At 31.9% G+C, this 144179-nt stretch overlaps 12 protein-coding genes and 3 long non-coding RNA genes across 33 annotated transcripts in view; 7 read left to right on the forward strand and 8 right to left on the reverse strand.

Moving 5' to 3' along the window:
* Positions 1-21581: 21581 nt before the first annotated feature.
* Positions 21582-41817, reverse strand: LOC122524804 (beta-1,4-glucuronyltransferase 1). 2 transcript variants are annotated; one of them, XM_043647244.1, is made up of 5 exons: positions 41396-41457; positions 33997-34189; positions 32096-33057; positions 30894-31074; positions 21582-21862 (listed from the first exon to the last, which is right to left on the reverse strand). In XM_043647244.1, exons 3-5 carry the CDS (start codon positions 32995-32997, stop codon positions 21656-21658), a joined length of 1290 nt encoding a protein of 429 aa, XP_043503179.1. In that variant the 5' UTR covers positions 32998-33057; positions 33997-34189; positions 41396-41457; the 3' UTR covers positions 21582-21655. The 2 variants fall into 2 exon arrangements, with proteins under 2 accessions (XP_043503179.1, XP_043503178.1); XM_043647243.1 differs by lacking the exon at positions 33997-34189 and having other exon boundaries at positions 41396-41817.
* A 2031-nt stretch (positions 41818-43848) lies between these two features.
* LOC122524947 lies at positions 43849-52198 on the reverse strand. The gene is made up of 5 exons (XM_043647467.1): positions 52031-52198; positions 50517-50990; positions 46828-46917; positions 44403-44468; positions 43849-44220 (listed from the first exon to the last, which is right to left on the reverse strand). The coding sequence occupies exons 1-5, from the start codon at positions 52196-52198 to the stop codon at positions 43939-43941; spliced, it is 1080 nt and encodes a 359-aa protein (XP_043503402.1). The 3' UTR covers positions 43849-43938.
* Positions 52199-54143: 1945 nt separating this feature from the next.
* Positions 54144-55491, forward strand: LOC122524584 (ribosomal RNA-processing protein 8). The gene is made up of 3 exons (XM_043646896.1): positions 54144-54579; positions 54930-55166; positions 55272-55491. Exons 1-3 carry the CDS (start codon positions 54299-54301, stop codon positions 55489-55491), a joined length of 738 nt encoding a protein of 245 aa, XP_043502831.1. The 5' UTR covers positions 54144-54298.
* A 401-nt stretch (positions 55492-55892) lies between these two features.
* Positions 55893-60851, reverse strand: LOC122524585 (helicase POLQ-like). Of its 3 annotated transcripts, none has more exons than XM_043646899.1 (16): positions 59799-60851; positions 59389-59571; positions 59145-59323; positions 58990-59056; positions 58698-58793; positions 58419-58615; positions 58194-58339; positions 57877-58111; positions 57664-57804; positions 57180-57591; positions 56911-57068; positions 56732-56827; positions 56489-56662; positions 56298-56411; positions 56090-56224; positions 55893-56009 (listed from the first exon to the last, which is right to left on the reverse strand). In XM_043646899.1, exons 1-16 carry the CDS (start codon positions 60205-60207, stop codon positions 55920-55922), a joined length of 2832 nt encoding a protein of 943 aa, XP_043502834.1. In that variant the 5' UTR covers positions 60208-60851; the 3' UTR covers positions 55893-55919. The 3 variants fall into 3 exon arrangements, with proteins under 3 accessions (XP_043502834.1, XP_043502833.1, XP_043502835.1); XM_043646898.1 differs by having other exon boundaries at positions 58698-58797; positions 58880-59056; XM_043646900.1 differs by lacking the exons at positions 55893-56009; positions 56090-56224; positions 56298-56411 and having other exon boundaries at positions 56526-56646; positions 58698-58797; positions 58880-59056.
* Positions 60852-61001: 150 nt separating this feature from the next.
* Positions 61002-65548, forward strand: LOC122524586 (prosaposin). Its single transcript, XM_043646901.1, has 12 exons — positions 61002-61204; positions 61661-61766; positions 62333-62696; positions 62951-63259; positions 63329-63517; positions 63599-63718; positions 63802-64062; positions 64139-64273; positions 64368-64529; positions 64600-64819; positions 64896-65209; positions 65317-65548. The coding sequence occupies exons 1-12, from the start codon at positions 61165-61167 to the stop codon at positions 65383-65385; spliced, it is 2289 nt and encodes a 762-aa protein (XP_043502836.1). The 5' UTR covers positions 61002-61164; the 3' UTR covers positions 65386-65548.
* A 465-nt stretch (positions 65549-66013) lies between these two features.
* LOC122524587 (ankyrin repeat and LEM domain-containing protein 2 homolog) lies at positions 66014-69344 on the reverse strand. Its single transcript, XM_043646902.1, has 11 exons — positions 69074-69344; positions 68661-68992; positions 68263-68574; positions 68031-68183; positions 67734-67960; positions 67518-67665; positions 67326-67449; positions 67136-67207; positions 66936-67041; positions 66692-66823; positions 66014-66593 (listed from the first exon to the last, which is right to left on the reverse strand). Exons 1-11 carry the CDS (start codon positions 69189-69191, stop codon positions 66548-66550), a joined length of 1770 nt encoding a protein of 589 aa, XP_043502837.1. The 5' UTR covers positions 69192-69344; the 3' UTR covers positions 66014-66547.
* A 973-nt stretch (positions 69345-70317) lies between these two features.
* LOC122524663 (uridine 5'-monophosphate synthase) lies at positions 70318-72553 on the forward strand. Of its 4 annotated transcripts, none has more exons than XM_043647033.1 (4): positions 70318-70407; positions 70669-70837; positions 70923-71406; positions 71482-72553. In XM_043647033.1, the coding sequence occupies exons 2-4, from the start codon at positions 70697-70699 to the stop codon at positions 72273-72275; spliced, it is 1419 nt and encodes a 472-aa protein (XP_043502968.1). In that variant the 5' UTR covers positions 70318-70407; positions 70669-70696; the 3' UTR covers positions 72276-72553. The 4 variants fall into 4 exon arrangements, with proteins under 4 accessions (XP_043502968.1, XP_043502971.1, XP_043502969.1 ...); XM_043647036.1 differs by having other exon boundaries at positions 71491-72553; XM_043647034.1 differs by having other exon boundaries at positions 70354-70440.
* Positions 72554-72555: 2 nt separating this feature from the next.
* On the reverse strand, positions 72556-73799 carry LOC122524665 (cytosolic Fe-S cluster assembly factor NUBP2 homolog). Its single transcript, XM_043647037.1, has 5 exons — positions 73597-73799; positions 73440-73528; positions 73123-73344; positions 72860-73013; positions 72556-72779 (listed from the first exon to the last, which is right to left on the reverse strand). The coding sequence occupies exons 1-5, from the start codon at positions 73705-73707 to the stop codon at positions 72573-72575; spliced, it is 783 nt and encodes a 260-aa protein (XP_043502972.1). The 5' UTR covers positions 73708-73799; the 3' UTR covers positions 72556-72572.
* Positions 72657-73103, forward strand: LOC122524666. Its single transcript, XR_006305597.1, has 2 exons — positions 72657-72792; positions 72913-73103. It is a non-coding gene; the product is annotated as an uncharacterized LOC122524666 (long non-coding RNA).
* Positions 73800-74011: 212 nt separating the features above from the next.
* Positions 74012-76991, forward strand: LOC122524662 (intraflagellar transport protein 56). Its single transcript, XM_043647032.1, has 7 exons — positions 74012-74116; positions 74240-74766; positions 75173-75422; positions 75515-75724; positions 75812-76118; positions 76209-76449; positions 76547-76991. Exons 1-7 carry the CDS (start codon positions 74114-74116, stop codon positions 76656-76658), a joined length of 1650 nt encoding a protein of 549 aa, XP_043502967.1. The 5' UTR covers positions 74012-74113; the 3' UTR covers positions 76659-76991.
* Positions 76992-80286: 3295 nt separating this feature from the next.
* LOC122524901 (prominin-like protein) lies at positions 80287-116753 on the reverse strand. Of its 7 annotated transcripts, XM_043647392.1 has the most exons (17): positions 116341-116752; positions 90497-90764; positions 89991-90343; positions 89703-89824; positions 89585-89608; positions 88417-88425; positions 86641-86936; positions 86424-86573; positions 86114-86329; positions 85461-86016; positions 85198-85356; positions 84701-84822; positions 83809-83859; positions 82865-83026; positions 82394-82483; positions 80478-80588; positions 80287-80380 (listed from the first exon to the last, which is right to left on the reverse strand). In XM_043647392.1, the coding sequence occupies exons 1-17, from the start codon at positions 116693-116695 to the stop codon at positions 80368-80370; spliced, it is 3057 nt and encodes a 1018-aa protein (XP_043503327.1). In that variant the 5' UTR covers positions 116696-116752; the 3' UTR covers positions 80287-80367. The 7 variants fall into 7 exon arrangements, 6 of the variants coding, with proteins under 6 accessions (XP_043503327.1, XP_043503328.1, XP_043503331.1 ...); XM_043647393.1 differs by lacking the exon at positions 88417-88425; XM_043647396.1 differs by lacking the exon at positions 83809-83859.
* Positions 116754-119032: 2279 nt separating this feature from the next.
* Positions 119033-125156, reverse strand: LOC122524902. 2 transcript variants are annotated; one of them, XM_043647400.1, is made up of 12 exons: positions 125069-125156; positions 124132-124559; positions 123898-124024; positions 123636-123821; positions 123370-123548; positions 123203-123288; positions 122901-123120; positions 122509-122811; positions 122253-122435; positions 122111-122161; positions 119347-122008; positions 119033-119266 (listed from the first exon to the last, which is right to left on the reverse strand). In XM_043647400.1, the coding sequence occupies exons 1-12, from the start codon at positions 125083-125085 to the stop codon at positions 119128-119130; spliced, it is 4581 nt and encodes a 1526-aa protein (XP_043503335.1). In that variant the 5' UTR covers positions 125086-125156; the 3' UTR covers positions 119033-119127. The 2 variants fall into 2 exon arrangements, with proteins under 2 accessions (XP_043503335.1, XP_043503334.1); XM_043647399.1 differs by having other exon boundaries at positions 119347-122161.
* A 3693-nt stretch (positions 125157-128849) lies between these two features.
* Positions 128850-130205, forward strand: LOC122524903. Its single transcript, XR_006305664.1, has 2 exons — positions 128850-129213; positions 129960-130205. It is a non-coding gene; the product is annotated as an uncharacterized LOC122524903 (long non-coding RNA).
* Positions 130206-133784: 3579 nt separating this feature from the next.
* Positions 133785-144179, reverse strand: part of LOC122524904 — an 88880-nt gene continuing 78485 nt past the window's right edge. For 5 of the 6 annotated variants that reach the window (XM_043647405.1, XM_043647404.1, XM_043647402.1 and 2 more), the window contains 8 exons: positions 143297-143400; positions 138886-139146; positions 138322-138624; positions 137784-138223; positions 137306-137685; positions 136621-137227; positions 135815-136531; positions 133785-134794 (listed from right to left, as the gene is read on the reverse strand). In XM_043647405.1, coding sequence (XP_043503340.1) covers positions 134459-134794; positions 135815-136531; positions 136621-137227; positions 137306-137685; positions 137784-138223; positions 138322-138624; positions 138886-139146; positions 143297-143400 — 3148 coding nt within the window. In that variant the 3' untranslated portion in view covers positions 133785-134458. Of the gene's footprint in view, positions 134795-135419; positions 135499-135814; positions 136532-136620; positions 137228-137305; positions 137686-137783; positions 138224-138321; positions 138625-138885; positions 139147-143296; positions 143401-144179 lie in introns of all 6 variants that reach the window. The other variant, XR_006305665.1, reaches the window with a different exon arrangement.
* On the forward strand, positions 141010-143125 carry LOC122524905. Its single transcript, XR_006305666.1, has 2 exons — positions 141010-141319; positions 142490-143125. It is a non-coding gene; the product is annotated as an uncharacterized LOC122524905 (long non-coding RNA).

Below are 144179 nucleotides of genomic sequence, written 5' to 3' on the forward strand. Positions count from 1 at the left end.
AATTCCTTTGAATCTCATGATACATAATAAAGATTACAGAAGAGTTACAAAATAAATTTACAAATATGATGAATGAAAAATGAATGAAAAAAAAAAAATTTTTGTAACAATTCTGTATAAACCAGGAGGCGAAATTTCCACTCCGGAGTGGAAGCAAACCTCGTGCCTTTCCTGGATCCTACCTACTTAAAATTAAAGTTTTCACATTCGCTCAAAGAAGTATGCTACCTGCCTGCCAATTACCCATATTTAAAAAGAGCAAATACACATACGTACCCACCCACTCACTCCACGATTCTCTCACATACCACCAGGGTGCAAAAGCCTAAACTAGAGAGCATGCCCCGGGGCACCTCCGACACCCTAGTTCAAACGCGTGTTTTCTAAACTTATGGGAGTACGTACCAATGCTGTAATCGACTGCCAAGGCTAATGATTATTGCAATAATGACTAAAGCAAAAATACTGGTACATACTAGTATATATCAGCATACTAATATAATACAAGTATTGTTAAATTTCCACAAACAAATGTGAGAACTCTACTATTCAAAACGATTCGAAAAAAAAATGAGAAAATTTAATATAAATAGAAAAATACAACCATGTGTATTTTTTATATCACACTTAACTCTAGGTGTGCTATACTAAGTATTACTCTGAGTATTAAATAATTCATTAATTAAAAACTATCGCGAAACGATGTACAATGCACACACCTAATACGTACACACAGGTGCAATGTACACCGTGCAATCACTAGCACAATAACAGCCGCCAATAGGGGGAAAACTTAAAACTAAACCCACACTAATTGTTTCTCACCCATGCGTATAACACCTGGGCACACGCATAGATGAGAACGCAGAAAGTATGGGGGGGAGAAACGGGAGATTAGTATATTAGAAGCTGAAAATCCTGAACTAAAAAAACATGATTAACATACATAATACATCAAAACATTTTATTTTATAACATATATCAAAACATTTTAATAAAAATTTATCTAAGCGGCTAAGGACTCTACAATTTATTTGATAAATAATAACTTTTAATATCTTTTAATATTTTTTAATATATTTCAAAACCTCGGATGACTCCTTTCATTAAGTTGGCTGTTCTAATAAAAGAACTGGGCTTTGAGCCACCACTTAACTGCTAGAATCTATCCGTCGCGAAAGAGTTTGTCTTCTTGCTCATTTATTTATAATATCGAAATATCGATACATCAAAATTAATCGCGATTAGATAAACTAAATACGAAGCAATGCATGTAAGATATTTATTACATGCTTTTCTGGACGAAAACGAGTAAATTAATGCTCGGTTTCACCACTACTAACCACGAACAAAACACGTAATAAAAAAGGAAGTGCATTAATTAATTGCACTATTAATTAAATGAATTTAACCGATGAGACAAGAAAACCTATCCTGAACTAATAAAACATACAATATAACATACAATACAATATACAATTTTCATGAGTAATTCCAAAAGAAGAATTACTCATGTGCTCGTCACTAATTTATTTAAATAATTACAACCAGTAACTCGTGCCGATTAGGACCTTTCATCCTCGACATGATTGAGCACCGGAGGGACTTTAAATTTTTTAACTCACTGCGTAAGAAGATCTACGAAGGCTCCAAAACACTCCTACTTCGTAGCAAGTATTGTGGTCTGGCGATCGAAGAGTTCCTCGATTTGGTATTGAAGATGATACGTCGAAGATCCACCGCAAATCCATCGAAGATCCACCAAAGATCCATCGAAGATCCACCGAAGATCCATCGAAGATCCATCGAAGATCCATCGAAGAATTCATCCCACATTTTTGATAAGGTAGAAAGTCCGTCGTCATATCTGTAAAATGAAATAAAACATAATGATAAGTTATATGTAATATGATCCAAATCATATCAAACAAAAACTAATAAAATGTAAATAAAAATAGATACTTACAATGCATTCCAATGAGATGAATCTCAATTGCACCATGGCGATGCACCTCGCGTGAATCTATAAACGCGATATAAACGAAAATAAGAAACTATAGATGAGTTTCTTATCGCGAAACCGAAATTAGATTATGCGACGAACAACACTGATTCTAATTCGCGTATGATTTTAATTTATTATGCGCCCGATCACTGATTCTACAACTGCTTCCAAAGACTGCTTTGCACGCAGTCAATGCAAGTACAAAAATTACACACACTTTACTTTAAGTCTACATTAATGCACTGAGTCTAATACGCGAACAGTCTGTGCGACTCTTTAAAGATAAAAATACAACTTTGATCGTACAAATTCTACTACAATTACTGCTTTGTTCGCAGTTAATTTAATATATAAATTTTAAAAATAATTCGCGAACGCAACGGAATTGAAATTAATGAACGAACGTGCTTCTAATCCTTGATTTTAATTATATTAATCGATTGCAACACTCCCGTATATTGCTTCGCGCACGATTGCAATCTGAAACAGAAATAAAAAACAATACTATAATATCATTACTATTACTGAAAACAATTAAAATGTTTGTGGAATTATTGAATAGAAAAATATACTCACTTCGAATATTCTTTGATGAATGCACGATGGGTCTCCTACCCTTAGGATGACGATGAGCACACGTTTAAACCGAATAGAAGAAACTAACGGAGTTTCTTTACCCGAAAAAACGAAACTTTTACATACGGCGTATAACACTGAATCTACTCTTTCTGATTCTTTTATATTTTATTTTATCGATGCAACACACGAGTACTTCATTGCCTACGCGCTCGATTGCAATGATGTTCTGAAACAGAAAAAGAAAAAGAGCAATTAATATCATCTTCGCAATAAAAAACCATTGAAATTATCATAGAAAGGTTTGATAGGAAAATATACTTACTTTTAGTCTTCATTGATGACTGCAGGATGGGTATCCTACCCTTAGGATGACGATGAATAAAATAAAATTAAATAAAACTCTGAAAAGCTGAAACATACTAAAAATTATATTACATACAATTAAATATTACAATATTTCCTGAAATCATTCCTGAAGGCATTGCACACTTTAAAAAATATTTTACCATAAACAATCAATATAAATTCAAGCAATATTAATTGCCTTAATCTCACTACTTGTATAATATTACATACAAAGTATGTAATGTTATTTAAAATATAATTGAAAATTTTTTAAGTATAATATATAACTCAATAAAGAGTAATCTAAAAAATAAAACGTTTTTATACTATTCTATCTAATGAGAAACTTATTAAAGTATTTAATGTTAGAATGTAGAAGTATTAAACGTTAGATAACGTTAGAAATAAAATCAATAAATAGTTTAATACGTCGCGTTCGTTAGATCTTTACTCGTTGAAGGACGGAAGGGGAATGGAGATCTCTCTGCGTATATCTCGTAGAGGTGTCGAATGCTCGGTGCTCGGCTGTTTACGTTTCGTTTCGACGGTTATTCTTCTGTTTTCAGCTCGAGAAATTCCTAGAAATATACACACACACACATTCATAATTGTCTGTAGGTCGAATGTTTTGTTTTCTTATTCCTTCTCTCTCACCCTCTCTTTCTCATTCTTTCTATACATTTCTATATGGCTTAAAAAAAGAATAACGCTTACCTCAATGAATATGAAGATAAAAAAAGAGTAAACACAACTGTTAGACTGAGTATATGAATTCCTATTGGACTTTCCCAATGCACGGTAACCTAAAAAAGGAAAAAAAAGATTACATTAGTATAATAGAAAGAAAATCAAATATATGAGTGTGTGTGTACGAGCAACCTACACTTATGTATAGCCTGTATGTGTGTGTATGTGATAAAAATCAAATTTAACACGAAATACGATCTTTGAATACATAATTATGAAAAATAATTAATTAGAGTATCATTAGAGATGGTAGTAAGTATCGATACCATGAAAAAAGCTGGAAATTAGGAAAATATTGTTAAGTAACATTGGTGAAATTGGCGGGACCCAAAATATCGATGTTATATTCTCACAGATATCATTCGAACTTTTCAATATTTCGTTTTGAAAATACTCACGTATGAAAATCTTGTGTGTAGCTATCGTTTGATATATAACAGGAAGGTGTAAAATACTTTTCAATTACCTGGATTAAATGAGATGACACAGTACGTTGGAACATATACAGCTGACAGAAAATGGCGTTTCCTCTACCTTTCCCCTCTGTTTCCCCTCCGTTTACCATGCGTTGCCTTTGCGTCGCCTCTGCTGCGTATCTGCTGCGCGGTAGTATGCGCGGTAGTCCACCCGCAAAAAAATGTGACGACACCTGTTCAAATTATGGCTGATTTATAATTTTGCATTTTTTCATCTATTATAGAAAAATATCGAATAGTTAAAAATAGGATGTAAGAACTTGTTAAAAGAATCTCTTAGTACATAGGAAAATTATTTACGTTAGAAAATATTTTTTAATTACCTGAGATTAATGGGACGACGAAGTATCCGTGCGATCTCCACGACGGGCGAAACGAAGAGAACGCTGATTCGTTAATCATCTTGGTCTTACATTTCGGACGTGAAGTGACCAATCAGAAATTCCCAATTACCATATAGAAATGTATTTCACGCACACAAGCTTGCCCCGTCACACATACGTAACTCGGCTTTCTTCATGACCACGCTAGTCAAGCTAAATATGATAATTTATTTATTAAATAAATAAACAATTTATTCTATTTTACTATTTTATGTACATGTATCTTGTTAATATTTAAAAAATAACGAAAAGAATAAAGACAATATGCACTATAAACCTTATCACAACCGCACAGAAAAACATAACAATTTATTTATTACATAAATTAAATATCAATTTTATTAATTATTATAACTATCTAATTATTAATCCAATTAATAATTATTGTTATCTAATTTATTTTTCTATTAGGTGTATACGTTCCTTGTTAATATTTAAAAAATAACGAGTAAAATAAAGAAAATATACACTAAAAACTTAATCACATCATAACGTTCTGATTTAAACATTATTTCAATTTTCATGTAATTGTTTAAACTAATATACGTTTGTTTTAACGTCCCTATGCAATGATGACTTTGGATAATAAAATTTGTATCCAGAAAAATATCACATTAAAATTATTTTATATTCAAAGTATGTTAATAAGTATGTAATGTTTAAACCAGTACATATGTGTTTAAACAATCTGAAATACAAAGAGATTGCATTAGAATATTAAATAATTGTTAAATAATCGATAGGAATGTCTATTGTTTGTCTAAAGATCGAAATATATGATCTATGTACCGTCCCCTTCGAAATCAACCGTTGAAATGAGACGTTTTCTTCTATGAAAGTACTTTTATTAAATGTTCTTTATAAGACCTTCCAAACGTCACGCATGTGTATAAAGGGTGTCACACATCTAATACATAATTGTTATAACACATGTTTAACATAATTGTAACATAACATAATTGTTTAAACACATATGTACTGGTTTAAACATTACATACTTATTAACATACTTTGAATATAAAATAATTTTAATGTGATATTTTTCTGGATACAAATTTTATTATCCAAAGTCATCATTGCATAGGGACGTTAAAACAAACGTATATTAGTTTAAACAATTACATGAAAATTGAAATAATGTTTAAATCAGAACGTTATGATGTGATTAAGTTTTTAGTGTATATTTTCTTTATTTTACTCGTTATTTTTTAAATATTAACAAGGAACGTATACACCTAATAGAAAAATAAATTAGATAACAATAATTATTAATTGGATTAATAATTAGATAGTTATAATAATTAATAAAATTGATATTTAATTTATGTAATAAATAATTGTTATGTTTTTCTGTGCGGTGTGATAAGGTTTATAGTGCATATTGTCTTTATTCTTTTCGTTATTTTTTAAATATTAACAAGATACATGTACATAAAATAGTAAAATAGAATAAATTGTTTATTTATTTAATAAATAAATTATCATATTTAGCTTGACTAGCGTGGTCATGAAGAAAGCCGAGTTACGTATGTGTGACGGGGCAAGCTTGTGTGCGTGAAATACATTTCTATATGGTAATTGGGAATTCTGATTGGTCACTTCACGTCCGAAATGTAAGACCAAAGATGATTAACGAATCAGCGTTCTCTTCGTTTCGCCCGTCGTGGAGATCGCACGGATACTTCGTCGTCCCATTAATCTCAGGTAATTAAAAAATATTTTCTAACGTAAATAATTTTCCTATGTACTAAGAGATTCTTTTAACAAGTGTTCTTACATCCTATTTTTAACTATTCGATATTTTCTATAATAGATGAAAAAAATGCAAAATTATAAATCAGCCATAATTTGAACAGGTGTCGTCACATTTTTTTGCGGGTGGACTACCGCGCATACTACCGCGCAGCAGATACGCAGCAGAGGCGACGCAAAGGCAACGCATGGTAAACGGAGGGGAAACAGAGGGGAAAGGTAGAGGAAACGCCATTTTCTGTCTCAGCTGTATATGTTCCAACGTACTGTGTCATCTCATTTAATCCAGGTAATTGAAAAGTATTTTACACCTTCCTGTTATATATCAAACGATAGCTACACACAAGATTTTCATACGTGAGTGTTTTCAAAACGAAATATTGAAAAGTTCGAATGAATCTGTGAGAATATAACATCGATATATCTCGGCGTCCCGCCAATTTCACCAATGTTACTTAACAATATTTCTTCTAATTTCCAGCTTTTTTCATTGTATCGATACTTACTACCATCTCTAATGATGCTTTAATTAATTATTTTTCATAATTATGTATTCAAAGATCGTATTTCGAGTTAAATTTGATTTTTATCACATACACACACATACAGGCATATATACATAAGTGTAGGTTACTCGTACACACACATTCATATATTTGATTTTTTTTCTATTATACTAATGTAATCTTTTTTTTCCTTTTTTAGGTTACCGTGCATTGGGAAAGTCCAATAGGAATTCATATACTAAGTCTAACAGTTGTGTTATTCTTTTTTTAAGCCATATAGAAATGTATAGAAAGAGTGAGAAAGAGAGGGTGAGAGAGAAGGAATAAGAAAACAAAACATTCGACCTACAGACAATTATGAATGTGTGTGTGTGTATATTTCTAGGAATTTCTCGAGCTGAAAACAGAAGAATAACCGTCGAAACGAAACGTAAACAGCCGAGCACCGAGCATTCGACACCTCTACGAGATATACGCAGAGAGATCTCCATTCCCCTTCCGTCCTTCAACGAGTAAAGATCTAACGAACGCGACGTATTAAACTATTTATTGATTTTATTTCTAACGTTATCTAACGTTTAATACTTCTACATTCTAACATTAAATATTTTAATAAGTTTCTCATTAGATAGAATAGTATAAAAACGTTTTATTTTTTAGATTACTCTTTATTGAGTTATATATTATAACTTAAAAAATTTTCAATTAATATTTTAAATAACATTACATACTTTGTATGTAATATTATACAAGTAGTGAGATTAAGGCAATTAATATTGCTTGAATTTATATTGATTGTTTATGGTAAAATATTTTTTAAAGTGTGCAATGCCTTCAGGAATGATTTCAGGAAATATTGTAATATTTAATTGTATGTAATATAATTTTTAGTATGTTTCAGCTTTTCAGAGTTTTATTTAATTTTATTTTATTCATCGTCATCCTAAGGGTAGGATACCCATCCTGCAGTCATCAATGAAGACTAAAAGTAAGTATTTTCCTATCAAACCTTTCTATGATAATTTCAATGGTTTTTTATTGCGAAGATGATATTAATTGCTCTTTTTCTTTTTCTGTTTCAGAACATCATTGCAATCGAGCGCGTAGGCAATGAAGTACTCGTGTGTTGCATCGATAAAATAAAATATAAAAGAATCAGAAAGAGTAGATTCAGTGTTATACGCCGTATGTAAAAGTTTCGTTTTTTCGGGTAAAGAAACTCCGTTAGTTTCTTCTATTCGGTTTAAACGTGTGCTCATCGTCATCCTAAGGGTAGGAGACCCATCGTGCATTCATCAAAGAATATTCGAAGTGAGTATATTTTTCTATTCAATAATTCCACAAACATTTTAATTGTTTTCAGTAATAGTAATGATATTAATAGTATTGTTTTTATTTCTGTTTCAGATTGCAATCGTGCGCGAAGCAATATACGGGAGTGTTGCAATCGATTAAATATAATTAAAATCAAGGATTAGAAGCACGTTCGTTCATTAATTTCAATTCCGTTGCGTTCGCGAATTATTTTTAAAATTTATATATTAAATTAACTGCGAACAAAGCAGTAATTGTAGTAGAATTTGTACGATCAAAGTTGTATTTTTATCTTTAAAGAGTCGCACAGACTGTTCGCGTATTAGACTCAGTGCATTAATGTAGACTTAAAGTAAAGTGTGTGTAATTTTTGTACTTGCATTGACTGCGTGCAAAGCAGTCTTTGGAAGCAGTTGTAGAATCAGTGATCGGGCGCATAATAAATTAAAATCATACGCGAATTAGAATCAGTGTTGTTCGTCGCATAATCTAATTTCGGTTTCGCGATAAGAAACTCATCTATAGTTTCTTATTTTCGTTTATATCGCGTTTATAGATTCACGCGAGGTGCATCGCCATGGTGCAATTGAGATTCATCTCATTGGAATGCATTGTAAGTATCTATTTTTATTTACATTTTATTAGTTTTTGTTTGATATGATTTTGGATCATATTACATATAACTTATCATTATGTTTTATTTCATTTTACAGATATGACGACGGACTTTCTACCTTATCAAAAATGTGGGATGAATTCTTCGATGGATCTTCGATGGATCTTCGATGGATCTTCGGTGGATCTTCGATGGATCTTTGGTGGATCTTCGATGGATTTGCGGTGGATCTTCGACGTATCATCTTCAATACCAAATCGAGGAACTCTTCGATCGCCAGACCACAATACTTGCTACGAAGTAGGAGTGTTTTGGAGCCTTCGTAGATCTTCTTACGCAGTGAGTTAAAAAATTTAAAGTCCCTCCGGTGCTCAATCATGTCGAGGATGAAAGGTCCTAATCGGCACGAGTTACTGGTTGTAATTATTTAAATAAATTAGTGACGAGCACATGAGTAATTCTTCTTTTGGAATTACTCATGAAAATTGTATATTGTATTGTATGTTATATTATATGTTTTATTAGTTCAGGATAGGTTTTCTTGTCTCATCGGTTAAATTCATTTAATTAATAATGCAAATTATTATTGCACTTTCTTTTTTATTACGTGTTTTGTTCGTGGTTAGTAGTGACGAAACCGAGCATTAATTTACTCGTTTTCGTCCAGAAAAGCATGTAATAAATGTCTTACATGCATTGCTTCGTATTTAGTTTATCTAATCGCCATTAATTTTGATGTATCGATATTTCGATATTATAAATAAATGAGCAAGAAGACAAACTCTTTCGCGACGGATAGATTCTAGCAGTTAAGTGGTGGCTCAAAGCCCAGTTCTTTTATTAGAACAGCCAACTTAATGAAAGGAGTCATCCGAGGTTTTGAAATATATTAAAAAATATTAAAAGATATTAAAAGTTATTATTTATCAAATAAATTGTAGAGTCCTTAGCCGCTTAGATAAATTTTTATTAAAATGTTTTGATATATGTTATAAAATAAAATGTTTTGATGTATTTATGTATGTTAATCATGTTTTTTTAGTTCAGGATTTTCAGCTTCTAATATACTAATCTCCCGTTTCTCCCCCCCATACTTTCTGCGTTCTCATCTATGCGTGTGCCCAGGTGTTATACGCATGGGTGAGAAACAATTAGTGTGGGTTTAGTTTTAAGTTTTCCCCCTATTGGCGGCTGTTATTGTGCTAGTGATTGCACGGTGTACATTGCACCTGTGTGTACGTATTAGGTGTGTGCATTGTACATCGTTTCGCGATAGTTTTTAATTAATGAATTATTTAATACTCAGAGTAATACTTAGTATAGCACACCTAGAGTTAAGTGTGATATAAAAAATACACATAGTTGTATTTTTCTATTTATATTAAATTTTTCTCATTTTTTTTTCGAATCGTTTTGAATAGTAGAGTTCCCACATTTGTTTGTGGAAATTTAACAATACTTGTATTATATTAGTATGCTGATATATACTAGTATGTACCAGTATTTTTGCTTTAGTCATTATTGCAATAATCATTAGCCTTGGCAGTCGATTACAGCATTGGTACGTACTCCCATAAGTTTAGAAAACACGCGTTTGAACTAGGGTGTCGGAGGTGCCCCGGGGCATGCTCTCTAGTTTAGGCTTTTGCACCCTGGTGGTATGTGAGAGAATCGTGGAGTGAGTGGGTGGGTACGTATGTGCATTTGCTCTTTTTAAATATGGGTAATTGGCAGGCAGGTAGCATACTTCTTTGAGCGAATGTGAAAACTTTAATTTTAAGTAGGTAGGATCCAGGAAAGGCACGAGGTTTGCTTCCACTCCGGAGTGGAAATTTCGCCTCCTGGTTATACAGAATTGTTACAAAAATTTTTTTTTTTTCATTCATTTTTCATTCATCATATTTGTAAATTTATTTTGTAACTCTTCTGTAATCTTTATTATGTATCATAAGATTCAAAGGAATTTGCAACGATTTGAAAGATTTATTTCTATTTCGATTCTATCTCGAACGAGATAGAGTCGAACAAATTCGCAAATACTTTGATGAATTTGATACTTACTTTTAAGTATTATAACTAACACTTCGCACTATCGCGATTTAGTCTTCTTCAAATATTTGATATAATTCAGTATAAAGAATAAATTGAATAAAAATATTGCAAGCAAAAATGCATTGCTTTTATAGTATTATTTTTATTTCAATTCGATTTTATTACTGGATAGTAAAAATGCGACGTGTTATTAGGTCATCGAGTATAATTATCTGCTTGGACATATGATTAATTGTGCTCGTGTATATGTCAATGAACTCTAAGTTCATTCATGGTTCACGAGCTTTACTAATGAACAGTGAACGTCAATTAATTTTTTAATAATTAATGATTAAAATCATAAAAAAATATAAGATAATTTCTTTAAAGTAGTATGAAAGATCTTATCTTTCTTGCACGTAGCAAATGTCCAATGCAGTTTTCAGGGAATGAAGAAAGAAGAGGCTAAATGCCGAAGAGGCCCCCACTTAATTGTGGCTGAAGAGGGCAACTACATAGACTATTGAGTTATTTTCAAAGGTTTAACAGCAAGTTTGAATTTTTCGAGAATAGCTCTCTATAGTCATATTTTATATTTTATTATATTACATTCTTGCTCGTCATTAATTTGTAGTCGTAATTGGAGATGATGGACCATTCCATCTCCTTGGGACACTAAATTTGTGTCTATATCGTCTAAAAGATGCATATGTGTTTAGTTAGAGTCAGAAATATCAAAATTTTTGTATTATTAAATTTTAAAGCTTTAAATAACGTTCAGTAAATATTAAAGTAATTTCTCTTTTCTTGTTTCGTCTTTAAAATTTTTCGCTGTGATCGTATTTTATTAAATTTGTAATTTTTCTTTTTTATATAATGCAGTTTACAAATATTTCATAAGAATTAATAGATATTATTTTTTTTAGTAACTTATTATTTTTTACTTTTCCTTTTCTTTTATGTATATATATATTTTACGTAAATGTAAAATCACGTGTTTAAATTTAATTTTATTGCACAACGGTAAATAGAGATTTGGTAAAAGTAAATAAAGAATATAATTGAGAAAAGTGCATCCGCCAATTGGACGATTTATATGTTAGGCTATTGAATCACTTGATTGTATGATTAATATATTTTTCTTTTTGTTACAGGTGATCATCGTTGGATTTATCATCTACTCGTTTTGATTTTTTTCTACTTGAGCTAATTTACAATAGCTACTTTTTAAAATATATATGTATAAATGCATTTCTGAAGGCACACATAAAAACCTAATATATTACATATAATATTACTAAACTATAACTACATATGACACAATGAATATTCTCACGGGCTATTACAAGTGTGTAAAATTTGAAAAAAATCGATGAAGGCTTTCCTGATCATATTTTGGTCAGTTTTCGGTACATATTATATTTCTTGAAAATGCTGCTATTCTTTCGTATATTATGTATGTGTATGGGAAAGTTATATGCGTATATGTAAATATACACATATAAAGGTAGTAATTTTTAAACAAATGTAAGATTGTCGATAGAAAAGCATGCGTATGTGTGAGCGTTGGTGCATATTCTTTCAGTTACTCTACCTACAAATGCTGACAAAGAAAAAAGAGAAGAAAGAATAATGATGTTCAAAGTATTAGCTCATCGAAAACAGCACCATAAAACACGTCGGCACATAAAAATGTTAGAAATTTTTTAGAGAACCTGTTGTTACATTTTCTTTTATATAAATGGTAAAGTTTTAAATAACAATTAAATTTTTTATTAGCCATGCCTATACTTTAAATAATTATTATACTTACTTAGTTGTTTATTGTAAGCTTAAATCGAGGAATTTTGTTTAATTTATTTTGTGTGTATTATATCAGGTTGCTATCAGCCTATTGTAAATTAAATCCACACATGCATGTATAAATATTTGTAATTCGACGAATATTTGTTGATAAATATTCACGTACGAATGTTTGCTGAAGAAATCTGTCCACGCATATCCCTGAAACACTGAATATTTGTATTTAGTCAAGACGAACGGAAATAAAGCGATTGTTCAGATCCTTTGATACGTATTGGTTTACCGATGTGAGATAAAAAATATTCGTGTTCTGCTAAAAATACCGAATTTTTACTAACGAACGCAAACTTTTTATCCACACATGCTGTCCATCCTCCAAAATATCAAATATTCCAATTCGAACAACGCATCTGTGTAAGAAATAAAAACTGCTATTATTTCATTTTACAATGAACAAGTTCCTATTATTAAATAAATAAATAAATATAAAAAATTTTCAAAATCTATATATGAAAGGAAAACAAAAACGGTAAAACGTTCAAAGATAATAATAAACAATAGAACAAAAAATATATAAAAATTAAAAAAATCAGAAGAAACTTTTGAATAAGATAAAGGATTATATAAAAACAGTATGTCAAAAGAATAGGTTCAGTCATCGAAAGTAAATTTAGAAAAGTATTTTTTTTAATCCCTCCAGCAACCTATTTTTTAAAGCGAAAATAAAAGGATTTAAGTTTTTATTGGATTTGTTTTCTTTATTCATTTTATATCGATAACAGTTCAATAAGCGAGAACAAATTGAAGAAACAATGAATATCCATAAAACAGATCATTTTTACCATAGAAAATTTGGAATATAAAAAATAATTAATTGTACATACATGTATCAATGTCTCTGAAGAGCTATAATTAGTTAATTTTAGTAATATCTAAGTATCCTTGCTTAAAATCCAACATAAGTTACTTATGTGCTTTAAAAATAAATAATCAATAAAATAAGAAAAGTATCACGTTCTATCAATTTACCGAAATCGTTAAAAAAAAAATAGAATAACCTTAAAAAAAATAAATTGATGGAGATTAATGATAGATACAAAAAGAATTTGGGCGTCCTCGTTATTTTCCGCTTTTATGAGATCGTTTTAACTTTCGTCGTTGTTACGAGAGATTAAGTCGACGAAAAGAGGAGGAAGATTTTTCACCGTTCATCGCGTAAAGACGAAAACGAAGAGGATCCGTTGAGTTCGGTTAAGAATGAGACGATATTTCCTTCTCATCTCCGTTTCGGTGAAATGTTCACCTAAAAGTTTCGTTGCCCTTCTTAGCGAAAAACCACCACGCAACCACGATGGAATGTGGCGAGTGAAGCCGACTCTTTCGCAAAGCTACGAGCGATCGTAAAATTTGAAGAAGAAAGAGATAGATATAGAAAGATAAATAGAGTAGAAAGTTAAAGAGAGGAAGAGAGAAAAACATAGATGTTGATAGAAAGGTGAAGAGAAGAAGAGTGGAAGATGGGGGTGGGGTTGGAGGAAAAACGAGAACGTTATAGTGACGGTAACGTTTCTCGCTCGGGCTCATCCGAAATTGCGTGAATAAAATTGCGCGTCTCTCGTCGCTTCTATGAAAGTCAACGTCTATACGTTAGTAGAAGGAACATCGACGAAAATGTGTTTCTCTTGTTTATGACTACTTTATCCGCTTATCCATTAATATACTTTTTGCATCGAATGCAACGTCATAATACAATATATATATATATATATCGATCGAATCTACTTTTCCTGTTTCCCCACTTTAACGAAATTAGTCGTATATTATTACTCTCATTCTTTCACACAATCAATTATTTTCTAATTATTATAGAATAATTCTCGATAAACGAAGCTAATTTTTTTTCCTCTTTTTTGAAAGTATATAAAGATCGTATACAAAATTATTTTCAAATTATACACTATTTTCATTTAAATCTATTCTTTTTTTTCTGACTATATATAAACATAATCAACTAAATTTGTGTCATTAAGTTAAGTGATCGCAAATCTCCGTGCAATCACACTTTCCATCCGACACTCGTCCAAAGGAAAGCCAGTCAAGAAGTTCATTGCGATCGTAACCGAGCATATTTCCGTACTATCCCTCCTCAAAATATCTCTTAACCGTAACTACTAAACGGTTAAACGTCTTCCAGGAATACGAGCACATAAATTGTCAAATTGCATCGTCCGATTTGTTGTAACCTTCATCATTGAGAACAATGAACTGACCTAGCGGATTTTACGCATAATCACGTTTGAAAGTTATTTCATTTTCTCACAAAGATATTCGTAAAAGCAATATACTGGTAGAACAATTTCCTTCCTCTATTCGATAATAAATAAATTTCCTAGAATGTTCCGTTCCCTCGAGAATAATACTCATTACAGGGAAAGCTCAAGGATGATAACGTTAACGATATCCAATTATTTGATCGGCGTAAAGTTACACACTGGGGATAATATTCTTACTTACTTAGGATCGATTTAGTTCTATAGATAAAGACGAGAATGTTTAATCTAGGACAAGAATGGAAATGACACGATGAAAGATAAATAAAGATAACGGATACTAGGAACATTCTTTTATATTTCCTTAAATTGATACGCCTTTTCAATAAAGCTACGACACAGTTGGAAAATGTAACCGTTACGAGAAGACATCTTACTATATACGGACATTATTTACTCGTGGTTTGAAAGGTCCATGGAAACTATAGAGAAGGAACGATTTCTGCCGATTTTCATCCTTCTCCTAGTCGTTCTTCCGAAAGTGGTCGTAGTCACGTCAACGTTGGTTCGCTAGAACTCCTAAACTTTGGCACGCGTAGCTAAAGTTCGCGCAGTAGTTCGTGTTCGGTGGGGGCACTAATGGAATGGTATTTACAAACGCGAACAAACACTCCTATCAATTACAAAACGATTCTCCTTGTACTTGGACGCCTTTGCGAGGCCTGCAAGTCGAGACTTCAACAGTCCTTGGCTTGGGTTCACCTATCCTCTCGAAAAGCCCCCCTTCTATTCATCCTCCTTTCAAAGCCCCACTCGTTTTCCCTGCCGAGACGAAGAGAAACTTTTGATTACCCGCATCGTCGTGTAATCTCTGGAAGGATCGTACGATGAAGCCTCTGCGCTTTAGTAAATATTTGACACTTGAAATTTAAGGAAAAGGCGGCTCCTACTGGATTTCTCGAGGTTTCTCCTTCCCAGAGGGCAAGGGCATGAATGTGAAAACGTCTTAAAAGCAGTCCTACAATTCCCCGTTCGTAGTATGATTTCGGAGATCTCTTGCGGTGCAGAAACTTAACGTGTTACTAACTGTTGGAAAAACGGCTTTCTCCAGTATCCACTGATTCCACATGAAATGGAAATAGACTACTATATCTTTCAAGGAATCGTCGAGGTGAGGAAAATCTCAATGTTCTCTCTCTTTGGAAATATCCAATGGGAAAGTCTTTCGTTCAGTTGAAAGATTGTTTATATTACTGATATATTTTTCTTCTCTCGAAATATTCTTTGTTAAATATTCTAATATTTTTCGTTACAATAATTTTAAAGTCCTGATCTTTTTTGCATTCGTGGCACAAGAAATGTTAAATAAATTGTCAAAAAGACTTAACACGTTCGTCTCTCTCTCTCAAAACAATTATATTATTTTTATTACAAAACTAATTGAAAAATGTAGATCTTTTATTATTTAATTACTTATTCATGAATATAATTATTCCAGTATTACATCAAAAAAGAATAGGATTTGATCTAGAATGATGAGCTACCCAAGGTGTACTACTATCAAATCAACTTCGAATGACACAACCACGTATTATATTGCTGGTTCATAATTACTATTCCTTCTTAGAATTCTCTAGGGGTTTAACGATTGAAATCCACGGACGATGGACATCGTTATAGTAACATTACCGAATAATTACCTTTTCGAGACTTTCATACCTTTGTCTGATACTTCGAAACCTCTATAAATTAAATCGTTTCACTCTCATATACTTTTATTCTCTCTCTCTCTCTCTCTCTTCCTATGTTATTTTAACAAAGTTTCACGAATATAAATCGAGATAATTGTGAAAATTTAGCATTTCTAAATCATCGATTCATTTTAAATAATGTAACGATAGATCGCCGAAGATTACTAATTAACTAATGTAGGCAATTGTAAAATAAATTGATGAAATACTAAAATATGATATTAGGAGAGATGAATAATTTGAAATAGAACGATCTTAGAGTCTAACTGATCTAACTTAGGTTTAGACTAGCTGATCTGACTTAAATCTGTAACGGATAGGAAAAGATAAAGTTTCACGATATCCAGGCGAGGAGCAAGAGAACATTATCAGCGAAATACTGTTTCTAATTGAAAACAAATCTATTACGTTGTATGTCCCGTACTTCATGTCGAGAAAGCTGTCGTTAGATTGCACGAGATTAATTCAGATTATTCAAGATTAGACAGGATTAGTCTCGTCTTCGTATTAGACGATGCGAAATAGGACATCAGCTACCTACGTTTGCCAATGCTCAATTTGTCGTGAATGCCAAAGAGCTCGGTGTAAAAAATAATTTACGATTGGCTCGTTAAGTAATAAAAAAGTATTATGTTTTGTAATATAATATATTACGTCTTTATAAAATTTATTAAATGATTCTACTTACTAACAGTATTTGTGAAATAAACACATGAACAACATGATTAAAAAACTTCCTCTATGAAACGTAATACACGTTACTTTTTAAATAAACGAGTCCATTTTACAAGATTACTCTTACCTAGTCTGAAGCGCCTTGCCTTGTTTATCATAACATATTCTAGCTTCCTCTTTTCTTCTACGTTGCTTTCGCTTTCTCTTGAATCATTTTCTGCTCACCTTTTCGACAGACGCTTTAAAGCTCTAATAGAAAAACTCTAGCATGGTAAAACCAAGTTACGAAAGAAAGAAAGAGAGAGAGAAGAAAGAATTGGAGGACGAAAAAATGAGAGGAAGAGGAGAGAAATTTAACGAGCAAGCTGGATCGAGCGAGGGTAGAAAGAGAAAAAAAAGAAAGAGAAGCAGAGTCACGATGTTGAATCTAATAATTTAGTCAGGTAACGTAGTAGTAGTAGTAGTAGTAGTAGTAGTAGTAGTAGCAGTAGTAGTAGTAGTAGTAGTAGTAGTAACAGAGGTACGGCATCTAACCGTGCTCTCTATGATGCCACGTAGTCCATCTAGCAGCTCGACTCTACACACGATCTATTACCCATCTTCCATTTCTTCCCTTTCCCCCTTCTCTTCTCTCTTTCTCTCTATCTATCTAACTTTCTCCTTTCTACACTTCATCCAGCAACACCCTTAACCTTTCCTTTTCAGCCCGTACGTTCCTTCGAGCTCGGCTAGAAATTACCCGGATCCAGTCCACTACGAGTAACCGATGAAATTAAACCATTTTGAAATGCGTTGTTGAGTCAGAAAACTCAAGCGAATCCATTTAATAAATTATGGGACGAACGGGTTGGATGCAATTATATGCAAATCTAAAATGAAATTATATTTTATTTTTGCGAGAAATAAAAAAAACTTAAGAAATGAAGTTGGTAATCCATCGATTATCTTATTCATTTCTCACCGAATAACGTTACTCCTGACTTCGTCAAGTGGTTGTCAATCTAAGGATAGAAAGAGATAGAAAAAGAGAAGGAAAGAAAGAAGGTATACGGATTGGATAACCAACGAAGTAAAACTTTCTGTCGAGAACGCCACATCGTATTTTTCTTTTATCGTTAATCGAATTTGAAACTGGCAGGCTAATATATAAGTGACATTTCTGTTGAAAATGTCGATATGCTTTTCCTCTCCTCGTTCTCACTCCCCCCAAAAAAAATAAATCCAGCTGATTTAACGACATTTTCTTAGAAATAAAATTGGAGAAGATAATGCACAAAATATGCAACTTATTTACCTTGATATTCAGTAAAAAGATCAGAAATAATGTATTTAGTTAACAAAACAGAAAGATCGATTTATCGTGTCTCGAAGATGATTCATTTCTGCGAATCGTATAATCCTCGTTGGTTATTTCTTATCGTTGCAATATCTCATGCGAAATTAAAAGCCGAGAAGTTTATCGATATTAATATCTTGCTTAAATAATCAGATAATATATATTTTGCAAGCGATGTGTTTCGAATGAAATGAATATTGAGATAAGATTCGTTTTACTTCGCGCTGAAATATATCATTATCGAAGTAATATTTACTTACAATTAGATTAAGATATAATTTGAAATATCAATATTACTACTAATAATTTTGAACATATTTGCATAAATATTGATATACATAAGCATGTATTATATATTCAATATTGAAATATTAATATAATTATTAATAATATTCAATAGAAATATTATTTGTCGTACGGTACTTATAGTTCAATAAATTGCTATAAATGTTAAAAAATGTTTCATCGATAATAATGCTTACAGGCTTTATAACAAACGGCAGTTAACGAATAACGATATTAAATGTTTCTTGTTAAATGTCTTTGAAAAACTTCTCGAAGATAGTTAAAGAACTTCATACTTGAACGAACTTTGCGTTCTTCCAAGACGAAAAACGCTTCTTCCACGACCAATGTACAGGGTGATTACAAAGTTTCGACCGGAGGCTTACAACCGCCGCATATAACTTTGCTAGTTATCGTCAAACTAACTTCGTACGCTGTACTTTCTACCAACAAGTTTAGCGCGTGTATACACGGGTACGCGTCTTCTTGTACGGTTTGAAACATAATGACGTCTTTCCAAAAATGACATTAGTATTCAAAGCATTTATCGATTCGAATTTGAGGAACAAATTTAAACAAATATCAATACAAATTCATTGGAACTTATTTTTTCTTCACTAAATCTCAAAAACAAAATGTTTCTAATTAACGATTAACGTATCTTAAAATTATGATATTTAAATAAAAATACATTAACGAAATATATATATATATAATGTGAATAAGTTATTCAAAATGTATCAAAATTCACAGTAGACATATACTTTATACGACACTTTGCTTCTACCAACATCAGCTTAAGTGTAATTTCCTGGCAAGAAAACGTGCTTTTCCATCGAAATCGATATAACATTTAATCCGTCTCATCAATGCGTTACATCGACAAGAGCCGACAACGACAACGACGACGGTAAAGTTAGATGACAACATTTCTCTCATAGGCTCTTTGAGCTTTCCCTTACGAGATAGGTTAATAGTAAATATGCTTTGTTAAGCCGTAACGTTTTTTGACTTTATGCGACATGAGTTTCCCAACGAAGTTCCCACCCGGAGAATCGAAAGAAAGACAAGTTTACACCTCCAAAAAAATATTATCCCAAAAGAATCTATGAGTTTTGATATTAGGATTGATTCAATGAAATCATAATTTTATCATTTATAAATCATTATTAAATAATATAACACACACACACACATCTAATTATTATAGATGAATCTGAAAAAGAACAAAATGATCAAAGTCATAATAAATCTTTTTTCGCATACATCACAATTTCTTTATTATAATCCTTTGATATTTTTTTTTTCTTATTTGTATATACCCTTTATAACATTTCTCTTAGACAAATACCTAAATCTTAAATTTTACAATATAAAAGTGCCTTGCGCTTGAAGACTGCGCCTTCAAGGAAATACGCGATTCGATAATAATGAACGCTCCATCATAAAATACGCGAGCATGAAACGTCGGCAACGACTAGTTATCTAACGTGATGACGATTTTTAAAATAATAATAAACAGACAAATTCTCTGAATCTGTTTGATGTCAATACCAAAATGAAAGGCTCATCAAGCATAACAATTTTACGCTAATATTACCAAATAAAATGATTGTGCATTTGGCAGGTGCTCTATATTTTACTATATAAAAAAAGAAGAAATAGTAACTCAAATACTGTTTAACGGTATAAGAAAAAAAATTGTTCACTTCGTGAATTTTCCTCTTATAAAATATTATGAATTAGTTTTCATTTCTCACCACTAACACGTTATTCCTCTATAGGCCTGTGTGTGTGTTTGTGTGTTTGTGTGTGTGTGTGTATGTGTGTATGACAACAAAAGATCTCGTCTTAAAATTATAAACTTTAGTTATTCTAAAGTTATTTTCCGAACGCTGCATCTAATTATCGATGTTATGAAATTCATCAAAATCTTATATATACGATGGAATCGTGTTAGAAACGATGTAAATTATCAGCTCTTAATTATAAATTTATCTATTTTTCGTTGCTCTCTTGACAATATTGGAAAGAAGAGAGAAAGAGACAAGTGAGAGATCGTTTTCAACATATCGATCTCGAAATTAATTCGCCGCTTTTGCCCTCCAGAAGTAGCTAGACAGATAACGAAGTACGTTCGCTTAACTCCTTACTCGTTTTTCTCCTTGTGCACTAATACGTGTCACGAAACTTAGAAGAAAGATATGTATTCCCGTGATCCCACGTAGCAGTGTTTGACGATGTTGAAAAATCGTAAGTCGAATTAACAAGAGCCACAATACTGACCGTTGGTTACTTTTGGACGAATCGGTGAACATTCAAGTACGTTAAATTACCGTCTAATAATTATAGAAATTATAAAACTCTCATTGAAAAATATATTCAAAATATTTTTAATTTTCTCTTCTCGATTAAATTCTTTCATGAGATTTTATAATATTTGTCGCGATAAATTATTATACTTGTATAATAATTGTATAAATGTTATCGCTTCAATGACAAATCTAGAAATTATTTAAATATCTCTTTACGATAAATAATAGGTCAGGCAATACAAATTTCTACTAAAAATATTGCACGTGTCTGCGTGTGTTTGTACGTGTTTGTACGTGTGCGTGTGTGTGTGTGTGTGTTTTAAAATACAGATGTAAATAGTAGGAGTACGAAAGAGAGGCTTTTTTTAAGTCAATAAAACTGAATTTTCAAGTTTGTGTTAAACTATGTCGTTTAAAAGGACGGTAAATAGTAACAAGTTCAACGAATTCCCCGATGATATTTTCGTCAGTTTGTATTTTTCATCATCTTCAAGGGATCTCGCATATAACGAGCAAAAACTTCTTTTTTAAACATTTCGAAATGTTTCCTATTAGCGCTATTTTGTCGTTCACGCCAGGAAGGTCTACTTTTTCTCGTCTGCAGGCCCCAATGCACGGTAAATACTGGCGAAAGTACCTTAAATTGATAGCCAGCCACAAACATCTCATAAACCTGAAACAAAGAGATAAAATTGATTTTTAATTCACCGATTTCTTTGTTTTTTTTTCCTCTTCTATATATCCAATGAAAAAGAAATAATAATGTAGTGTTGTTGAAATTCTTTTTATATTAATAATGTCTAAAGACATTCGAAAAGTATGTCAAAAATAAATTGTGAGATTCTAAATATATTAGATTCTTTAAAATATTTTTCATTCCAAATACAAATATATTATACATATACATATAATACATGTATATGCACATCATACGAGTTAAAGCGAAGAAACTCGACGAAGAGGATGAAATCGGTACATGACGGATCTAATATGAGAAACGTTTTCAAGGAAAAATGTCGGATAATTGGTTTCCTCTCTGTGAAGGTACAATAATAAAAAGATATCCGTGTCCTCTGCCGAACACGAAATCCAACGAATAAATATGCAATTCAAACTATAGGCTTTGATTAAAAAAGCTTTATTTATTAAATAATTCACTTAACATTAAGATCATCATATGTAAAATTATAAAAATCATTATTATTATTTTTCAGTAATTTTTGCTGACTTGTATAATCCTCTTAACATTTTAATTTTCAAATTTTGTACCATGTGTATCAATCATAAAATACATATTTTCTTGTACCTGGCAATTTGACGGGTGTCCATAGAAATAGGTATACAAAACTATCCGTATAAACTTAATATTAATATTATTATAATTAAATTGTAGTCATTCAAACGTAACGTTTCTAATTTATTTTCCTCGATCTATTATACGTATCTAAGCTATGTGATAGAACACGCAAGTATTCTATTTTCCGGACGGTATTAAATTTCGTACATGTTCCAAAGACGACAAAATTAAACGGACATGCGGGAACGATACGTATCCCACAGAAGGATGCGCACCATTAAAAACGAAGAGAGACAATGTTGTAATCTCGACCTCGGTTTACCAACCAAGACAGCTTGAACGGACATGACAGACAAGATCCGACCTTCTGCTTCTCCACGGTGGATGTGTTTTCCTGGATAACCGTATGTAGCAATAACGTCCACATATGATACCGTAAATCCGTAAGACGATTAGATTACGTAATATCAAATTTTCTGTGATAAATGGAAAAATCAAATTTGAATTTCTTGCCCGATCTTTATCCAAATTTTAATTAACTGAATAAAAAGAACATTTATAATTAACCATAATTAATGATCATTAAAAATGAGTTAATTAAATTACAAGTTTACATGATCTCTCGTTAAGCATTACTTTCGTTATCTAATTTTGACTCGTATTACTAATATTTTGTATAGAGACATTATATCTGCGGACACGCGACGAAAAGTAATTAACATAATGAATTGCAATTGAGCTAACTGATGTTACGTAAATTCTATGAACTATGTTTATCTGATACACCTCTGAACGCCTGTTGACAATGATCGTCGTGAATACGAATATAATACCAAAGATAAGTAATTTTGACTTCTTAATTAATTAACGCAAATGTTAGTGAGAGAACGGGGGAATATTCAGAGTTAATATGCTTCTTCGTTCGTTTACTGGTTCCGTCTCGTAAGATGGATACCAAAGCAGACAGGATTGATAGACGGGATCTAATCTAGCTGTTCTTCATCTTCGAAGCGTAACCGTGAATAATTATACGTAACGACAAGATGACACACATGCGACAGCCTAGAGAAGCTCTGCTTGTCTCGAAGAGACACACGACGATGCGAAACGTATAATTTCCAATGTTGGGAAGGGTAACGCTGCCAAAACAATTGTACCTAACAACTCCAACTGCTGCGCGTTGATTAAGCAATTTACATACGCGTACCTTCCTCCTATATTCATCTTGACGCTCGATTAAATTGCTCTGACTAGACAGAGATGTGTGTAGATTGGTACATGGTGTGTGTGTGTGTGCTCATTTTTATAATATACCGTGTAAGTAAATATTATTTATACATATCCCGAAATTTTGAGTATGTTCGTTGATTGTTTAATATTGAAAATTCTGATCTCTTATTATACCTTCTATTATAATTGTTAAAAGATGGATAAAATAAACATTAGAAGAAAGCTTCTTCGAAATTCATGCTTGTTCGAAATTCATGCTTGTTCGAAATATGCTCGTTCAATCTGGTCTGAAGGAATTATCAATATTATTGATTTATAATAGAATATGATTTCAAGATAATTGTCCTTCTCTATTTGTCAATCGAGCAACGATAATCACTAATCAATGACAAACATTTTGATACGTTTGATTACATTTGTTTCCTGGTAAATATTACATATAATTGCCTGCGTTAATTGATCCACGGAAGTTTACTGTCTCTATATATAACTCTATATCTACACTATGAGCTATTCATACACTACGGACGACGATCAATCGATTTTCGTCGATAAACCTACTAAAATTTCAAATCTGCAAACACGTATAGTGACTTGATGAAAAGAATGCCTTCGGGACGACATACAGTATGAAATGTTCGTTCGCTTCACTCATTCCCACTTTTAACGATCTCGAAGTTCACAGAGTAGATCTTCCTGACATACTCGTATGATTTCCAGTGACACACTTCTATTTCACACTTAATTTCAGATAAAAAAAACTACTTAAACTTCTACTCCTATAATTTATTACTTTATCCAATTTCTTTTCAACGTACCCCTGTATCGTTCTTATGTTTCTCATCAAGTCACTATATTTTTCTATATCAGAATCGAGTGAATCTACAATCGTAGAATATAGAGATTAAAAATTAAAAAAAAGTTATACATAGGAAAAAGTTACCAAATATTTTCTTTTTGTTTCTGATAAAAAAAAATGTAATAATTATAAAAAGATATAACAAACTAATGCGTTATTGGAGAAGATTAAACATATAATAGTAAATATCAAAATACAATTTAAAGTATTATCTTGCATGATACTCGTAAATAAAAAATATAAAAATGAGATATCATAAATGGTGAGATTTTGGCAATTCTTCCCTAAATGGTTATCGAGAGGATACAAGATATGCATGTGTCTCGTTGACTTTCACGAAGTTTCGGAACACGCTCGACCTTCCTACGGTATAATAATATAACGACGAAGCTTTGAACATTCGAAATTCTATTAGACAACCGACAGAACTTCTCGAGTCAGCTTCACGCTGCATGTCCGCGATCCAACCGCTGTCTATTCGAACAATCCTCTGGCTCTTGCATTTATGTAAATTTTCGTAATTTCTACAGATGCTGCTATAACGATCGTACTTCAGATATGTATATATATATATATATGTGTGTATATATATATATATATCTCCAACATGAAGAATCAAATAATAAAGTACATACGATAAAAGAGTCTATTTTCTTTTAATCAAAACTATTTTTATATATGAAAATGTATCATAAAAATTCGATAATATGGCAAATCGAAATACTTAGATATTTTCAACTAAAAGCTTAAAAAATATACCTAACAATCTAAAATAAACCTACACTTCCGATCGATGAAGTGTGAGTACGCGTATATCTATTATATAATATACATACCTGCCCCATCTTATCTTACATAAAACCACACGGGGGAGATATGAATACTTCAAATAGAAATGCATTAATATATCTAGATATTGGTTAGTGTTGTACAAATATGGTCAAAAGGATCCTTCGTAGTTGCAAAGCACACGTAAATGGAATTGGACAATGTGGAGAGTGTGGTTTACGTCGCGTGTACCTGAGGGAAATGTGTTCGGGTTAATTTCACGCTTCGGCATCGTAGAGAGAGAGTGCTGGCAACAGCAACAACGGCGCCACCAGCAGTACTAGCACGATCGACATCAACCCTGCTGGCAGTGGCACTATTAAGGTCACCGACCATCACGGCCGTGGCACACCAGTCAGGCTAGCACAGCTGGTTATCCCCTTCCTTCGATTTTCCTCTCCTTTTACCTTCCACCTACTGTTCGCAGCCGGTCCTATTATTAAATTCGATCGGGGCAAGAAAGCACGGAAAGGTGGAAGAAAAAAGAAAAAAGAAAAAAGACGAAGACCACGAAGAAGAAGAAGAAGAAGAAGAAGCGATTCATCCGTCACGCGAGCGCGAAACTTTCCCCGGTGCTGTCCTATCTTTCAACCGCACTGTCATCCTCGTCTCTCTCTCTTTAAAGAAGACCGTTGTAAACTCCCTCAACTTGAAAGAAATTTCGAACGTACCCTTCTTAGTCTTGATAACGCATCCATCTTCTTTTTCGGTAGATAGATCGAAATTCCTCGATTGACAATATACCCAACTAACCATCTATAACTTTTTCTTACAAAAATATAATACATACCTAGCAACTGAAATCGCATTTACATACTCAACATTAATCAAAAAGAAATTATCTATTAAATGGACCATTGGATAGAATTAAAACCCAAAGAATAATATTGAATTGTTTGAATAGAAAGATAAAGGATATAATTCCCAAGGATATATGCGTCAGAATTAATTCTAGCTAGTAGGATACTATCTCTACGTGGCCTCGCATACGCGATGTGTACATTAAGGATCGAGTAAATATGGAGAAATAATTCTTTTTTTTTTAGGACATTAACGGCCTGATGAATCACAAGGGAAGAGAGAGAGAGAAAGGGAAAGAGATGGAATAGGATAAACTAGCGTGGTAAACCTGATAATTGAGTTTTATGCGATCGCACGTCGCTGTAAATCCAAGCGAATAAGGCGTCTCCGGTCGTACTCCACGCCGTTACCACTTATCTTACATTCCGAGCATTAAGGGAGGTTTAGAAACGTACACAGAAACGAGCGTTTAAGGGTGTCGCTAAAATGACGAGGATGGAAGAAGTCCAAGATTTGAAAGCGTTGAGCATAAAAACTCTGTAGAATGTCGAGAGAAAAAAAAGGTGAAAGACAAAGAGAGAGAGAGAGAAAAAAAGAAAGAGAGAAGGGGGAAATAATCATGATTCAACTTGATCGACTCCTTTTATGAAGAAAATGGAAGTGCACTCGCATTAGCGTACAAGGTATTTAAATTCTAGCCACTTATTTTCGTCGTCGTGGTCGTCATCGTCGTCGTCGTCGTCGACGTCGACTTCCTCAATTAATCCTTTACGTAGAAGAATTAGGTAAAAAATTAACGGTATTCGGACTACTGATTCTTTCTGATCCGATTGAAATACTTACCAAGGATTATCCTTTGTCTTCGCAACGAGCTCGTCAGTGAATCTTATTACGTGCAAGGAAACAAGTCAAAGATAAAAATTCTATTTTCTTCGTTTTTTTCCCCGATCGATAGACAAGTGAACACAATTTTCCAATTAAATTTAGATCCGTACATCTAGACGATCTCGATAGAAAAAAAAATATATGAAGAAGAAACGAACGGAAAAAAATAATCGTCACGAAGCAATTGGCAGCAAACAATAGTGAAAGGATTCATCGTCGATCATTCATTTTCAAAAATCGTTCTTTTTTGATCTGCAATTCGTACCAGTGTTAATCGCTCAATCAGCGGGAGTGACTGACGGCGATGAAGCTTCAAAACGAGCACACTATCGCGTTCAATTTGATTTCAGTCGCTTCGCATACACGAAAGGGTCTCTTTCTCTTTCTCTTTCTCTTTCTCTCTCTCTCCCTCTCTCTCTCTCTCTTTCTCTCTCTCTCTCCCTCGTAGTAACATTGCCGTATTGCGGTAGGACACGACGCCGACCTTAAATCGAATGAATCGTTATTACGTGCTACCGTATCATGCCGATTAATTGACGAATCATGCTGGGACGAAACGAGAGAAGATAACGAATAGCATTGGTTATCCACACGGTTTATTGATCCACGTTCCTTCCGTCGAACATTTAATTTAATTTCGTAGAAAATGTATATCACTGATCATTCTAAATCAATTTCTCAATAGAGTATTTGCGAAATACAGTAATAGATCTCATCCTGTTATATTATTTTTGTTATAGTCCAATCAGGTAACTACCAACAAATACATGAACCAATTAATTCGTTTAAAAATTCTATTCATAACAATTCTCAGTGTAATTTTAATAATCAAATCATTAATCAACGTTATTCCAATTTCTTCTCTCGCATCGTTCTTAAACAAATTGTAAATTATGCATCGTTGAGAAAAGCGAATGTTCAAATCAACGAATTGGATTTCAATTTTATTCAATAAATAGCACAAACATATAAGATATTTGAATTCGATTAACGAGCAAAATCAATTACACGGAAACGGAGAACTATATGTGTCTCATTATCAGACAAATTGAAAAAAAAATGATTAATAATGTAGAATTGATTAAATTTATAAAATATATAATCCTAAGAATAGAATATCGAAAACAAGTAAAAGGACAAAAATACCTATGAACTCGAAAGAAATAGAAAAATAGTTGGAAAAATTTGCGCTAGATAAATCTTTCGGCTAGACACCGAGAAACTAGGAAAGGAAAAAGAAAAGAAAAGAAAAGAAAAGAAAAGGCTTTAGAAACGCGAACGATACCAATTCTCATTTCTCCGTAGGGAGTGGATGTTGTGCGAACGAACCACGAAGGAAAGACACGAATACCAATGTATGTAGAAAAGGAAAGGTACTATCCGATTCGCAGTGTTACAATGTCTACTAACTCACACCGTTTGCCTGTGTACAAGAACACTCTTTCTATGTATATATATATATATATACATACACTCTACTCTTCCACACTAGACTTATCGGTAGACCGACGAAAGAGGGTAGAGCATGGCCGCGTGTAGATTTATGCTCGTTTTATTGCAGCAACGAGTTAAAGGGTACTTCGTTTTACACGAAATACGAAACCGTAAAGTCTTGCACAAGGATTTTCGTCGCTCGATGAAATTTTGTTATCTCTACGTTGTGACAAAATTACTTCTTTCAACATAATTCTCTCTATTTTTCTCTCTCTCTCTCTGTCTTTCTCTTTCACGATAATGGCATATAGATAGGGTAACCTTTGCAATTTGTAAAACATTGTTTTCGTATATAATGTATTCATGATACAATTGTTATTGCAATTATTATTCAAATTTGTATAGAATAGAATTTTATAGGTACTAATCGTTTTAGTAATTTCAAATATATTAACAAATGAATTTTTTAGTTGATTGTTAAATACCATTTGTTTGTATTAATTAATATAAAACAAAAATTATTAGAAAATATATAATCGATTTAAATCGCAAGATAATTATTCCCTTCTCTCTCTCTCTCTTCCTCTTTTGTGTAAGCAAAAAGGACAATAAAAAACAACGAGCATGCGGCGATGAGCTCCGAATGCATACGTGCGTCGAATGCAATGCTCGGCGTTACTTCGTTAATAAGAGCGGATTCCGCTCGTGCTTGTACTGCGCGTAACGTGGATGAGGAAAGAATTTCCCGGGATAGGTACTCTCCTCCGTCCATATTTTCTTGCCGAATAGCGAGTGGTTACAAATCGCACCAGGTTTAAGCTTCTATCTCCGATTCGAATGAAATACCTCGTAAATAATGAAAATTTGAGAATATTTCGAATATTAAAATAATATTTTGAAACGCAAAACGCTTGATTCGCTCGTAAATAATTCACATTGTTACGGGAAATATATTATATTCGTCTTAGATATAAAAAATAAAATGTAATTATTATTTTGGTAAATAGTACTTGGCTGGATGTTCCTTACATTCTGGTAATGTTTTTATAACGTTTAAACATACTTTTGATTAAATCTATTTTTTTTATCATTCTTATAAAATTATCTTTCTCTTTCAATAAAATACTTTTTAGCAATAAAATTTATACCAATTGAAAAGTTGAATAATCCTAAAATAATATGTTTCTTTAAACTAATCGCATTACAAACAGATATCAATTATTACAAATATATATTAATAATACGAATACTCCCCTGTGACTCCACTGTATATCTTTTTGGAAAGAATTTGGAATAACACGTTTTTACAAAAACTATTCTCGCCACTTCATAATATGTATATGTATAAACTCATACGTTCTCTCCAGTAGAATGTTACGAACACAGAAATAAAGCTAATCTGTGGATTAAGCACGACGATACATTCGTGAATGCCAATTTACAACGGCACGCGTATGCCAAAACGACAGAGTAACGTGCTTTCCTCTCGAATGCGTACGTTCGGCGTATACGACGAGAGATGTATCAAGTTTAAATTGAATAATGCTTGTTCTGCAAAATGAGCCTCCATCGTCCGATAACGACGGGAATGATAATACGTAATTCAATTAATGTCCCTAGTGCGCGAGAGGTTCGCTCGTTCGAGTTTGCTACATTCCCCAAACTACTCTCGTGCGCGCGTTTGTCTCCACCCTTGTTCCATTGCCGATTTTACAGCTCACCCCCTGTTCTCACCAATTCGAAAGCAGAGCGTAATCGGACAGAGGAACGCGCGCATTTTCTCGTAATACAATTCACCTGTACGAACTTTATCGTACGTTCAATTGTTATCTCTCTGTCGACTCTAAGTAAATCCGATAAATTGGTGAAAGCTAAAAACAATTACGATTTCACTATTTCAATTCAGTTCCTTACAGTTAAAATATACGCATCGTTATATATAATCCAATAATAGCCTATTTTTTCATTTATTTTAATTTCTTTTATCACAAATTGTAAATATTTATAACTTTATTGTACCCATGTGATATTTAAACAAATAATAATAATAATAATAATAATATATTGAAAAGTATGTTTAACTTGGTAAATATTGCAGACTTGTGTCTATGTTCGTAGATGTAATCGCACGTTCAAATCGTAAATGCAATAATAATATTACAGTCACGCAATAATGATGCTTTTTGAACGATAAGAACAAAATAGTATAATCACAGAGATGGGAAAAGGAAATGAACAAAAATGGAAAGAGTATTTCTCTTCAAATGTTATTCGTTTCTTTTTATAGATAGCAAAAAATCTACTTATTCGATCAGTTTCTTTTTAAAAATTAAGTACAAATGTATATTCATTTGAATCAAAGTTGAATACCTGAGTGTTTCTCGTATATCCGTATCCCATGAATCTCTCATCGTGAGCTGGCGCAGTATCCTTTGCCACGTAGAACGGCTCGTAAAGGAATTCGAAATTTGTCACGTCGTGACTTACGTAAACTTTGCCGTTTCTTATGTTCTCGTAATTTTTGTGACTCGGTGACACGTCCAACACCCACCTGCGAAAATGACCAAATAAAATCAAGCGATTTAATATGAATTGTATAACAATGTTTTATTTATTGTTTGTAGGTAACATCGATCTCGTTCGCAGGATCGAATAAATAAAATGAAATATTTCACCATAGGTCATGCCAAGCGAAAATGATCACTTTTTTTTATCAAATTTTTATTACTCTTTGAAACCAATTACTTTATAGTCTTCAGTTTCAAATAAATATACGTAAAAGAATTTTTTAAAATAATAACGTTCGAATATGCAAAAACGCATAATAATTCTCTACATACACATAACTAACAGGTATATTTTGCTAAAAGTGTGTTACATACCGCATTCAACCGGTCACTACGTTTTTGCTTATACAGTGTTTATATATTTATAAAGCGTGTATCGGAGAGGAAAAACTCGAAAATATACTGTAATTTTTCCCGATTTTTGTTAGTGTTTATCGCGTACACAATACACGGTTATTTGATGAAATAATAAATTCATTGCAGCTATGTTTTTTATTACAAAACTTTACTTCTTTCAATAAAATCAAAAATACAATTAGTTTGAATATACCGTTTCAAAAATATAACGTTTACAAGAGAGAACAATAGTCAGGATAACAATTAATCAGCAATAAACTGAGTCGTACGTTTCGTTCTTGTACTACAGTCGCTTAATGTGTGTTTAGGAACTTGTTAATGATGTTTTTTTAGCGGCATCTCTTACGATTAAGTGAAATTGAGAAATCCTGCATTGGACAGAAATCAATACAAGTGCAGGAGTAACATAAATCACCAATTAATCAATCTTTACAATCGATTTCCAATTACGAACTTATTTTACAAAAATAATTAAATAATGAGGAGAGATAGAAATGTACCATTTCGATTAATAAAATACCATCGATTACGATTTGATTCCAAGAACAATGAATGTATTAAAAAAGATGAATAAAAATAAAAAGTACTTATAATATTTAAAAGTACTTTAACAATCTTATAAATATTATAAAATCAAAAAATACTTGCCTTGTGAAGTTTGTGGCAAATTGATTGTGGATGAAAACCTTTTGATGAAAGGGTCTGGCAAGGCCTTTCCTAGCCAATCTGACCAAGTCTGATTTATTCGGTGGAAACCTAACACGCAAGTCTAGCTCGTACGTAGGTATGACGTAGGCGCACTTGTCGCAGTTCTCATTCCTAAGGAAATCGTCTAAAGCACCGGTTAGATTGAGGCTTGGTACGATGTCGACGTCCGTTAAGAAAACGTAATCGGATTGGCAATTCTTCCTAGCTAGATTCCGCATGTGATTTTGGGGATAAACGTTTCGCGTTCTCCAGTTCGTTTGTTCGACGGAAATACCGGATACGAGTTCGTTAAGAGTTGCTTCCGGTTTGGCACAATCAATGATGTCGGGTAAGGCAAAAGTACGGGGTTGCTTCTTGGGCGGTCTGACCTTTGGCACGGCCAAAGAAAAAGATATCCTTTCACGTATGGGTTCGTAACACCTTTTAAGATAAAGCAAATACTTTTGCAGAACTTCGAATTCTTCGTCACCGGCTACGTACAAAGCAACGGACATCGGGCCGCTCCATTGATGAGCCACTTGAACGATTGAGTGTAATTTTTCTACAGAACTCTGCGTAGCCAAACAAACTCTATACGTCTGCGAGAGTTCAGAGAATCTCGATCCGACAAAGATCGAGTCGAAGGTTTTGAAAAGCCTACGAGCATCCCATCTGCCTAGTCTCACGTCGAGCTTAAGCCTGTCAGCTGCTGTATGTCGATAATCCCGCGTAGCACAATCTTCCTGTTGCTCCTTGAGCAGGGTACCGAGATTCCAATCCGTGACGGCATTTATCTCGAGTTCTCGACCTATCGAATTTTGAGTGCAAGTTTCCGATTGTAGTAGTAAGAAGGTCAGCAGCATATTGGACAGCGCCAAAACGATCACGCTGGTTAAACTGAGGTTCCATGGTTGACATCGCAACTACAATCAAAAATATCAAATACGATTGTACCTTAAAACTTCAAATGTCTAATTCTATTTATACACGTTTTATTATAATCATTCTTATAATTCGTTGTTTAAAATTGTGTTTGAGTTTTTAGACGATAAAAAGAAAACAAAAATAAACTTTTTAATAATACCTTCCAAATCGTTTCACGTTCCTAATTACTCGGCAGCAAGTTTCTTATCGGTAACAAGGAACGATGCAAAAAGCATTAGGAGTCTAAAACTTTCGTTCAATTGCTCAATGCACTCGCGGGAACAATGTGTTATATCGTTAGGATGTAAGTATAAACACAGCATGTAAGTAAGTAAGCGATTTAAGTTACATAGAACTACCGAAGTAAAGGCTCGTCTAACCGTCTAGATATCAATAATAAGTTTATAGAATGCCTTTCCCAGGCGCACTATTCGTGCCAGAATACAACAGCCAAAAGCTTTCTCGGAACAAAACCCAAGAGATAAATCGTTTTCTGCTTTTCTCTCTGCTAGTACTTTTGCATTCTATTGGATACCCCTAGGCTAGAATGTATCAAGAAACGGACGATAAAGATGAAAAATAGTTAAGCGTTTCTACTTTAACAACCACAACCAACGTGCAAATGAGGACATTGAGTACTTTTCATTTTATATCAAGATACAGCTTACAATGTAGTTATAATAATATTTCAATGACGGTCGAGTTCATTTATCTCATTTTAAACTAAATAATTCTTTACTCGTAAACAAGTAGAAAAAAGTTTTCATTTCCAACTCGTTGATTTGGCTATGATTAAACGTTATTAAACATATTCGAATAGATTCTATTCAGCAATAATAAATTAATATTGGAATATCGACTATCGAACGTTCATAAACGATGATTATTTCGAAATCATACGAAAAGATAAATGTATAACTATATACGTGAATACATACATTTGTGTTTCTATGCCCGATGATTCATGGTACTTGTAATAACGGCGCAATTATAGTGCTAAACGGAAGAAACAGATTGTAGGTATTGTATAGTATCCACCAAAGTGCTTCATGGAAGTCCAATGGGACAGCCGACAAAATTTCACTTGGATATAGTACCCAAAACGATAATGGACCGTATGACTTCCTGGACCTGTTAAAATCAAGCTGCCGTACTGAACGAGGTCTCTCTGCAGTAACGCGTTAGATGAACCGCACAGCTAAGGACAATGGACTTGGCATCAACCTTTAGGGTCATTCCGGTAGACGTACCAATCGCATAAAGAGAAGTCGTAGTGCGTGCAATTAAGACCAGGAATATTCCTGTTAAATTTAAAGCTTTCAAAAGTCAAGAAAATATTTGAAACTATTATTCAATATTTAACGAAAGCAAATAGAATACGCAGCTAATGTATACGTGGGTATGTATAAAATTCTGTATTAAAAAAAACCAAAGACTTGAAAGGTTAATCAGTGTTAAAAATTTTGTATATAAAAAGTACACTTTTCTACCATCTCAACATAAGTATGAAAGAATTATCGAACATGAAATGATGAGTTTATTATTTTTTTTTCATTTAATCTAGCCACACCAAGTGTTACTTATAGTTAGTTGAGTAGATGTACAAGAAATAAAATGTATCATATAGGTACTTTTTTATTTTGAGTTAATTAGAAAAATACTATGTAAAAAATATATAATGTTCATTAATAGATGTTATGTTATAATATATAAAAAATATATATAAGGGTATGATTCTAATTTTTGAACGAGGAAATTTTTATTTGCTAACTTTGCAGTAACAAAATAAAAAGGGGGTGAAAGATGTTCTCATGTCCGTTGCAGAGATTTTTCCAACGACTCGACTTTGCGTGCAACCATGCGAAGTAGTGTAAAATGCGAGACGTTGAGACAAAGTGTCACGCGAAATAAAAACCTTCTCGTCCTCGGAGAATCCAACAAAGGTCCGGAAAGGACGTGTGTTTCTCATCAAGTGTACACAGATTTATTAACTTGTCGTGACTCTACCAAGAGTGAAAAGGAACAAAGACTGGAATTAGAAAAACGACACTGGGACATGTGTTCAACTTACAACATACAATTCACATTCTAAAACTCTTTATCGAGACTCTTAATCATGAACAAATTTTAACATTATTACTTCTTATTTTATTTCAAAAAATTCTGTTTCATTTTAATGTAAGTCTACCTTGATAATTCGATTAAAGAATAATATTAATTCACTATTAGGGGTACTATAAAATTGACTTAACAATACTTCAAACAATAAAAAAAAAAGACTTTCAAGAACGTAAAACTGCAAAATAGAAAGTTACCCTTAACTATGCTCCAAAAAATATTCCAATTGATTTTATTACAATCTTCGAAGAATAACACATACAAACGAGATACAGCATATTGCCTTCGTGATTCAGATATTTAGAATAACACACGAATGGGACAATGAACTCGAATACTCTTGGAATCAAATGCGTCTCATTGACGTAATTGGCAAGGAGTGTGAGAAACACGGCCTAATTCTGTCGTAGAACATAGGAAAGCCACCGATGAGCCAAGCATAAGCGCATCAAACGCATCAAGTGCCAACGGACTGTACATCAGTACCGATGACCTCCACCATTACACATACCTCTCCTAGCAGCCCACAGCCAGCAGAGAATGAACAAGTATCTCTTGCCTCTTCCGATCATTCGATATAGCTATTTCTAAACACGTATGATTATCGCTGTTACTGTTGCTTTTACTACTACTGGCACTATTCCGTTCCGTTCTTGGTGTAACACCCTGGTTCAATCGAACGCAGGAGAATGAGAAAGAGAGATAGTAGATAGGAGAACAGCGTGATTGATTATGCGAGTACAGTGTTATCACCGATTCGAACTAGTTCCTACGTTCCACGGTAAACGGGTGGGAGTTACACAGTTAACCCATTATCAAATTGTGTATTCTCGGGTTTTCATTGCACATTCAAGCCTCGAAACCACAGCCTATCTCATACAAGGTAGGAAGTACAAGGACTCGCTTGACTTATCTTTTCTATCTACATTATTCGTATATATATAGAAAATCTTATGCTCAAAATAGCGTACGATATTTATTTTCAAAAACACACCTGTTGAACATGACCACTTAAATGTACATACAAACTTTCAAAAAGGATTTACGAGTTACGAAAATATAAATACACAAGAGTAAGAAATTTATTTTCTTATCTTTCTTTTTTCATTTTATTCTTAGCTTAATGATTATTGATTTTCAATTCAGTATTCTTTAATTTTATAGCAAAACGTGTATATACCATAAGTATAGTAACATTGATCATTTTGACAGATTGGACAATTATTGCTTTATTATGAAACGATTCTTTACCGTCTTAATTAATGAAATTCCATGGCTTTTATCTATCGAAGCGAAATTACTTTTATAAATTCGTTATAGAAACAAAGGCCGAAGCATCTCTCCCTCTAATTCAACTTAAACGTTCACCTATCCTCTAAAAATAATGAAGATATTTTGCACGATAAAGGAACGAGTATTTTTTTCGACATCGATCGGTTTTCTATTAAATGAAAAAAAAAAAAGAAAAAAGGAAACGAGATTTGTCTTGTAATATTTACGCTCGAAACATTCGATAAAGAAAAAGGATAGAATGAAAACGGTACTACGATAGGTAAAGAGAAATGAAGAGAGAAAGATAGAGTGAGGGGTGGGGGTTGGGAGCAGAAGAGAATGATGGTTGGTTGTTTAGTTAGTACGAGCTGCATTTAGGCGAGTACAGTTCTCTTACGAATGAGAATCCTTCTATAAAAGGCAATGTAAATACCTCATGTATCCCATTGGATCTTCCAACGAATATTTTTCGTCTACTCGGTCGATATAAACGAACGAAGGGGTTGTGTAATGGACGAGGCAAAGAGAGGGTGACCGCGAAGATTGGAAGCATAGAAAGAGGGTAAATTCCGCCTTTCAATTCTGCTACCGTTCCATTTTACTTCTATCTCACAATCAGTGTCTGGATGCCTACACTGATGGTTCCTGGCTCGCTAGCTGGCTAGTTGGCGGGTTGGTTGGTTGGTTAGTTGGTTGGTTGGCTGGATGGTTAGTTGGTTGGTTGGTTAGCTGACTGACTCTGACTGGGGTTGGCTTGTAACTTACCTTAAACTAAACTGAATACCGTTCATTACGATAACCTCTCTCACATCGACGAAAGCGTCGAAGGCGGCGACGTTGAAAGGTTGAGAATTGGAAATTCTTTGAAAGTCTCTTTCGTTCAACTCTCCGCCCACTCTTTTCTCTCCTTGTCCTCCTTTTTCTTCTCCCTTCGTATTCTTTATCTTCCTTTTGTATTTCCTTTTTTTTCTTTTTTCTCCTAGCTCTTCCGAGACTCTTAAACTATCCAGACGGATACGCCATATAAAAATCCCATTGGAAATAGAGATGCGGATCGTGATAATAAACGGATACGCCTACCTTACTGTTTGTCTTCGAAAGAACAAGAGATACAATCGAATTCGCGTATTATCGGACTTTTGGGAAATAGTTTGACTCGTGATTATCTATGAGGTCTAAGATTTTAAACGTTCCGAAGATTCTTTTTGTTTTCGATCGATTCGGTTCAGTTCGTTAACGAGTTAAGGCAGTAACTATCTACGGAAAAAAAGGAAGGATCAACAGTATACTTTAATCAATTCTTTATTAATAATAATTATTTAAAAGAATTAATAAAAAAGCAAAAATTAAAAAATGAAAAACGTATCAACTTGTTTGCGGTCTCCCCTATTATTTGTCAAAGTCATTCGAGCCATAAGAATCTTGAGATATGTTTGTAGTTTTGAAATGGTATTTAAAGAAGAAAAGCACTTAGAAAATATATCTAAAAAGTAAATACTCTCGAAAAACAGGAAAACATCGGTCTTTGTTTGCTTTCCTTTTTACTATCCATAGATGCCTATTTGTCTCCATCTTGAATCCGATCCGTTGCAAGTATTAATTAAAGGGCTTTCGATGGCGTCACTTTAAAAAAGAAATTATTTTTCCTTAGCAACGTGGGTTATGGATAAACCGTAGTATGAAAAGAAAAACGAGAGAGAGTACACTTTCGTCGAGTAGGGCACCACTGCAATTAAAGAACTCACTTCTTACTACTCATCTTGCATCTTTGCTCTGTTTCTTCGGTTTCCTTTACGTCTTTGCGCGATAATTAGCACGTCTTCAATTTTACTCCTAGTGCACGTATTTTATTTACATAACCACCGAGATAATTAAACAAGCTGCGATTCTACAATGCGCCACTAATAGAAGTAGCTAAGAAAAGATACGTGAAAAAAAAAAGAAATAAGGAAGGGCGATGAAAGAAAACTTAAAAAAAAAGAAAAAAAAATTAGACGTACGAGGGCCCTCTCTTCTCTTATTTCTTAATGTGTAAATCGTGTCAAGGAACTTTTTAGCTACGTGTGCCTTCCATTGCGTTTAATTAACACGCTGTTTATCCTTCCGCGAACTCATTTCAAAAAATCAAAACGCGAACGACAATTATAATTCCGAGTTTAATGTTGAATATGTTTGTTCAAAAATATCAGATACAATAAGAATGACTTCCTCGTATTTTCTCTTAAATATTATACACGTACATATATGTATGTAAGCTGATCATGCGCGTTTAGTTATAGTATTGTTTATCAATGAATATTGATGAAATAATTGCACAGATAACTATACTTGTATGATAGGATAGCAAATTCATGGGCGTAATAAAGATAATTTTTATAATAATGATTGATATATAACTAAGTAATACTCATTATCGATATATCGAACTATTATCAGTAATTAATGGAGGAAGAGATATAGACGCAAAGCAATCTGATAATCGATATTCTAGTAATAATGCGTAGACCACGCGTAACTGTAATTCTCTCTACATGTGTGATGTAAGCAATTATAACACGGTCTACAATCATCTTGATAACGAATCATTAGGCAAGATATCACAGCCATGATATGATTCGAGACCATTTCAAAGTAATGTATAATTACTCGTATAATCATTAACTAGATATTATTTCACGCCTTATCGAGAATCCATTTTGATTACCAAACAAAAAAAAACAAATAAACGTTCGTCAAACGAAATTACAAATTTCATATAATGAAAAATAGAAAATTCTTGAATGCACTCATAGTATTATCAATTTAAGAGCAAAAACAAAAAGAGAAAAAATAAAGAAAGTATCGATTATGGAAACGTCGTTGCTTGTGACACTCAATGTAAAAGACAAACGATATGGAAATGTAGTTTAAAGCTTTCTCATCCGTCAGTTCGTTAAGATAGCTTTCACATACCAATTTCAGGATGATTAATACCTCGCCCGAAGCGAGCCAATCAGCAACGCCAAGCAACGATATCGCACGCTCTTACGCTTGCATGCATATACTACATACGTATGTGCCTACAGAGAAACGAGAAACGAGAAACGAGAAACGAAAGGCGTATTGGAGAATGAGAAAAAGAGAAAGAAGAAAAGGGAGGGAGAGAGAGAGAATGAGGAAGAGGGAGTAAGGGGTAGAGAGAGAAAGAAGGGAGGTAGAAGAAGAGATAATTCTCATTGTTTCATAGCGAACGCCCTCGAGGCGACTACCACTTCAAAGGCATGAATGGTTAGAGTTCGACACAGTTCTCATCGAAGCAGAGTCCGGCGGGTAATGAACTGCCCTTCGGCAATTGCAACTAACAGCAACAGCCCAATAACCTGACCAAGTGCTGGAGATCCATTATCTATTTACATAAGATCCACCACGAACCAACTAAGAGTTAACATTGGTCATTTAACCTGGTTGAATATTTTCTACATGTCGGTTTAGATACGTATACAGTGCCATATCAATGTCCAGTATTTACTGCACATTCTGTCAACGGATAGAAAAGGTAGAAAAACCAAAAGCTATTACAAATTCACTTCCATAAAAACGTACAAAAACGTTAGACGAGCTTTGTTCAAACTCGACTATGCATTTTAATAAATGGCGAAATGTGGAAACTCACGTTTGTCAAATTTTTTGTTCATTAATATCCGAGTCAGTCATAAACTACTCTAAAACCTTGTAAAATATAATATATCGGAAGTATTATATTTACACAAGTTCTCTCTCGATAGAATCAAACGGAACTCTGTATGTGATTGAGAACAAAAAAGAAAAGGAAACAAATTCTAATTAAATTGAATTCTTTAAACTAGTCATTCGATATCTCATTAAAAGTAACGCTTTTACACCTTCCTACCTTTCCGTACCATTCAGTTTACTCAATTTAGTTGTATATAGCATTAACTTCTAAACATTTGAAAAGCTTATAAAGTTTACTGAATCAACGGATTGCTGTATCGAAAAGTCAAAGTAACTTTTGCATTTCGTATTGGTCGTGGTTTGTTTGAAATTTAAATGCATTACTGAACCTGGCGCAGTTTCGTGAACGCAACGAAGTCAACGACTTCAAATCGACTCTTGTTAACGCCGTAACATATTTTTACTTTGAATGTCGGATTAGCTAGTCCGAATAGTCACGCGACGTGCCTGCGAGGATTTTATCAAATGTACATATCGCATGAAACTTTTGCAATGCCAGATCACGATAATTAACGCGTGTCCCGTGGCTATTTTAGAATCAACTTTGCGATGCATATAATATATGCTTAATAGTAACTGCAATAGTCACGATAATGCTGCGTGCGTAGTTGCAAATGTGTTCGCGATATGTGGATGGTAATTTAAAAAATTCTCTACTCGATTAGCAATAACAAAAGAAAAGAAAACAAAAAGAAAAGAAAGTATAATAATATTATTGAAAACTTCTTATTAAGGTAAAGATTCGAATGGGAATAAATGCGAGCTAATTGTAAGTTAAAACGCTTCGAAAGTTTCTAATCGTTCTTAAACCCAATTCTTTAGTTCCTCCAAGATTCACTCCGTATCTTTCGTAAGTACTTGCCAATTCTCGCGTGCGAGAATTTCTTGGAAAGATTCAAGGCCATGAAAGAGGAGAAATCGGTCAAAGTACACGCGCACCCCACGTGGTAAGAAAGAGGGTGGTAAGATTCCTAGAATCGTCAGTAGCGACATCTCCTTTTGCTCAGACAACGTGCTATGTTTAGCAGCGATCGAAGTTACGGTACATGGAGGGTAAAGTTTACGAAGAAAAACTGAACAACTTAAAAATCGATTGTGTCAATTTCCGAACGAAAACGAGAATTAAAAAAGTATAAGGAAGAGGTATAAGAAGAAGTAGAAGGAAATAAAAATACAAATTAGAAGGAGAGTTCGATGAAGGCAAACGAGCCTCACCTGAATCATTGATGTGTATTGACACGCAAGGCAAACCACCTTTTCTAGTGGTAGCCCGCTGACGAAATCAGTCTCTGCCAACCCCCGTTGGCCTCGATCCGCGTACATTCACTACAGCCACTAGCATCAGCCTTTCTCATCAAACGAGAAACCCCTATGAGCTCTAAATTCGTTCCACTTGTCCTTGTCCTAACACCTTTCGAGTTCACAAGTTCGTTACTATGAAGGTCCTTGCCCTATCCAGGTCTTACACTTATTCTAAGCTTGTAACGCACTGGCGTCGTAACGGCTACAACAACACAACAAAGACGCTTAATCGATCATATCGAAAGCCAACGATAGGTCGTAAGAAAGGCGCAAGTTTATTTACACGCACTAGGTGAAAATTATCAGTGTCCGGCAAAAGCTTCCAAATCGTTCCACTGAAAGCGCTCCTGTGAGCTTAGAAAGCGCGCGCAACCTGTGGATCGATTCCAGCTTCCCCTTCTCTCTCTCATCCTTCCTCTTTCTCTCTCTCTCTCTTTCTCCCTCTTCCACTCTCTTTGCAAGTGAGATGCGAATATACAGAGGTATATATATGCCAGTATGTTTGTAAAACTCTTCTCGTTTTCTAGGCAATGTATTAATATGCATATTTATATGTGTGTATGTATACGCGTGGATGACTTAAACATACATCGAGCGAACTTCCTCAACATCTTCCAAATGGACTTTTAAATTTTTTCTTTGAAAACTAGGACGAAAGTCGAGAAAAGAAATAATTGAAAGCAATTTGTCTCGAGCTTTCTATTTTCTTTGATTTCTGTGAACTAAATGATCTCGCTCGTGCAATATAAGGTATAACTGAGTTATTTTTAACTAACTCCAAGCATTAAATTTAAATCTTATATGATAATATCTAATATAAAATAAAAATGAAAAGATTGAATTTTACTTAATACTTCACGAATCTATCATATTTTCTATAAACCTAAACTTTCACGATGCGACATTGTTTCGTTGGGAAAAGGGTAAAAGCCCTGTTTTCGTTATAAAATAAAGAAGGAAACCGTTTATGCAACCACGCAGAAGTAGTTGGATTAAAGAATAAAGACAGGATGCTTTAATAAGTTATATCGTGACATGAATATAACTTTCTTCAAGACACTTGCTTCAGTAACTAGCAAATTATTTTTTAAAGTGTCATCTGATACCACATACTTACATATTCATGAATACTCTAAAAACAGACTTTATGTAGAGGTTACGATGCAATGGAAGAGACAAATAACAACGGGTTACATAGAAAATAATAACAAAAAGAAAAGAAAGAGGAAGAGAAGAAAATGCATTTTTGCGTAAAAGCTTTTCTAAATATATCTTTCGTTTGTTCTATTTAAACTCGCGGAAAATATAAATTAAACCGTAGATATAATAGGGATCGCTTGAAATTTGAAATCATCGTGCTTGGATGTAAATAAAATTATTTTCCATAGAATAATTCAATGAAGTAGAATATTTGTGAATGAGACACGTTTTAATGTTCGAAAACAAATGAAAACATTTATGGTAATACTTACGTAAAAGTCCAATCAATTTTTATCTTCCGCGTTTTCAGATCGTCCATCGTTTAAAATCATTGATGTACATTCACCCGGTTTTGCGATCTCGGCAAAGTCAAAAGCATTGAATAATTTCTGGATCTTGTAGAGGCAAAGCCTGCAGTATACGCATTTCCCCAACGTACCGTACGCTTCGCTGTCGTCCGTATAAACCGTGTACAAGTACGAGTCTCTCGTGTACAAGTACACATATCTACGTACGAATTCTACCCCTTCTCTCCCTTGACTCTCCTTCTCCTTCAAACTCTCTTCGCAAGGAAAACCAAGCTCGTATTCGGATATAACAATGAAACCGACGGAGTAACTCCCAAGATAACGTTCTCCGAATAATTTATATCGATGGAATTAAGTTTAAATATTTCATGGTTCGACTAATCTCTCGGGTACCACGACAGTTTATATATGAAAGGAACATTCGTAACGAAGCGACCGAAATCATGTTTCTATATATTTTTTTATCTCCGTTTGACTTTTTGAGAAAAACATACTGACCATACATGATAACATAATACGATAGAGCAAATATGTCTGCTTGGAAATATAAAGGTATCAAAAGTAACACTTTCATCGTACCACGACTCTAACTATTAGAGATTCACTGGCATCATTTTTCTTTTAATTTCTTTGCGGTAATAAGTACGCGCTATAAAAGGCTTAAATGTAACATTTTTAAATGGATCTTGTAAAATGATACGTACATATATTATATATACTTTATGACGAAGTTAAAGAAACACCTGTAGTGTTGGTTAACGAAATGTAGCCATTCATATATTTTAATTAATTTAAATGAATTGCTATAACTACTATAATAGTAAATAAATAAAAATAGGCAAATAATTCAGTGACATATTTAACGATACGTTAGTGTAGGATGATTTTAATATTTTAGCTTGCAATAAATAAACAATAAATTATCTTACGTTCGAAATATAAAGATAATCAAGAAGTAATTGCTTGTCTTATTAATTTATCTACCAACTCTTTCTCACGTAAATGTCGTTGTTGCAAAGAATCCAAATAAGAATCTTCGAAATGATCGGAAGAATTTAGATTGATGGAACGTTTCACTGATTTGTCCTGTTTCTTGCTCTTCCTCGATGAATTTGGCGTGCTCTTTTTCGATATCAGGATTTTAGTAGAACGATTTAAATGATTTTTCCTCTCGACATTATCATTACTTTCGTTTACCGTCTTCTCCGTAATCGATGAATTTGTATGGATCTAAGAAAAGTAAAGAAAAAGGAACAATCTATATAAAATTCACGATTTTTCTTTGACTTGAACATTCTATCGTGAATTCAAGCGGGTAATTTCACAATGAAATCTCGTACAGAAGATCAAGCAAAGCCGTGCAAATCCAAAGGAAGAAAAGGGAAAAGGAGAGAAAAAAACGCTCGACTTACCTTCAGATCGGTATCCCGATGCTTCAAAGAAGGTAGAAAACATTTTCGAGGCGCGATGCGTCGCGACTGTGAACACAAAGAAAATCAGTGTTTCGCGGTATCCAGAAAAGAAGAATAGAACGAGAACTGAGAACTTATATAGAAGAAAAAGATCCTGAAAATCGAAACGATTCTTTAAAGTCGAATTTCTTTATCCTCTTTTAGTTGTATCCTTCGATAAGATACGATCGAATGGTAACAACTTTGTGTGAAGATCATTCGATCATCGGCTACAAATCGCCTTACCTTTGTCTTTCTCTTTGTAAATCTTGGCAAAGAAGAGGAAAGGTCGATGTATGAAATCGATTTCACGCTAGGTACGTGATGCATCCAAATCCATCTTGGAAATCGTATCGATGATGCGAACTCTAAACGCGTCTTCTCCAACGCGTATATATAATATATATATATATAAATTGTTAAATAGAAAGGATGCCTCTAGTACTGTGCACAGTAGCTTCCGAAAGGTCAAATATACGTAAAATCAAATTCCAGTGTCCTACGTCACTACAAGCATAGATCCTACCCCCTATTCGTGAATATAGATACGTATGTAGTGCTCGGCCAGATTCTATACTAGAAACGAGCAACCCTTAGCACTTCTATCCCTTCTGCTCTCAAACCCCGTCTCCTCATTGCTCGTGGTTCCTGTGGCTCGCGTCGTTCGCTTTGTGCTTATAATTGGATTCACGTTCGAGTGGCATTGCTTAAACCAACACCATCTATGCCAATTTCGAATTATATACTGATGCAGGGACGTCTTTCACATGAATTTAACGTTTCAGAATGATGCTTTCTTGTCCTTTGTCGAACAAAGGCTATACTAGAATTAATTGTGCTCGGTTTACTCTAATAAATGATCTTCTAGGAATCGACTGGTTTCTGCATATGACATTCTATTATAATTATTATGATACCAATTAGAATTAAAAGAGTCAATTATAATTTCTTAATTTTTTACATTTCATGTTTCACCTCTTAAAAATGTCTATCTAATTGGCGTACTCATTGTATAAATAAAGCTAAAAAGATTTAATCAAAGGTTCGTTATTTTCTAAACAAAAGAATTCATTATAATTATAAATAAAACATTATAAAATTAACGAAATTTGTAACTTTTCATTTTTATGATTACGTTTCTGTCATATCTATCAAACATTTTATATGATTAACGTGTACATCGTCTACTTCCTGAAATCATTAAAATCCTTCATAAGCGTATTACCAAGGGAATTAACAAAATTTTACAGCGTAAAAATAATTAGTTCCCCTATCCAGCGACAAACGTGAAATACCGGTATTAAATAAATATTCTGTTAATCAGTTGGCATCGTGGTTCTTGAAATTCTCACGTATTATTGTATCGTTTCATGATACAATAATACACATAATACATAAAAAATGGTTTATTAGGAACCATTGAAAATAAAATGAATAAAATATCAAAATCTTATTAATACGAATTATTTTTCATGATTAAAAATATAAATGAGGCAAATAATAAAAGATACTTGGCGTTGTTAACATAAAATAATTATTAATGTGCGTAATTAATATTGTTAATAAATCTTTTGCATAACGTTATACCAAGACTCAACTATGGTCTATATTACGTGTAAAACGAACCAGTCCTCGTTCAACGTGGCTCCTTGCATTCACTAATTGGCAATTAAATATCGACCACAATGTAACTGAACAACGCTAGTGTCAATTTACCTATTCGCACCTCGCTCGGCGGTAACATCCGTTACGTTTGTTAAATTCTTTTTTTTTTTTAACTCCTTTTTCACTTATTTCTTTCATCGGACACCTTCTCTCTCTCTACTTTTATTCTAGTGAACATTCGATGCGAGTGCTTTTTTTTTACGTTGAATCGTTACACCTTCCTGCTAATTACAAGCCACACTTAGAGAGAAGAGAGAAAGAGAAAGAGAGAGAGAGGAAAAAAATATCACTCGGCAATTCGAAATTGCACATCGAAAAAGAAAAATTTTGAAGCATTTGACCATTAACCTTATCGATTGTTCTCCAGCTTATTTGGCATAAATTGATACATTCTTTTCATATATCTTAAAATTTTTTTTTCTTTCAATACGAAGATATAAATAAATTCGCGTTATAGTACTTTTTTAAACAAGACGGTATAGTTACTACGAATAATTATTATAATATTATATTATAAAATTATAATTAAAAAAAAAAAGCAATCTTAAAAATCTAGTATCTATCTCATTCTAATATCATATATTCTATGCGCCATATATATATGAAGTATCCATTTGTTAAAAAGAAGTATACGAAGTATATGAAACTCAAAGCATTACCGTAGGAAAGCACGAATTCGTCGTACTAACTGGTAGGTTGTTGCATATCGGTGCATTCGTACCTTGAATCTCTGTGCTGTGTGAAGTATCTGCTGGCGGTTACGTTCACTAACCGAGTCTCCGTATGACCTCCGCCGCATCAGCCACTCTCTCTGCAACAACAAACAAGCCCTAAAGCTACCCAGTCCTCAAACCAAACTTTCAAACTAAACACATGGGGTGAATCTATCTCTGTCTTTCTTTTGCCTCCCTTACCTCAGCCCATCTTTCCAAAGCCATCCAAAGGCTTTATTTACTTTTTACGGAAGTTTCACGGAGAGGAAATATACGTCGTTGGTAGGTAGTACCTTACGTGTACTGGTATATATATTTATGTATATATGCACAAACATATGTACTCTATGCCAAAGTGTATCTTTTTATATGTATATCTACACTCGTCTACGGATGCAATTGTTATTGTTGTTGTTGCTCAAGAGTTATAACTTACTCGCAAAGATATTTTGGCTTTTCTTCCAACGCGAAAGTATTCGTTCAACTGGATAAACTCAAGCGTTTTCTACGACATCGAATACACACATTCACGGTTCTACTAACATTTTGTTTTAAAATACATCAATTATTTATCAATGATTTATAGAGATAATATATATGTAGAATTCCCTCTTTCTAGTCGCTCTTCCGAAAGAATATCTGACGAACAAAAAATAGGAATTCCGATAATGTTGATGATAAGTTCTTTGTGGAAGGAAACATAACGATATATATATATAAATGATTATTTTCTATCGTAGTTAGAAAAAATCGTCGAGACTTTGACAACTATTCGTTTTCGACAAAAGTTTTCATGAGGAAAAAAACTTCTGATACCAATTTATATGGTGATCATCGGTGATAGCATCGTTGCGAAAGAATTTAAATATTCCCAAGAGAAAGGGAACGATCCTCCCTTAGACGAAAGCGCAGAGCTTAAAGGGTTTTAAAGGAGTGCCGAGGGTCGATCGATTCGGCTGCACAGAAAATCGTCAAGGTATCCGAAGGTGCTTACCGGCTTGAATCCGACACAAAGTAGATTATGCAAATGTCCCGTCGAACGAGAGAAATGCGAAGGAAACGAGAGGACGAGAGAATATGTGGAAGGTGTGAAAGAGAAAGGAAGAATGGTAAAAGGATATATAGATAAAGATAAAGATAAAGAAAGAGAGAAAGAGAAAAAGTGAGAATAGGTTATCTAGTTGAGAAAAGGTTTGCTGGAGTGTGCCGAACGTAGTGCACGAGGTCGTTCTTAAAAGTTAAATGAGCCGACGGTCGAACGAACCACCCTTGCTACCCTTTAACCCCTTCACTTCGTGATCTTTCTATTTTTTTCCCACTGAATCTCTATATTTTTTTCTTATCTCTCTCTCTCACTTACTACACACAACTAACACACATCGGGATAATTAACTTTAAGAATAGCAAAAATATTCTTAACATATAATATTTATAATATCTCTCCATCTCTACGTCTATTTCTCTATCTCTAAAATAAGTACATCAAAATTAGAGACCAACCGTGTCAAACCACTTATCCTCTATCAAAAATTATTTATGCTTAATATTTGATCTATATTTTTTATCGATGCGCGCAAATTCGCTAAAAGTCAATTTATTCTCTTACATTAGATCTTAAACTTATCTATTTTTACTTATCCTTTTTTCTATTTCTCAATTCTTCTGTTTACTCGATAATTCTATATAATGATAAGTTAACTTATATGCTTATGAAAAATAATGCATATAAAAGCTACACAAATTTATTATTAATATCTTTGACCTATCCAATTATGATAAACTAATAAACGATATATTTATGAAATCGAAATTTTTTGCATGTGTCCAAAATTTTTCAAACATAAATGTTGTAAACTTATTTTAATATTTAAGCCGATTTGTGTTATAAAATTTTTATTCACCTTTTATGGAGGTTCCGTAAAAGGGTAATAAAAACAACCATAAAATTTATTTGGTTTATTGCTTTTTTCCGAACATTTAAATGTTTAAAAGTATAGTTATACATTTGTTATTCAATTCTTGGAATTAGAGAATGATACAAATAGTTACTTATGTCACAAACAAAACACGAGAAATGTCTGTATACATATTCAAGAATTTTTCGAGAAAACAGTTAAAAAGTGAAAGAGGAAAAGAAGATTTCTGACATATTGAATGCAACATTGTACTCGTATTTGGCAAGGGAGTATGAAATCTTAATTTCCAATCCGCTAAAATTGTTTTTGCAGTCCTAGCTAACGCTATTTCCTTTTCTCTCTTGCCATACCTATGTCCTAAAGTCGCACACTGACGTACAAAAGAAAATACTATAACCATGCACGTAGTTGGAAGTAAGAAAATCCAAGATACGAGTTTCAGTAAACCTACTTTTGCCTCGCTTCGTGCCTGCGAATCTGAAAAATTTACGAAACTTTCTACGCGCTAGGAGTATTCTTTTCAAAGGGTCCATAACATTTACAGTATCTTCTATTATGAGAAGACGATAAGCGTATTCTTCTTGAGTATTCGTTTTAAGATAAATATATTTCCTCTCTCACCCTTCCTTATATTTCTTTGATAAATCAATAAATAATAATAACAATAAAAATAATAATAATAATACATTTCAATCATCTTTCTACGATTGAATATACAATTATATTTCCATCCTTAAACTTGTTACAAATGATGCTGTAGAAAAGATAAAAAACAAAACTAAAGTACAGTACCTTTTGTAGAGAATTAACTATGATAACAATCTCTATTTCCAAGACTTGATTTAAAACGAATTTACGTAGACTTCTTCTCTCCTATATTCGAGTGAGGACTTCTTCTTGAGCGAACCCCGGAAACATCAGGATTCAATTCCGCGAGTATACTATATTCTACTACTATACTTGGACTTTTGAGAAGAAAGTAGTACACAAGAGAAGAAAGAAAGTGAGAGAAAGAGAAAGAGAGAATACTATAGTAAGACAGGTGGTAGGAAACAGCCGCATCTTTATTAGATTGAACTTACGGAGCCATGCGACAACCTAACTCGCTTTACGTCTTCCGTGAAATTGTAAACTGTGACGGGTCGACGAAACAGCAAAGTTTCTTCGACTCTGCTTTCTTAGCTACGTTCGAACTTGTTGGCAGCTTAACTTTCGAGAAGGAAGCAATGAAACGGAACCGTGAGACCCATCCGTTGAAGTACCGAATGCTTCTAACTCGGCCTGATTACCCTTCAACGTGAGTAGCCGAACGAGAAGATATATCTATTCGCTTGGTTTAGGAGAACATCGTTGAGTCAAACTACTATGCCAATCTCAATACCGCAAACTATTTCGGATATTTAAAGGAATGTTAATATTCTCGATTAACTAATTATAAGATCCTTACGAAAATGAAGTGGAGTTAAGTAAAATTCTAATTTAATAATTTAATTACACCTTACCTTTATATATAAACATAAATATACTACGTTTCATGTGCGCGCGTGTGTGTGTGTGTGATAAATATAAGGGAACGAACTATTCGACTCGGATTTTATTGAACAATATAAAATCTGTTTAGAGAAAAGATAAGCAAATAATTCCGAGTGGTCTTTCTTTCCTCGACTAGTTTAGCTAGTTTAGTTTAATTACGGTACAATTACTTTGAATAACTCCATTATTTGTTTATAATATATGCAAGATAAATATTAAATCAAAAGAAGATCAAAGAAAAAAGATACCTTAGCCAATATCTCTTCCTTGTCCGGTCCAAGAGAGCGATCAGGTTTTGGTATAGGTAAACTTCGATAATCTTCGATGGTATATGGTTTATAAGTAGGCTTTTTGACCAATCTACTTTCGGAAAGGGTGCTTTTGAAGGGCGTTCGTATTCTAGTAAAATTATCTGAACTCTTTGGTGAATCCATAGAGACGCAAAGAGGACGCAAGGTCTCACAGGATCTGATGGTTTGAGGCAACCGCGTCGCGGAACGCTCGATGAGACGTTGGTAGAAGCTGAGTTCGCTTTGATCGTCCCTTGAGGAACCAGAAAAGGAGATACGACCACCTCCTTCTTCCTCCATTCCTCCTACTACGAGTTTCTCGCGTAGACTGTCTGCGTAAATCGACAGGTTCGATCCCTCCGGAGATCGAATAACACGTTTGTAACGCGGCAAACCTGAAATCGAGAAAAACAGTGAGATACTTCGTTCAACCTACCACCGTCTTCGTCCTCTTAAAATCGACACGTGTAATGTTTCAAACGTTTGAGATATTACAAGCGTAAGTGTAAAATCATGTGTACGAAATCAAATCTAATATTTCCCAGGATAGACGTTGATAAATATAAAATAGAATCGATAAAAACATCTTTCAAAATATCTTTTGACATATTTTCAACATAAATCCGATAGACACCCTTCCACTTTTCAAAATCTCATCTCAATGTGATTTTATCCACGCGTTTACTTAAACTTACGGACATTTGTCTCATCCAAATTAGTTCCGCACGCCTAACTCAATGCCTTTGGACTACATCGAGCTTCCAAAGTGCTCCTACCTCCATATTTAATGGCGCCATTTCTCTTCGTGAAATATTATCGTGTAGGTATCCGCGTGCTCATAATATTAAGAAGAGATTACAACAGGAGAGAAAAAGAGGATGGGATCCATCTCGAAGCGACGAGATTACCCTCTCTTTCCTCTTTCCACTTTCTCTCTCCTTTTCTCTTTTCTCCAGCCATTTTTACAAACTTTACGATCGAGAAAGACGACGTCTAATCAAGAACAAAGAATACACTTTTTCCGACAAAACGCTTTCTTTATCCCTCCTCACTTGTTCTGTAGGAGCTTTCGTAAAAAGCCAAGACTTTACGTTTGTAAAGGGAATGAACAAACTATAACCGTTACCGAGCTAAAATAAATGTAAGTGGATTCTCTCTCAGTCTCTCTCTCTCTCTATCTCTCTCTGGAAAAACAACTAAATCAGAATTTTATTATGTAGAAAAGGCGAGTGCCAGAATTGCTCGTGGTAAATTCAAATGAAAGGACCGAATGTAATTGTATACGTTACGGTAAATTTAACAGCTTCATCATCTAAGTCCCATGAAAACAAGGTATAACAAATCCAGCAAAATAAAATATAAAAAAAAGGAATTGTTTTAAAAAGAATGATCGTTATTAAGTAAATTTTGATTAAAATACAGATTAAAAGTAACTAACTCAACCTATGTCGATAAACTTCCAGATAAGATACTTCGGACTTTTTGAAGGTCTGCACATCTGACGTTGATAACACGTTGGCTAACTTTCTATGAGCCTTCACGGTCATCTCGGTAGTAGCTTTCTCATCCTCGATGCTTTCGACATGGAAACTGCATTTCGTAGAAGAAGAAGAAGGTGTAGTCTTTGAGAAAAATCCCATGGGTTTTCCTGAGAGACGATCATCCTCCTTTTTCTCCGGCCTTCTTTCATTCGCGTTCTTCTTTCTTCCTTCGTTACGATTTGCGCTCTTGTGCCTCTCCTTCCTCTTCACTTCCGCCTCTTCTATTTCTTTCCTTCTTGTCGTCGTCGTCGTCGTCGTCGTCGTCGTCGTCGAGAATTCTAACCGTCGGGACGCTTTTGCAAGTTTTCCTTTAGCAATTATCGCATTCCTACCACTGAGAGTGTTCGGTTTCCTGTCGTGACTACAGTTCTGCACGGTTTCATTAGATCCTTCGCCGTCTGAAAATATTTTCTTTCTTTTCTTTTCCCTTCCTTTCCCTTCCCTTTTCTTGTATTAAAGTAAAAAAAATTTTCTATTGAAGACTTCTATTCAATCGAAGATTTCCTTTTGCTTTATCAACGACATCGCTTATTACATACCTCTTTCTTTTTCCAACTGATTTCAACGACAACAACATGATAATGTTCAAGCTTGAGCTATAAGCTTAAACCTTGCCATGTCTATTGGTGTACGTAAAAATTCAATAGGAATTTCTTTTAATATTAATGAGAAAATTAATATTTTATCGAAGATAATAAAAAGCAGGATAATTCTTACTATTTATTGAAGACGATAATTGCGTAACGTGTTTCAAATAAAAAGGAGAATGATTTTGTGATTTTACTGATGTCTCTTCTTTCCGCTTTTGGTTAATTACAATATTATTTCTATTGGATGTATCATCAATGTTTAAATTACGATTTATGTTTTCCAAAGAATCAGCGGAATATATTGACATCGCAAGAACAATTCTTATTCATTGTTCATAATATAGCAATTATAAAATAATTAATTACAATTAAAGAATATAAGAAATGTTTGCTATCGATTTACCTATAAATTGGTACTACAATATATTCATAGATATTATATATATTAACGCTTTTATATTTAATAATTAATACGTGTTTTGTTTTATTTAACGCATTTGTACAAATACCATTTTGCTTTAAAATTGTTTACAATCATGTCAGACTTTTATTTAGTATTAAAAAACCTAATGATAATTAAGAATTACCCTAAAACACTATAGACGATTTCAAAAATGAAAAACTTATAAATTCCACTATGTACATCCCGTCTTTAAAATACGTACTATACTATCTAAATGTTTTATTTTAATTTCAATTTAAAATATTTGAAATCTTTACAAATATAAATTATTAAAGTTAACAGTAAATATTATTAATTAAATAAATTATAATAATATATATTATATTATTACTTAATATTATTAAATTTGCATTTGATAAAGTATTTTGAATCAATCAATTTTGTTTCCATTTTTTGATTAATAAGGTACATAATTATTAAATGTAAGACTTTTTCTATTTTCAATTCAATTTAATTAATATTAAACAAAATGTATATATACTAGTGATTTTATTTCTAATTGTGTCCAACTTACAGTTGGTAACACTGACTTTCAAATGTGCGATTAAAGATACGTAAACACGTGAATTGGTACAACGTCAATAAATAGTTTGTGTTTAGTGAAGTGTTTTCGATCAATTAATTTTGTTTCAATTTTTTTATTGATGAAATTGAATAATTATTAAACATGAGTAAGACTAATAAAAACAAGAAAAAAGTTTCTACAAAGGTAATATATTTAGAGGTTATAACTATCAGAAACAAATTATTAAATAAGAAATGTTACATATGATTAATATATTATTTTTGCAGAAAGAAAAAAAGAAAAATACTTTCGTACCCAAATCTAATTTAACTACTATTAAAAAGAAAAAAAAGTTAAGAAGTATCGATGACATGAAAAAAAGAAATAATACACCTATTCATAAAAATATTACAGTAAAAAAAGAAGCTATTAATAATAGTAAACCTAAAATAAGAAAAAGGAAAAAAAAACAAAAAAAACCGCAACAAAATAATGGAAATAATCAAACCAAAGGATTAAAAAGAAAAGGTGCAATAAAGAAAAAATATAATAATCCTCCATATGAAATTCAAAAACCAAAGAAGATAGAAGAAAATACAGTTAATGATGAAACAAGCACCAAAGCTGAGGAAGAATTCGACATGGACCAATTTGTACAAAAAACGAACGATGAATTGTTAAGGTCTTTTGATAAGGAAACTAAGAAGCATCTTACATTAAGACAAAGGATGAAGGAATTACTGAAACCATCAAGATTTAGATTTATGAATGAAGTTCTAAACAATAATACTAGTACACAATCTAAAAAATTATTTCAGGAAGACCCTAAATCTTTTATAAACTATCATGAGACCTATAAGCTACAAATTGAGGGCTGGGCCTTAAATCCTTTAGATATCATAATTGATTCGATTAAAAAGATGTAAGTCCATCTTTTGTTTATTTTATTCATAAGATTAATATTAACTTTTTCAATATTATCAGTGAAAGTCACCCACTATTCGATGCCCATTGCGTTCCACTGGTGACTACAATCACCCATTGATATTTTGCATTCGTTTTTAATTTTTTTTAATGCATTACATTTTAATATCCGATTCATTATCTACTTTGCAATAAAATATTTGCATTATATATATTGCCTATGTAGTAAAAATTTATTTGCTATATGAATGTCTATATAGTGAAAGCATATTTATGAACAACATAGCTCTATCGCAAGAATTTTAATAGAGAGTATAAATTATATAAGAATATATTTTATGATTATAGGCCTAAAAATTATATAATTGCTGATTTTGGATGTGGAAATGCAACACTTGCTGCATCAATTCCGCAAACGACACATTCATTTGATTTTGTTTCTATGAATGACAAAGTAATAGCTTGCGACATGGCTCATACACCGCTTTTAACAAGCAGCGTAAACGTTGTTGTGTTCTGCTTGTCTTTAATGGGATCAAATCTATCTGAATATATACTCGAAGCAAATAGAGTTCTTAAAAAGGAGTAAGTAACACTTACATATTAAATATTATAACTTATGTGATACGATTACATATATATATATACATATATACATATACATATGGAAAATTGTTATTTTTGTTCCAGTGGTATTTTGAAAATTGCTGAAGTTGAAAGTCGATTTGATAATATTGATGAGTTTATTAAATTATTAAAGATTTATGGTTTCTCTAATACTTGGAAGGACTTATCCAAGGATTTATTTTACTTCTTAGATTTTAAAAAGATCAAAGATATTACTACTAATAATAAAAGAAATAAACTGCCCAAAATTACTTTAAAATCATGTTTGTACAAAAAGCGTTAAATAAATATAATATGACTATATATAAACATTGTTTTCTAAGAACAAATATTAATTCAATAAAAATTTCTCTTCCACTCTTATTTATTTTACTATAATACAGATATTTTTTTAAAATATCAAAATACTAGTAACATGAAGATTTGTTCCATAAACTAACATTGTTCAATGTTTACTTTTCTTGGAGTAATACATTTAACACGAAATGGATAGTTAATGTATGTGCCGGCTTAAACAAAGTACTTATTTTACAGTACATTGTTCTGTACGACACAATTCATAAGTTAATATTAAATACAAATTATTTAAAAATATATAAAATAATTTATCTTGACTCAATGAACAAATATAAATAATTTTCGTAACTATAAAATAATTCATTATAATAATAATTCACATATATACATTTGATTTATAATTTATAATGTACTTCAGAATATTTTTAATTGACTCAGATCTATTTCTTCCAAAATGTCTTCTACTTCATCTTTCAAACTTTCTATTCTCTCTAAAACTAAAAGCTATAAAGCAAAATAAATTAAATTTGACAGCAATTATTTGATTATACAATATATGAAATATTACTTAATGATAAACTTACATTAGCAGCAGTAATAATTTGTATAGCAGTTCGTTTTGTAAGATACTGTATTTTTTGTTGCATCTCTTGTGGATTTGCCTTAGCTATAGATTGCAAAGATTTATAACCAGCATTATATAACTGATATGCTCTACCCTATTAAAGTAAAATTATTTGTGTGAAAAAAGATTTTAATTTTGATAATTAATAGTAAATTGACATAATATACTATTTTCACTGTTGGTAATTCCATCAATACTTCGAGTTCTGGAGGGCAGCAATAAGATAATTTTTTACTAAAAGAATTGAATATTTCTTGAAATGCCCAAAATTCATCAAACTCCTGTAAGCAGAATTAAAAATTATGAAATTTATTTAACTAAATCTATAATAAAATAAATTAAAAATTTATATATATACCTTACAAAATCTAACAACAGAATAAGAGAAAGATGATACTGTGTTCAATAAATTTTGAACGATTCCTCTGTTTACTTGGTATTTATCAGCTACAGAATAAATCGTATGATGATTCCATAGTTCATAAATCATTAAAGTGACATAAAATCTCTGAAGCACTTTGAAATTTACGTTCTGTTTTAAAATATAATTTTTAATATTTTAATTTAAAATAAAATATTATTTTATATTAAAATATCATACCATTGATGTTATTCCGCAATGCAATTTACTTATCATACATTCGTTTATCCCTATAAGTCTTACAATTTCCATTTGTGCTTCTGATAGTTTTGTTATCTATACAGAAAATTTTTTTTCCTATTTAGAAAAAATAAATAATTATAATTTCATATAAAAAATAAAATATTTAATTTACTTACTGTATCATAATAAACAGATTCTATTAGTCGTATTTGATTGATTATGTTATAAGGAGTTATCAAATATAAAAGATGAAGATGATCAGTTAAAATCAAATGTTTTTGTGCTTTTTTCAGATCTTCGTATAATTCATATGCGCACTGTAAATCTATACCAGCTTAAACATAATTTTATCCGATATTAAACAAAAACATCTTGAAAATTAATATTGTCAAATTGACTACAAATATTGAGTAAAAATAAATTAAAAGTATTTTATAAATGATACCTTTCATAGCAGCACGCCCCAAATTACAAAGTTCTAGTTTAGTTGTAGATGTTAGAGCTATTTTTGGCTTTTTCTTTATTATTTCAGGATTTTCTATAGACATACTTTCTTGAGATGGAATAGCGATACTTATAGAGTTAATAATATTACATTTATCCATGTTACGAGTTTTTAAAATGCCATTCTTAAATAAAAGACTTATTGTTTCATCCATTACTTTTTTAATATCAATATTTAGACGTTTTTGCTGAACACTAAGTAAACTCTTCGCAATTAAAGTGTATAATTCAGATCGAGTTGTTGCTATAGATAATAATATAGCACTTAGAATAAGATTATTTATACCTCTGTCTTTTTCTATATGTAAAGTGCTTAATGAATCATCCATTTTTGAAATCAAAAGTTCCTTGACCTATGTGGTATAGAACAATTTGTATTAAATACTTACAACATATATATATATATATATGTTATACAATAGTACCTTTGGAAGTTCATTACTCTTACAAATAAGTATACTTTCTCCAATATTTCCTAACCCAGCACGACCAGCTCTTCCTATCATTTGTTTATATCTACTAATATTTAAAAATTGATTCCCAACATATGGACTTCTTAATATGACCTGTCAATTCATATTAAAGTAAAAAAGATATAATAATTGTTTGAATATTTTGGTTTAATTTGAGGTACTTACTCTTCTTGCCGGTAAATTTATACCTGCCGCTAAAGTTGATGTACAACATATTAAACATAGAATCTCGTCTCTAAAAGCATCTTCTAATAATCTTCTTTCTTCAGATGTAAGACCAGAATGATGATAAGCTACACCAAATTTGATTGTTTCTTTCAAAATTGGACATAAACCTTCCTCTTTTGTAAGTGCTTTCAATAATTTTTGTTTTTCTTCCATTTTATGCTCTTTCAAGGATCTACAATAAAATGTAACTTAATATAAATTACTTTTTATATCTTAGCATATTACATATTTGATTTAATCGATATATAGTATACCTGAATAATACTTTTGTCATAAGTATAGCAATATTTTCACAATTTTTTCGATTTGAACAAAATATAAGACATGAATCTTTTGGTACAATATCCATAACTAAACCACCAATTTTATCCGGATCTATCGCAATAGCTGTTTTTGAATACTTCAAAAAACAAACATAATGATAACATAAATATACATATAAAACAAAATAAAATATATATATGTTATGAATAACTTACAGAATAATCTACTTTTTTCATGTCTGTTAATATTTCCTCCTTGTGTAAATCAATTAACCACATAGCATCTTGACATTTAACATACTCTTGTATTTTAATAGGCCGGAAAGTTCCAGTATATAACTCTGCATTCAGAAACTGGGCTACCTCTTCTAAATTTCCTATAGTTGCACTCATACCAACTATATGTATATTTTCTAAAATATCATAAATTAAATTACGTATATAAAAACAAGCTTTATAGAAATATTATCGTCAAATGGAAGTTATTGATTTAACCATTCATATACATCATTTTTGTAAGAAGACCTTCCAGTGTAGCACCTCGACCACCATTTTCACCAAGTAAATGTAATTCGTCAACTATCAAGAGACCTATCTGCAATTAAAACGAAAATTATACAAATATTTTATTCATAAATTTATTATATAAATTTACATTACTAACATATTTGACTTACTTCATTTAGCCTTTGCAATTCTATTAGACTATTGATTAATCCTAATGCTTTTTCTATTGTACATATATAAATAGTATTTTTTTTATGTCGTTTTTTAGGGGGATACTGACCTTTAGTAGCAGCATATTCTTCCACCAAAAAACCTAATTTTATAGCAAATGGTGTCATTGCTTGTATCTAATCATGAAACAATAAACATATTTTTAAATACATAATGCATATATAAAATTAAATTATTTTTTATATAATATATAATATTATATACCTTTTCTTGTACTATTGCAACGAATGGAAGAATAAAGATAACATTCTTCTTATTACATACTATTTCTTTGAGCATTAAAATCTCTGCTACTAAAGTTTTACCTCCACTAGTTGGAAGAGCATAAATTAAATTTTTCCTATTTTTTATAGCATCTAATTGCAAACATTCATCCTGCCAACCTTGTTTGTAAAAATATATCATGTAAAAAATAAAATGAATATTTGTTTATTTGTATTATACTTACTGTATAATGTATCAAAACCCTTAATCTTATAAATTAAGTGTTTTACAGTTATTGGAAGTCCATAAAAAGAATGAATGTTGCTAGCTTTATTATTAAACTGCATAGTTTTTTCTGTAACTTCTTCATTACTTAAACGTAATTTTTTTATTGAATTAATATCATGGCTAATTTGCCTATTATCCTCTGTAATATATAAAATTGATTATATATATATTTACAGGGTGTCTTGTAACTAGTGGTACAAGCGATCAGGGGGTGGTTCTACATGAAAAACTAAGTTGAAAAGGTAGAATACAATTTTCTCATATAAAATTGTTTCCTAAAAAAATTAATATAACAATTTATACCACTTGTACCACTAGTAACAAGAGATCTTATATAATTCAATTATTTAAGATTATGAATATTACCTGGCTTATTCTGCTCATTATACAGTTCAATAAATGTTGTGTCGAACAAACTATTGTTTTTCCATACACATTCATCTTCCAAAAACTTGTCTGAAGTATTAATTAAATCAGTTGTTTCAATTTTGTTACTTTTATTTTCAATTGATTGTTCTTTGCATAATAACAAATTAGAAGTTGATGGTGTTCCAAAAGATGTTTTTGCTTCTTCATCCTTAGCAGAGTTATAATTGTTAATTTCATTACAAATGTTCTCTTCAATATTTTTTAATATTGTATCATCCATTGAAAGTATAGTAGTAATTGGATTTACAAATTTAGATGGTACTTGTGCAATTTCTTCTTTTTTTATATTATTAGATAAATTATCAAATACATTTACATCAAAAAATGAATTCAGATTAGTAGACATAATATTATTTCCAGTACCACAAACAATTTTGAATTAAATCTAACTTAATCAGATATTTTATGATAAATATTTGTATAGAATTAAATAATTAGTTTTTTTTTTATTCCTATATCTATATTAATAAAGATCATTCATTATTTTTATGTTCATTCATATACTTCTGTACAAAAAAGTATGAATAATATCTTAACATTATAAATATGTAATTTCAAATGAAATAAGAACGCTTATTAATAAACAATAGTATATAGAACACAAAACACGTGTTGGACAGATAACAAATCCACCAATAAAAGCACAAAGTATAGTTCATGTTTATATATATTATATCATTTAAAATATGGTGGAATAAACCAATAAGAAACTTGTTTAAAGTACAATCATCTTTCGACAGGTGGCCCCACTTGATATTTTTAAGTTATCATTCCTAACAAAGAACAATAAATATCGATCTTTGGAACATTAATTGAAGAAAATATAATTATTCATTTTTCGTATAAAAATCGTAATACTATCGATAATTATTAATTTAATAAACGACAAGAATAAGATGATTCAAAAGCATGACGTGATTTAAAATGTATTTTCTGCAATCATCATTTTTTTTTATTGTTGATATATATACGTATAATTTCTGAGGCACGTGACACGCATCTACAGACTCATACATACATACATACATACTACATATATATATATATATATCCAACAATATAATTGTTTTTGATAGTAGAACTTACAGCGCCTTCCTCTTGCGATAGATGATTCGTAAAGATTCGGTTGAAACTTCGTATCGTCGTCACAACAGCGCAACTGCTAAAGTTTATACGTCACTTGTTCGTAGTATCAATCAATTTCTAACTTATTTACGTTTAATAAAAAGCTTCAATTACACCAATTGGATATAAGTTTTTGGAAAGGCTTTGGAAGTGATCAAGTGTTTTGTAGTGGTAGAAAATGAAGGAAACATTAATCGCGCTTTGCGCGATTTTAGCTGGTAAGTATCGTCCTTTGTTCTTTACGACGTAGTGGATTACTATGTCCATATCGATTGTTTATATTTTAGTAGCAAATTAATGACATTAAAGGAACATTTTGTGGTCCTCTTTATTTTTTATCCTCATCTTTTAATTTTTTTTTATATTTAGACACTTAAATTAATTCTTTATAACTGTGTATGATTTCCTCTATATATATATATATATATTTAAACGAGTAGTCATGATAATGACATTTCAAAGTCTGGTCATAGATTGTAAATTTATATTATTCAGAAAAAAGAAACTCATTCAGCAGACGAGAAAGGTGACTCAGACGTTAACAATGTGCTTCTGGAAGCATTAATCATTTGAATGTACCTTTTAAATATGTTCAATTTATAAACATGTATAAATATTATTAAGTAATTCATATTTATTAAGATAGTTTCTTTTTTTTAATCTTTGTTTTGTAGTATCCACAGCTAGAATAGTTATTACAGCAGAAGGAGCAAATAAACCCAATTCATTTGGAGCTCAAGAATGCACATGGGGACCAGCTTATTGGTGTCAAAGCATAATGTAAGTTTAGTAATCTAAGCATTTTTATTGAAATAAATTTTATCTCATAGAAGAAAATAATGTTAATATTAAATCTACCATGACGGATCCAATGACTTTTTAAACTTAATGACAAGTATGCGCAAGATTTATCCAATATTGTCAAAACCTATTGAATGTTAGATTTTATTTTTAGTTTGACCATTTCAAGTAACAGTGTTATTTTCATATTTTTAGTGTAATTTTCATTGCGTAAATGGTATATTTTTTGCTATACATACATCTTAAAATACATGACTTTTTAAAGATGGGTCATTTGACTCGCTATTGTAGAAATAAATATATATGAAGCATCTATATGTTTAATGTTAAGCTTTGCTGTACTACTTTTAGAAGATATTATTTAGAATAAATGTCTTGTTTACCATTTTAAGAAAGTTTCTTTAGAAGCTTAAATGTCTATCTACGAATACATACTAATTTTTCCGTATTTAGAATATCGACTATATCAATGTTATCGACATATACTATGATAAAATAATTAAATTATGATATCTATTGTATTTTGTTGTTTTTTGATATAACAGAACTTCTGCAAGCTGCCATGCCACTCATCATTGCATTAAGAATATTTGGGAGAAAATGGAAGTTCCGGAAGATAATGATACAGTTTGTGGAGTCTGTAAAGATATGGTACAACAGGCACGAGATCAATTGGAAAGTAATCAGACTCAAGAAGATTTGAAAGCAGTCTTTGAAGGAAGCTGCAGATTGATTCATATTAAACCAATAGTGACGGAATGCATAAAACTTGCTGATCAATTCATTCCTGAACTTGTGGAGACTCTAGCTTCTCAAATGAATCCATCTGTAGTATGTTCAGTAGCAGGTCTTTGTAATTCAGCGCATATTGATATGTTACTACGTGAATATCAAGAACAAACGTCAGAGGTAAGATTGTCATTATTTCTTATTTCACAATGTAAGCTTCTTTGTGTTTGTAGTTGTGAAAAAATAACTTATTGACAGATAAATGCTTATGTGTAATATGACTGTTAGATATTTACAAATTTTACGAGATTAGATATTGCTAAACATAGAACAGAGTTCAATATAAATAAGAAGTGAGCTAAGTCTTTATATGTTCCGAACAAAACATTTTTATTAATATGATTATGTTATTTTTTATGATATTATGTTTTTAGAATATGAAATTAAAGTCCGTATCATTGGAGAAAGATGAACTTGAACCTGATGAATGTTCTAAATGTTTTACAATTGCAACCCACATGGAATATAATTTGAAGGATGTACCAAGGGATAAAATGTTGGAACAAATGCTCAACATTTGTGGAGATTTCAGCTCATTTTCAGATGCTTGTTCGTCCATTATCCTCACTCATTTCAATGCAATTTATTCTCATCTCCAAGATAACTTTAATGCACAGAATTTGTGCCATTTATCAGGCCAATGTAGCGATAAATTCCATAAACATGAAGATGGAACTGTAAAAGTATATACGATAAATACTATACCATAATGAAACATATATAGTAAATTTAATACATACATTACATTACAGCCTATAAATGTAGAAGTGAGACCACTTTCCAGTGTTGGTATGGTTGAAGTTAATGACGATCTTCCATGCAAATTATGTGAACAGCTTGTAGGTCATTTAAAAGATTTGTTAGTAGCAAACACTACAGAAGCTGAATTTCATTTAGTACTTCAGGGTCTTTGCAAACAAACGAAATCTTTTGCCACTGAGGTATGTATTCTGCTTTTAAATAGTTTTTATATTTATCTCACTCAATAGACAAATACAAAATTTTATTATATATTTATACAGTGTAGGGCGATTGTTGATGAATATTACCCAGAAATATATATGTATCTTACGAACAAGTTAAATGGCAATGCTATATGTCAAATGTCTGGTATCTGTCCCAGTCCAGGAAAAAGAATAATTGTATGTAATAATTATATGAAGCATTATTTCAAATTAATTAATAATCATTTAGTAGTTTAATATATTTTGACTTTATTGTACAGGGTCCAATTGCACCCCTTCTTTCTGCAAAGGCAACAGAGATTGGCGTACGTATTTTGAATAATAAAATGGAAAAAGAAGTTGAGAAGAAACATCACAATACAGAAATAGAAGAAATGCAATTACCATTTGAAAGATACGGTGTTTCTCTCGGTAGTTCAATTGCGTCACAACAAACAGATTTTGGAGGCAAAGAAGGATGTGCACTGTGTGAATATATACTGCATTATCTACAAAACGCTATTACGAATCCTTCTAATGAGGTATTCATAATTTGATTAAGCTTTTTAATGAAATTATACAAATATTAATTAATTATTATTTTAATATGTCTTTAAGGAAAAAGTGAAGGAAATGTTTGGAAAAATATGTAAAAAATTACCAGATAATATTGAAAATGAATGTCAACAATTTATTGACACTTATGGAGATGCAGTTGTAGCTCTTTTAGCTCAAGAAATCGACCCATCTCAGGTAATTGAATAATTTTTTAAAATACTATACAAGAAGTTCGTGCAACTTTTTAACATAAAATAAACATTGCAATATATCACGAAATTTTAATTAGGTATGTCCAATGATCCATGTATGTCCATCAGAAGAACTAATAGAAATTTGGAATGAAGCTCCTAAAGGCTATATAATTGAAACGCATGATAAGCCAAGCTGCCCATTGTGTTTGCTTGCAGTAACACAAATTTATAATGCCATTAAGGATAATAAAACAGAGGTAATTAGATTAAATCAATTAACTAGACTATTTGTTTAGATTTCTTTTTTACATATTTCCTTATGTCCAGATGAAAATAAAAGATGAGCTTAACAAATTATGCAATCATTTGCCAAACACTTTGATCGATCAATGTACAGACTTTGTGAAAGAGTACAGTACAGAACTAGTCGAAATGTTACTTGCTGATCTTACACCGCAAGAAATTTGTGTTTATATTAAATTGTGTAATCCACAAGAAGATCCAGGACCAAGAAACTTTTTCTTAACTGATAAATATGGTGAAATAAGTAAGTCTAATTAATGATTAATTATTAAGCAAATTTATAGAATTCATTTAATACTATCTTTTCTTTTATAATTCAGTGACAAATGAGATACCTGATTTTCCACTACAAATGAGTACTAAAAATAAAGTAAAAGACAGTTCGACATGCATTATTTGTGAATTCGTGATGCAGTATGTTGATAGAGCAATGAGCAAGAAAAAAAATAGAGATGAAATAGAAAATATCGTTTATAATGTTTGCAAACATCTTCCAAGGACAATTTCTGAGGAATGTAACAAATTCGTTAGCCAGTATGTTGACGTTGTGATACAGATTCTTTCGGAGGATGTTTCACCAAAAGAAGTTTGTACGATGATCGATTTGTGTACAGTTAATACAAAAAAATATAAGGTATGTGCATTCTTACGTTTCTTTGTTCTTATATCTCAATAAGCTTGATTATATATATAAATAATATTTGTTTATAATCCTAACACAAAATCTGTTAAATCTCTTAGATGTTAGATCGGTTAGAGGAATTCCCTTTGTCAAAACATCTGGATAATCCTAAAGTAGATAGCATATAAACACATAAGCAGTGATGCATCATGATATTAAGATAAGAAGCTGATTATAATTGTAATAATATGTTAACATTTTATGTTCGTGACAATTGGCTTCAAAAAATATAATAAATAAAAATGTATCGATTGTCAAGGACATAGCGAATTAAAGAATCTTCCACCTAAATTTCGCAACCATAAATTATTTAATTTTATTGCGAATTGAAAAAGATAATTATAAATAGATTGCTATTAATATTGCTGCAAATAAATAGTTTTGCACTTAAATAAATTTAATCTCACACTTCTTGATAATTATTCTTAAAAATGAGATTAAATTAATGTATTTTATTTAGATGAAGTTATACGATTTATTCTTACATCAATATTTGCATTAATTTAAAATTAATTGTGATAATAATAACATATTTCAAAATAAAACATTTATGTCTCAATAATTAACATACATGGTTAATTATATACTAATAATTATAATCAAATATTTTGTGAGTAATTCAATATTTTGTAAAATATGTAATGTATAACTATGAATATTATTATACAACAACGGCATGTAATTCTATTATCAATTTAAAATATAACATATCCTTTCTGTTTTAAAAACGATTTAGTAATAATAACACTTGCATTATCCGTAGTTTTTAAACTTTTATTATTGTCTTCTTATCTATAGTAAGCAGATATATGGAGAAGATCACATTATGTACGTTGCCTTACGTTATGGTTTTTTATCTGATAAAAATACTCTAGAAATTTCATAAAATTAAAAATTTCAGACATCTTACTTATTATTTACTTAATTATTATTAGTGTTGTTTTTTCTCAATACTATTGATATATACATAGTATAAAATATGTAGAAAATATAGCTTTATCTTAAATATACATTATCTTTGATAAAATGTTCGGAGAGATTAACATCTTAGGCTGCAAAAAGAATGGTAGGTAAATACAACAATTTTATTGTTAATGTCAATAAAAAAAAATAATTATTGTATACATATATATGTGGAGCATTTAACATTTAATATTGTATTGCAAAAATTGCAAATTTTTATCCATTCTGTTCACAGTCTTTGTATCTTATAGATTTTGTATTTTATAGATATTGTGCGTTTAAAATAAGAATTATCACAAATCCTTTTGGTACTTTATATCGTCCATATTATGGACTCATTAATAATCTTCTTCTGATCGTATTAGTATTGGGACTAAAAGTTGAAAAACAATTATAAAAACAAAATTATTATTATTATTATTGTTTAATAATGTTAGCATAAAATTTTATCAAATAAATAAAATTTCAAACCTTTGCGACCTTTCACGTTTCATAACGAGTTGCATTTCATGTCGCCAACGATAAATGTTTGGGTATTTATTAACATCAATAGGAGACGAAACAGCATTGTAAACAGCATAATCTATTCTTGTTGGTACGTCCCTAAAAAGTATGATGCATATTAATTTATCATTTTGAATAGATTAAAATAATTGTATTTAATTACAAATTAGATTATAGGGTATTTTCAAAAATTATTTCCTATATTACTGACTTTTCAATAAACAATGTACAGCCTTCTTCGGCACTATACATATCATCTTCTGAATCAGAATTTATCAATGGTGGAGTAGATGGTGGAGTGAAAAATTCTGCACCAACTATGAACCATAAATAATATTGATTAATTAATTATAAATAAATACTCATATACATGCATATTATTTATATCTTATAAATTGAATTAATTATTACCATTATTTTTTATGTCAAGTTTATTTTGTGAATCATTCCATAAATTTGTAATTCCTGATAGGTTAAATAAATCTAAATATAAATATATTTTATTAGGAAATATTTTTAAAAAAATGTTAAAATTTATTATATCGCTATTTTTTGATTAATTTCTTTTTAATGTCTGTACAAAAGAAAGTAACTGACTTACTTCCATCATTATCATTTTCATCGGATTTGTTCAATAACGAAATTGATTGTAATTTGAGGCATAATTTATCGAGCTCATCAACGAATTCTGGTTGTGAATCTATACTGGATTCATTAGTTGTTTTCTATAAGATAAAAGATTTATGTATATGTGTATATATGTATGTATTTATAATTCAATGCTTGCACATACTTTATCATAATAATATGACTGTTTAGCAAATCTTTGTTCCAAATATTTTTCCAGCTTCATCAAACCATCGACACAACGAAAATCAGCAAAATCATTCAAGAAGTGCCAATATTCTTTCCAAGATACTTGATATTCTTCAGCAAGATTTCTATAGAATAAGTTTTTAAATAATTCATTATAGTTTTTAATGTAAGGTCATAAAATATTTATACACACCGTCCGATACGTTCAAGTCCCTTTTCTGTATCTTGAAGTCTTAATGTTAAATTTTCATTGGAAGAATTTAAAATATTTATCTCTTGAATATCTTTCTTAATAGGAGTATTATAACGACGCGGTGGTGTTTTCCATTTTCTCCTAAATTCTATTGCTTGCGTCTTTGACATAGGTCCAGCAAATGCACGTACCTTGACACATGGACTTATGGGATCCCTATTCAAATTCTAAAATAATATTTAAAAGTTATAATATAATCTTAAATAATTATGAAGAAAATGATTATAACAAATATACCAATGGGCTTGTTGGAGAAAATGGTTCACCGATGGTTGGTTGCATTGTTTTATCATCGGCTCTTAATACAGGAACATAAAATTGTTCTTCTAATAGCATATGTATTTCTTTTTTGAGGGATTCATTTTCTTGACCTTTTCTACTGCATATTATCTAGAACAATTACAAAGAATATTAAAGTAATGTACAAAAAAATAAAATATAGTAGGAAGACTTTCTTAATTGTATTTACATTAGCAGGTGCTTGATTGAACTTATTAGTTAAAGTTTTAATACATTGTGAATAAGAAACAAGAACTTTAACTACATCTCGAAAACCAAATTTAACTGCAAAATGTAAAGGTGTCTCATTTAATCCTTTATCAGGTGTATTTAAGTATAAATCTAGCATAATGTCTGCCCGGTCCACGTAGCTTCTGTTTCCTTCTTCACCATAAAACAATTGCATGAATTCTGTATCTCCTACGGTGTTTAATATCAATTCACACATATCTGCTCTACCAGTTTTAACAGCTATATGCAATGCATTATACCGACAGCCTTCCTATAAGAATAGATGATATTTATAATTATTATAGTTGTATATAGTTATCTCTCTGATGCTTTTATAAATACAAAATAATTATATACTTGTAAAATTGCAGGTGTATCTCCACTGCCAATTAAATACCTAGGATTTGCCCAAATCGTATCTTTCACTGCATTTAAATCACCACTTTCTATTAATTTTTTAAAACATATAAGATCTTGAGATTTTGGAGCTTTAAAATTATTTGGTTTTTCTTCAATTACAGGGGTTCCTGCATTAACACTATTTTTGGCACAGTTGAATGCTTCTTCATGTCCACTTACAGCATATTCTTTAGCATCAAAATAAGACTTAAATGTTTTCAAACGACCTGTTTTATGTTCCTTTATTACTTTTAAAGCATCAATTTTGTTTGTATAAATATGAAGGTAATCTATAATATATAAATATATTAAAACTAACACTTTGATAATATGAAATTTTTAAAAAGTATATAAATAATTTTTTTAATTACTTTCTGTATTATTATCTAACAATAATCCATTGTTTTCATGTGGTATGTAAACAGCATGAAACTCAGTTTCAATTGAGAGGTTATAATTTTTTGAATGTTCATTATCCATTTGTAACATTTTATCGTTATTATTAGTCAGATTAATTGTTATACTTTATATTCAATCATGCACATACTACATAAGACACATAGTTTAATAATAATCACAATATCTATTTTTAATACAAAAATAATGCCACAAAGAAAACAGTAGCAACTATACATTCGATAATAAAGAGTGTATAATATTGTACGTATGAAAATACTAATAAATAGTCACGTTTGTTAAAACACTACTAATATATTATTCGATTTATAAATATAAATGACAAATAAAAATTTGTGTTAAAACATTCCATTTTATTAAAATGAACTCTTAAAATTGTTAGTATCACAAATTGACCAATCATATATTATCAATCAATCGTTTGCTTTTACACGTCACTTTTTAGTATGCTTACATTCGAATACAATTACATGAATTGATCAAAAGACCTCTGTATTTTGTTAGTAAAATTAATGTAATCATTTTCCCTTAATTATATATCCTAATTATTTTTTCAAATAACAATGCAAAAATTTAATAACACTTTGAATTTACAATGGATATATGTTAGCATACATAAGAAATAAAAACTCGCGCGGGACCCGAATTTTAGTTCATTTATAATTATAATAACGATATTATGTAACAAAAAATAAAAATAAACAAAATTATACAAAATAGAATAATTTCAATTTTACAATTTAAATTTGCAGAAAAATAATAGAAATATTTCAAACACTTTCAATTCGTTCTCTTAGTACTACAAGAAATTAGCGGTTGAATTATTGACTTTTGATTGGCTGTTGGTCATTTTTCTTTATTTTCTCGATCATCATTCGTGATTAGTTTTGCATTACCATCTCGCCGAATCACGTGTCGTTATTATTTGCTATGGAGTGTAGAGGTAAGGAGAATCATCTCTGTATATAAAAAGGTCCGTCGAAATGTATCAAATTAGGGTGGCGCCACATTAGCATCAGGGTAAATTTTAAAGGAAGCGCCAAATATTATTAGAGTAGGATTGAGAAATAAACAAGGAAAGAGAAACTTCCGCATACTTCAATTCGTCTACAATTGCTACATTCATACCATACCCTTTGTCTGCACCAGCGCCATTCTGGAAGGTTTTTGAACTATTACTTTCAGCAAAAGCTGGACACTTTTTCAAATTTTCTCCCATAAGAGATGATTCTTCTTACCTCTACCTTCCATATTATTTGCTCTGCCTCACCGACAGCCATCGTATAAAGTAAGAAAACGCTACATTGCTGCAAGTTTTTGGGTATTCAATAGCTTTTACTTACCCTTTTATTTATACACACATATATATATATATTTTTTTATTATTATATATTACATTGTTAATTTATTTATCGTTTTCGAAAATTAATAGATAGTATTTTATTTACAAGTGCAACAAGTAAGAAACAAGTGTCACACAATTGATTATTATTGTTATTATATATTATGTATTAGATTAATATATAATTATGTTATTTATATTTTTCAGTTGTAAATATAATTAAAAAATAAATAAAATGCAAGACCAATTGAAAGAACTGGCAATAGCCTTATACGATATTGGTGCTGTAAAATTTGGTGAATTTATTACCAAAGTTGGTCTAAAGACACCTGTATATTTTGATTTGCGTGTTATGATAGCATATCCTCAAATAATGGTAAAATTTCATATTATTATTACATATTACAAAATACATGTTTTAATTTCATTCAAAACAATAATATAATATTTATCTTTTATAGTGTAAATTATCGAAAGCTCTTTGGCAATTGTCAAAGACTCAAATCGATACAGTTCAACTTTGTGGAGTACCTTATACTGCTCTTCCATTAGCTACTTTGATTTCAACAGAATATAATATACCAATGTTGATAAAGAGAAAAGAAGCTAAGAACTATGGTACAAAAAAGCTCATAGAGGGTCATTTTAAATCAGGTGACCACTGCATAATAATTGAAGATGTAATTACAAGTGGAAGTAGCGTTTTAGAAACTGTACATGCTTTAAAAGAGGAGGGTTTAATTGTGACTGAAGTTTTAGTAGTAATTGATAGGGAACAGGGTGGAAGAAAAAATCTTGAAGATAAAGGAATTAAAGTGCGAAGTCTTTATGATGTAACACTGTTGATGAATTATTTGTTAGATCATGGTAAGGTTACACAAGAAATTGTAAAGGATGTAGCAAGTTATTTAAAATCTTGTCAAACATCTGTTGCCTCTTTGCCGGGTAATTATTTTTATATCTTTTTTCATATTTATAGTTATTTCTATTAAAAATAATAAAATTGTATACCCATTTCAGAACATGTAGTGAATAAAAGATTGGAAACACCATTTAGCATACGTGCAAATCAAACCAAGAATGCAGTGGCTTTGAAATTGTTTCAACTAATGGAAGCAAAACAATCCACTTTGTGTTTGGCAGCTGATTTGACAAAAACAAACTCTATTTTAGAATTGGTTGAACTCGCTGGACCACATATTGTAATTTTAAAAATACATGTAGATATTATAGAAGATTTTTCTTCAAACTTTTTAAAACGTTTAAAGGAACTAGCGAAACAACATGAATTTTTAATTATGGAAGATAGAAAATTTGCAGATATTGGTAATACAGTTTCATTACAATATAAAAATGGAATATATAAAATAGCAGAATGGGCTGATATTATCACAGTACATCCAGTTGCTGGACCTACTATTATAGACGGTCTGCAAAGTGCCTTATATGAAATTACTGAACCTCGTGGTATATTTTTGGTAGCTGAAATGTCTGCAAAGAACGCTTTAACTACTGGAGATTATGTACAAAAGGCATTGTCGATTTCTAAAGAATTTGATATAGTGATTGGCCTGGTATGCCAATCAAATATTATTTCAGATTTAGGAATGCTTCAATTAACACCCGGTGTTAAATTATACAACAATTGTGATAACTTAGGTCAACAATACAATACACCTGAATCAGTTGTTAATTCGGGTGCTGATGTAGCTGTTGTTGGTAGAGGTATTATCGAAGCAACAGATCAATTAGCTGCTGTATTAGAATATAAACAACAACTTTGGATAGCTTATAAGAAAAGACTGTTGAGATAAGTAATATGTAATTAATTCATATATAAGAATTTTTCTACTGAATATAGTACAATGAGCATAATTATATATATAAAAAAAATCAATAAGTAAAAAATTTTTTATATAGAAAATTGTTTATGTAAATTGATTCAAACATATTATGTACATTTTTATTACTTGTACAAGATAAGTTTAAAATTGTACTATATCTAATACATATATAAATACACACTTAGTGCTGGTGCTATGTAAAACATTTGATTTTTGTATTAAAAAATATAGATGATATTTATTTTGTATTTTTACAATTTTATAATTTCAAGCCTCCTTACTTTTAGTTACTTCTTCAACTAATTTTCGGAATACTTGTGCCACTTGACTTTTTGGAAGAGTAATTAAGACACTTTGACCTTTATCTGCTAATCTACCAACCTGAGGATCTATAGGTACTTTAACTAAAAATGGCACCTTTACCATTTCTGAAAGCGCTACTCCTCCACCTGATGAAAATATATTTGTACATTCCTAAATAAAAGAAGTAAGAAAATAATATTTACTATTATGAAAAACCAAGTACTTAAATAACTTTTAATAGAAACACTTACTTCACAAGATGGGCAAACAAACCCACTCATATTTTCCACAATACCAATTATAGGAATTCCAGTTTTCCTACAAAATGTAACTTCTCTCAAGACATCGTCAACTGCAACTGCTTGTGGAGTTGTAACTAGAATTGCACCATCGCATTTGACATTTCTGAAATTAGCTTTTACTGACATGAAATTTGTATAAATAATGTATAAATGTTGGTAATGAATTCTTAAAGTATATAAGATACCATCAAAATCATAAAGATAATTTTTACTTTAAGTTTTCCATCACTGTGATATGTTCATCTGAAGTACCAGGCGGCGTATCAATAATTAAGTAGTCGATATTTTGCCATACTACATCTGTTAAAAATTGCTTAATCATAGCTGTTTTTTTAGGACCACGCCAGATAACACTATTATTTTGATTTTTTAATAAAAAACCAATTGACATAACTGACAGTTTCTGCTCTGTGTCAGCAAATACTGGTACCCAACTATAAGGCATATAAAATTGTTTATTTAACATACCATTATTTCATTAAACTAAAAACTGATGTAAACAAATAATGAATAGAAATCTTTAGTTTACCCATCGGATGATTGATGTACATCTTTACCCTCTAAGTTTAATAAATATGGTACACTGGGACCACAAAGATCTACATCTAACAGGCCGACCTAATAACATTTTAATATTTACCCTTTTTAACCTAGTTGCACTTATAGATTACATTTTGACAACTCACATTAAACCCAGATTCTTTAAGTGCAAGGGCCAGTTGAGTACTAATTGTTGATTTACCTACGCCACCTTTCCCAGATAGAACTAATACAACGTGTTTTACTCCTTCTAACATTTCGTATTACAAAAATATAAACAAATTATGACTCCACATATATAGTTTCATAAAAAGATACTCAGTAATATAGTAACACGTACTGTATATGGTTTTCCCTAGCTAGATAGTATTGAATTATACTAATCGATGTACTGTATATCTAAGCATTGATTGGTTGAAACTTTTGCGCTTTATTTAAAAGTAGAATTTGAAACTGTATCGATTATATCGGAACTGAATCGATTGAAAGTTTTACAATTATTTATTATTATTAATGTTTAATAAATATTAATAGTTTATAAAATTTAGTAAGAAATGTATATTTTGTATATTTTTATAATTATTTCAAAGCAATATTTGAAACGTCACGCAATTCAGAAATAATCAATAAGCGGCGTGCACCTGTTTATGATTACAATGAAAAATGGTATATCTCTCTCTATATATTTTCCTTTTTATATTGAATATATATGTGTTTATGATTAAATATAAATTTCAAGAAGAAATATTTGTATATATACATATTCATTAAATTTATTCTTAATTACAGATTTTGTCAAGATCAAAACCAGCCTCGTCAGAGGGAACAAGAAAATCTGTATCACGTTCTAATGTACCAAAGTTAGAAGAATTTTTGGAAAAACGTGATTACATTGGTGCTTTAACTCTTTTAGAATTTAACAGTACCTCTGGTAGTAATGTAGAATCTGAATTATGGATGGGTTATTGCGCCTTTCATCTTGGAGATTATAAGCGAGCTTTAACTATCTATCAAAATCTAAAAAAGAAAGATAATATTCTAGCAGATCTAATTACAAACTTAGCATGTTGTTATTTTTATCTTGGCATGTATCCGGAAGCACACCAATGTTTGGAAGAAGCACCTAATAGTAAATTGAAGACAAGACTTTTATTTCATTTAGCACACAAAATGGGCAATGAAGAAAAGTTGCTGGAGTATCATCAAATGTTACACGATGTTTTAGAAGATCAACTTAGTTTGGCATCCATACATTATCTTAGAGCACATTATCAGGAAGCCATTGATGTTTATAAACGGATATTACTTGATAACAGGTTGAGTATTCAATTGTTATATCAGAAACAAATGTTAATTTTGGAGACAATTTAGAACTGATATTTTGATAATTATAAGTATTCTTACATAAAAATAAGTATTTTTTGGAATATTTAGTTTTTTATTTACTAATCAGTTTTATATGAATTTAGCGAAGTGAATGAAAGAGAAGAAAACAATTTTATGCATGAAACTAAGTCAGAAGTATATTTTATTATTCGATTAAAAAATTGCAGGTATCCATCTCCCATCCTATTTGCACCCTTAATATTTAATCCAATACTTTTCCTATCATACACCTATATTGTTTATAACTATTATTTTTAATCAAACTATTTGATCATTTTGTAATAGTACTCATTTTAAAAATACTTTCTAATGAGTATATGATTCCTTTTTTTGCAGAGATTATGTAGCTTTAAACGTATATGTAGCATTATGCTATTACAAGTTAGATTATTACGACGTTGCACAAGAAGTTCTACAAGTGTACTTGCAAAAATTTCCAGATAGTGCAATTGCAATCAATTTAAAAGCTTGTAATCATTTTCGTTTGTATAATGGAAATGCTGCACAAGCCGAAATGAAACAACTTATAGGAAAGATATCAAGTTCTTTTAGTTTTGGTCATGATCTTATTCGTCATAACACTGTTGTAGGTACAATATTCTTTACTGATTAATGGAATAAAAATATTATAAATAATACAAAATGATTTTATCTTTAGTAATATAATCAATATCATAGGTATTTCGTAATGGGGAAGGAGCCTTACAAATTTTACCTAATTTAGTAGATGTTATACCAGAAGCTCGACTTAATTTGGTAATATATTATTTAAAGCAAGATGATATAAAGGAAGCATATGAGCTTATTAAAGATCTTGAACCTGCTGTTCCACAAGAATATATTTTAAAGGGCATAGTAAATGCTGTAATGGGTCAGGAAACTGAATCCGTAAGTTGATACATTTTTTAAAATTAATTAGATTATTGTAATATAATTATTCCTAGATTCGAAAAATAAAATAATAATTAATTTTAGCGTGATAATATAAAAACTGCTCAACAATATTTCCAATTGGTTGGTTCTTCTGCATCAGAATGTGATACCATACCTGGTAGACAGTGTATGGCATCTTGTTTTTTTCTATACCGTCAATTCGAAGAAGTTCTGGTTTATTTAAATTCGATCAAAACTTATTTTTCTAACGAAGATAATTTTAATTTTAATTATGCACAAGCACAATCTGCAGCAGGTTATTTTAAAGAAGCGGAAGAAGCTTTTTTGATGATACATAATGAAAAATACAAAAATGATTATATTTACATCAGTCTTCTATCTTATTGTTGTAAGTTTGATATGAATGTAATACAGATTCATATATGTATATTTTTTTAAATAAGTGCTATATTTTTATAAATAATCCAAATATTTTTAGATATTATGAATAAAAAAGCAGAACTTGCATGGGAGTTATATTTAAAAATGGATACATCATCAGAGTCATTTAATTTATTGCAAATGATTGCAAATACTTGTTACAAAGTAGGTGAATTTTGGTATGCTGCTAAAGCATTTGATATGTTAGAACGTATGGATCCTAGTCCAGAACACTGGGAAGGTAAACGTGGAGCTTGTTGCGGTACATTTCAATATATCGTTGCAGAAAAGCAACCAAAGTAAGTTTTATGTATCATATGTTAGATAATAGGAAAAAATATAGATTAATAAATAGATAGATTAATTAATAATTAATCGTATCTTCTTTTTTTACAGAGATCTACTTTCTGAAGTAATTCTTTTACTCAGGAATACGTCTAATTCCCAAGTGGAACAAATTATTCGTGTAATGCGTAAATGGGGTAAAGATAATCGGATCAACTGTTAATGCTGTAATGTATAATGGTTTGATAATCAATTCCGTCCATTAATAGTCTTGTTTCCTATTTCATTGCGGTATACTATATTGGTATAATATATATACTATATATTAATAAAATAATTTCTTTCATATTTTATAAAAATATCGTTAATTTGTAATAATACAATGCAACAGTAATGGGACCAATATGAATGTTCAAAAAATGTTGTTAACCTGTTATGAAACAACACTGCTTGTGGTTGCTGATTTAATATAAAATAGATATATATTTAAACCGTGATACACTCATTTGTATAATAATAATTACGATGTAATAATAGTAACTTTTAACAAACATAATTGAAGTATTTTTAAAATGCCATTATTTGTGGCGTACTATTTTTCTTCTACTTTTGTGTACGATTAATCGACGTCCTGTAGCATAGACTTTAAAAACGTTTGAACATATTTATATATTATAAAGTAATTTGAATCATACACTTTTTCGAAAATATTTTTCTTGAATGGGTGCTACAATGAAATTAAGAAAGAAATTTTTTATTCTCAATGTTCTTAACATAAAAAAATAACAGAACAAATTTCAATGTTTGAATTCTTGTCGTAATATTCTATGAAAAAAAAAAAAAAAATAAAAATAACAAGTATATACTATTTTCAATAAAATTAAACTTAATCATTCGATTGATAAAAGATATTTTTCATTTTATTTCAGAAAATGCATTATTATTTAGCCAGTACTAGTACAAACATAGAGAAGGAGTGCCTAGTACCAATTATTTCTACATAGTTACATATAAAAATAGCACCAAAATGATTAACGATATACATACTAGCACGTTAATGCAAATTTCATTTTGTATGATATCGATTGTTCTCTGAAATACATATTATTTTTCGGCACTCATTCTCTAACTATGTTTTTATCTACATTTGAGTCTTCAGTACAGTCCGTCAAGTGAAATAACTTTAATAGTCCACACTATAGTATTCAATTGTTACACTCCATAATTTAAAAAAGATCACTGTTTTTCAATTGCACGATACATACACTCATGTCAATATCCGTTTCATCAAACATTAACACTCTAGGGTCAAGTTGAAATTGATTATGCTAAAGGTGTAAATATAGTAGTAATAAAGCAGAAAGTATATGTATGTTCATTTAAATTCATTCACAAATTACACTTTCTTTCCATCACTCATTACTACATTCACGCACTCTTTCACACACATAGTTTTGAAAAGATTCTACGAATTTTGTGCTCCCGCTTTCGTACGTTCATATACATTACGATGAAAGTATTTTTTTTGGCAATTTGCTACCAGCCAATAAGGCTCGATGTTGTAGCATGGGCGGCGTTATCTACCGTATAAGATTAATTTTCAAAATTCTGTACATATAAGAGTAACTGTCAGATCATTACAGCGACAAATAGTATGCAATATCCTTATTAGCATCCCTTCGGAATACAGTTAGTTTTAAGAAACACATACATACATGGTATTTTAATAGAAACTTTCTACTTCATTGTTTTTTTTTTTGATATTGAAGAATAGTCATCAGAAATTTTTTCATTTACAACACGACCAAACTAATTGCATTAACAACGATTATTATTTATTTTCATTTATTTAGTCAATGTAAAACCTTTTACTACTGCGTTTTCGCAAAAGTTAGGTCAATTGTAGAATAAGTAGTTATTTAAATGACATTTATATACTTATTAACGTTAATTCTTCGTAATAACATTAATCATAGATGAACGACAAGTTAGCTGTTTTATCAGTTTACAATGTGATGAATGAATATTTTATTACGTCGTGGCAATATTTCTTATCGTACGGGCATATCGAGAACTTTCTTCTTTTTTTTTTGGAGTAATTCCTGTACTCGAAAGGATGATGGATGCTGCATTTATACATCAAAGCATTTATACGTAGCGTAGATTTGACCAAGCAAACGATCTATGCAACGTAAAAATGAATTCTTATACTGATAAATTACACAATAAAGTAATAGTAAGAAAACGACTATTTAAACAATCTTGTGTAAGCACGATTATTGTAGTTTTGAACCCGTCCTTTAGAAAATCATTTTCTATTCCGTGTATCAAATGCAAAAATTCGTTCGTATTTGTATATGGAATTAGAAAATAAATTTCTATTATTTATTTAATGATTATAAAATAGGGTCCAATATTATTTATAGACTCGAAGATACGCAACGTGCTTTTGAATTTATACAGATCGTAAAAGAACATTGTTTGGCATTTATATATGGCGTTGTTAAAGGTGTTTAATGTTTAAGATTGAAAATCATCACATCTTTGGATGTTAAATGATTTTTTGAAAGATTGTTTAGAAACGAAGCGTCAAAGTCGGCAGCATGAGCTTATACAGATAAATTAAACTAATTGTAAGACATTAATTTTTTTTTATAATATATCATATACATTTTTAGATATTAGGCTAAACTAATTTTGAACCGAAGACAAAATTGAAAGGAGATGCGCGTAAAAGCTACTAAATCCTCTTTTTTTCCCTAATAACAGAGAAAGCAAATATATTAAGATACAGGTTTTCATGCTTCCATATATAAATAATATTTCGACGAATGATACTGTTTAAAAGAATTATTGTAAATGCACATATACATACTATATATTCTTACGTGTGAATATTTGAAAATAATACTTATAATAATTAAAAATGCGATTCTTTTATGATAATAAAAATGCATTTAAACGAAATTCAAGAAAATGAAGTTCGTTAATATTGCTACATTGTGATTTTAATACTTTAATGGGAACTAAATACAAAGATATAATTTTTACAGATATTTTGAAATCTTCAACTTATTTTTAGGAGATCTTAAATAAATATAGCGCATTCCACTTAAACGATTCTCGTAACGATATAACGTATACGAAAAAGCAGAATATGAACACAGTTTGTTAAACATGTTTATGTTTAGTGTATATATGTGTATATTAAGCAAGAAACTCTGATCTTTAATATATTCACCTTCGATTTAACGAGCATACGTTGGATTGTAGTTCGTTAAACGATCAGTCGTGTGATTATTGATCGTCCCGCGATTCGCAACAATTTGAATCTTCAACGCCACCAGTTTGGTGCCATTTCTTTGTCTTATCGATTTAAATGAATAAGTCATATAAATCGTCGGTTAGTCTTCGATCATAAAATCATTCCATAATCTAGGACAACTTCTCTTCCGTAGGCAACGACCGTTAATATCTTTCAATTATTCTTCTCGAGGAAGAAGAAAGCCGTCGAAGAATATCATTATTCTATCTCAGTCTATTTCTTCTTTACCTTTTATCTTCAAAAAAAACTTGGTCTTTAATAATAATAATAATAATAATAGTAATAAAAATATAGTAATAATAATAATAGTAATAATAAAAATAATAATCATAATCACATAATCATCATAATTGTAATAATAATAATAATAATAATAATAATAGTATTATTAATAATAATAATGATAATAATAATAATATTCTCGCGTTTGGCCGATCCGTGGCACACCTAAGAACAACGATGATCAAACGTAGTCTCGCTTGCAAGCGGACTGATTATTCTTTTTCTTTTTTTTCTTTTTCTTTAATGATCTTTTGTAACTGCGCGTAAGGCTGTGAGTTGCTACACTGTTAAGCGCTGCCTTCGTGCATGCCACGGTACTTGTGTCCTAATTTCTATCCCTGAAAATGAATATTTCGAATATTTTAATGATTTATATTTTATTAGCTATAATATTTATTATTGATTGATATAATAGAAAAAATAAGAGAGACTCACCCTGGCCCAGGATAGTAATAAGGAGGTGGACGTTCGTATTCTGTACTTAAGGGAGGAGCAACGGTAGTAGGTTGATATCTTGGTGGTCCACCATTTGGAAAGTCCCAATTTCTAAAATAATAATTAGGAGATAAAAAAGTAAGGAAGGCCTCTACTATGTGTGTGTGCACGCCACGAACGCAAACATTTTACGCTCGTCGTTTCGTTCGTGACGCGACACGCGGAAACAGATCGCATTTGCATTCACAATTAAACAAATTAAATGAAATGAATAATTCGTCAAACATTTATAGAGTATATGATAACCCTTTGCAAAGATTATAAAGATGCCTTAGCAAACAAACGATCGATATAGCAACTATTCAAGCAAAACGAAATATATATATTTGAGCTTGGGACTCCTGGATAATCGCGGGAATGATACCCCACGTAAAATTTGCGTCACAAATCTTTGTATTATCATCGAAATTAATAATAAGTCCTAGAAACGACTGTTGACTATTATTTATTTTAATCTCTCCTATTATTAGTATTTAGCTTAATAATAATAATTAAAGGAGGCCATCCTTATTTATTTAATTTTGCTGATTAAGTGATCAATTTTCTCTTCTGTATTAGTTAATTATAAATAAAAAAAAGAAAAAGAAAAAGAATCGAATTGGCAACATTTTCGATACAAATATTTTGTAACACTTTATGTGGGCTACCGTCTTTCATTTAATACGTATGTATGTATATACTTGTATCCGCGCGTATACATTGTATATGTATGTATAAATATAATGAACATGCTTTCGCGTTTATTTTTTTTCGCCAAAAATAACACGGCCACAAATAATGCAATCAAAGAATGATAGATATGCGCGTTTGTTTAACAGCACATGATATTGCGTAAAATGGACGACATGTATCAAGGATAAATAAAAAAAGCATCCGCTGGGTTCTTGATCTTTGGAATCTTCTTGAAAACGCACGCGAAGCCCTTTTTCTTTTCCGCAAGAAGCCTGATCTTGGCAAAGCTATCGTGATATCATATATAAAGACAGATACGTATGTATATATGTATGAATGTATGTATTCATGTATATGTATAATGATTAGAATAAAACAAAGTATGATAGTACTATAAAATGATAAAAAGAAGAGAATTAGAAGAAGTAATAATAATAGAAGAAGAAGAAGAAGAAAAAAAAATATAGAAAAAGATGTGAAAGACGAAGAAAGGAGAGAAAATGAAAGGAACGAAGACGATTAAATGAAAATGGTGGTAAAACATTTGTTAACAATAGTCTTGCGACTTACGTGCAGAGGCGTATCAAGAGACGCGAGAAGTTGCCCCCCCGCAAGGTTCCCACTCACCTGTAAATAACCGGGAGAAAAAAGCGTGACCAACGTGGTTGCGTGATAGGGGAATATGCGTCGCTGATATTGATAAATTTCAAGCAGAGTTCAGAGATTACTTAATTATTTAAACGAGGGCGTGTTCAGAGCGTTTAAAAAGAAAAAAAGGACTAACTCGATGAGTGGGAACCCAGCACGTATTTGAATATATATTTATATATGATACAAATTTAGATTAAAAAGATGCATCTCATCTCGTACGTTCCTTCAACTTTCGTATAAGGTATCTCCAAGTGTAAGTAAGTAAATATAATATATACGTTACGATAATTAAAAAAAAATATATATATATTAGAAGAAATAAAAAGCAAAAGAAAGAAAGAAAGAAAGGAAAAAGAAGAAGAAAGATCAAGGAAGTAATTAAGTATATGCTCGAGATAAACCAAGTGCGGCATTTAAGTTATCACAGAAAGCTGCGCTTTTCTTATGTTTTTAATTTTTTTTGTTTATATATATATGTTTCAAGTTTCGATCCTTTCGTTTTTATTTTTCTTTTTGGCTCATAGAAAACTTACTGCGACTCTAGCGATACACTAAAGACTTTATTGTGAGGTTCACTTTTAGTAGGGGCGATATGTTCGTGGTTACGCCACGATAAGGTGAAACTGTAAAAATAAATCATATGTGACTGATGGAAAAAATGAAGAAAGAATAAGAGAAGAAGTAGAAGAAGAATTCTCGATAAAGTTTTTTTCTTATCCGAAAGCGTTAGTAATTTATTTGGGAATGACAGGTGTTAGATTTGTATTAACACTTGTTAAAGGAATTTTCTAATAGAATAAAGTTTCGAAATGGAAAGTGATTAATGTTTTATTTACAAAAAAAAAAAGACAAAAAGTACAGAAAAAAAGAAAAATAAAATTGCAGAATATTCTAATGCTCGAGATGAACGACGCCGTTTGTTATTTTTTTTCTTTTTCTAACAATAAGAAAAATTTTTAGGACGAGTCGTTAAAATGTTCCTTGTACGATTTTTGATTACTTACTTCGGCGCTAAATCGGAGTATCTAGAATCGTGATGGGATGTACTTTGATGAGCATCTGTGACCCTTTCACGATCGCTGTATCCAACAGCTGGACCATCGTAACTTTCAACGTAAGCCGCGGGATGATGTCTGCCATGGGAGACATGTTTTTTATCATGTACGCTGTAATCAAAGGATAAATTAGTTAATATTTGCTTTGACGATGATAGATAAGAATAAAAGTGAGCAAGTGAAAGACTGCGTGAGGCATATCGTCATGCGAGTTAACAGATCTATGCGCAATCTGTATGCTTGCATCTGCGTGCGTGTGTCTGCCTTAAACAGCTTTCATATTTCGTTGTGAAAAATATACATATATACATATACATCTTGGTCCAACGATTTTCACTGATGTAGGAAGATAGACCTAACGTCTGCATTGCATTTTACAATACGTACACAAGATGCCAGAAGCTATTGTAGATGTTAAACGGGTAAAACATCATCTCTCAGTAGCAAAGCTTTCAACGGGAATTATCTGACATTATCGCACGCTGTGATAGTTATTTAAATGCGTTTAAAAGCAGAATCTAAAGAAAATTGGAAGAATATTAAGAAAATTACACACAGTGAATATAATATCGAGTATATGCACTACGTGAGTTATTTGTTACTTTTTTTATTTTCATGCAAATAACATAAAAGATATTAATGAGTTAGGAAAAGAAAGAAAAATATACGCTTGGGATATTATTTCTTAAAACGTTTACGACAAATACTTGTACGGAAACAGGGAAGTGAATATACGTTTGATTGGTAAATAAATAAAATATGATATAACAAAAACATTTCAAAATCTCGGGCAAAAAATTAAAACGAAAATACATAAATACGTTTTAATACATGCTATGATTATCATTCTCGTCATGCGAACACTTTGATTGTTCACTTTATTTTATACTTACTGAGCGAGGGGTATGTTATCCCTGTCTGCGTACGCGTCATACAAATAGTCACTGGAACGGAGCGTGTTAGCAGTTAGATTCCAACAACCATTCCACACATTAGAAAGCTACTTTAAATTTAATATCAGCTAATGCCATGTACTTGATACAGAGATACAATCATACGTAAGAATTGACATCGTTATTTTTTGTCTGTCTCCATAAGTTTTCTTTAAACAAATAGAATGTTGAAACAGTGTACGGAACATTAATAACAAATTTAACAAAAAACAAAAAGAAAAAAAAAAGAGAGAAAGAAGAAAAATAAGAATCAAAATTAAACGATAAAGCAACGTTCGTTGCAGTTTTTCGATCGTTTTTTTTGTAATTTATACAGTTACAAAGATAACTTATTAGAGGTATAAAGTACTCATGCCAACTATGGAAAGAAAAAAAGATACGAAGCGCGAGTATGTGTAATACATGCTATGATTTATGAAAGCTCGAATCACTACAAGAAAGAAGATAAAGGATATAGAAGAAAGTTTTACATTGAAAATATCCTCGATGATTAATTGTTAGAGAAAAACAGGTTATGCAAATTGTTTCCGATTACAAGTCTCTTGTAATCTTACTTATGTATGATACTTTAATCTTTTCCCATGTTACTTAAAAAAAAAAAAAAGAAAACTGTTAAAAAGGGGGAAATAAAAAACTAAACATAAATTATACATTAATGGTTTCCTTATTGTTAACTATATAAAAAAGTAAAATTACAACGAAGAAAACATTTAAACGTCGGACAGGTTTATCATGCGTTTTAATGATACTCAAATAACCGTTTAAAAATTGGTACAAAAAGATACGCTTTACGTGTTATCATAATTTATAACATAATCGTGAAAAAACTTACTTTTCGACAAGAGGTCCTGGATATGGATCGGACTTTTGATACAAAGCACTCAATTTTACGCAAAGTACTATCGTTGGTAGGAAAAGGATCAAGCACCAACCAACACTTGCCCAGAAACCATTCTGTAAAAATCAAAGATACGAATGTACTTTAAAAGATTTCAAATTCGATAACACGCGATACGAATATCAGAAGAATGTTATCAGAGATTAATGTTTAATTTATTATTTATCAATAAATTGTGGATGTTTATGTACTTAAAATATGTAAGATATGTAATAAGTATAGTGAAAACAAATGAGTTATAATAAATGTTGTATAATTTGTTCTCGTTGAAAAACAATCTACGTTAATTTGTTGTAGCTATATCAGTCGCGTTGAAGGATTAAATTACTTATTTTATGTTGCTCGTGTAAATTGCGCAAATTACTACACATTGTCAGCCTGAAATTGATCAATGCATAAATATCCTCAATCTACTAATCAAATTTACTTACAAATGGATCTAAAATCTTATTGCATCCAGCTACAAGAGTTGCGTTGTAAGCATTAGACACCGGTTGACATCTGCCAACTTTGTTGCGAGCACTGTCGATTACATGCTCGAGGAAGTCGTCAACTTGATGAAGAAAAGCGTTACCAAATTTCGTAGCAAGCTATGAAGAATAAAAAAATTAAATACGTTTTATGTAATACGTATTGTATGTAGAAAATGATAAAATTTATGTTAGAATAGTTATTAAATAAAAAAAAAACTTACGTATTGAACGTATTCCGGTCCGTCTTTGTTTAAAAATGTTTGAGCTTTCGTAACTTCCTCGACCAAGTTGTGAATAGCCTCGGCCATCGAGCTGTGATTAAATTTGATACTTTCTTGAAGAGCTAAAGCATTCTCGCTGAGTTTCTCGCTTAACGTTGCCATAGGTACCACAAGATCTCTGTGATAATGTTCCAAATCATGAGCATTCTTCAAAAGGCTATCTCTGATGTTCTCTTGGTTTGATGACAATTTTGTGGACACATCTCTTAATTTCGACGCCAGGTGTTCCAAATTAATATTTGTTATATTGTCGGCAAGAAGTTCAGCATACTGATAAAACTTGATATCGCTCAGACCACTTTGCGCCAGATCGTTGAGTTTCGATCTGGCGCTCTCCTTCAGAATCACTACCCCTGGTGACAGATTTATCTTACGACGCAACTGTTGAATCGTGTTATTAATGTCGTACCGTCCTGCATAATTGCGTAAAGTATCGACGTCGAACAAATTGTTGAGCTTCAATACGTTGTATAGAGTCTCATTGGCGTGACATTTGCTAAAATCAAAATTCGATTAATTTTTCATCATATTAAATGTTAAGAAATATATATATATATATTTTGTCTACAAATTAGCGAATAATTAATATTTACGTGATTATGTAGCTCATGTTGATATCAAAATTAGGATTCTTGGGATCGAGTATTCTTCGGATCTGCACTATCTCGTCCACTAATTTGAACATTCTATTGTCCTTTGGATTTTTTAATGGTTCACAAATACCTCGTTGGGCTAAAACTCCTGTTATCATATGCACCACTGTGATTACCATTAAAACACTCGTCAAAAGGAAGATTATCCATACGGCCCTACAAATAAAAAAAACACGTATACTTCTCCACATGTAACAGGAAAATAAACGGAAAAATTTATTATAATGCCGGGAATTCCTATGAAACTTACATCATAAGAAACCGTGCACCGGATCCTTTATTACAACAGTCATCACCGTATCCATCCGGTCGTTTACCGCAAATTCCGCAAAGGAGACCAAACGTCAAGCACATTAAAACGGTCAAAAGAATACCCGAAATTCCAAGGCCAAGATAGTACCTATGAAAATGGATACAATAATCGTTCTCAATGATCTCATGTTAATTTACTATTACTCGATAATTACCTATATGGTGAGTACTGGACGACGTAACTACGTGCCACTTCTAAATGTTGAATGTAAACCCTGTCGATGTCGACGTTTATTCTATCGATTAAACTGGTCATGTTGTTTGCTATGCTTGCCAGAAAATCACCAGCTCTTCTAATGCTCGCGCTAACGACAGGAATCGTTTGATTCACCGCATGCTGTATGTCCTTCTGGATTTTTAAGAAGGATTCTCTACCCTGACTCACTTCCGACACGATATTACTTTCCATCAGTATGGTAATGTTATGAAGAGCGGAGGTAAGGTCTGGTAGCTGTAAATGATACGTGAATAATTGTGATAATGACCTATTGAGTTCTCAGCATCATTATGAAGAGAGAGAAAGAGAAAGAATGAAAGAGAGAGAGTGTGTGAGAGAGAGAGAGAGAGAGAGAGAGAGAGAGAGAGAGAGAGAGAGAGAGATAGAGAGAGAGATCGTGAGGTCAAAAGATTCGTGTGAGATCGGGCTTCTCTTGCAAGATGAAAACGTGCGACACATCGAAATCGTGTATATGATTATGCTACATAATTCTAAGACCGATATCCATGCTCTTATGATCTTTCGATGAGTTAATGAATTTTTTAATTATAACGAACATCTTCACAATTAGGTCCATGATGATGATTGATAGATGAAAACGTGGATTGAAATTGTCAAATGTAGATATATTTGAACGTACTGTTAATTCGTTCGGTCATCTAACGTGATTCTGAACGGTATGTATGTAGCTTTATTTTTAAATTTAATTTCGAGAAAGATCTTCGATCTATTCTTATAGTTAGATGACAATCACGATCTGATAGTAATCGCAATGATTTGTATAATTAGATTTAATTCGATCTTCTGACCATACACTTCTCTTGTAATTTTCATCAGTATGCCCTGTATTTAATTTCTACTATACTTTACACATCTGGAGTACTTGAACGATGTATTCTTTATTATATTTGTTCACATTAACCGCTGCATAACAGTACGTGAAGTGATGAGACGATGATGAAAATGATGGTAATGACGACGGTGCTCCATCCATATATATCATATACTCGGTGGGACAGTTAACGTTAAGAGATATATTATATTTTTATAGAATGAATGAGTATTCGAAATATTATTTTCACGTCAATATCAATTATATACGATGTTGTAATTAACGTTAAAGGTAACTGCCACTCTTTGTATATGTGTGTGTGTGTGTGTATATATATATATACACGTAAGTAAATATGTATATAAATATATTTATGTAAATGTAAATTCGAAGGAATTCACAAGGCAACAGTATGACCAAATGAGTATGACACTATTCTACGTCTATAACACTATTCACGTAAAAGTTAGAAAAAGAGACAGAGAGAAAAAGTAATAATAATAATAATAATAATAATAATAATAATAATAATAATAATAATAATAATAATAATAATAATAGTAATAATAATAATAAACATAATATGAATGATGTTGATAGAGAAGGCAAAAAATAGAATAACCACAAGATAAGGTTTAATTAAAATACACTTGCAAGTGCTTTGCACGTTAAAGCAACAAAAGAAGAAATGTTTCTTTTCTCTCCTTTTTCTTTTTCTCTTTTTTTCTTTTTGGGGTGGATTTCCATAATCAAAAAATATATATTGTATATATGTATATATGTATATAAAGATAACCGACAAGAGGAATTTCATTAATAACGCTAGACAACATAGACGAGAGAAAAATAGGGAAAAGCTACATGCTTTTGCTTACGACTTACAGAGTGAAGCTATTGTGGCGGGCATGGAATCAAACAAATTTATACAGTATCGTTCTCGTACACCAATGGCTAGACGAGTATAGTATATTTATATGTATGCACATGTATAATGACTTCTTACTTTATTTTATAGTGCGATAAGAAACTCGAAATATAACATTTAAATATCTCCACTATTTTTGAACACATAAGAAGAACAACAACAACAAGAAAAAGAAAAAGCTATTGATTACAAAATTATTTTTGATAACAAAAAGTTATTGATTTTTATATTATTAGTATGTTATATAACACAAATAATAATTATTTGTAATAATTATATTAAAACAAACTTAAAAATGTAATTGAAAGTATTTTCAGATTTGCAAATTACTACAGACGTAAAGATTTCATAATTGTATCGTTAATTTGTTATGTCTCAACTTCCTTTCTTTATTATAAACGTAAAGAAATATTTTTATATCAAAGGAAAAAAAAATAAACACGAATATTTTCACAATTAAACTCAATTGATTATCCATAATTAATTAAACAGCTGTCGCGTGTTTCATACGTAGTAAACGATAACGGAGATACTTAAGTGTTTCTTTTCAAGTATGCAACTCATTTTAACTATATTAATTCATACAAGGACGCGATTATCACTTCCATTGGCCTACGATGCGCACAGATAGTAATTGCAGCGCATATTTATAATCGAACATGATCGATAATTACTATGGTTTAAAGACCGTACTCAAAAGAAGCGTATTACATAAGTTAACAAAATAATGTCATGATATACAGGTAATTCCTTCTTTACAAATTTGTTGATTTTTGAATGAATGATTAGAATGAGTAAACTTGTAAAGGTGGAAACTACCTATAAAAGAGTGTTCGAAAAATTATCTATCGATTTTGATTACTTACTCGACGTAAATTCTTTTACTCTTTCGGTTCTACTTTCATTTATTATTTTTCTTAAATCATTTTAATTCGTTACAAGCAGCGTAAAAAGTAAAGCGAACAAAGGATATGAGATAGAATCCTGATAACGAGCCTATTACTTTCGATACACCTAAAAAAATTTCTTATATTTTCCATTATCTAAACTCAATTGTAGCTAACTAAAGGAAGAAAATGAAAGTAGTATAAAAGAATGCTCGTGATTCGTGTTATCGAGTCATACCTTTGGGAAGTATCGGTCCATGTACTGCATGTAAAAGCGAAATAACGTTTGTCAGAAAACAAATTAGAAGCTCGTTAAAAGCTCATTAGAAGCGATGCATAAAATAATAAATACGCACCTTGTCGAACTCTATTTGGACCGACATTTGGTTCACCTTGTAGTCGTGCAAGATCTGTTTACAGTTGTGGCTCGTACAATCGCGAAGCGTATAAAGCAGATTGTTCTTGACACCGCGCACAACTGCAAGAATGAAAGAAGAACAAAAAAAAAAGGAAGAAGAAAAAGAAAAAAAATAACGAACGAGAAGAAGAAAAGTAGAAGACAAATTGAGAGGAAAGAAATTATATCGTTCATTTTAAAGATCACAAAAATTTTGGAACTCAACGCGAATAAAATGAATACGTACCGATGTCCAATTGAGTAGCGTTCATCCTCAATTCCTGCGTTATCCTATTCATAGAACGTAGCTCTTCCCTGATCGATTCCAAACCGGTCACGATATCGTTCAAATTTGTCAAGGAAACCGCGTGAGAATACTCGGCTAATTGTTCGGTGACTATTCTCCCGCTGGCTTGCAAAATGTTGTTCAACGTGATTTCTAGTTCGCCGTAATTGGTTTTGAGAACGGTGTTTATCTCACGTTTTGTTGTGGATAAATAAAGCCTAACGTCTTTTAAATTAGTTTTAACGTTGCTAGGAAGTTCCTTGGTACCGTCTTGCATATATTCGTTCGTAACGAACGCGCAAACAACGCCGAATCTATAAATTTGTGAAAACAGAAAAGTATTCAATTTAAACGTCTCTTTTGAAAAAAGAAAAACAACGAAAAACAAGATTTTTTCTTAAAAAAAAAAGAAGAAAAAAAAAAAAGAGGAAATAAACAAAATAAAAGATAAATGTACGAGAACTCACAGAATAATAGTTGCTACCCCGATGAGAATAATGCTGAGCATTATTTTTCTACAATGATCGTGCTTTTTATCGAAGGGCTGACTTTTGGCTCCACAATGTCCAGCGCATCTGCAGCAGCAAAAAAAAAGGCCGATGCAAGGAAGAATGGCTGCAAGGAGGACTCCGATCAAAGCGAGACCGGCTAAACCACCGTAATGGGCCACTATTATCTTCCACTGGTGCCAAGGATCCACGAAGACTGGGATGCTGTCTATTACAGTGATCATTCCTACGATATAGGCACTTATATTATTATTTAATACAAATCTTCGCTAATATATAAGTACACGATCAAAATTAATAAATAAATTTAAAATATCAAATATTCAATTGAAACATTAAATATCTTCTTCTTTTTATTAGGACTTCGTCCTATTATAATAGCTTTTTTATTGCTATTTCCGGGAGCGCTTTATTGTTTTTACACCGAGGGTAGGTTGCTAGCCTCACCCTCGAAACATTAAATATAATCTTGAAATAATCCGTAAAATATATTAGGATTGTTTCAAAGGGAACACGGGGAAACGTGCTGGAATTAGAGAATAAGAAAGGATATATGTGTCATCAAAGTACATTTTCCATCTGGCATCAGATACTCTGCCTTTTTCCACGTCGAGAGGATAAGGAATCGAGGACACGTTCCTAATGTGGGCCACAGTTAAAAAGAGAGAGAGAGAGAGAAGAGGGAGGGAGGGAGGCAGATAGAGAGAATACCGAAATGTAGAAGGGTTGGAAAACAACTGTGAGACGAAGCCGGCAAATTTATATCCTGGCAGCACTAATTTAGGAAAATAGGTCAACGCTTGCTGATTTTCCCCAAGGGAGGGGGCCAGGACACATAGGAATTAAATTCCAATTCATCGAGAGAGTTTTTATCGATAATTTAGAAAACGTTGACACGGTAGATAACAAAAAAATGATAGATAGGAAACACGATAATATCGATAACATTTTAATCAATTGACCGATCGATCGACAATCGTTGAAAATTATTAAAACATATAATTTTGGTCGATCGTCTATGTTTTTTTTTTCTTTCTTCGTAGAATGACGGACGAAATACTCTAGACATTTCCCTTCAGACACGATCGATTGTAGTTTTTGCAATTGGCTTAATAGACGAATCACGAAACGTGCTCCTTTTGAACGGTAAACGTGAATACGAGCACTGTTAGAAGAGTTGCTCGATTCAAAGCGGAGGCCACTGTCAATCAAGTACCACGAAGCGTGGTACGGAGAGCCACGTTTCGAGGGCATTGCTAGTTAGCGATAGTGAACGTTAATAGTTAACGAGAAAGAACAGAGAGTAGATATATATACGAACTATACACGTATAGTTCGACATGGTAATGGCTATTACTCGTTGGCGTTCCTATACATGTGTATATATATATTTATATATATTTATAAATAAAATAGGGGAGAGTACTGGATGCAGGAAAATACTCATTGTGAGGTACATCCCGAACGAAAGAATGAAAGAGGGAGGAAAAGAGAAAGAGAGAGAGAGAATAGGGATGCAAGGGCGGAAGTATAGGAAGATCGCAGTATTTCTGTAACAACGCGATTTTTCCATATAGAAAATGATTATTTTGACGTCAGTAATAAATGAACAACTTAACTTTCAATTCAATATAAGCGAACCCTTGACGTAGAGAGTGAGTCATATTTTTTCACTATACTTTTACATACACGTGTCCCTTATCTCTTATATCCTATTTAATCTTCTTTATCCTTAGATTTATGAGAAGCAGAGAGAAAGGTCGTAGTTAAAAAAAAAAAAAAAAAGAAAAAAGAAAAAATACACACGTTGGATCGCGTGAAACGAAAAGGACAATCTTATTTTAGATAGATTAATTAAAGTCTAAATGCGAAACATAAATCGATCGTTTTTTATAAATTCGTTCTATTCGTTGATTAATCCTGCGAATAAATTTTCTTAGTTAAGGAGTGGTTAGGAAGAGAATGTAACCTCGCTCCGTCATGATTTTCGAGAAACTAGGGCATTGCAATTCGATAAGATAGCACGATAAATCTGACCCATTTTGTGAAAAACGACTCAGAAAGGTAATGAACTTTCTCTGTTTCTCTCTCCGTCTTCTTCTAAAATGAAATGAATTGTTCTCATTGAAAATTTTCCCTTAAAACTTCATTATTACTAGCTATTAGACTTAATAAACATGTACTTAACTTTAGAGTATCTTAAATTTCGATTACGATAGAATTTATCATTAGTTTGAAACTTTAAAAGATAGTAATGATTACACAAAAAGAAAAAAGAAAAGAAGAAAAAAAGCACCATAAATTATCGTTATTCATTTTTTTACCGAGTGATTCATCATACGCCTGGTTTCTCATTATATCCTTTCATTCATTAAAATAATAATATTATAATAAACCATCAAGAAGGAATGTATTGTTGGTAGCAGCCAGTAGGGAATAAATCATTTCGACTTTAGTTAATCTTTAAAAGTTGGTAGACTTCTGGCGCGGCAAACTTTTGGAAAATTCAAGAACAGGAACAGGAAAGCCGCAATCTCGGATAGAAGATAGTACAAACTGAAATGTCTTTAAATATTAGAAACTCTCACAACAATGTAGTTTCCTTTGCCGTACGTTTGTAGAGAATGCTAGTGAAACAAGGGAGAAGAAGGAGAAGAAGAAGAAGAAAAGCTGAGTTTTCGGCTGGCATTGATGCTTGTAAATTATAAGCGAATAGAGGTACCGTCAGAATATTCTGACAACTAGTTGTTGCAAGTATGCAACGAGAGTCTCCACTATCGTCGTAGTCGTAGTCGTCTTCGTGCGAGAGAGCTCTCGATCGATTTCTTGAAAGTCATTGAACTCGACGGTTATGCTAATGTTCCCAACCGTGGGTTTAGGTCGCGGTCTTTTAACCACCTCCATGGCCACATCTAACATAATTTTACATCCTCCCTCCCTCCCTCCCCCCCTCTCTCTCCTTCACTTTCTCTCTGACAATCCTCCCAAAATTTTTCTTCCTTCCCATTCTATTTCTTATTTTCATTCTATCGATTTACTTTTAATATGTACATTGATTATTATCAATTTTTGTTAAAAATAGTTTAAAAATAATAAGATTTATTAGCTTTTACGAATATAGAATAATCAAAAAAAAAAAAATGTATTTGATTTTTGTCGACTAGTCGAAGGGACATAATGGAAAACGAGAACTCGGAAACAAGCTAAAGGATAATGATGATGATGATTATGATGATGATGATGATGATTATGATGATAATAATAATAATAATAATCGATTTTTTAAAGCTAAAGGTTAGAAAGCGATTGTCGATGGGATTTAAAATCTGTTCTCGGAGGCACTTTGCCCTATTATTGGAATTTTCCATAGGATGATCTTCGTACGGTAGTTTCCGCTATTATTACATTAATGAAGAAATCCATTAGCCTTTCGACAAGGCAAATATTGGTACATCGACAGATTCGGATTAGATGTCAATCTGCTTTATTAAATTGCTTACTTCATCTTATTTTTAAATTATTTTGAGAGGCAGAGAGAGAGAGAGAGAGAGAGAGAGAGAATCTCTAGCAATTATATTATTCGATCTTAAGTTATTAGTTGACGCCTAATATGAATTTTAAATTAAAATGGATTAATATTATCGATATTGACAATTAAAAATCACGCACATTTATGTGAGTAAGAATTATCGATTACTTTCTAAAATCTTTATGAATTTTAATGATAATAATTATTTATTTAAGTAACGTACTCTCTTTCTCTTTTAAATCCTAAATGAATTAAAAATGAGTGAAATTGTATGCAGTTTTATATCGAATGAGAATATCAATAAGAACTTATATTTAATATTTATAAAAATAAATGCATTTCTTTTGCATTTGTATATAGAAAGAGGCTGTGAAAATATTGTTTTTTTAAAAGATGCGTTCGTTCTTAAATGAAAAAAAAAAGTAGAATAAGCTCGTTCTTTTTTTTCAAGTATATTCGATGGTCTGGAATCCCCTTTAACTGTCCCTTTCCTTCCCCCCTCCCTTCCTCTCACCTTACTCTTTCTTTCTCTCTTTTGTCCTTCTTACATTGATGCTACTTCGTCCACTTTCGGCTTTCTATATCTCCCTTTCTCTCTCTTTTTCTCTCCCTTACTCTCTCGCATCTCATTATTTTCGAGAACAAAGTACTTCGCGCTTTTTTCAAGTTAAAAAACACAGAGCAGCCCTGCTAGTTCGTCATCCTGCATTCTTTCATCTCTTTTTTAAGTCTTTCTTTCTCTTCCTCTCTTCTATACGAAGAAGAAGAAACATTGCGTTTGGTAGAAAGACAATAGAAAGAAGATAGGAGGTAAAGCTACGACGAGCTGCCAGTAAAATCAACGAATGACGATGCTAATGTAACGAGTTTATTGTCTGACTATACGTTACTCTGCTAATCTACATTTAAGTGAAACCGTTTTCCCTACACATTTATACGTAAATGGGTATGTATATAATTATTTAAGTCAATGGTTACCAAAGTGTGACTGCCTTAGCACCCTGGGGAATCGCGAGTTCCTTACAAGAGCGTCGAAAAATATTACACAATTTATTATTATTTTTTAATTCCATTTGCGAATTCTTATTTTTACGAAGTTGGGTTTTTCGGTAGTTGCTGTAATAAAAAAATCTAATATTGTAAGTAATTTAATTCAACAATTTGATAAAATGCGTGATGACATCCAACAAGGCTTATACATCCCATTAATTATTCTAATTAATTAAACTTTTCCAATTATCTCTAAAACGTGTTTGATTTATTTTTTATCTAACTTTTGTAAAAAAGAAATTATTAAATTTTTCGTAAAGCGTATTTATAATATTAGAATTTGACATAGGACGCTTTAGGGAAATCTGGATTCAACAAGTTTGAGAATCATTGATGTATTAAGTAACATACGCATATCTTTGAAAAATTGATTATGCATTATGAATAATAATTAATTACACGATAAAGTTATCGTAAGGATATTTAAACGAACTTCTTTTAACGACAGATAAAGTTCAATTTCGTTGTGAAGAGATCAACGAGTGTGCTAAAATACAACTTAAAGCAGCTTATGATAGGGCGTTACTTTAAAGGCATTCGTAAAGTGTAAAACGATATGTAAGTAACTTTATCGGCCCTCTCTCTCTCTCTCTCTCTACACACCATATAGATTTATCGTGCTTATGCGAATGTACGCGATACTTGTAGCACTTCCCTGCATTCTCTAGGCTTCCAAAGACGCGTACGATAGAGTTCTCATTTTTTTTTTTATTTATTTTTTTTTCTTTTTCGTTTTGGCTCGAATCTCACGTGTAACGTCGGAAGCTAAAACCTGAACTCTTTCAAGATATTTATCATAAGATACTTGGAGTTTTCTTTCTCATCTTGGACAGTGGATACACCGGAAGTATGCTGCTCGAAATACGTGACTTGATCTCCTACTGCGAAAATGATCAAATGTCATCCTATTTTATTTCCTTAATAATAATAATAATAATAATAATAATAATAATAATAATAATAATAATAATAATAATAATATGCATATAAAGTTTGATTTATTTCGTGTATAATTATTTTCATGACAATTTTTTTAAATAGATTAGTTTAGTCGCGTTTAAATATTAATATATTTGATAATTATTATACTTCTGACACATGAATAGATATTTCAAAACATCTTCTGATCGATGGCAATTACTTTTTTATTCGTAAAACAACGAAGAATCGTAATTGCTTATTTAGACGGGAAAAAATGTTGAATAATTTAATACAAAAATACTTGGTATTTGGTTTGAAGTAATTGGTAAATAATTGCTTTGCATTCAATTCAAATGGAATTTTTCGTTCTACGGGGAAGTTTTCTCATTAGTACGGAACAAGGAACTGGCCATGGCAAAATCATCGTACGAGGTCATTCCTGTTGGCTAGAATATCGTCATCGTTGTACTTCGATTCCCCGTTCACCATTTGTCCTTCGTGCTTATGTATGTTTATATATACTCCCACCCACACACACACACACATACTCGTATAACCTCTTAGAAAGTCATTACCGCTTCCTACGTAATGGCCATCTGAGTTACAGCAAGTAATTGCAGCATTAATTTACGCAATGAATAAACGAAAATATTTACGTATTCCCGGGGAAACAAACACAAAAAACATACAAAAGAAAAATAATGAACGAAAAAAATTCTTAATTATTTAAAATACTCGAGTGTTTGTTTTTATTATCTTTCTTTAATGAGACATAATTATTCGCCACAAGAGCAAATAAAATCTTTTATTATTTTCTACTTGGTAGATCAATTTTTTTTCTTCTTATATAACCGATATTTATCTTTCGCCATGATGAAATCATTCGTGAATGTGAACGATACCGAATGAATCAGAAGTTTAACAGCACTCTCGAGAAATCAATGAGTTGGTTCAATACCATGGAATACCTTCCCTCTAATGCCGGATTAAAAAACGGGAAAAATGAATGAATGAGAAGAAAGGAAATGCGAGCAAGGGGTAAAGAACATTCGCGTATCATTCTATTCTTTCGGTGTTTTATACGATGAGAGATTATACCGAAATATCACGATTTATTCGGCAAAGGATGAAAATGTTAATTATTGCGACCTGCAGTAAAGAATTTCAATAGAAATTCAAATGAGTTTTATTTAATATTTTTGGAAATCTATATGTATATATTCTCTTGAAACCATAGTGAACGGTTTCACGTCATTAAAACGTTTGTGATCCGGAAATACCTTCTAGGTAGAAGGGCACACAAAAGAACGTCTAACGAGAGAAGTAGCAGCAAAGTCTAGGAATTGACTCTGTATGTTGGAATAAAAGTAGTAGAGAAAAAAGGGTATATGAAAAGAGAAAGAAAGAGACGCAAAATGGAATAAAGAGAAGAAAGAAGTGGGTGAGAAAAAGGGAGGGTCGTTACATGTGGTCAGCACTTGAAAACCAGTTGGTAACACGTGTGCCTAGTTTCGTTGCTTTATGCACAGGCACGAATGCTACTATGATCTTTTTTTTTCTTTTAAGTCTTTTATGCGGTTACTCGCGTCCGTTTTATTCGAAAAATGTTCTCTAAAGCTTATCGAACACGCTAACTCTCATGCTTGAATTCTTTTTTTTATAAAAATTCAATATGAATATCTCTCAACGCATCTAATGTTTTATTATTATACAAATAAAATCAAATATAATATTTCGTCGCATTTAGATTTTCGCTGGAATATTAAATAACAATGTAAAATAATTTATAATTCGCGTAAGAGAGGAGTGGCTATCAATTATTATTTTTTTACATTACAAAAGCTAATCAAAATAGAACACTTTGATAGACAATATTTGAAGTACACACTATTGTTATCACGAGAGATACTTGCAAAAAAGATTGTGTCAATAAAGCTGTGAAAAAATTCAAAGATAAGATGGAAGTTCGTAGAGGGTATTTAAAGTGTTTAGTTAAGTTGCATTCAGTTGTAACGACGGCCATCTTTCGCACGTTGGTGAAGAAGAAGAAGAAGTGGAGAAGGAAGAAGGAAGAATAAAGAAGAAGAACGTTGACCAGTCTAATTGGTACTTTAGCATTAATTGACTCTTCCCGAGTTTCTTTTCGGTGGTTGGCACAAGTCCAAGAAAAGAAACTTGCCGTTCTATCGAAGATCTTTTATTTCTTTCTATCTCGCTCCCTATTTTTCTACCTTTGTTTCTCTATTTTCGATTTTGATCTCATGGAGTAACGACACGAACCACAAATTAAAATACCTTTAAATAAACCAAAGAGTTAGATAACTGGAAATAAATAAAATTTAAAAATCATATTTGACGAAAGAACAAAATTCTAATCAATTAGAGATATAAAATTTGAATCATTTTCATGTCTAATGAATTTTATCATTTTATTTAGATAATAATTTTCTTATTTTCGAGAGAGATCAATTCTATAACAAATATATAAGCTCATTGTTGACATCAAACGAAGAACCTTGTCTTATTTCGTGTTACAAAAGAGAAAGAGAAAGAAAAGAATGAAGTATTCTACAACACGCTTTTCCATGTATTTCCCATATTGAACGTTTTTCAAATATGAAGTTCCCGTAAAGAAAAGAAGAATGTCAGGTAGAACGGAGGGTGATACAAGAGTGAAAGAACCGGTCGATATATATACATGTATGTACACACATCCACACACATATATATATATATATATACAAGAACAGTACTTTTAAGGGTAGAAAACAAAAGAATTTCGGCTAGAAGGCTTCTGAAGGAAAACAGATCCGGGTCGTATGGCTACGATTACGTTTACCCCCTCTGGCTCTGCCCTCCACTATCCCTTCCAACAGTTCTAACCCATCCTTTTCGCTTTTACCCGATCCCCTGTTCTTCCCTTAGCCAAGGGCAGAGTGCCAACGGACGATGGTTTAGACCGGTTACTGCACCTGCAGCAGTAACACACAAAGAGACACGATTGCACATCTATATATGTATATATATATATATATATATACGAAGAGTTTGCGCTCGTTAAAATGGTGTTATCGTTGCTGCAGCAATGCCAACGAAACTGTCCGCGAACACATCAAACTCTACTAATCCTCAGCTACGTTACGTGTCATTCTCTACAATCTGCCCTTTCTTCCCTTCTACTTCTTCCTTCTTCGTCTGCTTTAGTATCATCTTTCCTTTCAACTTTAACCAATCCCCCTCCTTATCACCGTCTTGATACTTTTACGTTCGAACAGACTTTGGAACGTCTAAGGACTTTTCCCGAAAGGTGACAGGATTCTAAATCGATGAACTTTCGTTAAATTCTTCGTGTCTTCAAGAATATTCCAACTCGAAAATTTCTTTAAAGTTTGATATCGTCTGATGTGAAAGTAAATGTGTTTTTTTTTTCTTTTTAAATTAACAGTACAAACGTGCCATAAGTACGATGCTTATAGAATGCTTCGCATGCTATAAAAGGGAGATCTTAAAGGGAATCTCTGCGCAAAAACAAATGATAAAATGGGATGGGGAATGAAAAAGGTGGCGGCAGGTGCGTAGAACGTTCATCGGAACGTTCTCACACGGCTGATGCATAAATATGCATTATACTATTCTGCAGCCTTAATTGCGGTGTTAAGAACTGACCCGACCTAACCTGTGCACCGTTAAGACGTGTGCGTTAAAAGATGGGGCACGATGTTACGAAAGGGCTTCTTATGACACGAATTTCTTATTTCCTTTATTCGCATTTTTTGTTGGCCTGATTCAAATATATTTATCTGTTGCATGTGTTGCCGATAATTGTTACAGGGATTAAGCAAGAACAAATAATTTTAATTTATTTTATAAATATAAATCATTTTTAATATATATCACACATATAATTCGAAAAAATTCATTTTTCTCACTTTTGATTATTCGGATTATATTTCGTTTTCAATCTCAAAATAATTGTGATCGATTTAACTATGTGTTATCATATAGTTTTATGGTCAACTGTATATTCTCGAATATCGTTGATTTCAACGCGTATTGTATTTACGACGACGACGACGACGACGACGACACGTTCGTTCGTTTGTTCGATCGGTATGCGGGATTAGCCACGGCGTTTAATTGGAACTGACGAGCGTAAGTGCGACGAATAGAACGTGATTCGTTTGAAGCCATAAAGCGTAGCGTAAATGTCTGGCGATTTTCAATTCTCGACTTATAACTGTATAGATAAATGTATATATAAATATATGTATATATATATATTTATCTACACAGTAGATTGATACATATACATTCAAAAGTAAATAAGATCGAAATGGAAAATGAATTATTGATTTATTTCCGATAAAAAGTCAACGAATGTTATTCTATTGGTAGCAATATGGAGGATATATCGAAATTGTCCATAAAAGATCGATCTGTGTCACGTCACCATGCAGAAATACATCGTGCTCCAAATATGGTCAATTCTGTACTTGGTATTACCTCATGAAACACTTCATTAATTCTAAAATATCAAATAAATGTTACGTTGATAGATTTTCTACGAAAATAAATTGAATAGTTTTTCGTGAAGACGATGATAAATCGACTCGTTTATTTCCACGATTAAGTTAGGGAATGGTTTTTACATTAGTCATCCTCCGTCATAATTTATATCGAAAGGAAGAACACACCTTTTTATTTTATCTTATGATAAAAAATTAAGATATATAGATTTGAATATTCTGACATTCATTACTAGGATTTAGACATTCTTTTATTTTCTTCTTAAGTGCATTCTCCTTGCGTCAGCCCCACCATAATGGATCTTGAGGTGTCTCTCTCGCTTATCTTCATGCTACGACGCGCACGAGCATGCAAAGGGTGTTCCCTTTATTTCCTGTCGTCGCGTGAACACGTACAGCATACGAAAGATCTACGGGAAACCGTCATATGCAGTCGGGAGTAACGTTCATCGGAGTTTACAAAAGTTTTACGACTATTTTCAAAAGAGGAGATTACAAATTGGAACGGAAAATTTATTTTACTCTTGTGAAATATATAATATATAAAATAAAAAGAAAAAAGAAAAAGAAAAAAGAAAAAGAAAAAGGAAAAAAATCATCTCAGACTGCATCGAAGAGGCTAAGCCGTTTTACCGATAATCCATGAAAGCTTAATCTCTTCAAGAAAAGAAAAAAGAAAGAATGAGAAAGAAAGAAAGAGTAAAGAAGGATTTTTATTAAGCCTATCTATCCCAACACCTCCAACAATTTTCCAAGCTATAGACGTTTCTTCGCAAAAGAAAGGAAAAGGTTCCGCCGCCGAGTGGTTACTAATATGAACAAAATAAAGAAGAAAGAACATTTTCAACCGTTATTAATGAAAATGTTTCGTGCTCTAGCTGACTAGGTTTATACAAATATACATACATACGTACTACTACGTAGTCATCAACTATTTATCCAGCAGAGTAAATGTTTGTCTTATCCGAGGATCGTCAAAGGCCGTTAGGAGGAGGGTTAGATGAAAGAGAAGAACACGCTTACTAGATATACGTAGTAGGTACGTATGGTTTGTGTAGAACCAAACGTCGAGACCCCTTCGAACTTCGTATGCACCCCTTTCCACTCCCCTCTTACTCTTCACTCATCAGATTCCTCTATAACGCTCAGTTCGTTTGACCTGGCCCAGGAAAGCCGAGGACTCATCGAGCAAGCTTCTTCTTGCTTTTCAAGACGACTCTCTCTCTCTCTCTTTCTCTTTCTCTTCCTCTTTTTATTCTTAAACTCTTACTATACCTGTATTGTCGCTACTTAAACGAGTAATTTATTGCAACGGTCTCCTCTTCTTATTTTTTCCCCTTTTTTATATTAAGAATGTTCTTATATATATAGTATATATTTTTATTTAGCTTAAAGACCATGAATTAAACTTTGTTTGCTATCGTCTATTGTTTACAAAGCTATTTTAAGATATTCATTCATCTCGTTCACTTACTCTTTCAATTCCTCTCTCATATTCTTACTTTCTTTATAAAGAATTATCCTTCATATTTTCACTACTAGCTAATTATCTAAATTGATGATTATCTATATAATATTAGAAAAGTCGATGAAATCATTATTACATTAGCAGTCATCGATAATAAATTAAATATTATTTAAAAATTATTTATAGAAGGCTGGATAGTAAACATGATAACAATTTGTTTCAGTTTTCCATAGAAATACGAAGAAATTTTGTCTCCAACCCAATATATAGGAAATATCTACGAAGATATAGCACAGATCGAGATGATTATTATCAGCAATCTGTCGCAGCAGCAATAGCAAGCAGCAGCACCTGGATTTTCTCGAGCTCTTTTTAAGCTACCACCATCGTGATTCGTGAGAAACTACCTTATACGATTTCTTCCTTGTACCTTTTATTCTCTTTACTCACAAAAATCATCTCCTCGAGCGAACGTTCTTCGATGGCATACTTTACGGGCCAATAAAGTTGACGATAAATCGACGAGAAACTTCGCTCGGTAGTTTCGATTTTGACAAGGAAAGACGAGAAGGAATTGGGGGATGGGGGAAAGTACAGGGGTGGGGGATGGGAAAAGGTAATACCGTCGGTGGGGGACATTTCGTTTTATATTTCTTTATTTTTCTTCTTTCCTTATTTTTTTTTTTCATGTCTATTACTAAGAAAAAATAATAGGTTGAACGGTTTTAGTACAGTTATAAAAGTGATTTCCAACTCGATCGAAATAGTGGTTAGTTAAAGGAACGAAAATAAATGATAATTATTTTATCCTGGAAATAGAAGTTTCTCCGAATATAATTTTACTTCGGTTGTTTAATGATCTGAATCCCGGTCTACGATGAGCTCTACTTAAATCAGGATCATGTATTGCGAGCAGGTTATTTCGTAGTTTATTATTTACGAGACTTTCATCGTTTAATACGGTCGATGACGATCGCAAGTGAACGATGTAATTACAGAGAGATGGAGTACAACGAACTTACGTCTTGTAAATTGTACCTTGTTGTAAAGACATCCTTTCCATGTACGAATTTATGAATGCATGAATGGTAAGTATATATTATTTACCTACATTTAATAATTCCGGTTTCACATCGTCTATTGCGAAAATTTAATTAAAATTTTTTCATATACTTTCCATCAGGTTTGTTTATTTATAACAGTTTCGTTTTTTAATGTTGGGGTATCTTCTCTCGTCAGAGAGAAAGAAAGAGAGAGAAAGAGAGAGAAAGAGTGGAAGTTTCATTCTTCGAACTTACGAGCGTTCTAATTCCCTTCTTTCATTATTCTTTACTTTTCCTTTCGCTCTTATATGAGAGATATTTCTTCGTGGATGTATAAAAGATACGGCAGAGTCGAGGAAAAGGCAACTAATGAAAGGTATGGAAAAACGAAATGAACTTAGCACTATAAATTTGAAGAAGAGGACTATTTTTAAATACAATAATAAGAACTAGGACAAAAGAGGTAAATCAAATTGTAGTTTCATCGCTGGTAAAAATGTATTGAAAATGAATGGAAATTAATGAAGATAATAATTCCAACTTCTGGATCAGTTAAATAGAATTTCTGTAAAAGTAAACTTTAGTTTAATATACTTCGTTTTACTGAATTAACCAGATGCATATGCTTATAAAAAATGTGTGTGTGTGTGTGTGGGTGTGAGCGCGCATGTGTTCGCGTATAAAAATACCTCAGCAAACGGTTCTATTTTACAAAGACTATTTCTTTTACGTTAAAAGCTGTTCCTTTTTTATCGAAGAATTTTCGCGGTAATTTAACCAAGAGTTGTGGCACGAAAGGAACGCATTTTTGAGCAAGTTAAATGCAGCCCCTTTACAAAAGATGGCTTCGAATCAAATTGAAAGAAGTTTATGGTTGAGAGAGCTTCTATAGTTACGGAATTATAGAGGAAAGCACGCAATAGGTATTTATAAAAAAAAGAAAAAATGTAACAAATAGAAATGGAAATAAAAACTAAATACGTATAGGTTGAATGTTTTTATTAAATAAAAATAAAAATAAAAATAAAAATAAAAAAGAAAGAGAAAAAAGATAAAGAGAACAATCAAATGATGCATTCAGTTTCGTTCGAAAGAAATTAATTGAATAAAAAATAACATCTGATATCCCAATCTCCGTAACTCATTCTCCATTCGTTGAAAAATTTTCCATGAAATAGTTTGATAAGCTATTAATAGTAACAGCAAAAATATCTATGTAGAAAAATTCTCGACGTTACTTCCTACATATTAACTGCAACGCCATTGGATTAGACGAACAATGGACGTGGTGTAAAAATTTAATTGAAATTCCTCTCTCTCTCTGGAACATCGCTCGCATAGTTATACTTGAAAAATATGCAATATCGAATATGGGTGTAGGGTATATTTGAATCAAACATCGTTAGTACGTCAAACAAATTCATTTAAAAATTGTCAAAAATTCGATCTACGGTTTTGTTATATATTTTATACGAAATACTTCAATCATTCTTTACTAGTAATAAACGCAGTACTCTATACATTGTTGCTTTTGAAAATGGAAAACTCTCGACGAGTAGAATATTCGAATCTATTTTTCAATATCACATCACGTCAATATGCTTTCGTGGAAATTGTTTGTTTGTTTGCTTTATTTTTTTGTTGTACTTTATGCAAGATTAGCGATATAGAAAATCTATTAGATGAGACATATATATATATATATATATATATATATATATATATATATAAATATTTTAGAAATGAGAACGTTTCTCGTATAATTGTGCATAAACGTGTCCTTATATAGGGTGTGCCAATGAAAATCCGGTTCCTGAGAAGCCTACGAGAACAGGTACTAGTTTTTACGAAGAACTCGCCGTTTACGACATTCTTTCTCGGTGGAAGATCGAGTTCTACCGAAGAACCAATCACCAAGTCCACTTCTCGCGTTTAGTCGTAAAGAAAACTTCGTTAAACTTGTCATCCTTTTGCTATCGTCATTGAACGTGTCGTAGAGATGCCATACGATGAAGTAGAAAATTAATCGTACTCGTTGTACATAAACAAAAAAAAAAAAAAAAAGAAACGAAACTCACTCGAATACTTTATCGTATTCATTTCAAAGAAATTCAGTTCAAATACAACTTTCGACTTTTTTATTTTCTACACCGAACAATTAAAAAATTGCTTTACAATTTGAGTTTAAGCATGTAACTGCCAACACACGAGCACACATTTGGGCGGATTGAAAAGTTTTGAACGTAACGTAGAAACAATTTTATATAAAAAAAAAAAAAAAAAGAAAACAAAACAAAACAAAAAGTTTTTCTTGTCGAAGCTTAGAACTTCCCAACCCATCCACGTATATATCACAAGTTCTAATTTAATTAAATACAAATAAACATAATACATTTCGTTAAAAATAAAACAAAATTATAATTATAATACACGTTTAATACACGATGTTCCAAATGATCACGAAACCAAGCAAGATATCAAGTATGCCAGACCTTTGACTGCTCTCATCCTAAAAGCGAGTCCCGTTTTTCTCCTGTAGTTCATGCAAACACATACAAACGTTTAAGTACACGCACGTTCGTGTACCGTACGTGCCAATGCACACGATGCACGAAACCACTTCGATATGGGTATACATATATATACATATTGTACATGAACACGCGTTGCACACGTTAATCCCTGTCTCGAGATACACATACATACATACATACATGCACACATACGTACTTGGAAACTGGAAGTTCAACGCGCTGCTTAAGCGACGATTAAGCGCCATAAAGCGAAAACGTGTCCCAGCTACGCGAGTACTCGGGTTTAAACGGTGCTCTGGGTATCTTATGACGAAGTTTACAAATCGTGTAGCATGTTTCGTCCACGTACAAGTCGAATTTCGCGTGGGGAGAGGAAGGGTGGTGTTTTCATTTTTTCCCTTTGTATACGCAAGAGTTATCGCATGATTATCAAACCATTAATCTTTAATTTCGAATATTTATTAAGGAAATATAAATTCATTATACGAAGATTTAACTCCTCTCATGATAAAAGAATAAAATAAAATATTAGTTTATAAATTTGATTAATCAATTTTTTAACTGTGATCGATGATTATACTCTCGGATATATGCGGAAAAAATAGTTATCGCGCGCGCGTTTGCTATTTAATTAGTTAATTATAAACTATAAAATAAAATATTGTTATTTCAACGTGATGAGTATTAAATTGACTATATTTTCTTATCTTATAATTATCCATTTAAATCTAAATAAAAATCGATATCATAAATCAACGTTAACCGATCGAAAATTTCTTCGGTTGATATGTAAAACATTAGTTTATATCAGCACAAAAAAGAAAAAGATCAAAAGATTGAGTAGACAAGAAGACCGATAAGAGAAAAAGAAAAAAGATGTTTCCTTCGTTGATTGCGGAATTTCGTAGGCGCGAGAATCGAACGAGATTACAGAGAAAGAGAGACAGAAATATTCATCAGAGATCTTTGGTTTATCGGCTATCTTTCTATCAAATACGATTAGGATCTTAATTAGAAATCACGTGTATCTAAATTGCGATCGTAGCTTGGCCGAGAGGAATCAATGAATGATTGTATGGATGAATATAAAGAAAAAAAAAACACGAAAAGGAAGAGGAGGAGGAATCGGAGAAAGAAAGAAAGAAAGAACAATTTTGTAAGATGAATTTGACTATGTAGATGAACGCATATTATATCTAGCAATTAAACTCGGTACCTTTTAAACAAATTTATTATTTATTTATAAAGTAATCGTACATCTTTTATTCCTTAAATCTTTTTTTTTTTTGACGAAAAAAAGAAAAGAAAAGATAAAGATTTTAATGCAAGGAGAATTCGATAATATTGTAATATCAAGATAACGAAATTGTTATGCCCAATACATATAATAAGAAGATTATTTTTCACGATGAAACAAATATTAAATCGATCCAATGTATAAGGAATTGCTTTTAATGAAATAGAACGTCTAGAGAGGAAAGAATGAATAATTCATTTGATTCACGGCTATTCGCTTTCGGTGAACAGAGTAATAGTAATGGTTGACGTCGTCTCCCGCTCGGACGACCACGAGGATATCTCATCGACGTCGGGAATAAAGCTTCGGGGTCTTTGTTAACGCTGTTAAAACTCGCTGGACCGTAGAAAGACTCGTAGTCGCGTTAGTAAGTCCCGTTCGACGAGATGACGACACTTGGAAATTCAAAGTGTTTGCCGCGCCAGCGAACTTTGCTCGTTCGTGTTCACGTATCCACTTCGACGTGAGATATATAGACGTAAAAGATTGGATAAAAAGGAGACTACTACGCAAAATAAGAAACTGGATTTTATGACAAAAAGTATGGTGGTGGTAAGGGAAAGAAAAGAAGACAAAATACGAGATAGAGAGAGAGAGAGAGTGAGAAAAATATATATATGGGTAATAAATAATTAGAAAATTATTTATGTATTACATTTTTGTGCGTGCTCTCGTATGTACTAGCAGCAGCTGAACTTTTATTTATTTTTTTTTTTTTTATATGCTACCATTCAAAATTTCTATGCAGATATGCATACATATTGATCTAGATTCGCATGATTCGTGAACAATTTACATGGAAATTCGGTACGTATATATTTCCCGTCTGTTCCATAGTTTGAGGAAATCAAATTTGGTTGGACGTAAAATGTCGCGAGTCTATCTGAAAAAGTCGTATCCTCCCCCCTTTTCTTTTCTTTCTTTTCTATTTGAAACTCTAGGCATGGGGTTTGTCAATTTTTTTTTTTTTTTTTTTTTTTTTAGAAACGGGAACGTCTACCTCATTAACGTCTCTCTTTGTTATCGTGATATTACTTCGTTACGTTCATCACCAAAGGAACCTTTTTTTTTTTTCGGGGTCTATTTGTTCTCATTGCATACGTCATTCAGAAAAATTTCCCGTAGACAATAATGCAATTATTCGTACTCTCTATGATGAATTATTTTACAACGAATATAACTCCACGTCGTCGCATGTCTGATATATAACTAGATTAACAACAAACTGATGTGAAATGATTTTTATTCGATGGAATTCATCGTTCAACAATAGTATACAATCTATAAAATCAATACTCATTGTCAAAAAAATACTTTAACATATCGGTAAATATAATCATAATTATAAGTTCTAGTTAAATTATATTTCGTAAAATATATTTAATAAAAAAGAAAAAAAAAAAAGACACAATCAGTCAAAATGAAATATAATAACCTGAATAATAATCTTTACTTCCAGTATTCATATACACATTTCTATTCCATAAATAGTAATAGTAGTGGATACTTCAAACTACTTTTAAAATTGCCGATCTTAGCGGTTTTCTAAGCAACAAGAATTCAAATTAAAAGCGCAACAAGAGAATTAAAATCGAAGTATTACCGAAGTAGGATGTCGAACGTGACCCCGAGCAAATTTTAATTAAACGCATAAGTAGAACACCGAAATCAGCACGAATCGATCAGACGTGGTTAATCGGCTCGGTGCTCTAGAAAAAGCGGCCAAGAGAAAAAGAAAAAGAGAGAGAGAGAGAGAGATCAAAAGAGGAAAGGAAAAAAGATAAAGGAAGTCTCGTCTTGTGTTGTCCTCAAGATGAATAACTTGTATTAGAATTGAGATTACGAACTATGTTTCTTTCCTTTAACACGAGCGAGTTAAATTTTTTTCCTCTTCTTTTTCTTTGATAGCGATCAGTGACAAGAAAGAAATAAGAATTTTAATTTTCATAGGAAAAAATAAAAAGAAAGAAATAGTCGTTGTTATCTTTTGTTTATCAATCTTTTATTGACTATATCTGTATTAGGAATTATCATTCTATCGGGTTTTTTGATTTACTCGAAAAGATGTAAACAACGTAATGTTATATCGTTTTATGAGTTTCAATAAAAGTCTGAATACTGAAGTGAATTTTTTTATTTACTTAAGTTCATCATACATACGTAGGAACGTTAAAGAATTTAATTTCATTTACGATCAAGTGCTTTAGAGATTAAACATCTACATATAGGAAAATCAGGACATATCAATTATTGTGATATTTGATTAATCATCGTACACAAGAAATTCATGATAATGTACAAAAAGTCTAATTCGTATGATTCATATCTATTATCCGCGTCACGATCGTGCTATAAGATAAAATTACGTTATATTAATAGAAAACATATTGCAATCCAGTATTATCATGAAAATAAAACATTATACATATGTATTTTTTTGTTTCTGGATTGATATCGAAAGAAATTTATTTTTCAACGCGATTCAAATTATCTCACAGAATTGATTGGAAACAATATAACAAGTATTTCTTTATTTATATACTTCTAACATTTTTCATTATCGTTATTATTATAATTCTACATAGTATCGTGTAAAATAAATCAAATGATAGAACCACATATAGAGTCTACCAAGGTTCTTCTATTTTTTAACTAAACTTCCTTCGCTCATCAGATCGAATACTCATCTCTTTTTTCCTACTATCAAAATATACGAACACGTACCGGTATAAATCAATTAACAAGTTATCAATTCGTTGCTTAGAATAGTAACTTAATTATCCGTAGAATGTTTAAATGTATACTAATAACGTTACTTTTTATTTTACTGACACTAACAGTGTACAGGAATAACGTTGAACGAAGCGAATTATTAAGAAAATATTTAAGAATGCTTTTGCATAACGCGTAATTCAATTTCGATTTCTAATTTACAACGAACATTCTCGTTCGATCGTGGAGACTTTCTTTGAAAAGTTCACGCATACGCGATCTCCTATATGTAATTTAGTGAGGGTGGAAATAGGGGGAGGAGAGGAGGAGGAGAAGGAGGAAAGAAGAGAAAAGTAAAGCATGCAATTGTAGACTCTCACTCACGCCATATGTACGACACGCATGTGATGACGAATTGCCATATGTATTCGCAATTGATTTTGCTGTATCGACAGGGAAAAAAATATTCCGCGACATCTGGTTAAACAAAGTATAAATGTTAAACACGTTAATTACAAATGTTCATTCAGAGTTAATAAACTATCGATTTTCGTTCGTGTTTCGAATCTAGGAATAGTTTTATAATGAATAATAATTTTTCTATTTATATACGAGTACATATTAATGTACAGAATCGATTGATTTTACGAAAGAAAAGGTCAACAAAATTGATAAAATAATATAAATTGCTGTATCATTTACTATTGAAGGAACATTGAAATTTTTCTTCGTAAATGATTCTAAGCCTAATATTGTTAATGAAATTTATTTTTAATATAAGAAGTTAAGTACTGATCAAATGTCTTAATAGTAAAATTTTAAAAGAAAAAAAAAAAAAAATAGTAAAAGTTTAATAACAATTTTCTATTTTCTTTAAAAGTGTACCAATATAAAGCAATAATAATAAGGAATAGTAAGAAAAGATAATAATTAATAATATTAAATATTACTATTATTTATCGACATTCATTATAGATATATTCAAGAGATATCTCATTTCCTTTATCTAGTAACTAGTAAGTTTAACGACACTGCGAGAGATAAGCGAGAGTTTTCTTTCTTTATTCTCTTTCTTATCTATTCTTTATCAAAGATTAAGCGGAGAACGCGAGAAAAGACGATTATTTCGTGTCGATAAATAAGAATTTCTTTATTTCTTTTTCACTCTCTCTCTTTATTTCTTTTTAATCATTTCTTTCTTTCACAACGTGTTGCGTATCTCCTTTTATCAAATGCATTTCCCATGAATTTTAAAGCGTTTCACATGCGTACGTTGAATTCTACAAAGAGAATAATAAATCCTATAAACTCGGTAGAAAATATTACTACGACGAATTGTCGAATAAATATATTTAGTAGAAATAAAGAAATATATATATATACTTAGTACTGAAAGAATATCTTTTCCAATCTCACGTTCTCCTTGACACAGTTTTGAACTTCTCTCACGTCTCTTGTAATCATAAACATGATTACGAAAAAAAGAAAATAAAAATAACAAAAAAAAAAAGAAAAGAGAAGAATGTCTTCATAATTCATATAAAATTCTATGGTAATCAATCAAGGATATTTCCATAAATATTTAAACGAAAGAGAGAGAGAAAGAAAGAGAGAGAAAGAAAGAGAGAGAGAGAGAGAAAATTCTCATTCAATCAGATTAATCCGATAACTAATTGTAAGGTTTAGTAATTATTTCCGTGACGATCGATAGACGCTAATTAATTAAAGTGAACGCGCTAAGAGAGGACAAAGAACGGAGATAAATCTGACATCGGGGTTTATATATAAATGTGCGTGGTTCTTGCGAAAAAGGACGAACGATTTCACGAGGACACTCAAGGTAACTTTTATCTTTTTTTCCTATCTTTCTTATCTTCTTCGTATTTTCTTTTAATAGAAGGGGAAGTACAAGAGAGAAAAAAAGAGACATAGAGAGAGAGAGAGAGAGAGAGAGAGAGAGAGAGAGAGAAAGGGAGAGAGAAAGAAAGGGAGAAACAGACAGACAGAGAATAGATAAGGTTGAATTTGCGAGGTCTTTTGTGTGAGAGTCGAAAATCGATCGAGTGAACGACGAGTTGTACATATCTACAGGTAGTAAGCATTATTCATCGACGATCGAACGTCTGTGTGAAAAAAAATGAATTTAAGTAAGTGTGTGCATGTGAATGAGATAGAAAGAGAGAGAGAGAGAGAGAGAGATACGTGTGTATATATATATATATAGTCTACAAAGCACCCTTTTCCGGTAGGTAATGGTAATAAAATTGAATCGAGCTGCCGCAACAGGAAAAGCTAGGATATTCAGGCAGATTCATTCGTAGCCACATGTCGGAAACGTTTGCCAGTGGCAGTGAATGACAGGACGAGATAATACATTTTTCGTCAATCCACGTAAATGGAACTAGCTTCGCTGGCTTTAAGTTAATTTCGTTAATGTCGACTATTCGGGTAGACTTTTGCAATACGCGAAATTATCAACTTGTATTTTCCCTCGTCTATAAGCAGATTATAATTTTTCCAATTATGTCTTTTTCCTCCTCGATTCTTTCTTATTTTATCTATTACGATGTTTCTTATTATATATATCTATTACGGATAGAATTTTGTATGTGTCTATTATTTAAGTAATAATTATCTTTTTAATATACATTTTTTTTTTAGTTTTGTTCTTGAAATACATACTTTCAAGGAAATAGGATATTACGAGTTATTTTTACTCAGAAATAAAATACAATGAATTATTATATTTACATTTCAACAGAAATAGGATATCGCTAGCTCTCTACGTTTTACACACACAGTAGCGTTATATTTTACAAAATATTTGAATTTAATTGATCGAATATTTTATAAATTGTTTCACGTATATAAAATACAAATTACAATAAATCATTCAAATATATGAAAGATAATTGATATTCGTTAGTACTTTCAGCATCACGCTCGCAAACGCTAAAAACCATTAAAGTAATAAAATATTTGCCGTTAATATTTAATTAACAATTTATTTTTAAATCGTCGTCGTTCCATAAGTTCAATGACGTCGTTTGAAAAGATCATTTCGAATTATATTACATCCTTGCGATCAAACGGAACAAAAGAAAATTGAACGATAGGAGATGCGTCAACTGATTAAGGATGATCCATACCGTTAGTGATGCCGTTACGCGTCAAGTATTCAAAAGAATGAGGGAGAAAAAAAATGACGTTTATCAGCACGTATCTAATCGTGATCTATCGTAATATACAATATGTGTATATTTACTACTTCTTTTCGTCGATTTTAAATATGAAACAAATAGAATTCGCGATATAGTGTGTAGGGGATATAGAAGAAATCTAATTTAATTTTTATAACGAAATAATTATTTATAAAACTTAAACGATCGTTTTAAAATGAATATACAAAACACAAAAGAAAATGCAAAGTAATGATATTATTCGTATAAAATTTATTACAAAATGTTTTATCATCTTGAACGAAGCAACGAAGAATTTCATTCATAAATAATACGAACAAATGTAGTTGTCATGTAAGTTTAACAAGACGATATACGATAAATACACAACAACTACATGGATTGTTATCGTTGACTACACTACTTTCTTCGTTATCAGTTTTATGACCGGAACTGAATCCTATCCTATTCAGGTTTCGAGAGAAATGGTGCTTACTATAACTTATCGCATTTCCGGGAAGATCATAGCAATGTACGCGCAACTGTATCACGATTATCAATAATTAAATTATGCTACCGTTACGAATTATGTTTCGTTTTGTAAATCTTTTCCACTAATTTTATTTTCATTTTCATCGATCATTTGACGTCAAATTAATTCATTTTATGATATAATCAAATATATCGTAGTCTAAATAATGCAATAAACGAATGCAACACGCACGTTAAACAAAAATAAAAATTAATTTAAAAAATTATTTTATATGTAACACACACACACACACTCTCTCTCTCTCTCTCTCTCTCTCTCTTTTAATTCCATCCAAGTAATGGGATTTTTCTTGGCGTCAAGATTAAAATTAAAATCGTATTGTAAAGGTAAAAATAATGTTTCCCTGGTAGAGTTATCGAAGAACGAGAAGAGATCGGGCGGTGGGCGAGTGCATTCATCGAAACACTCGAACAATCCAACACCGTGCTCCATTTCGACGGGAGAAAGTCCCGATGGACGGGAGCTGAGTTACTGATTCTGAAGCCGATTGATATTTGCGCGCAGACGTCATTCGAAAATAAATTCATTGACGAGCAGAAAAGTCGATTCGTATTGCCAGGGAAATAGTGTGTCTATTAACAAAAAAAAACTGAAAAGAGAGAGAGAGAGACAGACAGACAGACAGACAGACAGGGACAGACAAACAGGCTGGTGAACATCTCTACTGGGTGATGACGAACACGTTGGTGTCGTCCACTATCAACTTCCTGCTAGACGTGAACCATACTAACGGGAGAGAGAGAGAGAGAGAGGGAGTGTTCTCTCTTTCCTTCTCACACTCATATATTTACCCACGCGTACGGGTCGTTGATCCAACTAAAAGAGCATCGTATTCAGTTATCTCGCCAGACTTTTAAAATAAAGTTCAAATAAAGTGTGAAAGGAAGAATAAAAGAAAGAAAGAAAGAAAGAAAGAAAGAATAGGGGGAAAGAAAGAAATTTAAAAGACTTGCAAATATAGTTGCATGGTTTCCCCCCGCCGGATGAATCGCGTACGAAAAAGTGTATTCCCTCTCTTTCTCTCTTTCTTTACTTTTTTTTTTCTTTTCTTCTTTCTCTCCCTTCGAAAAGTCCCATAAGGCTGTGTGCACTTGTCTCGACGTTGCAGACGAAATAAAAAAAAAAAAAAAGAGAGCTAACGGCTTGACTATCCAGAAGAAGAAAGAGAAAATATACAAAGAAAGAGAGAGACAGAGAAAGCAAATCTATCAGAGATAAAATATGTGAAAGTAACACGTCTTGAAAAGCCTAGATAACATTTTTATCATTCACGGATGATTATTGATTGACTCGATATACTCTAATACTATTTTAAATTAAGATCATATTACGATATTATTACGTATTTCTGTTGTATAAGGAATGTGTAACGTAACAATCAAGAAATGACTTTATCCGTTCGTTCGTTTGTAAGATATCGATACAACAGATATGATATTTCGTATAAGCAAGTACTAGACAGCGATCCGGTTCTTTCAGAACTGGTTCAAGTATTAGCTCTTTGGATGTGTCTGATTGGATATGGAGAAAAGCTTAATGCTATGACAGAAATAGTCGGTTAGATGACACTTTTTTTTCGTATTTTCTTTTTTTTTTTTTTCAAACGGAACAGTATATAGTTTATCACGTATGTATTATATATGTACTAATTATAAGAGAGGATTAACAAATTTATTTTATCAATTTTTTTAACATACAATTAGTCCATTTTCATAATTACCAGCATGTATATTTATCAATTTTTTTAACTTACAATTAGTCCATTTTCATAATTACCAGCATGTATATTTATCGAATAAAAAGATTGCTTTTTCTATCGTTGATGTATAACTTCTATTGAAAATCTATACGCTTACATTTATTATCATTGCAATCGTTTTTTCCTAGTAGTTGCAATGATTCGTTATCCGATTTACTCGACCTGCATATACGTGTTGCTAGGTCGAATGTATACTCGAGATATCTAAATACGACATGTTGACATAGCCTACTAACTATATCTAATGATTTTTATCGACATTATATAATAATGATAAAAATACAAAAAAAATAATAATAATAATAACAACAACAACAACAATAATAATAATGCATCTAAATAAAAACCATTTGATAAATATGAATCTTAAATGGAATCGTCGTATTTATAATGGTCGAACGAGACTTTGGTTACTACCACACAAATATATATGTATATGAAACGTTACTGGAAACAAAGAGAACCATTAATAACATCGAAAAATCAAGAAAATCCAATAGAGATAAAAAAGCGAAACATGTTTGTTCTATTACAAATAAATTTAATAGGAAAAGCTACGAATTCATATAGTCCAGGAAAAATTCGTTCAAAATACACATATCGATCGATTTCTTGCTGCTACTGCTACATGTAATTATCTTGAGATAATAAATCTTTAGTATATAAAAACAAAGTACGGAATAAAAAGAATAAGAAAGAAAGAAGAGAAGAGAGAGAGAGAGAGAGAGAGAAAAGAGAGATTCTTTTCTATCATAGAATAAAAGGTCGCTTGACAGCGATCTGTTTACCAACAAGCTGCCGGCCATTTTCCCGCGGCCCTGGTGGCGCAGGGCGTAACCGTACTTTCCTAAGAATCCCTATATGTTTCATTTATTCGTCCTAAATTTACAAAATATATTGAAGCTTTAACAACAAGGAGGTCCCATATTTCATTAGCATGAATGGAAGAAGACAGAGGAAAGGATGAAAACAGGGGGCGATGATGTGCGTAGGTGGAAAGTGTTGCTTCGTCTGATGATGTGCGTGCTTGTGCGTGCGCGCGAACGATAGAGAAAGAGAAAGAGGGAGAGATGAATGGAAGGGGAAAGGACGAGACACAAAAAGAGAAAGAAAGGAAGAGAGAGAGAGAGAGAGAGAGAGACGAAAGCAGACCAAGGGAAAGACAGAGAAAGAGAAATATAGGTATATATCTATAGATATATATGTATGTAATAATTATAACTTGATTTACCTTCTGGATAAGCCTGTTTACTTTGAACAACATCGATGAACATGTTGGTGACGTTGTAAAGCTGTCCCATTCCCTTAGGATTGAACTTGGTGGTGGCGTTGTAGGGTAGTCCTGTCGTGTTGACGGTAGTATAATTAACAGCTTGCGAGGCCATAATATCATTCAATTGCCGATCGAGATCTTCGCTGATCACTCTCATACGATTCGCCAGACTTTCTTGCGAGAAAGCCGGTTGTGAAGATATAAGAATAAGGATGACGAGGGTGCTAATGGCAACGCGAAACAGGGGATGATGATAAGGAGCATCGCGAGCGTTTGCCCGAAGGCCACAGTCGCGAAAAACACTAAAGAACATCGCTAATTAAGCGACTTGCGCCCGGGACGCGTCGCTACCGACTGATCGACGCTCGCTTCGCGCCGACTAGCGGAACGCCTGAAATTCGGAACGCTAACCCCCACTCCTTCCATTCGACATATCTCGCTGTGGTTCCACTTGCTTCGATTCCATTCGTTTCTCACGTTCCAATGTACGCCATCTAGTCGTGTTTTATCCTTCCTTACTAACCGGTCGAGCCGTGCACGCGGTAGTTTCATATTTATAGAATTCACGGATTGAGTAATGTAACATAAAATTTAATAAGCTTTTTTATGATATATTCGATTTTTTATTAGAATTTTGTTTACCTTCGAACTTCTCTTCGATAATATTTTTAATACGAATTTGTTTCTTTTAATACTTTATATTTTTATTAAATTTTGATCATATTAAAATGTTGTGTTGCATGAACAAATTAGAAGTAATTAATATGTTTCGTCTTGGCGAAAGATATAACGTTCTTTTCTCTATGTACTTTCGACGTTAGTCGCTATTATACTCCAATTATCTCAATGATAGACTACCATGATGCTGCATTACGTATTTCTCACATAATAAAGACGCAACACACCGTGGAAAGGGAAAGCATGTCTGTTGAGCATTATCGTCATCGCAGTCTCAAGTAAATTAGTGTGAGAACGAAGAATGAGAAGATTCTAATTCGGTTGCCGTTAAAATGAATGCGTCACTCAATTTCTTTATTGTTTGAACAATTTATTCGTACGTACCTCGTTCTTTAATGAGCGTATGCTTGAATATTATACAAAGGAATATTTGGAATCAAAGAAATGAAATTAAGCAAATATACGTGTTAATCATTTTTCCTCAAATTAATGCCATCGCGCGATCGGATTATAATTAATTATTCTCAACGAAACATTAAAAATAATTAATTTCTAATTTATAGAGATCGTTTCTGGAGGAGTATTTCTTTTATATACATTCTTTTTTATGCTCGAATGTGTAAACTTTCACAAAAGAACCTGACTCGTGGATTCATTAAATCAAGCGTGAAGGAGAGATCCTATCGCAATTAAAAACAATACTGCATAATTATGCGAGGAAAGTAGTATTACGACACTGAAACAACAATCGAATTACGATCAATATACTTTTTTTCTTTTAATAAAATCTAGGTAAAATCTAACTAAAAAATCATTTATGTACAAGGAGTACACGTTTGTTATAGAAAACGAATGTTTTTTTTTCTGTTTCTCTCTTTTTTTTTTTTTTTAAGAACAATAAATCTCTTTGATATTTGCCAAAATTTGACCGAGCTTCGTAACTTTCAGCTCACGTTTTCTACGATTTCCGAATTCAGTCGAGGCGTGACACATCGAGAACTTTGAAATCCGGGTCGCGACATCCGAAAGTACATTTCGATTCTTCGTACGCCATTGTCTTTTTTTTTTTCTTTAACCGTCGTCAAAAGTAAACCATTCGAGCGACGAACTCGATTCCCATCCACAAGAGATTATCACGATCTTTCCTCTTTCCAAGTCAACGATTCTAATTGACCTAGCTCGCTTGAATATGAGTTTATTCATTTTATTTGTGCTTTTCCAATCTTTATGGCAATGAATTATGTTGTTAAATATTAACACAAAAGAAAACTGCATCGGAAAACAATTTCTATGAATAAGTTATCAATCGTAGCAGCGAAACAAGGTACATTTTTATTTGTTTATTTTTTCGAAATGTCGACAATTTATAGATCGTGAAACGTGCCGTTGAAATTTAAATAAATCTACGAAGTTTGGAAATAAAGAACAGAAGTCGTTTGACAATGAGATAGATATAGACGAAGAAAAAAAGAGAAAAAAGGAGATAAAATGTAGAGGAAATTAAAAATCAGGACGTTATACGTATGTATAAATGTGCGTAGGATTTGAGGGATGAATTTTAAGAGGAATACGAGAAGACAGATGAAATGCAACGGGTTGGAAACTGCATCTGAAAATAGTCGAGAGATGCTCCAGACATAGACAGCTGAGTTTAAAAGCGGAATAAAACTAGGTTACATTCCGTTCTAACGTAGGATTGCGTGTTTGCATAATCTATGTATCATTCGTATAGCCATCCACTTAACGTAATTATTTTATTCTCCTGTGATTCTTTTAAATTGTATACATAGTAGTACATAAGTCTTATCAACTTTTTCAATTTAACAGAAACGATCGTGAGAGATCGTAAGTGTCACTAATGACAAGTAAAGAAAAGCTACTATTATCTCTAGGAAACTAGGTCTATGAAAATAAATACAAACGTAATGAAAATAAAGTATGAACCTGATAATAAATAGAATGAGAAGGTAATGATGGTTAACGATATAATAAAATAAAATAAAATAAAAGAAAATAAAACAAAAATAAAATGAAATAATAGCATTCTAAACTACCGAGAAACGTAAATTAAGAGGCTAATTTACTGGTTTTAATTAGAGGCTTAGGCAATTCCTTGGCGCTAATGCTTTCGTCGGATGTAATATTAGGCATCTCCAAAATGGACGACAGTCTTGGATTTTCTTCGGAGTTAAGCCAGTTATTTGTTCTGTGAATGGGCCAATTATATATCGTTCGATTAATAAATAAATATCAAATACATTAGTAGAAAAAAATGTAAATACGTACTTCTGTAAATTGTTTAAAGTTGTGACACTTTCGATGTTCTCGGAAAAAGATCCGTCGAGATCGTCGTTAGCGTAAATCTCGTCAGGATCATCGATCACAAAAGTAGGAGTCGTTACAAATTTAGTGTCGTCATTTTGAATCACGTGAGCTTTCGTAAGCACATCAGTGAAATTTAATTCAATGAGGGTTTCGTTTTCTCCCAGGATTTCTCTTGTCTCGCCGTAAATAACATCGTCCTTCGCAAAATGATGATAATATTTCGAGATATCGTCCTCCATTTTCTCAGGGTAACGATGCAAAACGTTTTTATCGTAATAGTACTGGCCGGGTTTTCCTTCGTTTTGTCGAAGTTCTAGAGGTCTTGGAATTTCAGCATTGATTTTATTTATTGGTCTATAACCGGAAGATCCAGGATGTCGAACTGTTTCAATACTTTCCGTAACAATGGTAACACTTTGTATTTTAATCGGCCTTGAAATTTCATCATTGGTCGGAATTTTTGTCGAATGTTGTACGGAAACAAGTGAAATTGGTTTTCTTTGATAAGAGATATCATCGTTTTTGACAAAAGGTTTGCTGTTTGGATTGTTCAACGGATTAGTTTGATAAAAGGAATTGCTCGTTGATTTATCTGGTTTTATGGTAGGTCTTTGCTGATAGCTAGTCTCTTTAAATAAATCCGCTTGGTATGATGGAGGAACTTTTGTCGAACCAAGATCGTTTTGAACGGTCATAGGCGTTTTAATTGGTCTTTTCTGATAGGATGATTCTTCATGTAATATAGGAACACAATCAGGTCTTTTGGTCGGTCCTGGCTGATAAGATGGGATATCGGTCCATTTGCTCGGATTACTAAGGATTGGATTTTTTGTGGCTTCTTCTTGATAAGGTTGCACATTCGCTAATAGATTTTCTGAGCTATTTTGATTATTTGGTTTATTTAATTCTATCGAGTAAGATGTATCCAATGGTTTCTTATTATAAATATCAGGATCATCTTCGTTAACTGGTCTATTTATTGGTCTATTCTGATAACTGTTTGTTTCTTGCAGGCCATATGGTTCATTGTAAGGTCTGCTCGAAGAAAGTGCATATCCATCGTCTTTTTGTACACTAATCGAATATTTCCAAGTTTCCGATTCGTCTTTGTTGTAAGGTTTGTTAATAGGTATATTTTGACCATGGCTGTAATCGGGTTGTGCGGAATGTAAGTTTTCATCTTGTATGGTACTTGGTATTTGTTGAGGCCAGTATTCTGGTCTGTTGTTTACATTGTGATTGTAATTTGGATTAGCAATAATATCTGAGCTAAGTTTTTGCGCGTAAGACTGATAGCTAGGCTCGAATTGTGGTTTGGGTTTTATCCACGGCGATGGACTTGTTCCTTGATAATGTTGCGTCGTAGATGGTATGTTGTAAGAGGGATTGTAATAACTTGAATGACTTTCGTCTTGATGAATGGGTCTTTGCGGAGTTGTTAATTGTTGGGCGTGCTTGTAGTAAGTATATAAGGTTGGTCTTGGACTCGTAGGAGATAAGTTGTCGTAAACAATGTCTTCGGGTTTATAATTTGGTCTGTAACCATAATTCAGTGGATTTGGGTTGTTAGGATCGTTATAAGCATGTGGGATATATGGTTTCATGTTCTGTGGAGTTTCAAATCTTTCAGGAATTAAAGTTGGTATTGGTTTGGGAGGTGGTCTATGAATAGGAATGTTCAATGATCCTTGATCATACGATAATGGATTGTATTGTCCATAAGGTTGATAATTCAAATTTTCCGGTTTAGGGATATCCTTGTTACTTTGAGTTGTAGTTTGTATTTGAATGTACGAACCATAAATTGCATCATTAACGAAGACGGGTGAATTAACTGCATTATTTTGAACGACTATGGTAACGTTATCCGGTGGACCGAAAGGTTTTTTCACGACAATTCTATTATGCTGATTGATATTAGCTTTAACGGGTTTAGTTTTTTGCGATGAAACCTTCGTTTGTTCTTTCGCGTTGATTTTAACATTTTCTTTTGTCCCTTCTTGTCTATTCGTAACAGATTTGCTAGTTGTACTACGTATTCGATCAATTCTCTTTCTTTCTGATACATGTAAATCACTTGATTCACTTCTTTGTTCCGATTGTTGTTCGGTCCAAGGTTCAAGGCTGAACTGTGTCATTATTTCATCATTGCAAGCAACACGTTGATTTCTGAATGCATCAGCTACTAGAAAAACGAACGGTTGAATGGTTTTAATGTTATCCATCGTAAGACAAAGAACTTGGGAGAACGTGATACGTCTGATTTGTTGAAGTTGTCGAGAAGTAAATCCACTTTCTTCTTTGTCATTTTCATACCAAAATCGATCGCCACGTCGAAGATTACTAAATTGCTGTGCAATTATGCAAGCAAACGTTGGTCCGACTAAACCACCGCGAACTGATTTTTCAGCTAATCCAGCGGGATACAAATCAATGTCTTCCACCGAAGAATATAAAGTTCGAAGCTTAAATATAGTATTAGGTGACATAATATTCTCAAGATCGGCAAAACTCTTGATGGGAGACAAGCCGCATGGTTCTCGCCAATCAACGTATGGTGGTATGCCATGATCTCGTCCTCTTTGAATATTAAGTGATGCCAGATCCATTCCGAAAGGGAAACCTGGCGTTTGAAATAAATGACGTGTCAATTCTTTCGTTATAAATTCATCCCTTCTTTGAGAAGGTTGGTTCACTAATCCTAAAAGAAGACGGTCTACCGAACCTGCCGTTTCCAAATTTTCGGGATTTCTAAATTCGTCGTGGATTGAGACATCTGATGAACAAAATATAATGCCAATGAAAATAATGAAATAAATCAATCGGATGATCCCAACAATCGATAATAAATCAAATAATAATCTTACTATTAAATAAGCGTCGATGATTTCTGTCAAATCGTAGGAAACTATGCTGAACCAACGAATGTCCGAAACGATAAGCGGCTGTTGAGAAGGAATTTGCTATAGTAGGATTAACAGAAGGATCGTAACCATCGTAATAGCCCTTTGTTAGAACTTCTAGATCGAATACCTTCATTACCTCGTTCCCTGTAAATTCCAATAAAATATAACAAATTGTTGTAAAGAAATCTTTCCTACAAAGTATTTTATTAATATTTACCTAATACTATCGGTAAGAACTCGCGATAAGTAATATGCTGTATAATAGCGCCGATAATTTTACGAGTTTCTTGGAATATTTTTTCGTCTCTCCAATGAGGATTCAATTCGCCAAGTTTAATTGCTAATCTATTGTGCAATCTTAAAAATACAATATGTAAGGATGTTAGAGCTGGTTGTTCACTTAAACGACCGTCACCTGCTCTGAAACAATTCGTTGATAAAGAACCTTGTTTGCAAAGATCCGAATCTTGTCTGAAGAGCGGAGGTCGTCGGGATTGAATTATACCGTATTGCAATAAACCTGAAATTTTTTTTTTCTTTTTTAGATAATTCTTATCATCGAAGAAGAAAATCGTTGAATTTAAGCTTGATTGAAAATTTTCATTCTACCGTTTTTAAAGAGTCGAAGATTGTCACTTTGAAAAGAATTGCTGCTGTACACCGTGGATGCATCTAAATAACTCGTAACTTGAGTTAATTGTTCTCTAGCACCAAATAGACAATCTTCTCTTGGTGCTGATCCACTTCTAAGAAATTCCAAACACTTGATACCAAAACGACCAAAGAAACTATCCTGAGGGTTTACCGCTATTGGTAAACATTCTGGATGCTAAAATACCACGGCAAAAAACGAATCATATTTATTTTCTGAATAAGATAATATGTTTATAAAATGAAATATTATCACTTACTAATAATTCAAAAGGTTGAAACCCAAGACCCGAATTCAAACAACATTGAGGTACCGATCCATTGAAGCCTCTGCTTTGTCCAGTTGCTTTAAAAGGACACAAGATATGTTAAATTTTTATAAAAATATAATTATTCTGTTCGATCGAATATATATATATATATATACCTGTTAAATCATGATCTATGAATTGACCCCATTGCATTAACATATGTGTAACAGATGCCAATTGTATATCTTCATCCTCGTGTAACACGTCGGAAATTACACGTGCACTTGGCAATGGATTACCGTCCCTTGATCTTCTGATACTTTGTATACCGTCATTATAATTCGGTGGTAAGAATCTAATTGATAAGAAGAACATATTAAATACATATTCAACATTTCAAGAATGTGAATATTCGTAACAGAAAACGACAAAAGTTCTAAACCTTTGCATAGTTGACATTGCTGATCCCCACCAAGGATTCTTAAGATTATTACAGCTTCCATCCGAAGTTCTATATCTTAAACTAGCTGCTGGACATTGAGGAGTTCCTCTTCTCGGACATTGGCGTTGCAATCTCGTTGTTTGACCTTTGCGAGAAAGAGGAAGTTCTCTCGATAAATCGGGGAACCTATAAATAACGATTAAATAAATATTCTTTGCTATTAATCATAAAGAAGATGGGAGACACAAGAAAGGAAACGTACTTTTTGACAAACATAGTTGCACCTTCGAGAACTGCATAACCAAATTTAGCAAGCGTCCTAGCTTCTTCGGTTTGATCATTGAATGTTGCCACGTATTTTGCTGGATTGTCAGCTTTCAGATAGAGTCCTACAAATTTGAAACAAAAAATTTGTATCATTTTTCGTTTCCTTTTTGTATTATGATAGCTTTTTGTTTCGTTTTTTATTCATACAAATGAATAGCTAATTAATTACCCATAGAATATAATTTCGGTTCTTTGACGTTGTAAAGATCATGCATCGCTTGCAATCCAAAATCAACAGCTTCAATAATATCCTCCTCACGAGGTCCCCAGTTTTCTTGATTATCTCGACTCTCGAGTTCGTAAGTTGTAATGTTATTCGTTGAATGATCACTGTAGTTTTTCGAATCATATTTTCCGACAATTTCGAAAGTTTCGATTTCGTATTTACTCGCTTCCTCGTTGTTATCAAAGTTTCTTCTGAAATTCGTTTGATTTTCTCCAAAGTTTTTCTGCTCTGCTACAGTAGTTTGCGTGGTAGAATGGTTAAATTCTACATTCGTAAATATTTCTTTTGTATAATTTATTGTAGGGTAAATAATAGGAGTGCTTTCTTCCGGTTGAGATAGTACGGTCCAGAAGAAAGTAACGAAAACGACGCTGAAAGTGTGGTAAAAAAGAGATCAAAGAATTTCATTAATTTTGATTACCAAAAAGAAAAAGAACAAATATTCATTTTGAAATAGATAGGATAGAAATAAATTTACGAATTTGTTGAAGTGATTATTCGTTAGGAATGAGAAGTGTAACGGGATCGCCAATTGTAAGATGCCATAGGCGATATAAAAAAGAAATCATGTTGGCTTTCGTATTAGTGTCGAGGATGAACCTTGATGTGTGTTAATAATGAAAATAATGAGGAACCATTCGATCTAACTTCTAATTTAAAAATACCAAATTGAAGAAAGAAAATACATATATATTAAACAAGATCATTTTTTTTTACTTACATACATTCATGATATTAATAATGACTAATAACAATAGTAATAATATTGAAATTAAAAAGCCTATCATATGATAAAATAAATAAAAAAAAAGAAAAACAAAAAAAAAGAGACAAAGAAAAACGAATGGAATAATATGATACGTCGTTCGCGTAAACTCACACAATTCTTAGATGCATGTCGAAACGTCGAGGAACGTCTCGGTAGCAAATTTAATTCCGTTGGTACATCCTCTCTGGAGATGACAGCGACTTTCTCTTCGTAAAGGGAAAAGGGTCTCTCAAGCTCGGCGATAAGATTTTTTCGAGTGGAAAGTGAAGTAAAGGAAAAAGGGAAGAATCAAAAAAAAAGAAAAAGAAAAGAAAAGACAAATTCGCCCGAAAGAAAGAATTCGTCTTTGTTGTCTTTCGTTGTCGATGTCGACCTTCACGAGGACGGTTTGAACATATACTAACAGTCTTCGAGGCTGGTCGACCGGTCTTATTCCCGAAGAAGTCCGAAGTGCCCTACGCCTCCGGCTAACTTTTGCGCTTTTTGTTACGCCCCGTTCGTTCCATCATTCATTATTTTTTGTGTTTTTTCTTTCTCTCTCTCTCTCTTTTTATTTTTGCCGCAAAGATTTTTACTGTTAGCCAATAAGGCAACACGCGATCCCATCGATCGATGCCGATCCATCCATCTTTTCGTTCATCCGGATGAAAATGACGAGGCAATGTTTTATATATTTCCGCTCGCGTGGGCTCAAGTTTGAAGTCTTTTACGACGACATATGAGTGAAAGAGAAAGAGAAAAAAAAGAGAGAGAGAGAGAGAGAACGAGGAAGATGAAATGAGGTGAAGATAATGATGGAGTTTGTATAGCACTCAAATTTTTTCTTTTTTTTTTACTAGCCAATTTTTTGAATAACCTATTACAAGTGAGATAATATGTGAACGTGAAAGAGAAGAAGGAGGTTTTGCGAGGATGTACGAATGATCGTGATTAACGGAAAGATATTTTTACGATGACGTTACTCTAGACAACTTCAAATTATTCGATACATTGACCCAAATATTTCTCTCCTACTTATTACGGACTATACTTTTATGGAGAATATAACTATCTTGTTATACTTACGTAAAAGGAAGGGAATGTGGAATAAAAAAAAGTAGAAAGAAAAAATTAGATATTAATTTATTATATTTACCTGTAAATCAACGTCTTGCTGCTTTTTCCCGAGCTTGCAAGCTCGCGATTGCTTTTCCCGAACCGTAAAGGACCTTTGCACGTACTTGAACTCTTCTCGTTGCCGCGTAGTTTGAAGCAGACGTCGTCGATGGTGGACTTCCGCTTGTGCCACCGGAAGTCCCACCTAACTGCAATGTACCACCGCCATAATTTGTTCCTCTGCAGCTCGTGCAACCTTCCGACATAGTTTCTCTCTCTTGTGTCACGTACCAAAATTATTCTTCCGTTTATTTTCTCGTTAATCGCGACTGCGAAATATGAAATTACATTAATTATGGAATTTAATTATTGTAATATAGAATTATGTAACATATTATGATATTGTTATTGGAAATCTTTAGATAGTTTTCGAAATTAGATCCTACCATTAGCTAGGAAATAAATCAATATTGTTAGCAGTTAGAAATGTCTGCGCCCGAAATGCTGCAACCCGTTCTACGTGATAGGTAACATGATGAATGTGTATAATGCCAGGGGCAGAAAATTTTGAACGATCTTTGCTTATCGTCGTTTCATCGACGTGTAATTAACCTTGACGAGTTAATCGATAGCTACTATCACACGCCAGCGTAATTAATTGAGAATAATTACTTTCTATTGCAGGGTACGATCTTTCTATTCCTTTTGTCGATACAGAATAGAATTGCATTTCTATTTGTTATTACGAACTTTGATGCACATATCAAACCTACTTATACCGTGTATTCGGAGTTAATTTAATCAATTCTTTTATCCCAAATAAACTGTAATAATTTTGTTTGATTTTAAATAGAAAAAAGGAAATATTAGTATTCCGATAGATTTCATTGAATCCAACTAATTTCCTTGCTATTTGTTATTTCTTCATAGTTGAAGAAACGTGAGCCTTTGGTGATTAACGTACGAAGCAAAGTTCCGATTCGTATGCCCGTTCACCATAAATCCGGGAAAATTTAGGTTAATTATCTTAACGACGACATAAGGTAAGCTTTCCTAGCAACGACTTTACGGGGAAAAAAAAGTAGACTTCTAGATATTTCCTTAGATCGAATGACAACTATAAATTTCACAAGTAGGTATTTAGATGAAGGAAGAAAATCGTTTGCCGGGAAACCCGAAGTAAGAAACTTTGGTTTCGTTATTTTTCTCTTATTTTTCATTTAATGATGAATTTTCATTCTCATTTCATTGCATCGTGAAAGGCGCATTCGACATTTATGCTGACACAATAGAAAGGTAGATAAAGATCTAGTATTATTTTATTCTTCGAGTCTCTTGTACCACTAATTGACTCTAATTATTACGCGATATAATAAGTCAAATTATAGAGTAACGAAGATAATTTTCATTCGCCGTAGTTTCGGCTTATGTTTCTCTTTTAGACCGTAAATCATACAAATTTTATTTTGCATAGTTCGAAACTGTTATTAAAAAACTATTTTAGTATAGTAATACGATAAGAACGGTGTGATTTGTCGGTAGTAACAATGAGCTATTAACTCTAGATACGTTGAATCAGGTCGTACAAGACTAATCGACTGCTTATCCGTAATTGTATCTCTTGTAAATGAATCTTCATAAAATATAGCATAGAAATTAGGAAGTTTTATATTTAACGAAGCCACGATGGATGGTATACTTGATCTCGAATATCTTTCGAAACAAGGTTATATATATAAATAAATTTCAATATAAATATAATTCTAATCTAGAACATGTCGAAGAATTGAATTAGACGATTTTCTTTACTCTTTATTGTACACTACATAAAACAACATTTACGCAAAGATAATTTATCAGAATTGTTTGTGTCAAAAATAATAATGAATAAATTAATAATAAACTTATGAAGTATCCAAAGAATAAAATAGCACAGAATAATGGATTCACTTCCTTACCGTTATTCCGTTTTATTCGTTGTTCGATGCTTTCAGTATCCAAACAAATCGTATTAATATCGAACTCTAAAATATTATTATTTTCAAATGATATTCAAACTTCCCTCGTTAATTTGAAAAGGCACGTATTTTGAGTATATCACGTGGTTGGCGAAAAAGGGTTGGAATTGGATTCGCGTTTTCTAACAGAGTATTACCTTCTTGCGACTATTCGCGTATTCTATGGCGATCGAAACATAAGTGCGAATAAACGGCGGGAGTTTACAAATGGCGGACAAGACAAAGTGATCCGCGTCCGCGGTGCGCACCGAATGAACTGATCCTCGGCCTTCCAAATACTCGCTTGGTAAGGCTTCACCGAGCCAGCTCGTTTCTCTTTTCTTCCTCTTTTTCTTTCCTTCATCGTCATCGTCATCGTTGTCTTCGTTGTCGTCGTCCTCGTCCTCGTCGTTGTCGTTGTCGTTGTCGTCGCCGTCAACAGTCATTGACTTTGCGACAAGAGGGGAGACAATATTATTTCAATTATATTCAAGACATTTCCAATGAATAATTTCAATACAATCATCATTGAATAATACAATTTTGTTTAGTTCATTATTAATTATTCAAATCATTTATTTAAATTACATATGTAACTAATAGTTGATACTTTCCGAAAACCCAATAGAATGAAAATCACTTTAAGAGTTATCGTTTAAGAAAAGAAGAATTCATTATAAAATTAAACTATTAGCAAAACAATTATATATTCAAATTTAATAATAACTCTATACTTTAATAAATGTATATATGTATATACATACTAAAGATTTAATAAATTTTCATAAATTATAAACGTTATACGATAGAAGAACAATGAAAGATACGGAGTCTGTTCTGCGGCTAGGTTTAAACTTCTGACTCATGTTTGAGTCTTTTGGTCTATCATCTATTGATGGTGACAAAGAAAGAGAAAAGGAAAAAAAGTTAAAGAAAGACAAAGAGAAATAGAAAGAGAGAGAAAGAGAAGGAACTTCGAAAGTTAACCTTCGATTGGTAAAAATTCGACCGGCGAGTGGCCGGACCTTGCGCCCTGCATAATTCTTTCGTAATGCGCCTGCGCGAATAACAAAGAAAGAACAAAATGAAAGAAAGAGGGGGAAAGATCCGTGTAAAATGGAGTCTATATACCTAGTGACGGTTACGGGTGATCACAAACTCGTTGTATGTATATAAATGCATATATATATGTATGTATGTATGTATGGTCGTATGTATTTACGCTTTTCTTCTTCGTCGAGCGTAAACGACACGACTCGCGACCTGAATCCTCTTCCTCTTTCAATACTCGCTCGACTTCTGGTATATTTCCCGAGGCGATTAATCCGCACAAATCGTCCGAATCGAATGCTTCTCTTAAAGCGTGTGACGATCACTTATAACTGAAATATCCAATTAGCTTCTTTTATATGTTAATAATTATCGAATAAATACATTGTACATATATGTTTGATCGTTTAAATATTCATTTTCGTATTATATTAAGAAAATAGATAACGGTTAATTATTCAACGAAGATTTATTAGATTTAAAGTGTACGTCTAATATGTAGGTTGATCTAATCAGACTGTTTAATTTATGTTAATGTATGTATTTTAATAGTTTTAGAAAAATACTTTGGAAATAGTATATTTGATGGTTTAAATATTAATTTTTATATTAAGAAAATGAGTAATGATTCATTTTTCAAGGAAGACATATTAAATTCGAACTGCACATCTACAATTTAGGTTGACTTGTTCAGAATAATTAATCTTGTATTTTAATGTCATGCTAGAAAAAGTATTTACATATATAATTTAAAAAGAATTGTTGACACATGTGTAAGATTGATAAATTGATCGATATTCCTTTCAAATTTGTCTACGAGAACTTGTGATAAGATGATCTCATCAATTTTTCTTTTCTAGGACAGAACGCTTGATGGATATTTGCAAACGTGTTCCTTCCGATCTTTCACAAGCTATTAATTCAGAAAATATCAATGATCGCGGTTTTAGATCCATGCTGAGGTCTAGATAAATGACTCGAATGACGATATCAACATGTTGTAACACGCATCGTGTAATCCATATTACGAAGAGGCGTTTTCATATATTCAAATCTAAATGTATTAAGAAGTTAAAAGATTAAATAATTCATATTCACATTAAAAATCTACAGTTTCCTAAATCGAACGAATTTTTCATTTTGTATCTTTAACAATATTTGAAAACGAGTTGAACGTGATATTTGAAATTGAATTTTACGAGCGAAGACCAAACAATAGGCTTTAGGATAAGTCTTTCTATGCGATGGTAACTATACGAATCGTATATGGACACCATTGTTCTCGTGTGAAGGGTCCGTAAGAAATTGTTTTACATGATATGGCACAAAGGACAGTCATGGCGTGTGGAAAATATAAATGTATCTGTGTATTTAGGTGCGTGTGCGTATAATGTATACGTATAGAAAAGAACCCACTTCTTCTCTCCCGAGCGTATCCAATTAAATGCCAAAGTGGACTGACTTCATGCTGACCGCATAGTGTTGCGCTATCAGTATCGACAGTGGGTCAGTCAACAACGGGGTCAGCCGAGGGCGAATCCGGCGTGCGGTCGACCAATCGCGTTCGCTCCAACGACCGGGCCGTCGTGACAATGAGTATTAACTGTATATGCACGTGTAAAAACCGAATTGATGTTGGTCTTCCGCAATGGCGTAACATTGTCACTTAATACATGATAAAAAACATGGGAATATATCAAAGAAAACAATAGAATCTAATTATACCATTGGGATCAGTTGTAATTATTTTCTTTTATTCATTCTCTCGTATACCCTAAAATAAAGGTTTTTAAATTTCTGTCGATGTTACACACACACACACACAGTATAATGTTCAAATAATTGATAATTATGTATTTGAAAAATCATAAGAAACAGTTCATCAGAGTTCAAATATTTATCTTAAAAAGTTCTTGACTTTATTTTCAAAAGTCACGTCGATATTATGACCTTACGTGTTCATACATTATGATATTATTACTTTAATAATACTTTTTAAAATTGCTTCGCGCCTGAACAAAATGTCATTGCAATCAATGCTTCAAAAGTCAATAATACGAATTGAAAATGACTTTTTGTAATAATTATACCTTACGATGATTATAAGAACGGAGCTCATATATATTTTTTTTTCAATTAAGAAGAAGAATAAGAAGAAGAAGAAAAGAAGCGTAAGAATTCGAAGAAATTCTTTACCGTTACGTCCGAGACGATTGCTTCTTTTCTCGGCAAATCCAAGATAAGAAAAAGAGCGCATAATTACGCTATGAGCCGGGAATAAATAAGGAGTAGGTGGTACGAGAGACGAGATGAGACGAGAAACAAGGTTTTAAGTGGGTCAGCAGGACTCTCGGTCGTGGGAAGTCCGGGTTCGTTTCTCGTTTAACCAGCAGGGCGGGCAAGTTCTGCTTGTGTCAGGGAAAATTACTGGGTGGTGTGTGTGTGTGAGAGAGAGAGCGAGAGAGAGAGAGAGAGAGAGAGAAAGAAAGAAGACTATAAAAGAAAAATAAAAGAGAAAGAAAAGTACCGACGTGACCGCGTAAAAGACGATATGACTCAAATACAATGGTACATTTTATTCTTTTTTTTCCTTTCTTCCATTTTTTTGTGCGCTTTTCCTTCTTACACAGAACTGCTGCCGTCGAGACTGAAATGCGAATGAAGAAGGGGGGAGAGGGAGTAAGAGAAAAAATTAAAAAAGAGATAAAAAAGGGGGTGAAAGAAAATTTAGTTACAACCAAAAAGTGCATTTCCTATACAAACATCGAATTTGTTATTTACTTAAATATTTCATCATAATATTATTGGTTTACGCATTCTTTCAAACTTTCTTTTAATCTTATAATTTTCAATTTTTTTGTTTTTGGTGCGAGGGACAGGGCGATCTTCTTACTTTTCGTCTACTAGTTTATGCGTGTACTTTTAAACTTACGCATTTTTGTTTAGGCGCTATCATATAGTTACATCATGATAAATATACGCTTTCAGATAAAATAATCTCGCTAGTTTGCATCTCCTATCATCATAGTCGTTCAATAATCTAATTTATTTACAAAGTCTAATATCCTTAGTTACTTGTTTCTATTTCCTTATAATCCTATTTCCTTATAATAAAGGAAAACCTTTGTTCCTATAGCTTATTTGGACATAACATACTTTTTTGGTTTTCCTCTCTTTTCTTCCATCTTGTCGCTTAATAGTTTTTTCTCTTTTCATTATCTTTTCCTCTTGGTGTATAATTATATAACATCTATCTATTAATACTTATTTTTACATTAAACATCAATAAACATTCAGAGCTAATGAAATTTTGCATCATCCTGTTTCGATTATTTTCGCTGTTTCATCTTTGTGGAACATTCTTAAGCTATGCGATAGTAACAACCTCAGTTTTTTTTTTTTCAATAAAAAAATATGTGCATCATAGATTCTTGTTAAACATAAGTGGCCCCTCTGTGCACAATATATACTGCACAATGAATAAAAAATATTTATCATCCAAAATGGTACTTTCTAAGTAAATATGATATGCAATAAGCAAAGGACGGATCATATTAATATTTAATATTTATTTTTAAAATATAATTGCGCGCGCGCGAGTGTGTACGATCATTAGAATTTTAAAAGAAAAGTAATGCTATAACGTAAAATAATATAGGAAGTTACATGATATAATATGAAGGTATGCAAAAGTTATTTTCCGATTTTTCAAATATTGTGCAGTTATATTGTGTTATCAGAGTATTACTGTATATGGTTTATAGACCAGAAGTGGGAGAACTTATATGTATCATAAACAAAAATTAATATCTATATATATTAATCCTTTTACGAAAATATAATTGAAAAGATTTAACTTAGAGTTTTGCATAGATAATTAAAAAAAATTGCACTGCATATTATACACTTGAGACACAATCTAAAGTAATAATTGCTTATAATTAGATAAATAAGAATTCCCATTTCTGATATAAATACAATATCTTGATATATATGTATTAAAATTTTATTACTTATTGAATTTCATATCCGTATTCGAAATATTTTTTGAAAAATGCATCGAAACTTCATCATTAGGATAAATTTCTTTTTTAATTTCGTAAAGATTATTAACAGCAATAGAATAAGAACTTCGTATATAATTTACTTAAAAATCAAATATACTTAAAACACACAAATTAAGTTTCATATCTATGTTTATTGGCGTATACTTTATCCATCTTCCCGTGGAATAGCATTCGAAATAAAAATAATAACATTTGTTTCTATTCTATAGCACAGTCTATAAGCCTCTTTGTCACAAACGCACTATCAATTGCAAACAACTTTCATTCCATTTTTATCATCCTCTCTAAAAGCAAATCATCTTTTATAAGTGAGCACCGATATCGATTTTACTTTCTCGTAGAGATATTTCTATCGTTCCCAGCAACCAACTCAGTACAATAATATTTTGATTTTTACCTGAAAATATTAGGAAATTTTAGGAACTTTGCGTATTATTATCTTGAAAAATTTTTTCATAAATAACAAACAAAAATTATAAAGTATATTAAAAAAAATAATAATAAATACTTTAAATGTAAGCTAAATATATTTAGCTTTTATATTTAATTAATAAATAGCTATTTAAAATTTAGTTAAGCATTTTATCTTTTCTTTTTTGTTATGTTACATTTAATTTATTTTCAGTTGCAATTTATTAAAATTACGTAAATTTTTTAGTTGGACATAAAAGCTATTAGGTTTAGGAACGATGAGATCTCCGAAACATTTGACACATTTCTAATGACGCGCATATCGGACAAGACATTGAGATCGGTACCTAAAATATATTAGTTTATAATATATTTTGAGTATTAACTTTGTTTATAAACTAACTAACATTCGAGGAATATAACAGATCGCATTAGATCGCGGCCTTATAACTTGGAATGTACAAGTCTACATAAAGAAAATTATTCGAGTTCATTGATCATCTAGTGCAATTACTTACAACAAGAAACCTTTCATATTACGAGATTATACAATATGATCTACGATGCCCTTTCACGTCAAATATCACTTAATAATCTAACTAAAGCTAGTTGACTTTATATGAAAAGAGAAAATCAAGTTTTATCCTGATTATTTTAATACGTATAATAAATTATTTTCAATACTAATAGTAAAAGCAATCCTTAAAAACATCAAGTCCTATAAAATGAAACTGTCGATTTATAGGTCACATGATGATTTTCATTCGATCCACAATATGTGGCTTTACATTCTCATTTTAATATTAATAGTTATCACTGTGTCATATTTTGTTAACTAAAGATTACACATGTGAATTTTAATATTTTTAATCAGATATCTGTTATAAATAGGCTGTATGTTTGCTACTGTGTTCGAGAGCAGCAAGAACATCCTGTTTTTGTCTGACATACAAACGGCCCTTCTTCCACGGATTTTGTAGTTGAAGGGGTTTAAAATCATCTCTTAAACAACGTTCCCTCGCACCAATTACAGCAACTAGGCAAAAATTTGGTAATTCATCGACTGTGTAGATAGGCCCATCTTGACCCTTTAAGACTACTGCCATATTTAATTGCTTCACAACAAGATCCACAACTTCTCTTGCTGTGGTTCGTGGATTTACATGTAATTTTAAACTGGTACCAGAAGCCAAACCAGTTTCATAGGCCGCATAAACCTGTAACGATGAAAATATTTTCTTTTTTCAAATAAACTATAAGTAAAGAATCACAAATTATATTATAATAGTTATATAGATATATATTTTTCTTGCAGCATTACTTTTAACATTATATACGTTTTTATAAAGTGAGTTACTCAATGTTTACTTCATTTACATTGACTAAACATAAATTTTGTTATAAAAGCAATACGCAAAGTCTTGGCAAAATTCTTTGTACATACAACAATATTTGTTATTATTTTATAATATCGATTTTACAAATACAAATTCCTAAAAAAGATTTTATCCTTTGAATATGTATCTGCAGCATTACAATAAAGCGCTAGATTATTCGCATAAAAATGCAATTTCGTAGTTTATATTCTGCTATAATAATGTATTAATACATATGTCGAAAAAAACAGGAAGCAATTACATAAGCGCTTAAATTACATTTTCAGATAAAAAAATAGCTGTAATGTATAATGTGAGCTAAACGATGCTGCTGAATTCCGCTTCTGCCTTGAGATGATAAAGCAACAAACAGTAGATGTCTCATGCTATACTTATTAATACATTAATTAATTTTGTAGAAGCAAGACTGCACAAAGTAATTAAATTTTGCGATGTAGCGGCTTACTTATGTATCTGCTACATTGGTTTGCACTAGAAGACCAAGTGAGCTGTTTTTAACTATAATCGGGTTAGACTTGCGTCCCCTATAAGGAAAAACAATATTTAAATGCACTGTTGCATGTCTAAAAGAGAAGCTTCCGACTGAAGTTTCAATTAAGCATAGTATCCTATACGAAGCTTTTTTAAATCTAAATCTAAAGAATTATTATATTTATTTTCCATGTGCAACATAAAATCGCTTACTTTACTATAAAAATTAACGGTAATTATTTTTATACTACCTTTGGTAAAACAATGTGTTTTTATTTGTAATTATATACTAGATGTAACTATAAGCTACTTAACTATAAGCTCTTTTACTTAGTACCCATATAAAAATTAAATATTATAATTTGTTACCTGAAGAATACCAGGTAGTGGTGCTGGCATCATTGTTGCTTCATCCTTTTCTTCTTCCGATTGATTATCTCCTACTGAAGCAGCCATAGTTGTTATACTAGTGTTGGATTTAGTCGTTTTGACTTTTATATGTCCTGGTTTTAAGCATACACTTGAATTTGGCGTTGAATATTCATCGCTGCTTAGGGAATGAAGACTGTCGGAATTCGTGTTACTAACACTGAGAAGACTCGTGTTGGTGTTGGTCATAGCTGTTGATACGCTTAAAAGCGATCCACCATAGAGAATCGGTTTTATATTAAGTAATGGACTGGTACTTGCCGACGCAGAAGTGATGGTGGCCGAACGATTTCTAGGACTATGTTTGTATTTGGTAAGTAATAAAGTGTCCTCTGATTTCGAAGGTGGAAGTCGTACATTTGTAGGTACGGATGATATTTGAGGTTCTGACTTAGTTGAAACGTGACTACACTTGCACACGTATTGACCACTAGGTAATTGTTGTTCACTTTTGCTGAATTCCGTTGTAAGTAAATTGGAAGAAGAATTCGTAACATTTGGACCTGGCCAACTTCCACGTCCTGGACTTGATTTCACGAGTTTAGGATCTCGAGGTGGCAACTGAAGAAGACTTCTTTTTAAACTATTGCTGTTGCTTTTATTTCTGTCTAAACCTAATAGATGTTTCATAGATATACCAACAGTCTGTGATGTACCCTAAACATAAATTGAATAGAATATTACAATTCCATCTTCTCTACAAATTTACCCTTTAATATTTATTATAATGTAATTATAAGACTTACGCTTTGTTGTCCGGATCCACGGTCTCTTGCAAAAGTGATGACGTCGATAAGCCATCTAGCACCCTTCCATACTGTGTTTACTTGAGTCTGTATATCTTGTAATCGCGCAAGTTTATCTTTTGCTACACTTAGTTCTAAAGAGCTAAAAGCTTCCCTATGATTATGCTGAGCTTGTGCGGTGTCTAATTCCAATATACAGCTTAGTCTTGAATATCGATTAATTACATCCTTTTGGTATGTATTTAAGTGAACCATTTCGAATACTTGAATAGGTAAAGATAGTAAGTCTCCTCTTTGTAAGAGAATTTCTCTAGTTCCAGGTACGCAACAAGCTGTTTCTGCAGGAGGTACGGCAATTAGGAATGATACATCGTGCGTGAGATCGATTACTTCGGCATCGTAAAGTCGATATAATAAAGAATCCTCTGGACTTATTTCCATATAATTAAAGAGACGACGTGCCGTTGCGGAAACCAAATCGACGAATAATTTTTGCTGTTCTGTACCCTGACATTCATTTGTTACATTTTCTTTCTCCTCTGAATCTTTGACAGAATTATCGGACGCATAAATACGAGTTATCCTTTTCAGATAATCCCATTCTTCCCTAATAAACATATATTATATTCATTAAAATCTCTCATACATTTGCAGGATGTATTATAAAACAAACTTGATTGCTTACGCAGATACATGAGAGTTGTCACGTATTTTACAATGTGGTAAGACGTTAGGTGATTTAGCCGGTACAACCACTTGTATAAGATCCACACTACTTTGCATTTTCAAATAACCAAGATATAAGCCCTTTGATAATTTGATACTACTGACTTGGTGATATGTCATTTGTTCTTGTATACTGGCCATCAAAATATCTGCCACGTTGCTGTCTTCATGAGTTATTATTTTTTTAGTTACTTTACTCAAAGGAAGCCACCTACTATTTAAGACTGACACGAGTTTTGGTGATTTTACATAATTCACTGTCGAAAATACAAGGGTTCCTTGAATGTCTCTGATCGGTTTATGATATAACTGTCCAAGATCTTGCGTACACAATGCGGCCTGAAGATAATTAAATCGAATAGATTGGTCAAATTCTTTAATAAACACAAAAAAGAAAAAAAGAAACGAAAATGAAAACATTTCTAATTTAAACCAACCTGCATTTGTGCAGCAGCCTGGAGCAATTTTATCCTAAAGTGATTGGTCGAACTGCTGTGACTTTTTTCCATATCTTGACGTAGAGTCTTGACGTCGTCCCACGTGCACGCGACTTTCATGAGCCAGTGAAAATCGTTATAGATAGAACTAGGATAGGTTTCATCGACCTCGATTACAGGTAAAAAGTCTTCATTGGTTACGAGCACCTTATCCTCATGATAAAGCAAACAAGCAAGGAATACGCCACGCCGCAAATTTTTTTGAAACTTGCTAGTCGCGGTGAAGAGTTGTTTTATCGTCGTTTTCTTCTTATGATTGCGTCTTTGTACTGCTGGTGTCTCGTGTGTGTATTCCGGACGTCTGATGTCGCTAAAGAGGGTGTTCAATTGTTCTAAACGTCCTGCAAATCTTGGTACCCTGCCATCAATGTCTCTCCAACCTTTATAAACATAAATTCACATTTACGAATTTTTCGTTTAAACTAATAATACAAATGTTATTTTTCTTTTGCAAATAAATTAATGCGATAAAACTTACTACTAGGAGTTACATGAGCAGGAGTCGAATTTCTAAATCTGCTATAGCCTTTTAAATTTCCAGCAGCCGCGCGAAAATAATATTTTTGTCCTTGAACGAGTCCATCGATACGACATTCTCTTTGCTTCATATCCAAAACCTCTCTATCCCCACATATCGTAGAAAAATCCTCTTTGAGACTCCATTGAACCTTGAATTTCGTACAAATTGGAGAATCATGTGAATCTGGTTCTTGAAATCTGACTGTCACGGAGGTCGTTCCGGTAACATCGATTGCGACCATGAATGGCATGTCAGGTGGTCCTGTTATGATGAATAAATCATGTTTGCATCGTTCTAATATTTTGTTTTTAAAGTAACGAATACAAAATAATTACAATTTTTGTTTAAACTTATTAAAAATTCTTAAAGCTATCCATAAATATAAAATTTAATAAAAATAATAGAATAACTAAAAAGAAACAACACTATTTGTGTTATAAAAACTTATTGAAGATGTTTAAAGCTATTTCTATAAATATAAAATTTAATAAAAAAAATAGAATAACACTAAAAAGAACGTACTTGCTTGATCAAAACCTAGTAACATTTTTCTGAGTGCTCGAGCTCTCCTCTCCCAGAGGGCCAGTTGCTTGTCCTCAGTGCTACCTCCGCATCCTGTAAGATTATTATGCTGCGTCGAGAAACTGGCTCTGTGGCTGCTTGGTGGTTCCAAAAGAGTGCTCCCACCGCTGCCGGAAGTGCTGCCACCGAGTTCTTGGACTCTGTGTTCTGCTTCCAACAGCAACGACGCCAAATGACTGCCCAAGGACTCCGGTGACTTGACTGTAAATAAAGATACAGTATTGTTATAAATGACAAGCAAGAAATATTCTTTCCTTTTCTGATCCGATACGTTACATTTTATAGTACACTTTTCGTAAGAGATATTAGTGTTCTTTGAGGATAAAAGCATGAAGGAAAAATAATAAACACAATTGATTATATATTGAGTAGATATTTTTAACTGATACTTTTTTAAATGGTAGTAAAGTGGAAAGATGAATTATGTTCTCTTTAAAAGGGAAACATTAAGGTTCAATGTCAGAGATTTTGATGCCAGCATGAATCATGATCATGATCAGCATGAACGGATATTATACGAACTACGGATTCCTCGAAGATGAGGGACGGTGAATTTAACGCGTCGTTCTGTTATCGCGAATATATCTATAGTCTGGTACACGTGAGAGCAATACGGAAATAATGAGCAGGTATATAGTATGCGACTTAGGTGGGGATCGTAATATTCAAGGACGTTCACTAATGACAATAGAATCACAAGGTCCATATACCGCTTCTCCGTTTACTATGGTCACGTGTCATATTTGTTCACGACCAAAAATGAAAGTATCATTCTGAATATTAAAATATGGACAGTAATCTAATAATAAATAATTACGTTTGAAAGTATTTTTTTAATAATCGTATTTAACGACGAATACAAGACTCGATAAGTGTATATATATTTGAGAAAATTTTATGTTATATACTCGTTACATCGAAACTTTTCTCAAATAATTCCAATGCTCTATAAAAGTTCTAATTATCCTACCAATTAATAAAACACCCAATTATCCGGCGATCTTCTTCTTGAAATCAAACAGAAAAAGGAAAAAAAAGAGATCGTTTCTAATATAATTATATAATTTCTTTTTTTTTTCTCCTTTCTTCACCATCGTTCCTATTATATTTAACTATATCTAGAATTTTGAAAACTAGTAGAAAATAGTGATCATTTACAATTAGTAGTAGAAGAATAAACGGGTTCTCATTTATGGAAAATTTGTAAATATATAATATTAATTTGTAAATCGATAATGCAATGCATTCTTCAATTATACTGTTGCATTAACATTTTTTTTAATTACTTACTATTCGTTATTAATGCGATACTTCATCGTGGTAACAATGGAGTCAGCCATATAAGAGCACCCAGAGGACAGGAATGTTATTATATCGGCTTTTACAATATTAGTATGAGATAGGACATTAAATGGACAATTAAACGCCTTTGATTTAAAATATTAGTTATTACCACTATTACTACTATTATTACTATTACTTTTACAGCGTATGCTATTACAAGAAGCAAAGAGAATTTAATAATTTTGATATGAAAAACATGGTTACACGCAAAATACATGTTATTTCGGTACGAAATCATTAAGAATAATTAATAGAGTTTCTCTGTTTGAATTGGCAGTACACGGAAGGAACTTTATAATTCGTTAATCGAATTTTAGTTCGTGTCCCAGCATTGTAATGTACACTTGTTAAGTTTTGTATAACATTTTGAGTTACAATTGTAACTTAATTGCTCCTCTGTGTTAATACATTTAATAAAAATATATTTTCCGTTTATTTTTTATTTTTTTTTCGTTAATCTAAATGCAAAATTAATACTTATACTTTTATTCTGTATTTTCTTTTTTTTTTTTAAAATGATTTTTCAAGAGAAATTTTAAATTACAACGATATATAAATAATAATTAGTTGAGTTTAATTAAACAATGACGTTTCGTGGGTAAGGATGAACACGTTTTAAATGTAAATTTTACTGGGGATTATCATAACTGCAATCTATACGTCACTATAATATACGCACGTACATCAGATATATACACATATATATGTGTATTACGTACTAGGTGAGCAATATAAATCCACGAACTATAACGCGCTCGATCTCGGCGAACGGGAGATTCCATTATAACACGCCGACTAATAAACGTTATAAGAGAGCACGATTCCATCTCATTGATCTAACCAAAATGGTATAGGAATAAAAATAAAAAAAGTAAAAAGACTTGCCGTGGTACTTTTTAGTCCCTACGACGATAAATTGTGGTAGTAATAATTTCATACTTTTACGAGTACGATGGTGAAATTAAGAACGAAAAGAGAAATAACAGTTCGTTTATAGATCGTTTCTGTTCTCATAAAATGATAAGGAGAGGTAATATTTTTACTTATTTCGATTTCGTAACTGTAAAAACGATCATAAAAATTGTTCACGATTTTTTAAAAACGACAATACTTGAACGTAACAATATAAAAAAAAAAATAAAAAGTAAGTCGTAATATAATTTGTTTCATTTCGTAATATTAGTTACGTATGAGTTATGTTGTAGGTATACGTAATAGAAACACGTTGTCGTATAGTATCAATGTTTTAGCATATCAACGGGATTTCTAATTACAAGAACGACGAGATTACGGTGCAAGAATCGGCTTCATTTAGGATCAATGAAGCGACGAAGCTGATTATTGTCAATTTTACGGCGTTATCGTGCCTGAGAATCGAATCGATAGAAAATTGTACTATATCGTAGCACTTCTCGTGTTTACGATACGTTTCCCCATTGTTGCACTTTGTTACCTAGTAATACGAGGGGAGTTGTACTGAATGTTTTATTTTTAGATTTTTATTATCAAATCGTGTAGCTAATTGCAGTAACCATTTGATTAACATTTAAGGATTAATTAAGAACTTCTAATAAATAGTTTAAATAAACAAAAATAAGTATATGTAAATATTTGTGTTACAGCCCTTTTGAGATTATGTTATAAAGAATAAGAGATTAATGTTGAAAATAAAAAAAGGTCTAAAGTATGTCAAGAAAATAAATAAGATACAAAAATAAGATACGAAATTCCGGAGTAGCTTCTAATAAATGAAGATCACATTGCTAATTTATTTTACAGTACGTACACCTGACTATTCATCAGAAGAGATTGACTATTCTTCTTGCCTGAAATCGTACATCTCCTTGTCTCGTTACCTTCCTTACGCAATTTCATGGTAAAAGTTTCCTGTCTCGCGTTTAACGATACGTAGTTATACACTTTTGTATCGGTTTTCTCAGATATATCGTTTATTCGTATTTACAGTAGTTATATTATTTCTTTTTTTTTGCAACGATAATAATATAAGACAAAGATTGTTCTCTTAGAAATTAGTGTTTAATAATAATTATCAATTTTCAAATATTTTTAGTAATTAATATATAATTTTCTTTTATTTTATATAATTTTTACTTATTATTTGGTAATGATAATTGTAAAGTTCGACGAAGAAAGCGAACAAGATTGTAATCGTGTTTTTATGTCTTTTTTATTTTTATAGGTGAATTCGGATCCAATGGATTATTTTTTGATCGTTCTATAAACTCGACAATACTTTTAAAAAGTTTTTCACACACAAAGATTGGAATCGAAATCGATGTCGAAAAAGAGAACAAGAGGAAAAAGAGAAAAATGGGAAAGAGAACAAGTAATAGAGAATAGTACGTGTAGAAAAAGACAACCAAAGCAAAGAAAGAAAAAGTGCTTCTAGTAGCAACGTACAGTTTGGATTCAAACGTTTAATACATTTCTTTTCATGCTTTTTTGTTTTATTTTATTTTACTTTCTTCTCTCTCTCTCTCTTTTTCTCTCTTTCTCTCTTTTATTTTTCGTTGTTTACGTCATCGTTCTCGTCGAAGCTCGATATCTCTTGCAACCATTTTTATTGTCAGTCACGAAATTCTAATTGAAAAACTGTATCGTATTTTGTTAGCCCATTTTTTCTCTTTTCAATTCTTTTCAAATTTGTCAAACAACACAAAATACGAGCACAATGGTAACATTGCGAGCCTCATTGACGTATCTTTTTAATTCTCTCTTTTGACTTACTTTTACTTGTTTTTTTAATAAATTTTGTCCAATTTTTACAGAATACATATCCGTTATTTATTAAAGTTATATTTTATACAATTGCAAATTGTTGTTATTGTTTTTTTTATTTGACCAATCTTGTATCATGTTCTACGGTAATCCAGAAAAGTTCATTCCCAGAACGGATGCGTTCTACGAGTCGGTGAATAACGCGAACTCGTTTCGAGGCAGTAACCACGTGGAAAATGACGTTCTGATTGATTTTAGTTCTACTTACATTGGTTGCCTTCCTGAGCACCGAATGTGACCAACATTTTTGCCAACGGTCTGTTATTACTGAGTACTGCGACGTCCAATGGTGATAAACCGTCGCTGTTAACACTGGAAGTATAAAAGAAAAAAACTAAATGAATGAAAATGAAAAGAGAAATACTCCTCCTCTTATGAAACATGAATATTACTATTCAATATCTTCTCTGAAAATTCTTTAATCTATTCTCTTACAGAATATAATATCACATTTATTTTTCTAACAACGTAGCAATAATAATAATAATAATAATAATAACAATAATAATGATATAAAATCGACATTTCACCCTCTATTTAGAGATTTCTATAATTACGTGTAAATAATTATTATTAATCATGTACAAAATTTGTTTACAGTTATTAGACAATTCAAGAAGAAATATCATTATTTCATAATTAAAACGTATAACAGTATAGAGTATGTAGAGCCTAGGCCTGTAAGTTCTCGAGATCGATAAGGATACGCTCTTCGTATCATTCGCCAATGACAGTAATTAGATCTTTTGATCGTTTGATCAGGTGCAGTGTAAGTGTTCTATAGAATATCCGCAGTATCTGTTAGAAGCGTGCTTACTCACTTGCCTACTCTCACATGGACATGTTCGTAGTCGATTCAGTGCAAACGATAATCCGTTTACTATACACATACACGCTATCCATCTATATACACAGACACTAACTATTATCGTTCTTTGTCTGTGTCATAGAGAGAATTCAACGAAAGTGAATTGCATTCAGGTGCGAGAGAGCGAAACGATTGCTTTGCCAGGAAATAGGCAAGATCGGTGAATTTCAAATTAGAATGGATTTCTAGTAGATTTATACAACCGAGGAAAGCTTTCACGACG

Source organism: Polistes fuscatus, unplaced genomic scaffold (genome assembly GCF_010416935.1).
Source record: "Polistes fuscatus isolate 324 unplaced genomic scaffold, CU_Pfus_HIC Scaffold8, whole genome shotgun sequence".
Lineage (NCBI taxonomy): Eukaryota > Metazoa > Arthropoda > Insecta > Hymenoptera > Vespidae > Polistes > Polistes fuscatus.

Bases quoted from the DNA above. Each gene is read 5' to 3' on its own strand.
- LOC122524804 (XM_043647243.1), bottom strand. From the start codon at position 41,503: ATGTACGCGGATCGAGGCCAACGGGGGTTGGCAGAGACTGATTTCGTC. The intron at 33,058-41,395 runs GTGAGGCTCGTT...TTTTGATTGTAG, and splicing joins AATACACATCAATGATTCAG to TTGCGATGTCAACCATGGAA. The intron at 21,863-30,893 runs GTATTCAACTTT...TCTTTGTTTCAG, and splicing joins GATATACGAGAAACACTCAG to GTTTATGAGATGTTTGTGGC.
- LOC122524947 (XM_043647467.1), bottom strand. From the start codon at position 52,198: ATGGGATTTTTCTCAAAGACTACACCTTCTTCTTCTTCTACGAAATGC. The intron at 46,918-50,516 runs GTATCTTTTTTC...TTGTTGTTGCAG, and splicing joins AGGAAGAGATATTGGCTAAG to AGAGAGTGGCTGATGCGGCG. The intron at 44,469-46,827 runs GTACGAATGCAC...TTGTGTTCACAG, and splicing joins ACACAGCACAGAGATTCAAG to TCGCGACGCATCGCGCCTCG.
- LOC122524584 (XM_043646896.1), top strand. From the start codon at position 54,299: ATGGACCAATTTGTACAAAAAACGAACGATGAATTGTTAAGGTCTTTT. The intron at 54,580-54,929 runs GTAAGTCCATCT...TTATGATTATAG, and splicing joins ATTGATTCGATTAAAAAGAT to GCCTAAAAATTATATAATTG. The intron at 55,167-55,271 runs GTAAGTAACACT...TTTTTGTTCCAG, and splicing joins AATAGAGTTCTTAAAAAGGA to TGGTATTTTGAAAATTGCTG.
- LOC122524585 (XM_043646898.1), bottom strand. From the start codon at position 60,207: ATGTCTACTAATCTGAATTCATTTTTTGATGTAAATGTATTTGATAAT. The intron at 59,324-59,388 runs GTAAGTATAATA...TTTACAAACAAG, and splicing joins GGGTTTTGATACATTATACA to GTTGGCAGGATGAATGTTTG. The intron at 58,798-58,879 runs GTAAGTCAAATA...TTTTAATTGCAG, and splicing joins AATTGCAAAGGCTAAATGAA to ATAGGTCTCTTGATAGTTGA.
- LOC122524586 (XM_043646901.1), top strand. From the start codon at position 61,165: ATGAAGGAAACATTAATCGCGCTTTGCGCGATTTTAGCTG. The intron at 62,697-62,950 runs GTAAGATTGTCA...TTATGTTTTTAG, and splicing joins ATCAAGAACAAACGTCAGAG to AATATGAAATTAAAGTCCGT. The intron at 63,260-63,328 runs GTATATACGATA...ATTACATTACAG, and splicing joins ATGAAGATGGAACTGTAAAA to CCTATAAATGTAGAAGTGAG.
- LOC122524587 (XM_043646902.1), bottom strand. From the start codon at position 69,191: ATGTTACAAATGGATAATGAACATTCAAAAAATTATAACCTCTCAATT. The intron at 67,042-67,135 runs GTAATAATTAAT...TATGGTTCATAG, and splicing joins ACTTGACATAAAAAATAATG to TTGGTGCAGAATTTTTCACT. The intron at 66,824-66,935 runs GTCAGTAATATA...CATACTTTTTAG, and splicing joins TGTACATTGTTTATTGAAAA to GGACGTACCAACAAGAATAG.
- LOC122524663 (XM_043647033.1), top strand. From the start codon at position 70,697: ATGCAAGACCAATTGAAAGAACTGGCAATAGCCTTATACGATATTGGT. The intron at 70,838-70,922 runs GTAAAATTTCAT...TATCTTTTATAG, and splicing joins TAGCATATCCTCAAATAATG to TGTAAATTATCGAAAGCTCT. The intron at 71,407-71,481 runs GTAATTATTTTT...TACCCATTTCAG, and splicing joins ATCTGTTGCCTCTTTGCCGG to AACATGTAGTGAATAAAAGA.
- LOC122524665 (XM_043647037.1), bottom strand. From the start codon at position 73,707: ATGTTAGAAGGAGTAAAACACGTTGTATTAGTTCTATCTGGGAAAGGT. The intron at 73,529-73,596 runs GTGAGTTGTCAA...AAATGTTATTAG, and splicing joins TTAAAGAATCTGGGTTTAAT to GTCGGCCTGTTAGATGTAGA. The intron at 72,780-72,859 runs GTAAGTGTTTCT...TCTTTTATTTAG, and splicing joins TTGTTTGCCCATCTTGTGAA to GAATGTACAAATATATTTTC.
- LOC122524662 (XM_043647032.1), top strand. The intron at 74,767-75,172 runs GTTGAGTATTCA...CTTTTTTTGCAG, and splicing joins CGGATATTACTTGATAACAG to AGATTATGTAGCTTTAAACG. The intron at 76,119-76,208 runs GTAAGTTTGATA...AAATATTTTTAG, and splicing joins CAGTCTTCTATCTTATTGTT to ATATTATGAATAAAAAAGCA.
- LOC122524901 (XM_043647392.1), bottom strand. From the start codon at position 116,695: ATGTTCTTTAGTGTTTTTCGCGACTGTGGCCTTCGGGCAAACGCTCGC. The intron at 86,330-86,423 runs GTAAGTTTCATA...TTTTATTTGTAG, and splicing joins GGTGCACGGTTTCTTATGAT to GGCCGTATGGATAATCTTCC. The intron at 82,484-82,864 runs GTAAGTAATCAA...TTATTTTTACAG, and splicing joins TACTCCGATTTAGCGCCGAA to TTTCACCTTATCGTGGCGTA.
- LOC122524902 (XM_043647399.1), bottom strand. The intron at 123,289-123,369 runs GTATATATATAT...GTCCTTTTAAAG, and splicing joins CATAGATCATGATTTAACAG to CAACTGGACAAAGCAGAGGC. The intron at 119,267-119,346 runs GTACGTATTTAC...GCCCATTCACAG, and splicing joins ACTTTAAACAATTTACAGAA to AACAAATAACTGGCTTAACT.